General features: G+C 36.1%; 3 protein-coding genes across 10 annotated transcripts; 1 reads left to right on the top strand and 2 right to left on the bottom strand.

Moving 5' to 3' along the window:
• Positions 1–41,709: 41,709 nt before the first annotated feature.
• Positions 41,710–48,965, bottom strand: LOC308504599 (uncharacterized protein C3orf38). 3 transcript variants are annotated; one of them, XM_081065567.1, is made up of 4 exons: positions 48,813–48,890; positions 48,423–48,732; positions 45,655–45,896; positions 41,712–44,073 (listed from the first exon to the last, which is right to left on the bottom strand). In XM_081065567.1, the coding sequence occupies exons 2-4, from the start codon at positions 48,547–48,549 to the stop codon at positions 43,504–43,506; spliced, it is 939 nt and encodes a 312-aa protein (XP_080921693.1). In that variant the 5' UTR covers positions 48,550–48,732; positions 48,813–48,890; the 3' UTR covers positions 41,712–43,503. The 3 variants fall into 3 exon arrangements, with proteins under 3 accessions (XP_080921692.1, XP_080921693.1, XP_080921694.1); XM_081065568.1 differs by having other exon boundaries at positions 41,719–44,070; XM_081065566.1 differs by having other exon boundaries at positions 41,710–44,073; positions 48,423–48,965.
• A 4,880-nt stretch (positions 48,966–53,845) lies between these two features.
• On the bottom strand, positions 53,846–136,230 carry ZNF654 (zinc finger protein 654). Of its 4 annotated transcripts, XM_081065523.1 has the most exons (9): positions 135,944–136,230; positions 108,891–109,036; positions 91,163–91,244; positions 77,984–78,119; positions 75,125–75,327; positions 74,384–74,523; positions 63,154–63,295; positions 57,495–59,838; positions 53,846–56,901 (listed from the first exon to the last, which is right to left on the bottom strand). In XM_081065523.1, the coding sequence occupies exons 1-9, from the start codon at positions 136,130–136,132 to the stop codon at positions 56,894–56,896; spliced, it is 3,390 nt and encodes a 1,129-aa protein (XP_080921649.1). In that variant the 5' UTR covers positions 136,133–136,230; the 3' UTR covers positions 53,846–56,893. The 4 variants fall into 4 exon arrangements, with proteins under 4 accessions (XP_080921649.1, XP_080921651.1, XP_080921648.1 ...); XM_081065525.1 differs by lacking the exon at positions 77,984–78,119 and having other exon boundaries at positions 135,944–136,225; XM_081065522.1 differs by lacking the exon at positions 53,846–56,901 and having other exon boundaries at positions 57,045–59,838.
• Positions 136,231–136,437: 207 nt separating this feature from the next.
• Positions 136,438–143,313, top strand: CGGBP1 (CGG triplet repeat binding protein 1). Of its 3 annotated transcripts, none has more exons than XM_081065486.1 (3): positions 136,438–136,642; positions 137,244–137,447; positions 139,407–143,313. In XM_081065486.1, exon 3 carries the CDS (start codon positions 139,426–139,428, stop codon positions 139,927–139,929), a length of 504 nt encoding a protein of 167 aa, XP_080921612.1. In that variant the 5' UTR covers positions 136,438–136,642; positions 137,244–137,447; positions 139,407–139,425; the 3' UTR covers positions 139,930–143,313. The 3 variants fall into 3 exon arrangements, with proteins under 3 accessions (XP_080921612.1, XP_080921613.1, XP_080921614.1); XM_081065487.1 differs by having other exon boundaries at positions 137,244–137,494; XM_081065488.1 differs by lacking the exons at positions 136,438–136,642; positions 137,244–137,447 and adding an exon at positions 139,122–139,250.
• Positions 143,314–144,179: the final 866 nt, after the last annotated feature.

Here is a 144,179-nt window from a genome sequence, read left to right as displayed (position 1 = left end):
TTCAACATAGTTCTGGAAGTTCTAGCCACAGCAATCAGACAACAAAAAGAGTGAAAGGCATCCAAATTGGTAAGAAAGAAGTAAAATTGTCATTATATGCAGATGACATGATACTATATAGAGAGAACCCTAAAGACTCCACCAAAAAAAACTATTAGCACTGATAAATGAATTTAGTAAAGTAGCAGGATACAAAATTAATATTCAGAAATCAGTTGCATTTGTATATACCAATAATAAAATACCAGAAGGAGAAATTAAGAAAGTCCCATTTACAATTGCTTCAAAGACTATAAAATAAGGAGGGAAGGTGAGGGGATTAGAAAACAGTCAGTAACCACAAGATCACCACGAAGATATGAACGTCAGTTTGGGGAATATAATCAATAATGTTGTAAAGATTTTGTAGGATATCCAATGGACACTTGTCTTATTAGGGAGACCACTTCATGGATGGTCTAGATGCCTGACCAGTGCGCTCTATGCCTGAAGCTGAAGCTGAATAATAATGTCAACTATAATGTTATAATGTAATATATATATATATATATAAAATAAATATAATATATATTATAAGCTTAATATATATATTATAAATGTAATACATATATAAAGTATATATGTATATAAAAATATACATATACATTTTTTTTTTCCCACAAGAAGTGGAGCACAGCATTAGGAATGGAGACAGTGGAAATGTAACGGCTGTATGTGATGTCAGATGGGTAGTAGATTGGGGGAGCAGGGTTATCACTTTCTGAGGGATATAAATGATAAATGTCTATTACATTGATTTGTACACTTGAAACAAATAAAATAAAATAAAATAAAATAAAATAAAATAAAATAAAATAAAATAAAATAAAATAAAAATCAGCACGGGAATGCCATGTAAAATTTCAAGACATGACAAGAATTAATAAATCAAGCATTAATTAACACTTTATTAAGAACCTGAGACACAATCAGGATAGAGTTTTTTTGTCCCTCCCACAAAGGAAGTGGGAAGCGAGGAAGCATCTTATCCTCTCTTGACCTTAATGGATTTAAGATTAGTGGTGTCTCTCATGCAGATCATTTCCGGATTTGCCATGCTGAGGTGTGAGAAGATCACTTGTGAAGTGTCCTGATACAGGGCAACAGCAGCTGTCCTCATTTAATTTGCCACCATTCAGTTCTGGATTAAAGTGAAGCAGTTTCATCCAGAAATGAATGGTGAGAGACAGGTCACTTACTGGGTGGAAGCAGAAAAGGGTCACAGAGACCAGTCTTCATTGTTTCTTGAGGAGTTCTTTATTTCCTTCCAAAGAAGAAAGCAACAAAGGTAACAGAAGTAAGGACTCGGTAAGAATGTAGATAGCCCTTTCAATCAATTCAAAAAAGAAACCTACACTCTTGATTTTAAATTTTCGGGCTCCTTGTCCCCATTGTAAAATGAATAGCCTTTCAAACTCTGCTCTTAAGTTTCATGTTTCCTCTTTGGAGGCTTCTAAGACTTCACTGACATTTATTTTTCTGATTTTGAAAAGTCAAATATCAAGACATTATCTAATCAGAAAGTAATCAGTTATGACAATTTTTCACTTCAGAGTTAAGAGTGGACACGTAGAAGATATTATTCATGCGGGGGAGGGGAGGACCTTGTTGAGAGGTTCTGTTTCTGGGGTCACAGCCCCATGTTGAAAGGTGTCTTCCTCTCACTAGATATCCAGGGTCTTACTTTCATTTTCTTAGAGTAACAGTTGTCCTTGAGCATTGCAGGGGAGGGGCAATGAAGGTGGGCAATAACAGGAAGACTTGGTTTTTTTCCCCTTTTCGTTTCCTGCCCCTTAAACTTCTTCTAAGTCCTAAATCCTATTTCTTTGGAAGCAAATTCCAAACAGTTAATTTTCCACATTAATAGTGTAAACCTTCCTTTCTTATGAGTAAGGCAGTGATGGACTTTAGTAGTAGCCAGACTACCTAAGTAGCTTCATGAGAAAGCATGTGCATCATTATTCACTAGAAGATGTGTGCAAGTTGGAAGTTTGTCTGTTTATGCAGGCTACCAGCTCTGTCTGGGAAACGATTCAGGGATGCTGTGTCTCCCAAATGCCAGAATAGAAGCAGCACTTTAAAGGAATGCAAAGTAAGTCATTTTGTGAAGAAGAGGAAGAAAAATAAAATGACTCATTTTTAGTTCATGGACAAGATCTTGACATTAAGAAGCAATAGAGCAATAATCAGGTGCATTATCTTGCCCAGGGGAGGGTGGTTGAAGAGGTGGCCTGGATGGGGTGGGATGGGTGAATTATTTTAAGATCTTTGCTCTTCCACAGAAAGCATTACAATCATTGGCTCCAACTGGACAGGGCTGCAGATACCTAGAGAGATACCTGGACATATTTCTGGAGGCAGCTTCAGAAAAGTCACAGTAAGTAAAAGAAACCCCAGCAACTACCCATTAAAAATAAAGAGCAAAGTGGCCATGCAAGGACAGGGTGATAAGCAGAGCACACTTGCTAAAGACCTGTGGCCAATTTCTTCCCTGTAGCCCACCCCACTCTGGAAAGACTTCCTTTTAATCAAGGATGAAATGTGTAAGTACTTATTATAGGCCCCAGGCAGTGTGAGACAATAGACTATAGAGTGCTGTATTTCTTTTTTTCTGGTATGTGTATATTAATTCTAAATACAGGTTTACATCAAAGCATTATAAGCAGCACCACACAAGTAAAGCTGGAAATCTGCTGAAGTGTCTACAAATTTCCAGGAAAAAAGACCATTGTAGGTTTCTAAGGAAGAACTGACACGAGGTATTTTAGCCTCCTCAACAAAAAATAACACAGAAAGACTTCATGGCAATGTCTTTTGTTGCCATAAAAGCTGATAGAAATTCAACGTAATCAGAAAGGAAAACTAAAATTGAAAAAAAAATGCCTATACAATTTTATGATATGAGGGACTTGAATATGTGTAGCAGTGAAAGGAAACTAAGGATCTTGTGGGTTATAACTGAATTATGTTAAGCAAGACGGGTAATACAACCTATTGAATCAAAAAGGTTAACAGTCAACGTCATTGCCAAGAGACAATGGAACTGATCCTATAAAAAAAAAAACCTTCAGAATAATAATGACTTTAAAACAAGGGAACATTATACATCTTTGTGTACTGCTTTGTGCTGCATGTAATTAAAATTTCATGCAAAGGTAGCTGAAACATGTGGGAATTTCTTACCCCACCTCACATAAGTCTGCAGAAAGGGCTGTACCAGAGTTGGTTAACTCAATAGCAAGATTATGTCATCAAAAATCCAGGTTCTTTCCATTTGTCTCTTCCCATTGGACAAAAATAACTGCTGAAGTTCTAGCGGTTAACTGTATTAATATTCAGAGGCAGGAAAATGCAGCGTCAATTCTTTCATTGCTTTTTATGAGTGAAGACACCGTGTCCCAGAAACTCCTGGATCTAATTAGGAGGCAGTTTCCACCCGGTGTCCCCACCTCCACAGCTCAGGTTGCAAATTGCAGGAAGCCTCTTCCTCCTGCAATGTATCTCCAGCGCCCTCTACTGAGAAAGCTTAACATCTACGCACTATAAAGGAGAAATAGTGAAAAGAATTCCTTATTTATCATAGAGTATATACCCCAGTGTGCATTCAGAGCTGAGAGGCAGTAAGCAAAGAACTGACAGGGCCTGGGATGACTTTCCCTCGTGTCTCCTTGGCCAGAAGTACGTGACATGCACACGCGTAAACCAATAACTGGATGGAACTAATCACCATATTTGGCTTAGAGTTATCAAAATTTAGTCCTCTAGGGCTGGAAAGGAACTCTCTCTCTAGAGTACATGGCCCACAAGGCCAATCAGGGCTCTTCCCTCAGGAAGAAGCCTGAGAGTGAACATGGGCAGACAACCAACAGTGTGTGCTACCCGTGCGTTCTGTTTCAATGGTTTGGGATACCCCACGGTCAGAAAATAATGGCAGAAATTTAGAGGCCCTTTTCTCCAAATAGATAGATAAATAATAAATAAAACAAACAAGAAAATGGTTTCTGAAGCAAAATAACATAGCAAAAGCATCTGAAAGCTAATGATACCAGAGAGCAAGATCTTATAATTTTTAAGTAGCTGAGTAAGTCACAAGTGCATTTAACGTGTTCATGAGGTGAAAATTATCATTGCCTAGAAACTAAAGGCTTCTTACAATAAGGGAAATTTTTAAATTGCTACTTGATATGAAAAGACAATGGAAGAAAACTTCAAGTACCCATCAATAAAAATTTCTCTAATCCTCACTCCCAGCATCTCCAGAAACTATTTCATTACCTAACCACCAGCATCCCAGCACTCTGATAGAATCTGGCTTTTCCTTTTATTACTTGCTGATCTCCCCTCCTCTGTTGCACATCACCTGTCTTAGGTGCTCTTCTCTTCCTCTTTATTACCTTGCTTCCTCCTCCATTTTGAGGGGAAGTTCAATTTTTATCACCCCAAAATACGCCTCTTTGGGAGCATTGATTATTTTAGGCTGGTTCGTTTTAAGAAACCACAAATAGAGGAGAAGACCAAATGAAGTTCCCCTTTGTAAAGGACAGTATACTTGTCAGGGTACTCTCCATTTGTAAGGGTGTTTCCCTCACTATACCAGGCCTGTCTTCACTATGAAAGGAGAAGACACTGAAATCTGCAGAATAAACTTAGCCTTGTTCACTGTGCTTTTCCTGGTAACCTCCCATAACTGACTCTCCACCTCCAACATCTACTTTCATCTTCATCTGAAGGTGGTATTTAAGGTGATGGCTTCCACGATTTTGGCAAGGTACTCAGTTTCCCTGGGTCTCTTCCATGTGTACAGGAGGTATACATGTTATTAAACTTTAATTTGTTTTCCCCTGATAATCTCTCTTATGTCTCTTTGATTATTACACCCGCCAGAAGAATTTTGAAGGGTAGAGGAAATTTTTCCCTTTTTGACACTATGTTAACCACCATATACACTTATAGCCACACTTTCTGTTCCATTCAAAGGGAATTACAGCAAAGGCGTGATTGATGGTGTAGACGTAAGAACATCCAAACCTGTAGAAAATTTTTGTAAGAGTTTATTCAAGCTCAAACTGACAACAATTGCTAAGAAGCACAATCTCAAATGTTCCACAGAATGACAGTTTTGCACTTTTCTTTTACACATTTGAAATTAAAGAGGGAACGTAACAAAGATTATATGAAGGTGCGAGAAAGCAAGGCAGGGATTGGATTATAGGTGGTTAACAAGATTATGTGCCCTATAGAGGGGAGTTATTTCACAGGAGTGTTAACCTAGATGCATGAAAACAATAGACAGGGCTCGCATAAGGCAAAAATAAGCCTTTTACTAAAGAAGTTATGTGACTACCCACCATGACCAGCCCTGTTAGAATTTATGATTAGACCACCCTGTGAGGTTACTTTCCGTAGAACCCCCTTTTCCATCTACAATGGCAAGGGTGCTGTTCACAAAAGGTATTCCAGAAATTATATCACTTAACCTGAAACGTTCATTGAAAACAGTATTTGGTAAACGGTGTTCTTATCTGAGAAATGTATGGAAAAACATGTTAGCAACAATAAAAACCAAGTTCAGCTGCTCACTGCTCGAAAGGTAATACTCGAGATGAGACAGGTTAGTTAGTATAGCTAGGTAGACAGGGGGTCCCTGGTGGAATAAACCAAAAGCAGCCATATCCTGAAACTCCAGGTTCTGGAACATCTCCTTCACTCCAGGACAAGGACATGAGACAACGCTTTAAAGTTAATAAATTACCTCAAATCCCTTCTGGCCTGACAAAGGAACAGATCTGATAGATAAGAATGGGTTAGTTCGTTAATTCCTTCAGGATGGGCAAACAGGACAAACCTGATAGATGAATTCCATTAGAAGCCTCCAGCCCCCTTCCCCAAGCAAGCAAGGGAAGGTATAAAAGTAAAAACTTTTGCCTCAGTCACTGGGCTTCCCAGTTTCGGGTACCCCCTCCCACTCGGGACCTGCAATCTCTTCTCCTGCCTCTAATAAACTATCTTCCTTTACAATTCTTTGCCTCTCCCTGGTCCGTGTGTCATTCTTCAGCTTCAGGAGACAGGATCCCAGCCCACACCCAGAAACTGTCAGCAGATCCAACATCATTTACATGAGAGAGACAAGTGTTGGATGGAGAGGAAAGGTTGCTTTATTCAGGAAGCTGGCAGCCTGGGAAGATGGTGTAGTAATGTCCAAAGACCATCTCCGAAGTTCCCAGCAAGAAAAGAGTTTTAAAGGTGGGGAAGGGGAGGGAGAGTTCCCAGAAACTGAGAGAAAATTTTGTGTCTCTTTAGTCAGGTAACTCTTTTGAACATCAGACTTCTGGGTGCCAGCAGCTGGTCACAGTCACCTGGAGCCATCCTTCCTTCTGCCAAACAAACTCCCAAATTCTCCTTAAAACCCTGAACTTACAACTGCATTGTGAGAACAAAAGGAGTTGAACAAGAAGCACGGTTAACATGTGAACAAAGGCCTAATTAAGGTTTAAATTATTTAATTCTAGCTGCCAACAACACTAGGGGAATTGAAATCACAAGGGGCTCGGCTACAACTAGACATTGTATTCTACATAATCTCATTTTGAAAAAGACATTTTAATTTCATATACTATCACTTTCAATGGAATATGGTCAACCTCACATAAAAAATGTCATGTTGCTTTTCCTGCTGAAGAATTATCTCCTGCCAGCTCAATCAGTAGTCACCTCTAGTACATAATGCTTCTCCTGATGGGAATAATCCCTTTAGAGACAGTTACAAGAATTCACCACTGAGAGTCATATTTCTGGGTAACACGTAACAAAGCTTTGGTAGCAGGCCAGTGTCATTTCCTTGAAAGTTAAAGTGGGATACTGTTGCTAGGAATATTCAAAAGCTGCCAAGACCTTCCTGAAGAACAACATAGCACCAGTGACTATGCCTACTTTTGGAGAGGGGTGTTGTATTTTTTTTCATAAATGTGGTTGTGAGTACTGAGTTGCGGATATAGAAGACTGTAAAGTTTAGTAATTAATTTCTATGTGAATGTGTGACAATATTCAGACCTCATATAATTCATGGAAGCAGATATGAAATCTTAAATCCATCCTAGAACTGATTCAGGCTCGGCCCATCCATCCCTTACGTGTAGGAGGAGGTGAAGGGCAGATCTAGGCTGAGAGATGAACGGGAAGCTTCCTTGGTTCATCCCTTCGAGGAGCCACCTCTTGCCCTTAGGCTTTCATTTGTATACCATATCGGCAAAGTGCTCCCAGTTCCAAAATTTTCCTCCCTTTCCTCCCATCTTGGTAATCAAGTACTTCAACATAACCTTTCTCAACCAGATGCGGAGAGGAAAGGACTCAGACAACGTGTGTGTGCGTGTGTGCGTGTGTGCGTGTGTGTTCGTGTGTGTGTGTGTGTGTGTGTGTTTGGGGCAGTGTGGGCAGGACTGTCTGCACTAAGGCAATCAGGCAGCCTTTGTCATAGAGCTGAGTAGTTAAAAACACAAGTTCTTGACTTGCCTGGATTCAAATCCCTATTTGATCAGGTATTGGCTATCTAACCTTGATGATATGACTGAACTTTGTGCTTCAGTTTGCTCTTCTGTATAAATGCAGACAAAAATCATACTTACCTGACATGGTTGTTCTTCGGTTAAATGACATGATACACATGAAGCCATTAAAACAGTTCCTGAGACAAAGTGTGTAGCAAGTGTGCATCGAGTCAATGCAAAATGTTTTTCAAAAGTGGGGGATTAAAAAGTTGCTTGAAATATATACAAAGGTTAAATAATTTATGTGTAAATAATTTATCAACATAAAATTTTCACTCCGTCTGACTAGTAGGGAAAACAATTAAACGATTGAAATGCTGAATTATGTAGTATACTAAGAAATTTTTAATTTGCATATAATTATGTGTCCAGTTTTAAGCATGTGCTTCTGTAGCATTTTAAATAAATTAAATTTTTGTGAAATGTAATATTCAATTAAATGAATATTTATTAGACAACTACTATGTGTAAGGTTGTTCCGGTTATCTGTTATTGTGGAAAAAACCTCCCCGACACTCAGTGACATACAACAATGACTATTTTCCTCACTCTATTGTGGATCGGGAATTCAGGAAGAGCACAGTGGTAATGGTTTGTCTCTTCTCCATAATAACTGGGTTCTCGGCTGCGTTGAGTGGTTGAGACAGCTCAAGAGAGGCCATAATTCTAAAGCCTCCTTTCTGTCTGCCAGCTGCATTTCTGGATTCTTCTCATTGCACGTCCTGAAGCTGCAGAAGCTGAGATGTTCAAGGGGGCGTCTTTGCTCCAGGCCTGGGGCCCACACTGAGATGGCTGGAAGAGATGGGGCCGTCCAGGTAGCTGTCTCTTTATGTGTCCTCTCCATGTGGCTAGCTTGGGCTGCCTGACGGCATGGCCTTCTCAGTTCTCAGACTTTTCACATGCGAGTTCATGGCTCCAAGAGCAAGTATTTCAAGAAGCCTAGCTAGAAGCTGCAAGGCTTTAATGACTTCTCCTCTGAAGCCTGGAACATCACTTTTGCCACATTCTATCAGTAAGTCACAAAAACAAGCTCAGAAGCAAGGGGAGGAAAATTAGAAACCACTTCTAAATGGGACAAGTAGCAAATAATGTGTACCCTTTAATATGTATATCTCTTAAGTGAATAAGTCACTGGCTTTATTTCCCTTTGTAGCTACTGCCCCTGACCGTGAGCATTCTCAAAATAATTATTTAGCCAAGCTGGGTCCACTCACTGCTTAACTGCTCTCATCTGGCAAAAGATTTAGTCTACTAAAACTGTTCTTTCAAAAGCCATTAATAATCTCCATGATAGGAAATACAATGGAAAAATTACAGTATTATTTTCCTCGATTTCTAAGGGGTTTTGAAACAATTGAACACTTGCCTGAAACTCTCTATCCCCTTGGCTTTTTGACAACATACTCTCTGGCTTTCCGCCTATCTGGTTGTTTCTTTTGGGTCTTCTTTACTTGCTCCCTTTTTTTCCACCCATGTCCCTCTTCCTGATCACCTCCACATTTCCCACACAGACCACATCAATTGTTATCTTGAATAGTAATCAAATTCATTCATCTTTCTTTTTTTCTACTGCTACTAATCTAGTCAAAACCAAAACTCTTTTGTATCTGAGCTCCTGCTAAAACATCCTAATTGGTCTTCCCCCCCATGCCCTCTTTTCCCTTCTAATCTGTTCTTCAAATTACAACCTGAGCAATGATTTAAAGATTGAAAACCCTAGGATTATTTCCAATGGACTTAAAACAAAATTTTACAAAGTCCTGCCTTATCCCATTTTATGCCATTCTCCCCTTTGCTGACTTCTGTTCAGTTCCTCAACCTATCAGTCTCTTTCCATCTTTCTCCATATTCATCTATCCTGATGGAAAATGCCATCTGTCCCTCTCTCCTACTCAGCCTGCCTAAAGTCTCAACTTAAATATCATGGCCTCAGAGACAACCTCACTCACCTCCCTCTACCTAAATTAGGTCTTCCCATAATTCTTTCTTACAGAAAATTATTATTTTTCTTCACAAAATACAGAGTGCCAAAAAAATGTATACACATTTTAAGAAAGGAAGAAACTGTATTAAAATTGTAATACTCAATGTACATCAATAACAAAAGATGAATATAAGTCATGCGTATACATTTTTTGGCACCCCCAACGTATTACTAATTATAATTATATATTTGCTTCTTTGTTTTATTTATTGTAGGAAGGATGTAAGTTTGATAAGGGCAGGTACACTATTTTTTTCTTTCACTATTTTTAGTATAATTGTGATAGCTTTTCCCTCTGGAATCAATTACCTGATGTGTATTCTGGATCTAGAACTAGCTTGTAGTCAAGTTATTTAATCTCTCATGCTTCAGTCCCCTTATCACAAAAATGTGGATGATAATAGTACCGATCTAATAGGGTTGTGGTAGAGAATTAATGAAGTAATGCATGAGAAGGGCTTAGCAAATGGTCTGGCATGTAGCAGCTGCTCAATAAATACTTTCCATCAGTATTTCTATTATTATTATTGTCTCCTGCACAGTGCTTGGAACACAGTTGGTTCTCAGTAAGTATTTAAAGATTGGATGAATGAATGACAAAAGTTAAGCATTGCTTTAGAGAAAGATAATACATTTCTATGTGATGTTCTGTATTTTATATATATTTTATATATTTTAAAAGATATTTTGAAAGATAAGATAGTAGAATATGAAAGAACTAAGAAAAAATTATTGTTTTATATGAAGCTAAATATTTCCCTTACTTCAATGCCTGCTCCTTATAAAAATAAAATGCATTAATTAACTCTTAACAGATCATACAAAGGTTAATCCCAATTAGTCCAAGCTGAATGTTTATACATTTTGAATTAATGACATTCTGATTAATGAGTTTTTCTGTACTTGTGATTTATATATGGAGCTAAATCATTAAATTTCATTCACATAAGCATTTTTAAAATGAGATCATTCAATAAAATTTCTCATGAATTGAAATATATGCATGGTATTATACACTATGAGAAAAAAACATTGATCTGTGAAAAAACAAAAAGTTATCTCTTTAAAAATGAAAGGGAAAGGAAGGATTAAGATTCTGTTCCTCTATGACATGTTGCCAGTTCATTATATAATTTGGCTTTGGCTTCAATATTCTAGAAAAAATATTTATGGATAATAATCACACTAGATTTGTAGGGGCCAGTATAATAACAATATTAAATTCTAAAAAGAACTAATGCTTACACAATATTCCTTAAGAATAGTAAATTGAGTCTCATTAAAATTAGTTTGTTTTACATCACAATCATGTTTGATACACCTTATAATAAGGAGCTTCCAATAGTCTATAATTTTCTAACTTTCATAACTTTTTAATAACTTGTCTTTTTCACTTACTACCAAGTTTCCTATGAGAAAACAGAAATGCGAATTCAATTTCACCTCAGTATCTTAAAATATTTCAAATTAATTATTCACCATTGCTAAGCAGAAAAAAATAGATTTCTATTTATGATTAAATCCAGAAACTGATTTATTCATCTTTTTTTTTAGTAACTCAGTTTCATAATTTCTCTCAAAATGACACATCCATTAACATTACTAAACGACTTACTTATGGGATTTAATCATGTTTGCATTTGAATGTGCCTTATATGGAATTTTGTTATATTATAATGGTTTAATTTATATAATTAACTATAGTTTGTCCAATTCTTTTGCAAAAAAATTCTTTCTATGAGAATTATTTTAGTAGCATTCATAAGAACACAATGTGGTCAGGGGGCAAGGGTTGTTACTAAGGAAATCTTAGAAAAGACACACTAATTTTATTAGAAAATATTTTCTTAAGAAAGCAATATTTCTAAATCACTGTTTTTTCCTTAAATCATAGATAATCATGTCAATCCAAGGTTTCATTCTTATGTTTCTCCTTGAAAACATCTAAGAATGATAAATTATTTTATCTCCTTACAGTTCTTTGGCCAACATGTGTACAATTCATTGGCATTATGAGAATAGTTGCATAAAATGTTGGTGATTTCATTGACTTCAAATTTACCAAAAATGTTTCCGTATTCATTTTGTTAAATATCATCTTAAGCAAATTTTACTTTAATTCTTTCAAAATTATTAATTCTGCATTATCGACTCTCATTTAATCGGGCTTCTGGTCTTGGGAATCTTTTGTTTTGCTTCTCTGCTGCAATTTGTGTTTTGCTTTTTATTTAAATCAACTTAAAGTGAAACAAGAATGTACCTACAGACCCAATAGGAAGAAGACATTCATTCTGTCTGTGTTTCCTACAGAATTGCATTACAACCCACAACCTTTCTACCCCACTGCTGACATTACACAGGTGTGCAGGCAAAACTGCTAAAATGCACCTCCTCCCACACACACACAATGTCTCCCCCTAACCCCCGAGCCTAGAAATATGATGAGATATCATTTCTGTCATTATATTATGCTTTGTGGCACATCTGACTTTAAGATGGAGAGATTATCCAGGCGGGACTGATCTGATCATATGAACCCATAAAAGCAGAGGGCTTTCTTTACCTGATGGTGGAAGAGGAAGTCAGAGCGATCTGAAGCATGAGAATGCTTCAGAAGCATGAGACTTGCTGCTGTGAGGATGGAAGGAGCCAGTTAAGAAGGAATGCAAGAAAACATGGCCTTCAGGAGATAAGAGTAGCTGCCCACTGATGGCAAGCAAGGAAATGGTGATTTCCTCTTTACTACAACTGCAAGGGACTGATTTCTGCCAATAGCAGGAATTATGGGGAGACATCAAGCTTCAAATGAAAACAAAGCCAAATGTTGCATTCAACATTGTGAGAGCCTGAGCAGAGAGCCTAGTTACTCCGTCCTGGACTTCTAACTTACAGAACGGTGAGTAAAAAAGGGTTGTTTGGGTTTTTTTTAAGTTGCTAAGTTTGTGGTCACTTGTTATACAGCAATAGAAAACTAATACAACAAGGAACAATCCTAGCATCCATCTAGTGACTTACTAAACTTACATTATGATTTAGACCTCAAGTACTCACATTGGTCTTTTGTTAATATCCACACCACTAAGCCAGCATGCACATTCATACAACTATAGATTGCATTGGTCTTTTAAGTTCCTCTTTGGTAGCAATAAACATTTTTTTACCGTTATTTGAAAGAAAAACTTTGAACAAAATTTCCAGCATGATATTCTCACAACTAAACAATTTACTAATTATATGTCTGAAGGTTGAAGAAACACTGATTGAAGCTACTTTGTTAAAAGGGAGATTCTGTTTCCACCCCAGATAGACCCATATTTGGCATCGTTTTTTATAGTTTGATAATACTGCTTGTCAGCAGCAGTATACATTCTTGTTCCAAAATTCACTCCTATCATCCAAAATATTATTCATGATTACCCACATATGCCTGCCACACATCTGTTTTTAGCTTTCCTATCCCTACTCCTGGATTCCACTCTAGCTTTTCAATGCACTGATTTCTTAAAATTTCATCAACCACAAATTAACCACTCTGCCACCCCCTCCCCCCATTTCCAAATGATTATGCACACCTGAAGGCTTTTCAACTTCACGGTACTTCTCGGCTTGTCTGGCATTTCTTTTAAGACTATTTTCAATAATCCCAACATCTTAAAACAATTTAATAAATAGATATGGATGTGAATGACCTATTAGCAGTAGAACTGAAAGAAATTAACAATTGATTTAAAATGGAAAATGAGTAGAGGGAGAAATTTAAAATAACGCCAAAGTTTCAAGAGTAAATGACTTGAAGGAAAATGAAGCCAGTAATAACAACAACAAAAGGAAATCCGGAAGAAGTGAATCTGCGAAAAAATAATGAGTTGATTTCAGATATATTGCGATGTTTGTTCAAATTCTGAAAGGAGAAATTTGTACCACAAAACTTAACACGTAACCTTGTTTTACAACTTTATGCTAAATCCTAATCTCCTCTCCTGAATTTAGATTCTTCAACACTTTATTATTAAACAAATCCGTATTTTCCTTTACACCTTGAAACTTACTTTCATTTGTATAATCAATTATTCTTAATGTGAGTATAAGCCCATACTCTCATTTAAGGAATCATCTTCTATTATGTTTCTCTTTGTAATTCAGGGAGTAACAATCTTCTTTAGGGAATATTCTTCCAAACTTTATAGCTAGTTTGCTATTATAACCAAGCAAGGAAATTTCACTTCCAAGTGTAACCACAAACCCAGCTACTTTCCTCTGTAAACTATTGTTCCAACATATTTCAGCCTGAAATTTTCCAGCTGTGCTCAAGGGCTTCTCGCAACCACATGGAAACTATTTCTTGGGGCTTATTTTTAATTATAGCCTTTATTCTCCTTTGGTTCTTCAGAAATTTCTGCTCCCAAGGTTACATGATGCTCCAGAGACATACCATTTGCGACACCACCACTGTACGATATTCTATAATAATGAATGTCATAGGACAGATGGAAACATTACCACAGAACTTGGATTTGTTTTTATAGTTTATTCAGAAAGATGCCCCTGCTCCCATTAATGTGTGTGCTTTGAACTCATCAGATGTTATTCATCCAGCGAGATGCCTATAAATATACCACACAACTAGGATGCCACACAATGTCATGTTCAGCCAGATCCTTACCCTTAATGACAGAAGTGGTGACATACATTACACATTCTCCCAGCAGGAAAATGTAGAAAAGAACATTGGGTAACATGTCTATCTTGAGAAGCAACCTCCTAATGACTGCTGCATCTTACTGGCAAAAGCACTCAAGCAAACTCTCCAGTGAAGTCATGTTCATCTCTTATAAATGACCGAACGTAAACTGGAAAGTCCAATAACGAGACAGAAATGTTTTTAGTTCAGTCTGAAATAATCGCGGTGGATATACTCATAATTCTGCCTCAAATTAGTAGAACCTCAAAATTCTGGTTATTCTAAAGTAAATTCAGAATTTGTGTATTCCAAGAAGGGGTTAAAAGGTCCATGATGTAATTTATCCACCCGAACTCAGGGATAACTGCTTCTTAGGTACTATTCCAGAATTGATCAAGAAGATAAAAATGATGGTTATGCCCCAGATCCCCTGATAAAGGGTCCTCCATGTGACTTTTTCCTGAATTGTTTAGAGCATTTTTGTTCAAAGGAGTCTATACACTGTTGACAGTATAATTTTATTTTTAGTGAAGTTTATATGAGGAAAGAGGTGGAGTAAAAGTAGTTTATTATTAATATTAATTAACTTAAATGTGTTATTTATGCCAGGTCGCTAATCATGTAGTATAATTCCCTTTCTACAGATGAAGAATCTGAAATTCAGGACAGAATGACTTTCTACTAAAGACTGAGCAACATCTGAACCAAGGTGTTTCGTATTCAGTTTAAGCCCAGTTTCCATACTCCTTTTGACTACATGGTCATCTTAGTTGATCAAATTATTAATAACATCTTTTGTTGAAAAATACTATTGCCAGAGTTAAAATGCACAAATAACTATGCTACAGAACAGGGATTTTTCAAGGTATGGTTCCATCACCTGGGAAGTTGTTAAAAATGCACCATCTTAGGTTCTTGTCAGACCTAATTCAAAGCCTCAGGGAGTGAGCCTTGGCAATCTGTTTTCACAGGCCTCCAGTTGATTTGGATGCACACTCAAGTTTGAGCTCTAGAATAGTAATTCTCACATTTGATGTGCATCATTTTCTCCTGCACAACTTTTTAAATTCTGATACACTCCCTACTTGCCTCTGTGTCACTCTCATTTGCACAAAACATTGAGTGACATTGCAATAACATGTTCATGAGATTGGTGAAACGCAATCATTTAACAAATAGCTTCATTATTTTCACGTTTGGTCAATCTAAGGAGACATTATATCAGTGGTGCTCAATTGGGGACAATTTTTTCACAGTATTTTTACTATTGTGAGGTTGAATTTTACTTGATAAGGATTTCATATCAGATTCTAATTGCATATAGTTTTTAGGTTTGGGGGGCTGCAATTGGAACCAGAGTATGACCTCATGTGTTTAGATTGACAAGATAGATATATCTTGCTTTTAGATATGCATGACTCGCCTTCTATCTATCTAGAATATAAACAGATAAGTCTAAAAGGCAAGTTCTATTACTATCCATTTATGAAAAAATTAAATAGTTTCAAATCTTCAATTTTACAAATATAAATTAAAAGAACTTCTGCTTCAGCCCATGAAAGAGTAATTGTAATGTATGAGAATTTACCCCCTGCCAAAACCAAGTAGAAACCTGGAAAAATATGAGACACAATTCTTTTCAGAGACTAGACAATAGGCAGAAAAAGAATGTGAACCCTGAGAGGAGAGGAACCAATTGGAGTCCTACTTGCTTTCTGTCTCCAGGCAGTTTCCAAGCACAGCACAGGGAAGAGATCACAAGTAGAGTGTGGTAGTCCAACTGACGTGAGAAAACATAGAATGGTGTTCAGGGATACCAAGAAAACTAGAATTTATGAGATAGAGGATGAAACAGAAAAAGGGCTCCAGAAATCTACATAGGGGTTCCCTAAAGTCTTTGAATAAAAAATCATATGAGCATATGTAAGGTAAAACTCTACAGAACTAAGCCAAACAAACAAACAAACAAACGAAAACTTAAGGGAAAGAACAATTATGGGGTAACCATAAGACAAAGAATTTTTGACAGCTCATACAGGGCTGAATATCATTCATTCAAGTTCCCACCAGCCAGAGTGGAGAAACCTCACTGAATATGCTGGGTGTTACAGACTGAATTGTGTGTTCCAATATTCATGTCGAAAGCCCTAATTCCCAGTGTGACTGTATGTGGAGATACTGCTTTCAAGGAAGTAATTAAGATTACATGAGGTCATGAGAAGGGAACCCTAATCTTACAGGACTGATGTCTTTACATATACAAGAGGAAAAGATACCAGATAGCGCACAGAAAGACAGCTCACGCACAGGGAAAAGAGCATGTAAAAACACAGTGAGGTGCCCGCCTGCAAGCCAGGAGGAGAGACCGCACCAGAAACCAACTCTGCCAGCACCTTGATCTTAGGCCTCCAGGTTCTGGAACTGTGACAAAAGAAATGTGTTGCTTAAGCCACCCAGTCTGTGGGACTCTGTTATGGCAGTTGAAGCAGATTAATACACTGGGAGTCTGTAAATTACCCAGAAAAAAAACGACCCTTTATACTGGGGATGAACTAGTCCTGTAAAGGAATCCAACACAATCCAGACTCAAGCAACAATGAGAAATTTACAATGGTTAGCACCCAATCAGAAATTACTCAATGTGCCAGGAAGCAGGAAAATATCAACCTTACCTTGGAAAAAAAATCAATCACTATAAACTGACCAAGGAATGACAGAGATAATGCAGTTCGTGGACAAGGACTTTAAAACAGTTACAATAAATATTGTAAATATCGTCAAATTTTAAAAGAGAAAAAATATAATGAGCAAAGAACTGGAAGATATAAAGAATAACAAAATGAGACTTCTAGAAATGAAAAACACATTATCTGTCATGAAAATTTCACTGAATGTGGTTGCCAGCAAATTAAATACTTCAGGAGGTGGTGGGGAGAAGTAAACTAGAAGACATAGAAATAGAAACTGTTCAAAATAAAGCACAGAAAAAATAAAATGAAAAAACAAACAAACAAACAAAAGAAAAAACAAAAAACAACAACAGAGCCTCACTGTCCTATGGGATAATATCAAGAATTCTAATCTATGTGTTATTGCAGTCTCCGCAGAAAAAAAAAGGTGGGAAGGAAGGGTACAATAAATATGTATATACATATTTGAAGAAATGACAGCAGAAATTTTTCCATGTTTGATAAAAAAGTATAAACCCACAGATTCAACAAGCTTAACAAATTCCCAGCATGACAAAAATAAATAAATAAAACTGCACTGAGAACATCATAATTAAATTGCCGGAAACAAGTGATAAAATGCTAAAAGCAGCCAGAGAGGGGAACAATGCTTTCAGGCTTCTAAGTGTCAGAAATAAGAGAATGGAGCAAAATCTTTAAAATTCAAAAATAATACAAAAAGTCAACCTACAATTCTGTATCCAGAGTAAATATCTTTCAAAAACAAAAGTGAAATGAAGAATTTTTCAGAGAGAAAGCTGAGAAAATCCATAGTTATAAACCTGAACAAACAAAAAAAAGTATAGCAGGAAGCAAAAAGCAAATCTTCTTGTTCTCTTTCTTACAAATCCTCCAACGGCTTTCCACAGAACTTGGAATAAAATCTACAATCCTTGTCATTTCAGTCATTCGCCTGAATGTTCTGGTCCCCAATGTCTTGGCAGGCCATCTCCTGCCACCCTCCCTCCTCAACAGGTCCAAGCCCTATTAACCTAGCAACATTGTTTTAATTTGTTGACTTTGCCAAACTCCTTCCCCATTGAGCACTTCCACAAATGCTGTTCCCTCTGCCTGGGAACATGGTACATCTGAGTAACTTGTCACTTCCCTCCTTCTTCCCATATGAATCAGCTTATAACATTTCATTACATTCTTTATTTTCCCTTCGTTACATTTATCTCACATACTGATTGTGTATTTGTACACCTTTTTAATGTCACTCTATTCCAGTAGGAAGGTATCAAGTTTGTTTTGTCTCTCGCCACATATTCAGGAAGTATGCCTAGCAAAAAGTAGACACTGCGTAGTTGTGGAATGAATGAACAGCTAGATCTGCACGTGAATTCATGAATGCTGTTTCCCATGAATACAATTTCTTAAATGAAACCCACTAACTGTGGTGGTATTTGCTATTCCTTTATAGGCTCTCGTGGGTCTTTTAAGAACACTGGGTATCGAAATTGGTTCAGTTAGCATTATATGGATTCCTAGTTGCAGTATGGAGAATCAGTTAAAAGCAACATATTACATGTGAACTTTTAGGGGTACCAGATTCATAGAAATTCTAATGTTTTCTCCAGAAAGAAAAGTGTCCCACATACCTTTATGAATTTATGCTAGAAAATGGAAGCACTAGTTTATGATAAGGTGTTATAACATGAAAAGAAACACGCAGGCAGTGGAAGTCCATGTTCCAATATGAGAACTCAGCATTCCTCTGGCATGCCAAGGTGAACCTGTGTCGCAACATCCCCACACTGTGGCCAGACCCAGAATCATTTACTATTCTGGGGGAAAGCATGCATTTCAGGTCTTAGGAAAGCATAATGTATCCAAACACTTGTTCAATACTAAATGAAAGTAATTTGAACAGTTTCTTGAAAATTAATCCTAGTCCGGTATTTTATTAGTATCCTTGAATCATCGTGGCTTCACATCTGCGGGCATGAGTTCCTGTGGCTACTTTTCTAATGGTTCATTCTTCTCCCTTCCATCCTACACATATCCAACATACTTTTTGTAAACCTCAAATACATTATTTAGAAGGAAATAAAGAGGAAACTATACTGTATTTCTCTTCCTGTATTTTATCAGTAAGTTCCTGTTAATCATTACCGCTTTCCCACAAAATTTAGCTAATATACAATAACCTAAGATGCTAACCTAAGTCAAGTTTAAATTCTACATTTTTTCCAAAACTTTGTGCCAGTAGATTAAATATATAAGATTTACTGTTTTCAGGTATACTCACTTCAAAATGCTTTTGTGCACAACCCTCTTTTTCTAGTATTGAGGGAGGAGTAAAGAGATTTCCTAAATAAAGGACGAATGAAGAAAAATCTAAATTTTCCAATTCTCCTTGGTCACACCTTTTGACAGCAAAATGTTTTTGGGTGAAGTGAACTCTCAAGGCATCTGGCATGTGATAATGTGTTTGACTGCTTTGTTTAAAAAATATTACCCTATAAATTCCCTTCATTGGCTTGTTTGTTAGTAATTTTATCATATAATAGCAGACATTTTGTTAGCTAAAATCTTTCATCCATTCTTCCTTTATCCGACACTGACAACTTTCTATGTTAGAATCTGTAGATGGCACAGCAAAGATTTTCCCCAAGTCTGTACCTCCAGGAAGGACAGGACAATGTTATCACCACCTTTTGTTTCCTTATTAGCTCCTAACATAATTTGATGTCCAGTGTGAAATCTAATATTCAGAATCACTGAAATAGGCAAGTCATTTTAAAAATTACTTTATTATGTGTTGGTCCTTGTAAGAGTATAACTGAATCATGCATAATGTGTTACATGTCATGTGACTTTTACCTAGCCCCATAATTTTTCTGGGATTTTCATTTCTCACGTGTTAAATGAAACAGGTTAATTTTCTCTAAGGCCCCTTTCATACTTGAAACTCTATGATGAGTCTTCATGTGAAAATAATAATTAAACATATATAAATTTTTGAACCAAATGCCAAATATTTAGGATTTACTAGGGTTTTCTATTTTTGAAAAATACTTTAAAGAGACAGCAGTTGTGTGTCTGTAAAGACATAAAGTAGACCATAAAAATGTTCTAAATAAAGAACTTGAGTACATGGAATACCAAAATTATATTGTTATATCTGGGGGACTAGGAATGTCATACGCTGAACAGATTGATTATTGTAGTTAAAAAGAAAAACATAAATGGATTCCATTCCAAGGATATAGCTAAAATAAGTAAACGTAACAGGCATTGTCACTAAAATCACTGGAACAAAATCATTTTTAAAACCTGAGGGCTTTGAGATTGAGAGATCCAAAATGACGGAGTAGATAAACACTGTGCCTGTGCCTTCCACGAACACATTAAAATTACAACTAAGTTATAGAACAGTCAACTTAGAGAACCATCTGAAGTCTAGCTGAACAGAAGTTTTATAACTAAGGATATGAAGAATAAGTCACGTCGAGACTGGAAGGAGGGATGGAGATGTAAAACAGGTTGGTACCAAACCTCCAGGTGGAGGGTAAAAATTGGGAGGGATCCCTGGGCCCCAGAGTTTCCCCCTGGAGGAGCGAAGGACTCCAGCCCCACTCCAGGGTCCCCAGTCTGGAGTACTGGTGCCAGGAAGAGGAACCCCCCAACATCTGGCTGTGAAAAACAGTGGGGATTCCAACCATCCAGGTGGGACAGAAGACTGCAAGACATCCAGACATCCTCTTAAAGGGCCCATGCATAGACTCACAGGCACTCACCTTGGGCTCCAGTGGAGGGATGGTGGCTCGGGAGTGTCAGAGGCATACGGGGAGCAGAACGAGGTATGTGGCTTCAAGGCCAGAAATGAAGAACAGTCCCACTTTTCCTGGGAGGGCTCCTCCAGTGTAGCCAGCCACCAGGTGGCAGCCACCACCTTTAATGTGTTGAGCCCTCCCCCTGTGCTTACAGCCAAATCTGAATCTGATTGGCCTGGTGAGCTCCAGGGCTCCACCCTGATGACTTACTGGGACTCTACCCCACCCAACTCCCCCTGCCTTGGAGGCACTTTCTGGGAGAGCATGGAACGCTGCCCATATTGCACTCTTTCTTGGAAGGCCATCTGAGTCCATGGGCCCCAGGGGAGTGATGACTGGCCTGGGTGTGCTCTGAGACTTTTGCTGAGTGGCTCCAGGCTCAACACTGGCACCAAACCAGAGTCTAAATTAACCTGGTGACCATAACACTTCTGTCCTGCGGGGTCTCAGCTCCCGCTCCCCACATAAGAACGCAGGACATGGTGAGGCCAAAAAGGAACACCCACAGAGTCATGGATAGGGGGTTCATACCACTATAGTCTCGCTGGTGGCTGGGTTAGAGATTCAGGAAGCAGGCTCCACGCGATGCGCAATCTGCCATCCACTTCTTTGTCAACCAACCCACCAACACTTGCTAGCTGCAATCTGCCCTTGCTAGCGTAGCCACGGCAGTTATATCAGTGGCTAATGGATAACTGGTTACAGCCGATGGCCAACTAGTCACAGCTGATGGCCATCTACTAGCTGAGCCAGCACCTTTCCACATGAGGTCTAGAGCCTGGAAACTGTTCCCCTGGATCTCTCCCCGCAACTTCCCACTGTAGTGACTCCCGGAGACCCTGCCTCATCCAATTTGCATACCACATGAGCCTTTATCAGCGACTGAAGTTAAAGGGAGCTGGCAGGTAGCAGCAGGATTCAGAGTGTCCTGGCTTTTTGCCGAGCTACCCCAGGCCTGGTACTGGTGGCAGCTGTCCTTGGTTCGCAGCGTGGCCTCTTCTATGTGCCTCCAGGTTTACCGCAGGCAGCAAAAAACCACAGATCACTTTGTAACTCCTACCAGGTAGTCCTAAACTGGTCACAGGCAGTGAGTGACATGGGCCTGCACCGGAGACCCTCCCTAGAGGTCCCAAAACCAACATAGCTGGAGGTCAGCATCAGACCACAGCAGAGCGCCACCCAATTAGTCCCACAAGTGGCACACACAAAGGGAAGTCTCAAGAGGCACCAGAGTCCACTGTGGTGAATCCCATTCAGTGGGGTAAGACACCCACACAGCAGCCCATAAGCTGAGGATGTGGCCAAACCCCACAGCCAGTCAGCCTAAGGGTCAATCCCATCACTGACATGCTAATAGCAATCAAGGCTCAACTATAACAGGAGGGCACACACAACCTACTCAAGGGACACACAACCTACTCAAGGGAACCTACTGAGGCCTCTGGAGCAGGTGACCAGGGAGATTGTGCCACAGCCACACAGGGCAACTACTACATAAGGCCACCCGACCAAAACTGGAAGACATAGCAGATCCACCTCATGCATAGAAACAAATTCAGGGAGGCAGCCAAAATGAGGAAAAAAAGAAATATGTCCTAAATAAAAGAACAGGAGACATCTCCATAAAAAAGCACTAAACAAAATGGAAGCAGCAACTTACCAGATACAGACTTCAAAAGAACAGTTATCAAGGGAGGCTGGTTAATTCAGTTGGTTAGAGTGCAGTGCTCTTAACAAGGTTGCTGGTTCGATCCCCACATGGGCCACTGTGAGCTGCACCCTCCACAACTAGATTGAAACAACTACTTGACTTGGAGCTGATGGGTCCTGGAAAAACACTTAAATTAAGACCAAAAAAAAACCCCACAAAAAGACAGTGGTTATCAGTATGCTCAGGGAACTTAGTAAAAACTTCAACAAAGAGAATGCAAGCATAAAAAGGACATAGAAACCATAAAAAAGATTCAGTCAGAAGTGAAGAATACAGTAACTGAAATGAAGAATGCACTAGAAGGAATCACAAGCAGACTAGATAAAGCAGAGGATTGAATCAGCAATTTTGAAGACAAGATAGTAGAAAACACCCAATCAGAACAGCAAAAAGAAAAAAAAGATTCCAAAAAAATGAGGATAGTTTAAGAGACCTCTGGGACAACATTAAGCATAACAACATTCACATCATAGGGGTACCAGAGGAGAAGAGAGAAAGCAAGGGGTTAAGTAAGGATCTATTTGAAGAAACAATGACTGAAAACTTTCCTAACCTGGTGAAGGGAATAGACATACAAGTCCAGGAAGTACAGAGAGTCCTAAACAAGATGAACCCAAACAAGCCCACAGCAAGACACATTATAATTAGAATGGCAAAGGTTAAAGACAAAGAGAAAATCCTAAAAACAGCAAGAGATAGGCAACTAGTAACTTACAAGGGAGCTCCCATAAAATTGTCAGCTGATTTCTCAGCCAAACTTTGCAGGCCAGAAGGAATTGGCACAAAATATTCAATGTGATGAAAAGCAAGGACCTACAACCAAGGGCACTCTACCCAGAAAGTCTATTATTTAAAAATTGAAAGACTGACAAAATGCTTCCCAGACAAGAAAAAGCTAATAGGAGTTTCTCACTACTAAACCAGTATAACAAGGAATGTTAGAGGGACTTCTTTAAGATGGCGGGGGGGGGGGGAATCAAAATTATGAATAATAAAATGGCAATAGCTACGTCTCTATCAACAATTACTCTCAATGTGAATGGATTAAATGCTCCAATCAAAAGACATAGAAGAGCTGAATGGGTAAGAAAATAAAAGCTTTACATATATGCTGTCTACAAGAGAATCACTTCAGATTAAAAGATACATGCACAGATGGAAAGTAAAGAGATGAAAAAAGGTATTTTATAAAAATGGAAATAAAACAGAAAAGCTGGGGTAGGCATACTTTTACCAGACAAAACTGACGTTAAAACAAAGGCTATAACAAGACACAAAGAAGAACCCAGTAATCCCACTTCTGGGTAATAATCTGAAAACAAAAAAAGGGGGGTTTCAAAATGTTGCTTCGAGGGGATGTGTGTATCCATATGTTCATTACAGCATTGTCTACAATGGCCAAATGTGGAGGCAGAGTGAAAAAGTGAAGGGATTGGGAAGTACAAAGCAGTTACAAAATAATCATGGGGATGTAAAGTAAAGCACAGGGAATATAGTCAATAATATAGCAATAATTATGTATAGTGCCAAATGAGTACTAGACTAGTTAGGGGGAATCACTGCTTAAATTATGTAAATGTCTAACCTAAAATTAATATAAAATATTACTGAATGTCATATATAATTGAAAAAATAAAAAGGGAGGGGAAAGGTGAAGGGCAATAAGTGGGTCAAATTTCCAGGTATAAACAAGTAAGTCATGGGGATGTAATGTACAGCATGGGGAATATAGTCAATAATATTGTGATAGCGTGGTACAGTGTCAGATGGTTGCAGAACTTATGGTGATCACTTCTTTAGGTACATAAACATTGAATAACTATGGTGTACAGCTGGAAATCATATAATATTGTATGTTACCTATATTTTTAATAAAAATCATTTTTTAAAAGCACATGAAAAATGCAAAGAAAGAAAACCACACAAAACCTTAGGGCTTTATAAGATGCCTGTCAATGGAATAAAATGAAGCTAGACTGTTTCACTACACTTCATTTGTCCTGCAACTATTTCTGGAAATGATTGTTTGGTAAATGCCCTGAAGATGAGAAAGTTCCCAGAACAATGATAAATAGAAAGGGAAGTAAGAAACAATCAGTCAGAGAATTAGAACCAAATGTCACGATTAATTAAAATATAATAGCATGAGAAATTTTATATTTAAAAACTAAGTTATAATCAGAACTTCATTAGAGTTTTTAAACAGTGCATTACATTTTTAACCATTCTTTCCAAACCACTCTTTCGATAGGCACCAATGACCTATGAATTATTAAATTCAGTCCAAGTTCCCTCACCTCACTTGAGCCTGATACTGTGACCACCTACGTAGTCCCTTTCTTAGCACTGGTTATGAAACTCTTCCTGGTTCTCTTCCAGCATCCTAAAAATAGTCATTCTAGAAGATTCTTTTCCCACTAATATTTTCTTTGTTTCCTTTAGATGGAATCATAACTACAGTCATCCTTCAGTATCCAGTGGGGATAGCTTCCAGGACCACCCCCAACTCCCCGCAGATACCAAAATCTGCAGATGCTTAATTCCTTTATATAAAGTGGCACAGTATTTGCATATAACCTATGAACATCCTCCCATTTACATTAAGCCATTTCTAGATTACTTATAATACCTAATACAGTGTACATAGTTGTTATATTTTATTTTTTAGGAAAAAATGACAAGAAAAAAAATCTGTACATGTTCAGTATAGATGTAACCATCGTAGGCCTAAATACATAGTACATGTCAGCCTAAGTACATAGTACATGTCAGCAACAATGTAACTTTTTTCCCCCAATCTGTGGTGGGTTGAATCCGTGGATGTGGAACTCACGGATATGGAGGGCTGTACATGTCTTCTGACATCACCGTTGAGCAGATACATGGTTCTCAGCTGCCTTCTCAATACCTCTATAAGGAATGTATGAAATTCAATATGTGTAAAATTGAACTTTTTAAAAAATCAGTGCACTCTCCTGATATTTCTTTTTTCTATTAATGCCATAACTATGCTGCCATCTAGCCTCCAACACTTGGAGTTATCTATAAACTTTACTTGTCCCTACACCCTATGCTCTGTCTGACTAAATTTCTTCATTCTTATCTCAATATTACATGTCACGCCCATTTCCAGTGTCACCCTCCCAACAACAGGTAAGTCTCCATCACGTTTTGCCTGGAATATTGCAGTAGTTTCTGCAGTATCTTCACATATCAAATTGATCATTTTTATACTCCAAGTTTGGGTTAATTCTGTACCTTTGGAGTATTTCTAAAGCACACACACTCTTATACGTCATTCCCTGCTAATAAGCCCTAAATATCTTTCTGTCGTATACAAACAAAACAGAAAACCTTCATAGTCACAGTTTTTCCTGAAGCATCCTACATTTTACTTCCTCCTGTTCTCTTCCTCCTGTTCTCTGCATGTACAGGTGAAACTGGGTGATCCTCGGTTCTGAATTTGCTCCCAGTTTCTGGGCAGAAGCGCGTGTTTCCTCCCACTGCAGTGCCCTGTTCGTTTCCATCTCTGCCTCTCTTCCCTTGGCTTCTTTGGCAAACTTCATTGTTACCGATTCCCTCCAGTCAAAGTTGATCTCCCCACCCTCCCCTAACTCTTACAGTCCTTCAAGAAAACCCACATATTTTATAATACTTCAAATATATAAGAAGGTATAGACAGGGATATAACTAATAAATAAAGAATTAAGAACATAGTGAGGATCTCAGTGTACCCTTCCCCAAAGGAATTTTTCTCACCCTCTCACAGAGGTAACCATGACCATAATTTTGATATTTTTTCTTTTATGTACATTCTTTATAATTTTTCTATATGTATAGATGTAATCGTAAATAATATATATTTTTTCATTTTTCAAAATGTATTGAAATGATGTCATGCTACACACCTTATCCTATAACTTACGGATCGATGGGGAAGGGGTGTTTGTTCAACATTTAGTCTCGCTGATACATGTAAACCTCATTTATTTTTACTAATACAAAGTATTCCATCATCATAATATGTAATAATTTCATCCATTCTCTGTGTTGATAGACATTTAAATTGCTTCCACTGTTTTATTAGTATTACAAGCAATATTGCTAAAATCACTTCGTTGTACCTATATTCCAGAGGTTTTTCTGAGTTTATATTCCTAGAAGTTAAATAAGTGAGTTGTAACATTTGTTCCAATATTTACTCCCAGCATTGTTCCCTATGCTCCATATACTCACCCAAACTTGGTATTTTCAGGGGGTTTTAATTTTTGCTAAATTGAGAGATACAAATTGTTTCTTATTGTGGTTTTAATTTGTACTCTCCAGATTACAACTTCAAGAAATTTATTAATCACTTGTTTTTCTTCTCCTACAAATTCCTATTTATCTATTTTACCAATTTTTCAATTGAATTGCCTTTTCTTAGACATATTTTAAGATATTTTAAAAATTCTGGATGTATAGCCTTTATCACTCTTATACTTTCAAATATCTTGATCAACTTTGGCCTATGTAGATTTTTTATATTTTCACTGGATGCACAGAATTTTTAAAATAATACTATGATAGCTAATATTATCTCATTATGCTTCACACAAATTAAATAATTTCATGCAAATGTAGTCCATTTAACCATCTTCCCCATCTTGTTGTTTGGACTATTATGTCTTGTATAAAAAATACTCCTTTATCTCATGGTCATATGTGTTCTTTATTTTCCCCTAAGAGATGGAAAGTTTTGCTTTTCTTATTTAGTTCATTAAACCATGAACTAAATTCGGAATTTAGTTCATAAATTTAGTCCTATAGGAAGTGATTCCTATATGAGTTGGAGTGGCAATTTGTTTCCATGTGGATCATCAGTGGTACTAAAAAAAAAAATTATCAAGTCTGATCCTTATTGTTTCAAACTGACAATTTAATCCATTTACATTTACATAGCTACTGATATATTTACACTTATTGCTAATGTTTTATTTTCTGCTTTCTAATTGTCCTTTCTTCATGAACTTTAACCTCATTTTCTGTAAACTACATGTTTCCCTTCATTTACTTCCTAAAGATTGTAAGTTCAATTTATTTTAGTGGTCACCCTTAAAATTGTAACATGCATAATTACATAAATTCTAGTTAGTCAATCTCTACCCTCCTCCTAATAGATTGTAATTTTTGGGGCCATATTTCCAGAAAAAAAACTCTAAACTGTACTTGCTACTTCTTTTATAGCTTGTACCTTAAACTTCCTAATTGTGGTTATTTAATATCTTATAGTTTATACATAGTATTACATAGTATCTTATAGATTGTAAATTCCTTTAAAATATATACATATCCTCATTTTTCTCCTCCATAGTGTCTTTTAAAAATACTTGCATAAAGAGAATGTCTAGAATATATTTGCTGTTGAAGACTCAAGGCTGGCTGTCCTAAAATCTGGAGGACACCAAACTTGTGATGGGTCAAGCGTTGGGTGATACAAAAATAAAATAAATGTAATAGATTAGGTTGCTATAGTTACCTAGAGTAAAACGAAAAAAAGAAAGAAAGAAAGGTAGCACAGAAGGATATCATGGATTTCAAGGAAATAAAAGTTTCAGGAAAACTTGCCAAGTCAGCCAAAAGATCTAGTAAGATTTTAAAAATCTCTAAACACATTTGAAATTTACAGTTAAAATAATCAGTGATGACCTTGTTGAGAGGAATTTTCAGTGGTATAGTTTGAGTAGAAGCCAAATTGCCGTAGGTTAAGAAGTAAATGGGAGATAAGGAAGAAAAGGAAACAAATGCAGAGTAATTTACAGAAGTTTATTAGGTGTGACAGGAAAGAAATAAGAAAGTAGAATTGAGAATATCTAATGATAGCTTTATTTTCAGATGTTGAGTACATTTTTCAGTTCAGTAACCAGAATCTTTTGTGGAGCTTTCTGATCATGAAAGATAATTTGAAGTTATTTATACACACATATTGTATCTTGCTTACTCACTGATACCATAGAAGCAAGATTCATGCCTTTTCATACTCCATAGACTAACAGAGTACCTTATACACAGACAATACTCAGTATGAATTTGACAAGGGAATGAAAGTCTCCTCACAATGTCTTATACTGAACGATGTCTAAACTCAGTATTTTATATGCTTTGCCAGTAATGAGTAAAGTCAGCTCCTTCGGTTTCTGATCTGAGACTACTGTGAGGGAAAACTTCCTTCAACCTTTTGAGTAATACAGAAGTGAAAAATGCATGTATCATTTCTGAATTATATTTCTACTTACTACGTCTTCCAGGCTGAGTAAATGACTTTCCAGGAGTAAAAGTGGGTAGCAAATGTAACAGACACTGAAATGATTACTGATGATAGAGGTGGCAACCTTGTCAACCCAGGAAGATTTTACCATCCCACAATTATTTATCCATCCCAGTGAAATTCAGGAACTAGAATAATTGAGTTTTGCTATAACAATAAAAGTATGGAACTTCTTTTAAATTCTCATTTGTGTGGTAAAAGTCATGGGCCCCTAGACCTCAGTATCACCAGAGGACTAAGAAATGCAAGTTTTGGGGAGGCTGAAGGTGTTACACCATGCCCTCCAGATAATCTAAATGCACACTAAAATTAGAGGACCACTACTCTAGTGGATGAAATGGGTTTAAGTTACAAAGTGGAAGATTTCCACTCAATATAAAACTGTTTTTTAATGAAATATATACATTTTCTTTCAGTTACTTCTAGTAATATTTTTTAAAAATAAATTAAGAAAATTTACAAACAAACAGAAAACTAGAAAGCACAATGATCCCTATTTACAGCTCACAACCATAATTTTTTTTCAATAATTATTAAATCTATTTTCCCTTTTTGAATTTGGTTAGATTTAACATGAATATAATTTTGTTAGAAAAATCTCTCCTCCATTAATAATTTTTTTTGACATATTTAAGGGTAAAATAACATGTCTGGGATTTTCCTTAAAAAAGAAAGAACTTTTAACAACTATAGTTGCTCCCTACGTTAAATGAGCTATCTTATTGAAGATGCGCTAAGAAATTTGAGTGATTATCTGTAAGAAATGCTGTTGAAGGAATTTCTGCATTACTTTTTAGGGAGGAATAAATAATCTCTAAGATCTCTCCAAACTCTAAGCCATATAATTAATATGATGAAATATATTATGTATATTAAATGGTATTTTAATTAGAGATTTTTAAATTAGCAAGATAAATTTCTCACTGAAATCACTAGTAGAAAAAATAAATAAATACCTATTCATATGTAAATGTTAGACATTTCATTATCTAAGAAGCCTATTTATATAATTATATTAGAAATAGTTTTCAAATTATTAAATCAAATCTTACATATAATCACAATACTCACCACTGAGGATTTACTGCCAAACAATCATCTCCCAATATCAGAGGCACTACATAAATACATCTACATTACAAACTGTTGAAGGATATATTCCACATTCCTGGAACACAGTAAACTTCATAGTCAGAATATAAAATAAACATTATTGAATAATTGACCATATTTGCAAATACTGCCTTTCTGGTTCAAGGGCATTGCTTCCTTTGAAGAATATAACAAGGAGATTGTATTTCCCATAAAGTACAGTCTTCATCTAGACCTGAGATATGGTTGGATTTTTACCTATTTCCAATGCCAATTGATTAGGAATGGTGCCTAGAACAACATACTCAAGAATGTGCGACCTCCTTTGAGCTCAGTGGGAAAAGAGAAGATTGATGATTGGTGTCCGCTATGGTTAGGTGGTGAAGGAGAGAGCAGGGGGTTGGAATTACGTATCTGCTGACCTTATTGCAGACCACTAAACCTTTACATTCTACAAATCTTTGCCCCCCCCCCACTTGCACCATCTTGACAAGCTACAAAATTTATATTCATTCATGTGAAATTGTTAGCCATTCTTCCAGAATACATCCTCTTCCAGGAAAGTACTGGTTAAGTATGACGAACAAAAATCACTTTTTTTCCCCCCAGATTTGCATAAGACAGAGTGGCATTCCAGAACGTCCTTTCAGCAGATAGCCATCATCCATCATCAGTATAAAATTAATGAAGAGGGAATGTAAGGTCAACCCAGAAAACATTCATTTGGAAAAGTGAAACCAAAAAGATGTGGACAATAACGGGGTCCACGTGTGCCAAAAAAACACAGAAATGCTGATTCAGTATTCCTCCCGGTCTGGGTCCAGTGGTGTTCCGTGCCTCCTCCCGAATGGTGATCAAAATTCCCCTTGGTGTCGCCATCAGCACAGCATCTGCCCCATTACTCCACCTCGCTCCCCCCGCCCTGCCCCCGTCCTTGCACAGCCAGCCCTCCCTGCACAAGCAGAGCCGATTCACCTCATCACATCCTAACTCCTCCTTGTGGTGGACCTGTCAGTGAAAAGGGACCACGAGGAGTCTGGTTCAGGAAGACACGCACTTCACAGGAAGGTTTACCATTGTGCTTCTTTACATAATACACTCTCCTACTGCTCTTAATTTCTTATTTTATTTATGAAAATTCTACTTATACACAATTCCCGGGAACTACGTATTGATAGGAGAGAAATCAGACAATGAGGCAATTCTTCTATAACTGTGAAAACAAGGCCAAGACTTTCTGAGTTAATGTTGAACTTGCCCCTCAAGGCCAATTTTTGTAAATGTCCCATTGGGCCTCTGTTATGAATTGTACTCTCTTAACCTTCTTGTTCAGTCTAACTTGAGGACTTGCTTTCTCTGCAGCCTCCTCCAGTAGAAGCTATTTTCTCTCCCAAGCTCCTCTGATCAGTCCGTACAAGTGTGACCGTTCTTCCTCACTCCTTCCTGAAAATGCTCAGTTCTGAACCTCATGCCATCAGACTATGCCAAACTACACCCTCCTCATTGCAATCATCGACAGATCCTGGGTCACTCCCCTTCTTTAAGGATTTTAAATCCTGGCTCACTGTTTCTTTCTCTAACGTTGTTCCTGTGATTTCACAGATGATCACTCCAATAACCAATAACTACACCTTTCCTTGTCCTCCTCTGCTCCAGTGATCCCGATCCCGCCCTCCCTCCCCATCTGCTGTGGACTGAATTGTGTGCCCCCAAATATCATATGCTGAAGCCCTGCCCCTAATAGGATGGTATCTGGAGATGGGGTATCTGGGAGGTAATCAGGTTTGGATGAGGTCGTGAGGGGGGAGCCCCATGATGGGATTAGTGAGTGCCCTCATAAGAAGGTACCAGAAAGCTTGCTTTCTGTCTCCAGGCACATGCACGACCTCTCTCGCAAACGACCTCATTTCTCTTCTCCCTTTTAGGTCACAACTCTTGTAAAGAGTGTCTATTACTTGCATACTCTCTTGAATTCATACAATTTAAGCTTCTACCCTCTGTCACTACATTGAAGTGGCCCTAGTCAAGGCCACCCAAAGACTTATTTAAGTTACTCACTCCTTCCTCCTTGAAACACTTTCCTCAAGGGGCTTCTAGGACACCACCCTTCTTTGGTTTTCTTTGTATCTAACTGGCCATTGTTTCTCTATTTCCCTTACTGACTCTTCATTTCCCTGACCTCTTAACATTGGACCAGAACTCGGTCTCAGACTTCTTCAGTACTTAAGTTTACACCTTGATGGCCTCAGCCAGCATCTTGGCACTAAATAACACTGTTGTGCTAATGATTTACAAATGTATACCTTTGATGGGAGTGTGTTCTCCAAACACATGCTTTAGGCTTTCTTGACAGTTTCAGACACTACTTAAGAAAACCCAGAGGTATCGGTTCATCGCCAATTGCAAACAATATTTCCACTTAGATATCTAATAAATATCTCCAACTAGCATATTTAAAAAAAATATTCCTGGTCTTTCTCCACATCACTCTTACCCCAACTCTGTTCCTCCTGCAGCTTCCTCCATCTTACTTCATTGCAAATCCATCCTCTAGGTGCTCAGGCCAGAAACTGAAGTCATCATGGAGTCTTCTCTTTGTCTTGGCATCAGGAAATTCTGTCCGCTCCCCCTTCAAACAATATCTAGAGTCTCACTAGTTCTCACAATCTCCACTGCTACCATCCTGATCTAAGCTACAACCATGATCTATCATCTGGTTTACTGCAAATAACTTCCTAACTGGTCTTACTGCTTCTAAGCACCCGTTGCCCTTACTCATTCTCATCCCAAGGATACTTTTCAAAAATCAGATCACACTACTTCTCTGTTCAAAACGCACCAATGGCTTCACCTGGTATTTAGGGTATAAACCAAAGTTCTTATGACCTGTAAGGCTGAGGCTTTGTGCACCTTGCTACTTCTAATTTTCTGCTCCTCTACCTCCTACTCACTGATGCATTCTGGCCATCGGTGCCCTTGATGTTCCTCAAATCTGCTAACCGTGCTCTGACTCAAGGCTTTTGTACTTGCTGTTCCCTCTACCTGGATAGCCACGATGAACTCCCACAACGCTTTCAACCCTGCTTAAATTTTGCCTGCTCAGGGAAGTTTTCCCTCACTGTTCTATATAAAAATAACTTCTCCTTCACAACCCTCTTGCCTGCTCTTTTTCCCCCCAATAGCATGTATCACCATCTAGTCTGTTTCTTTCTTTTCTTGCCCTACTAGGATGTAAGCTCCATGAGGACTGGAATTTTTTTCTCTTCCGTTCACTGCTCTTTCATTTACCACCAAGAATAGTGCTTGCAAGCACAGAATACATTCTTAGTGAATAAATGAATAAATTTATTCATAGCAAGCACAGAATAAATTCTTAGTGAATAAATGATTGAATAGATGAGTAAGTTAACAATACCTCAAGAGGGGGTTTTGTGATTGGTTGTTTTTCACATTTGCAATAGCATCTTATTATGTACCAGGTTCTGTATAACAGATTTTGATCAAATCATGTTTACTAACCCCGGAATAAAATCCAGATTAAAAGATCTTTAAAGTCATGTTGGTATTAACTATTAATAAATATTAATGTTTTGTATCTGTTCTTTTCATTCCCAAATCACCACTGAGCCCGATACACATTCCTCATATTTATACATTGCTGTAATCTGCTAACTTGCTTCTCTACCCCACTTGCTACTACTGTTTCTATCTAATCTACTCTACACACTCCTGCCAAATTAATCTTTGTAAAGAGCACTATGAATATCATACCCCGGCTCAGAAAATTGCTGAGGCATCTCAACGCCCATTAACATGAAGTCTCTCTCGCTGGCTCTAACCCACATCTACTCTACCGACTCACGCTGCACTCTCACCACTGAGCCTTCATGGGCATCACTGATTCTGCCTGTAAAGTTGCTTCTTTCCATCACACACAGGCAAACTTTTTCTGTTAAAGATCAAGGAGTAACACATATTTTAGGCTTTGCATGCCATGAAAGTCTCAGTCCCAACGACTCAACTCTGCCCTGGGGAACAAAACACAGCCCAACAATCAATGCATGAGCGTAGGTGAGCTCCAGTAAAATTTGAATTTCACATAATTTTCAGCTGTTACCAAATATTATTTTGTTTATAACCATGTAAAAATATTAAAACCATCCTTAGCTTGAGGTGTTACACAAAAAACAGGTGCTGGGCAGGCTTTGACTCTTGGGCCCTAGTCTGTCCACTTCTCTTCCTCGTGGCTAAGTCCTGCTCTGTTTATAGTTCCGTCTACTCTGCAAATGCTTCCAGATTGGTAGTATAACTGTGCTGTCCTCTCCCTATGAATTTTCTTCTGTTTATGTAAAAATATTTACCATATTCTAGACTGCTGTGTAAACCCAGTGCCCAGCACAGCCTCATGCCAATACTAGTGTTTGCTGTTTGCTCTTGATAAAGATAATGTGGATGTTAGTCACACCACATTAAACCTTGCCACACAAAATATATAGATCATTTCTTTAATTTTAAAGAGATTTCCTCACCACCCACCATTTTAACATTTCTGCATTGGATTTTTTTTTCTAACTCCATTATATCCATTGAGTGTGATGCTAAGTTTTAGCACCAAAAAGTCATTGAATCAATGGAGCAGCTAATCATCAGTAGAATCTTACATTCAGACAAATACAGGACACTTTGTCATCAGAAAATAAAAAATTTCTCCTGGAAATTTTTCTTTTAATTTCCAGCCTATGCTATAATGACCACAGCTTCCTAGATCTAGGAATATGCTTTTGATATGAAATATTCTACAGATTATTCAGATCTTGTCCTAATTTAATAGTTTTGGAAAATATTACCACGTCTAAAGCATCAATGAAGTGATTTTCCTCCCAGACATTATCTATCTGAATCAATGAACTAAGGCCAATTTAAACAATATGAAGTCCTGCTCTCCAACTTGTTTGCTTGCATATCCTGTAAAATAATGTTTGCAAACTTCATCCCCTCACAAATTTTGAATTGACAGCTGAAATACTTCATTACATTATTAAATAATTGAAAAGGAGAAATTTCCATTTTTGAAATAAAAGTATTGTCTTTAAAATGCATCCAAAAACCTCACTGAATTACATACTCACAGTGTGTTATATTTTGCTCCCAAAAGACTTACTGATCATGGTGCATTTCTATGCAAGAAAAATATCATTGTAGTTTCCCCACAATGTTTTAAGTACTAAAATTATTTTCTGGACTGAGTTATTATAATTTTTAGTATTATATAATTGATCAAAACAACATAACTATTTCACACATTTTACTGGAAATCCATAATTTAATAAGATGGGTTTATTGTTTGTATAAGTCAGAGCTTGTCATCAATTCTATTCTTCTTTTTGATACAATGCTTACATTAGTAAGTAGAGAGGAATGAAATTATCACCTAATATTTTGAACATATTCCTAAGATTTGTACATTTTGGTGTACGTAAATTTTACATCAAAAGGAAAAAAAATCAGATAGTGATTTATTGCCAAGATTTATTTTCAGTGAGTGATCTATCAGATGAAAACTTAATTTTTTTCTTTAATTTTGTTGAAACCAAATAAGTAATTGTTGAGCCCACATAATTTGAAAGGAAGCCACCTTACTTGACACACTTTATTGTTAAACAATCATTGTAGTGATTTTGTTTCACTATACCACCACCAGTAATTCAAAATCCTGTTTAGCACCCAGAAGTTTTGCTATCACTGAGCAATGCACGATAGTGAGGCTCAGGAGGGTGAGAAGTAGGTCTTCGAATGGTAATTGCAAAAGGAAGGATGAAAAAAGAAATATATTGCCTAGACCACAGGATACTTTAGGTAGTTTAGGGAAACGGAAGGAGACTGAGCATGTAAGAAAATTGCCTAAAAAGTCTTTATACCAAGCTTAAATTTTCAGCAAGTCTTCAGGTACCCTCAGAATTAAGGGTTTTATAGTTCGAAGTCCCCTACTAAAGCCAATTCTATGATAGACATAGAACGCTGAGAAAAGTCTTGGCCAGCAGATGTCACTAAAATCCCACATTCTACTTGAAGAGGGAAATGCAAGCTTCTTTCCTTCAATAATCTGCAACAGGATTGAGGTCCTAAACAAGAGGATAAAGTCTTCTTGATTTTAATTTTAAAAGAAAAAATGTGATGGGTAAGAAAGGATGATGAAGAAAGGCAAGGTATGAGTTGGGGTTTTTGCTTGTTTGTCTTGTTCATTTGTTGCTTTTAGTTTTATATCCCACATATGAGTGAAATCATATGGTTCTCGACTTTTTCTGTCTGACTTATTTCACTTAGCATGATAAACTCATACACAGATAACAGTTTAGTGGTTACCAGAGGGTAAGGGGGGAGAGTGATGGTAGAAGAGGGTACAGGGGATCAAATGTACGGTGATGGAAGGACTGACTGGGAGGTGTACACACAATGCCACATACAGATGATGTTTTGTAGAACTGTACACTTAAAACCTATATCATTTAATTAACCAATGTCAACCCAATAAATTTAATTTTTTTAAATTAAAAATATAAAAGGCAAGGTAGTTCTGCAATATTAACTCATGCTATTTGGGCCTTTACAAATTTTTTTCTAGCAAAATTCAGTCCACTAAACATGTTTAAATAGAATTAAAATTTAATAAAATAGGTACCCTAAAATGGAACAATTTGTAAACATAAACAGTTTATTATAATCCTCAAAAAATCAAAACACTTTGTGGATAAAAATAAACCTATCCATTAAAGCAAACATACTCTAAGAAACGCAATGTACTTCTTTATTCATCTACATAGTTCTATGCAGCCCCTAAAAACTTTTATAATTCAAGTTCACTTAGTCTTGAAAAAAATCAGCTATTGCTTAGTTATTTAAGAGTGGTGTATATTGGGGCCGGCCTGGTGACTCAGGCGGTTGGAGCTCTGTGCTCCTAACCTGAAGGCTGCCGGTTGGATTCCCACATGGGCCAGTGGGCTCTCAACCACAAGGTTGCCGGTTCAACTCCTGGAGTCCTGCAAGGGATGGTGGGCTCCGCCCCTGCAACTAAAATTGAACACCGCACCTGGAGCTGAGCTGCCTCTGAGCTTCTGGCTCAGTTGTTGGTTGGAGCAGGGACTCTCAACCACAAGGTTGCTGTTCGACTCCCGCAAGGGATGATGGGCTGTGTCCCCTGCAACTAACAACTGCAACTGGACCTGGAGCTGAGCTGCGCCCTCCACAACTAAGACTGAAAGGACAACAACTTGGAGCTGAACAGCACCCTCCACAACTAAGATTGAAAGGACGACTTGACTTGGAAACAAGTCCTGGAAGTACACACTGTTCCCCAATAAAGTCCTGTTCCCCTAAAAAAAAAAAAAAGAGTGGTGTATATTTATAGTGCTCACTATACTTGTGCATCTTGAGAACCTGCTTACTGGCATGCTACATTTAGGAGAGGTAAAAGTTAAACTCACTACTATGCAAAGTGGTGACGTGCAAGTGAAAGCCTCAAAAATACCAGCCTTACAAAGACTAGCCTATGAAATGAAGATCATAGCAAGTCATTTGAATATAGGTATAGAAATATGACATATTTATACACTTACTAATTACATTAATGAATAAGCATTATTTTGGCTAGGAAGTAATAAAGAATATTAAAGCTATTTGATGAAACTCTCTCCTTCCTCCAATATACTGTGCATAAACATGTCCTTGCTTTACATACTTCTAAAATACTGTCCATTGATAAGTGGCATGTCATTAGTAATTGGTACTCATAGAATACGAACAAAACAGTTTAAAAACATTTTTTTCACTCCAGTACTGAAAATGTTTCAAACTAAATTTCAATTGGGAAAGTAAAAGGACACAGTGAAGTGATCGCTGACAAATTGCCAAAAATAGCAGGATTATGAAAGGACAGAAAATAAGGGCATTGAATGCTTGCTAAAAGAAAATGCAGATGATGTTTTCCGTTAAATTGTTTGTGTGAAAAGATGATTACTGCTTAAAAAAAAGACCTGGCAGCATTAGCTTTTAGTGTACAACTTGTTGAACCTAAGAATGATATATAAGCAGTTTTTCCCAGCACAATTCTGTTCTACATTACTAAGTACGTAATGACCAGAGGAAGCTGGTCATTGCTCTGATATTCTAAGAATAGGCATGTGATTTACAGAACTCATTTTTCTTATCGATCCACATATATTGTTTTTACAGTCATATACTTTTACAATAATCTTATCTAGAATCATTAAAAGAAAACTCTACCTGCAGATGATGTTAAATGATTTCCAACCAGTCTTGCATTTAGCTCAGGAAAATATTCTTTCATATTAAGTTTTGGACGTGATTTTAAGTAAGTCCCCAAACATTTCATGTTTCTTCAGTAAGCCAAGAAAATAAGATTGGAAAAGGGGCAGGGGAATGAAGCTCTGCAGAACAGAGCCATTTGCACAGGAGTCATGTAGTCTTAAAATAATCTATTTCCTTGCCATTACAATTCATACTATGGACCTGGAGGGATGTCTCTTCAAGACAATAGAGAGAGTGGTAGACATGCCACTTGAGCAAGGCACCTAAAATCAAGGAAAAGTCCCTTAATGATATTAACAATGTAGGTTTCTGTAAAGAGAGTCTAATTACAGCAGCAGCTGACATAGAAAACAATACTCTATAGATATGCTACATCCAGATGCGGCAAGAAATTGAACGTGTGAAACAGACATTCTGAGGCTGAAAGCACAACGGTGCCATTAACAGGAAGGGGACTAGAGATTGTGCTGCGACAGTGAGTTCAAGAAATTTAATATAAATTGTTATTTATATTTTTATATTACCCAATTACCGTTTTTATTTGTCCTAAGTAATATTGCCAAACATGAACATTCTTTATCTTTTTTTTCCACGCGGTTGTAAATCACTATAGGAGCAACTTAAAAGGTGTAATTACAAGAGGATACAGTATGCATTAATACTCCCTCTATATTTACATAAACAATACAGAGTAAAGGCATCTTTGCTTTGGAAATAAGTGCCAGCAAATGATGACTTTCGTATTGAAGACAATTAGTCAAAAAGGATTCATCAAAAACCTACTACATATAAGAGGCAATATAAGACAGTAGTCACAGAGCTCTCAGGCCCTCATACCTGGGTTTAAATCCGGGTTCTACCTTTAGCTCTGAAAACTGGGAAGTTACTCAATCCTGTTTTCTGGTAAAAGAAGGGTAATGATATCTACCTCATTCAGCTGCCCACAGGACTGAGTGCACATGACATGCACAGAAAAGTAATTGGCATATGAAAGCACCCAAATTTTAGCGATTATATATCCTGTGCAACGCACAGCGGAAAAAATTGTGAAATAAGTAAGAATCAACTAGTTCTAGGAATTTACCATCTATGTAGACAGGAAAAAGTAACTTACATGTAACAATTTGAGAACAAGTAAGTGTTCATACTAACCATTATTATAGTAAAAGATGAGAGGAAAACGATTATGTAACGCAAACTTAGCAACTAAGTGCTTCAAAAAAAAGGTTTTCTGAGTAGTTATTAATTTTTTGTTCAGAAAACATCAGATCGAACAAGTTAACACAATTTGGTAGCGGGCAGCAAGGGATTCCTTCAATCCTTAAGTTCACTATTTCAAATGTGACTAATTTCATACTTGAGATTAAGGGTGTCTAAAAACTGAAGATGAAAACTGCTAACCAAAGAACCCTCACACTAAGCGACCCACTAAAAAGGGAAATTAAATTTGGCAGTACTGAGAACAGAAATTAGGAGGCACCAAATTCTAGGCCAATGATTCTAACAAGTAATTCTGGAGTTTCTGATTTAATATTTTGAGGTATATTATGACTCACAGTAAACATTACATTCAATTTTAATATTGTTTTACTAAAAGACTGTTGGAAAGGTTCAAACTAGAAAAAAATGAAGCTAAAAATTTAGTGCGCTCTGCGACAATTCTGAAATATTTTCCTTCCAATTCTAAATAAAGTGGTCTATCAAAATACTGCATCTGCACTGACAAAATCTGACTTAGCTAGAACTGTGTAACTATTTAAAATTATAATTAAATGTTTTTTATTGTTCTAACCACATAAGAAAATATTACTGAATCCGTCTACCAAGTTATCACCGTAAGCTATCTAAATCCAGAAATCGAGATTTGAATTCAACATAAATTTAGGTCAATCACCTTTTAATGGATTTTTTTATCTTGCACTTGATTCAGTGACTTACAAATTGTAGATGCTCTATAAATATATGCCAAAAGAGAACAAAGATCCAGAAAAGTCTTATTTCCCAGCACTGCGGCTGTGCTGCTTTCCAACTGGCTATATAAAAAAGGTTATGAATAATGTTGGGGTGAGGAGACGAGAGAGGAAGTGGTGTACAAGCAGATCACATTCCCTTCAGAGGAAATATTCATATTTTTAAAATCCTTCATAGAATTAGCAATATCCAATCATTTTAAATAAACATCTTCTTAGGATAGTTTTTGTAAAGGTCTTGAGAATGTAATTTTGAAAAGATTGCTTTTCACATTTTTATCACTTTCTCTCAAGCATGTTCATTAGTCATTAAATTTATCTTGTCAAAATAAAATCAATTTTTGTTTCACTTGACAGTATTTCAGTAGGTTGTCTTAACATCTGACATCTTTTGGAAAAACAAAATTCACAAGTCAACAACTATCATAAACAGATTTTTCTAGTGATCATTCATTCATAAGGTTTATCACTCTAGCTTAGAGACTCTGAAAAAGGCACAGGCATACTCTCATTTTTCAAAAGGTCCATGACTTCCTTCCCCCCTGCCCCACCACACACATACACAATTCAAATTAAGAACCAGTGAATAAAAGGGCATCTAAATTTGAGCAAAGAGACACTAAGAAAACTGTTAAGGTAGGATTTTCATTCATTTTTATGATCTACTTAGACATAAGCCATTTGTTAAAACACCATGTATCTAATTAGCTTTTAAAAAAATTAAACCACTATTCTTTAAATCCTTTTCTGGTGCTATCACAATTTACCAGGACTAGGTAACCAGCATAAAATTGATCCCATTCTGAAAACCGAGGAACATTTTCCTGACTTGTACTTGCCATTTGCAAGTTGATATAATAGAGATGGCTTTTTTCTATTTGGTATTGTTAGTAAGACGCATAAAATGTTTCTTGGTATTCTAGATACTAATAAAACATCCCCATATAACTATTAATATTTTTGTATACCGTTATTAAGCTACAGCAAATCAACCTACAGTAAATAAAACCAAGGTGCCCCATGGTTTGACCACCCAATTACTATGAATTGTGTGTGTAGAATGTTGTATTCTTTACCACTTGCTTCCATGGAATTTCCAAATACCACCTGAATGTAATGAAACAAGAGACCTAAGGCTGGGGTGGGGTCTCTGCCTCTCACTAATATAAACAGAGCAGTGGTTAGTAGTGAAAGCAGAGTTCAATCTGCACCATACTTCTGGACCTTCTCAGAGGCCTGACCAAGCTTCAAGCTTCGTGAACAAATTTCAATTCCTCCAGGTCTTCTTTCTCCAAATAGGGAAATCTACACTTACCCTATAACAGTTGCTAGGTAGTCCTATGGCCCTCCTACTATATGCCACTCTGTCCTCAGGCTTCTGAAATTCAGTAAATTTTAAAGGAAAAGTTAAAAATTTCCCCAAATCTGAGTTAGTATAGGGCCTAAAAGTTTCCATGTATCCACACATAAAACTCAAAACAGACGATAAAAACAAAACAAAACAAAACAAAAAACCCAACACTGATGAGAAGCACCAAAGACAAAAATCTAGACACAGGAGTCTTTTATAAAAATGTAAGCTTATTTTGCTCATTCTTTCACCCATTTGGTTAAACAGCAGGACTTACGGTGTGCCCATCTGCGGAGACTCACAGGAAATAAAACATAGCTCCAAAATACAGCCTGTAAGATTTCAAGTTGTTAAGGGTGATTAAAAGAAAAAGAACATGCATGGATTTCAGTTTTACTTGAACATTACATGAATTCAAAAATTCAATATTGAAAAAAACTAAAGGCAATTTCTGCCCATCCTGAGTATCTGTAGTAGTATTTCTGCAGTACTTGACATTAACAGCACAAAGAAAACAACTGGAAAGTTTTTCATTTATCCTTTACTTGGGATATTTATTGGTTACATGTTATAATACTTCCAAATTAAGAAAATGTGACTTTATATCTAAACAATACACTATTCTTAAAGCAGACAAAAGGGATTTCCCTCCTTTATTAAGTTTTTATTTTTGGATATATCAATTTGTACTCCTCATAAGATGCATGGCATTAAACAAAAAAGAAGAGTTTTTCCTCCTATTTTCAAAATTTTCAGTCACCCTAGACGATCGATCATGAGCAGTGTTAAAGGCAAACAGTTAACGTGTACAATACATCATCACATTTCCCAGCTGAATTTTCTTCCAAATGGCATTTTTGGAAATTAAAATTACAAACTAAATCCAGGATCAGCAAGTAGCTGCTGGGTGATAAGGAATTTAAACTTTAAAGCAACTATGTGATTAAGCTGGTAACTTCGTAACTCAAATTTAGTAAAACAAATTAGAGGTGAAAAAAATCTTAATAATTTTAATTTATGATGTGGGAGTGCATGCGCATATGTATGTACATGTGTATGCTCACATTATAAATTTGTGTTGTTACTTTTTCCTTTTTGGTCACCTCCTCCAAGATAAAGCAAGAGGGAAAAAACAGTAATTCAATAAAAAGTTAGGAACTGGGCACAACTTTTTAAAACATTTCAACAGCATGTTTCATTATATATTACAATAAATGCTCTATAAAACTGTTAGCTGAAGCCTTAGAGAATAAGGTCTGTTTTGAGAATAGCACTTATCATCACCCAAAATAGTTCTGAAAATATTGCCGATTATATGATATTTAGCTTGGACTACAGCAGATAACTGAAAAATGTTCTCAAATTTTAAAAAGGCCAAGTAATTTTTTCTCCACCTGCTACATTATTGCACTTTTCGCATTAAGAATGTCATCCAAGTTTTCTAAAATAAGAATTTTGAGTTTAAATATCTGTAAAATATGCATTTTGAAAACAATACTGTCATGAGATACGTTTGCAAAATTATCCAGATTTAGATGAAAGTAAATGAGAACCTTGATAAGGGGACACCTTGAACACTATTTCTCCTTCCCCATATGAAAAGTACACACATGAGCAGAATATTTAGAGTAAAATGAACATATTACCTGGTTTCTAAGGCACACTGTTTATAACATCTAAAGTGAGATTTATTTGATGAACTTCATTAAGCCTTCAGAACATTTGCTACAACTCAAGTAGAAAGAGGCATATATTCATGTAATATGTTGGTCTGTAGTCAAAAAAGATCTTTCAACTAAAATATATCAATCCTCGCATCTGAAATCACTTAGACATTACTGATGTAGTACTTGGGAAAGTTTTTGTATAGACTCACATACAGTGCTCAACGCTTCAGAGGGTTACTTCAACTCAGTTCTCTTGTTCAACAATGCCTCCTTTCCACTACATAAAGCTTGGTCCCAGATCTATTATCCAATGCCTGCCTTACATTACGTCATACTTTTGGTACCACATACAGCGATTATATTATAAAAGGCCTCCAGATCACTTTGTTCAAATGTAATAGCTGGTTTCATTAATGTTCCAGGAGCAAGGGAAGCCTCTCCAATAATTCTCAAGTTGATAAATTTGATTTTCCAAGTATTTTCCACAAAAGGGCAGCGGATGAGTCCAAATATTTGTTCAAAAATGCCCAAACAAGTGTCCCCTCGGTGGACGGTTCCAGCAACACCAACCATAACCAGACCATGGGGAGAAGATGCACATTTCAGTCCACGGGAATCTAGGTTGGGACTGAGAAAAAGATACTCTTCTTTCACTAGTGACAGCAGACGAAGGCTCACAATTTCTGCTCCATGATAGTCTATCACCTTTTGTTCAGACGTGTTGTAATAAAACCTGAGCTTGACATCATGCCAGAAGTGCTGTGGCCCCCATTCATCTTGAGGTGGTCCCAGAAAAGGATTCTGAGAATTAAGAAGTTCAAAGAACCAGTGACAGAATTCTTCTCCTAACTGACGAAAATCAACTTTCTCAGCTTTTTTATCTTCTTTCTCCTGCTGATTAAGATAAAAAATACAAAACAAAAACCAAAGTTAATTCTTATATCTATTTTTCTATCTAGCCAGTTTCAGAGCTAAGTTTTATGTACTGCTTATAAGCAGAAGGGAAATGAACTATGTGTTAACGCACTGAACTCATCATGCCTAGTAAATTCTTTCTGCAAAAAGGGGGGAAATCATTTTTTAATTTCCTAGCTTAAATATCTAAAAATTCAGCTAAGAAATTAAGGTTTAACAAAGCCTTTTAAAATATCAATATGAACAAACAGTTAACAATGATTTTTGTAAAGCATTTTCTCCTGATTGTGGCAATGGTTCCATAAGTGTGAAAAAAAATGGTAAAACCTTCAAACTACATGCTTTAAATGGATACGTTTTGCAGCACATGAATCATACCACAAGAAGCTGATAATAATCGTTTTCATTGTGTTTAAGTAGATACTTCTAGTATGATTGAAATAAGTTATTTCCTATGATTGGGATTAATTTTACACTATTATTTGTTTTATTTCAAAGAAAATGTTATTGCAAAAATATACCTGAGAGGCTAGATTTTTATCCATCTATTTATTTCAGAGCATAATACGTGTCTCATTTACATGGTATGCGATCTTATATTTACTGAGCACCTGATATTGAATATACTGGGCACTGTGGTTGGCACTTACGTGCTATTTCCTTCTATCTTCACAAGCCATATGATATAGATATTATCATCATGCCCATTTTATAGAGAAATAAAACAGGGCTCAGGAAAGTCAAGTTATTTGAGCAAGTTCACCTAGTATATGACAGACCCTAATTTGAAGTCACATCTGTATGATTTCAAAATCAACTTTCTTTTCGGTAGTACATTAAGAAAGCCTTTAGAACATCCTTTCCTAATGTAAAGGCAAATAATTCTCACTGTAAAACACATTAATTCAAAGTATGTGGTACATAGCTTAAAAATCTGTCAATGACCTAGAGGCTCATTCAATCAATATTTAAAAATTCACACAATATCTAAAATGTACAGTGGAGATATAAAGAAATAGGAACAGCCAACGTCAGCTGGAGGAAATTACTATAACAGAATTTTTTCTAGATTAAAAAAAAGAAAAAATCAAATGTAAAAAATATTTAAGTTTCCTTCATAAAATTTTTGTCATTTAATACCAAAGGAAGTTTTCAAAATGACAAAGAAAGAGCTTACAATAGCATTATTTTAAAGTAGAAAAAATTTACAGAGAACTAGAGGTTAAATTAAAATTAAATTGATCCTGCAGTCTATCCACTGTCTTTAAAAATATAATAGCCTTCATTTGGTAAGGGCATAAAAACTTTTTTTCACCTTACAAATCAACAGAATATTTCATATACATTGTTAAAGGTCAGAAATTTTGTTTCTTACTGGTTTCTCACTGTTTCTTACTGAAAGTTTGCTTTACTGGTCTTCCTTTAGGATGCAAAACATATGAAGTAAAGCTAAAATCATTTAAAAAAAAAAATTAACCATGTTACTCCAAATCGAGGATTTTATCTAAAGAGTCAGAGACAGAACTATGGTTCAAGACATAATTATAAAATCTATTTTACCTGTTGAAAGATCTTAATGTCCTGAGAGGTCTTAACTGGCTCTGGTGTTTCCTTCAATTTCAGCTGTAATTGCCTTTTCCAGTAATCCTTTGCATGCTGAATAAGACTGTGTTTTTCAGTAGCTGGAGGTACAATAACCCCCTGTGATGCCAAGTATTTAAATATGATATCTCGATGGACTTTTTTACGCCTCAGAAGTTCTTCTACACTTTGACTGTATGCTAATATTGCATGAATGGCATCTAGAAGGAAATGGTAAAGATTAAGAAAATCATGAGTCACTTGTAAATTTGTCTAGGGTCAGCAGAAACTCTATCAAATAGTATTTATAAACTCATGTCATGGCATTATTGCTTTTGCATGATTTGGTAATCATTTTTAAAAAAACAGGAAGTGGGTTGTCAGGTTTGGGGTTTTAAAAAAATATTGTTTATGCTTCAAACTTCTCTATCTAGTATTCCCTCTTCCTTTCACTTCTCATAAGTTAAAGTAAAATTTTAGCATTTTCTTTTAAAGTATGGCTTGTTTTAAGAAAAACATCTGAGCCAGAGAAAAAAATTGCTTTCCTCTAATAAGGCCAATGGATCTAAATTCAATTACAATCCCTAAAACTGGTAAAATTACAACATTTTAGATGCGCAAGGACCTCACCTCTTCACTCTACAGATAATAAAACTTGACGATACATGAGGTATCAACAATCACACTTCTAAGAAGTGGCAGAATCCAGACTTGTGTATTTTTAATTAAAAAAAAAATTACATTAAACAACAGGCCAAAAATCATTTTTAACGTGTGAGGTATACAGCATAGCAATATAATGAACTCCCATGTACACACCACGCAGGAAATTACTAATATCATTGAGCACATTAGTAATTAGTATAGACACAGTAAATTACTAATATCTTTGAGACCATCATTTTATCCCTTCCCTACTTAACACTATTGCCTCTCCCCACCCACCTTACAGGCAGCTATTATCCTAAACGTTGCTTGCTTGCCATTCCCTTGCTTTTCTTTATCGTTTTACAGCATAACTATATTTCTCTAAACAATATAGATTAGTATTTTTGAACATTCTACATAAATTCAACCCATCAATAATATAAAGCTGTCTGTAATCAGCTTTTCACTTAATGCTGTTTCTGAGATTAACCTATGTGAATATATATAGCTCTAGTTAATTCGTTTTCACTGTTGTACCACTGCCGTACCACTGTTGTACCATTAATAATATATCTATATATCACAAGATGTCTATCCTTGTTTACAGACTTCTATTGTGTGTCCAACTGAAAACACAATTACTTTTATATATGTCTCCCAGTGCACAGAGGGTCAAGCAGTGTGAGCGTCACCTGGGAACTTGTTAAAAATGTACGATTTCTGGGCCAACCCAAACCTACTGAATCAGAATCTGCATTTTAACAAGATCCTGAGAGATTCACAAGCACATTCAAGATTGAGAAGCTCATGCATAGAATGTGTGTGTAAAAGCAAATTTTCCACTTTAGGAGATAATGTCAAACTTGTTCTCCAAACTGTAAGTTCTAAGTTACGCTCCTCCAGAAGTTGCCAAAAAGTTGCTTCCCTTGACCACCAACACTTGAAGTTTACACATTTAGTTTTTTGCCAATCTGGCAACACAGGAACGAGACAGGTATGTTTCGGTTTTCATTTCACCGCTTTCTAAAGTTACCTTTTCATGTTTGTTACTTGTTTTCCTCTCTCAGAAACATCTTCACATCATTTGACATTTTCGTACTACCAAGTTTCTTTTTAGTTGCTTTTAGATCCATCATTTTGATCTATTACAATTTTAAATCCATTCACCTCGACTTTAGAGGTGATTAGCATGTAAAATACGTGTCAACAAATGCTGAAGAACTACATTAAGTCTAAAACCATGTTCAGTCCAAACGCTCACGAATTTCTTCTTTTAACGATCATGGGTCGAAGTTTCAAATGAGAGATTTTCTTAAATGGCAACAATGTATATTTGACTTAGAGAAAGTTTTAAAACGCAGAATCTTGTGGATAAGTCCACATACGAATACAGAGGGCTGGGATTTCCATATTTAAAAGTAAAATTCAGCAAGCCAGGTGATATACAAAGTGAAATAAACGTTTCAGCTACTTATTACACTTTTATATGGACTCGTTACATTCAGGCTGAATATTAACTGGCACTTGAAATCTGTTCTACCGAAATGTTTATTTGGCTCTGCAAGTAATGTATTCCTATTACACAAATTACTATCATCTCAGTAAAAAAACTACTCTAGGTCCAAAAAAAAAGGTTCGAACTGCCTGCTTTTATTACACCAGCTGTTTTACCAGGAGACTGATGACAAGGTGTTTGCGATCCTCCTCCAAGCTTGATGAAAAAATGCCCGCGCAGCAGCTGACGCGCCTCAGCGGAGTGAAAACAAAGTGGAAGACACCCTAGTTTCCCGGAAATTTAAAAAAAATAACGATCCACGCACTCTGAATCCTCGAGACAAGCATTTGCCTCTAACCTTCAAAGGAGAAAACCTAGAAGCAGCGCCGTTTGCAGGGCAACCACCTCCTCCGGGAACGTGGCGCCGCAGGGCCGCCGGGCGTCGCGTCGCGGCCGCCGAAATTCCGCAGGGCTCCGCCCCAGCGCGGCCCGGGACCGGCTGCAGCGAGGCCTCACCCTCCCCCCCGCCTCCGCTGCCGCCTTTGGGGGCCAGGTGAGGCCTGGAGAGGGGCGGCCGCCCTGGGGGCGAAGGGTCTGTCCTTACCTTTGCGGTCGTCAGGCTGCACCAGGCGGTTGGTGATGGTGTCGCATAGGGCCATGATCTCGTCGTTGTCCAGTAGGCCAAGCAGGTTACGACAGCCCTCTGTCTCTGGGTAGCTAAGCCCCGACATCTCGACCCCTAAGAAGGGGGGGAGAGGACGACGCCAATAATGTCGCTCCTTTAGGCCCACGGGGCCGGCGCCTTGGCAACAGGCACCGGAAGTGCCTGTCCTGTTCTTCGCCACTACAGGGTCTCGGTATTCCAGACCCCTGGGCGGAAGTGGTAGCCAAGGAGGCAAGCAGGAAACGCGGTGCTCCCACTTGTGGTTCCGGGCTGGCCGGGTCGGAGTGGAGTCCCCGCCGATCTCACTTTAGGGAAGCACCGCGTTTACACCGGGAACACCGACCTTCCACTAGGGAGCTGGTGGCGGAAAGCGAAACCCCGAACTCCTCAGGAGTTCCTGCGAAGTGCGAAGTGCAAGAGCTGCGCAGGTGCGTGGAAAGCGGGCGTCGGCCCCCAGGGTACGTCGAGCTCCCATGATGCCGCGGGGCCGGCCAATGGAGGCGTCACTTCCACGCCCGCCGCTCGGTCCCCGGGAACGCTTGAACGTTTTCTGTGGCTACTTCTGAGTTGGGTGCGCTTGCAGTTTGATAGTCTTCAATACATATTACTGTTAAAACACTTTGGTTTTAGCATTGTACTATGGAAAGATGTTTACGTCACCTATCCTATGCCACGCCGGCCCGCCTTCGCCCGACTTAACGCTCAACCGGCCTGGGCTCGGCCGTCGCTTCCTTCCATTCTGGTCCTGGCGGGGCTGGTGTGACGCGGGGCGGTGTCGCGTGGCAATTTAAGGTTGGGGACTGGGTTTTGCTCCGCCATTTACTAACGGTGACCGTGGGCAAGCTCGTTAGCCCTTTTGTCCCTCAGTTTCTATCTGAAATGAAGCTGGTGGAGCTACCGACCTCATGGGGTTGCTGGTGAAGGGTGGGGGCAGGGCGAAGGACGGGGCCCGGAGTTCGAGTTCAATCCACAGTAGCTCCTTTTATTACTAGTCATATGACAGCGACCCACGTTCACGAGAGGGAAACGGTCATGCTTTGCGGGATCAAGTCGGGATTAGGGATCGTGCTTAAAACACTCGGCTCTCTCTCCTTCCGTGTTTAAGCGTGTTTTACGTTGGTTAACATTTAGTTAGGGTATTGCCAGTTAGTAGCTGAATTGCACGCGTCTGCAGATCTGGTGAGCAAATCTATCATTTAAAAAAAATCACAGCTAAATGTCAGTCATAAAAATATACTGTAAATATCGTCTTTAAAACAGGCATTAGAAGCATGGTTAATGTAATTTGCCAGTGGATGTTAGTTGGGGGTGTTTTTACTAAACGGATACCAGTTCTTCATCTTTCATTAAACAGTAATGAGCGCCTGCCATACTAGGTATTGAAGATTCAGAGAAATGACACAGGCCTTTCTTTAAGGAATTTTTGGGAGTTTGGCAAGTAAAGAGATGACAAGCTCATAATGCTGGTGTGGGACCACATGGAAGGCATGCCCGACTGATTCATTCATTCATTCATTCATTCATTCATTCATTCATTCATTCAGATAATGTACTTATTGAGCACCTAACTACTTGCCAGGCACTGTTCTTTATGCCGGGAACAAATGCAAGTCCTTTGGAGCTTGCATTCCAGTGGGAGGAAAAAGACAATGCACATAAACTATGTACTATGTCAGGACATCCTATGGAGAAAACTACATCAAAAAGAGGGTGATGGAGAGGATGTTGCTATATTATATGGCTGTCAAGGAATGCTTCTCTAGGGGACACTGAAGGGAAGACCTGAAGAAAATGGGAGCGTGAACCACAGACGAGTGTCTAGGAGAAGCGACAGAAGAGGTTATGAGGAAGGAACAGAGTGCCTGGCACGTAGTTAGGAGGCGGGGAGGCTGGAGCAGCTTGTGCAAGGAGGAGACAATGAGCGGTGAGGTTAGAGTTGTGGTCAGGATTGATCCAGAGCAGGGTTTCTCAACCGTGGCACGACGGACATTTTGGGCAGGATACTTCTTTGCTGTGGGGCTGTCCTAGGCCATCGTAGGATTCCTAACAGCATCCCTGGCCTCTAAGCATTAGATGCCAGTAGCACCTCCTTTCCCCAGTGGTGGATACCAAAAATATCTCCAATTTGCCAAATGTTTCCTGGGTAGCAAAATCACCCCAGTTGAGAACTACTGATGCAGAACCACCTGTCCAAAAGTGCTTTCTGAGATGATGAAAATGTTCTGTATCTGTGCTGTCCAGTACAGTAACCACCAGCCACATGAAGCTGTTGAGCTCTTGTAATATGGCTAGTACAACTGAAGAACTTAATTTTAAATTTTATTTGAATTTTAAGTTTTAATAGCCACATGTGGCTCGTGGCTACAGCATTAGATAGTGTAGATCTAGAGCCTGGCAGGCCTTCATAGACTTTTTACCTATCTTCATTTCCTGTTTTTTTCACTGTCACTTCAGACTAGTCACAGTGCTGTTTGTTCCTTAAACTTGCCATGTAGGTCCTTGTCTCAGAGCCTTTGCTCTTGCTATTCTGTCTGGCACCGTCTTCCCTCATATACTTGAATGACTCTTTCCTTTAATTCAGGTCCATGCTCAATAATCACCTTGTCAAAGAGGACTTCATCATGCTGTTTAAAATGATCTCCAACATTGCCATACTTACACCTTCCCTACCCACTTAATTTTTTCTCTGTAACACTTAACACTATAGTTTGTTGCCCTCCAGTAATGTGAGTTCTGTGTGCCAGGGATTTTTATGTTTTATTTTTATCTTCTATTACAGATCCTGGCACAGTATGTAATAAATATTTTTTTAAATAAGGGGATTTTAAACTGAGTGGCATGATCTGACTTGTTTCAAGCAGGAACATTTTTGGCTGCTGGTGTGAAGAACAGACTGGAAGAGGGCAAGAGTAGAGTCAGGGAGCCTAATTAGGCGACTACTACAATTATTCAGGTGAGAGATGATAGTGGATTGAGTTAGAGTGAAGGACATGATAACAAGTGAGGAATGACTACAAGGTTTTGGTTTGCGCAAGTGGAGTTACCATTTACGGGGAGGAGGAAGACAGGGAGAAGTAGATTTCAATGAAGAAACCAGGAATTTTCAAGAGAAATTCAGCCTTCTGGAGAAAGTGGTGATGGAGAAAGCCCAAGAAGGATTAAGCAAAAAATAAGGTGTGGGGCAGAAAAAGGGTGAAGAATTACAGGTAAAGGGAGCAGTAGTGAAAAAATGCATGGAAAACAGCATGGCTGTTTTTGGCTGGAGCCAGACAGTACAGGAGCTGTGATGTGAAGAGAAATTTAATAGAGTTGTCACAGTAAGACCTCAGCACCAGGCCCTTCACAGACTTAATTCTTATAACCTTCTTGCAATAACAGCTCTCCCTTATTAACAGATGTGGAAGTCTGAGTTAAGTGGGATGCACTGAATTGCTTAAGGCTCCACAAGCATAAAACTGAGATGCTGGAATTTGAATACAACTGATCCCCACACCTCTTTGAACTGTTTCCATTAAATCGTGTTCTGGTAGTTTCACTTACTGAATGCTTTTTGAGAAAAAATTTTTTCCAGATTAGAGTGGTTTAGGGTATTAGATCTTATTATTAAAATATCCATTCACCAAAAAGCAGCCTATTAATAAGGGACTTTTTAAAATTTCCTGGAAACGGCAAGTTTCTAGGAAGGCTCTATGAACTTAAGGGGATAGTTTGCCTTCTAGGGAAATATTAAGAACCTTGGTGCTTTGGATTTGGTTTTCAAAGGTTAGTGTGTATCAGAATCAACTGTAGGACTTTGCAAGAGACAGACTGGTCCTCCACCTGACCAAAATTTAGCATCTCTAATGAGTTCTCAGGTGATGCCAATTTTGCTGCTCTGGGGACCACTCTAAGAATCACTGCTGGTAGAAGAGAATGAAACATCAGTCAGCTATGTCTGTGGCCAAGTTCATCTTTTGTCTCTGAAATCAGGCAAGTCTGGCTCTCTCAATTTAGAATAGAACATGAAATCTATTCATGTTCTACATTTGTGCGGAAAACTTCGTGGCATTATGGTTTTAGAACACATCTGATTTTTCAGTTCCATCTATTTATTAGCTGTGTGACTTCAGTCAGGTTATTGAACCTTTTGGAGCCTTGGTTTCTGAAGAGCAGTGTTCTTACCTTGCCATTGTTTAACAATTACAGATTACACATATAAAGTAGCTGGTACACAGTAATTTAGTAAAACAAGAAGCCATTTCTTCTCTAGTGTGCAGCAGCCATAAACAAGGAATGAATCTCTCTCCCGCTTTGTTTTTATTCCATGTACTGCTGTATTGCCTCCATTTCAAATCTGTATATATAGCCCAAACTTCTGTTATCAGTGGATTCTTGAAATCAGTATGGATCTTACATTAAATTACGCTATGAGAAGCAACCTAATTTGTTTATCTTGGAAGTGTACTGAGTAATATTTGATTGCATCCCAGAATTCCTCAGGTTTCAGAAAAGAAAAATGGAAAGTGTAGATAACCCCAATAACTTTATCTAAATACCTCAATACATTTATGTAATAGTCTAAGATCATATGACCATAAATTAGACTAAGAATTCTAGATCTCAGCTCTAGAATGCTTCAGTAACTTTCTCAGTGTTTTTTAAAGTGTAACATTTGTTAATACGAGCAAATCACTGTATGTAACAGTATCTACTCCTTCATTTGTAGTCCTAGCTTATCGCATCAAAGAGGTTCTTTTTCTACATCAGCCCCATTTTTTTCTAGTTGCAAGTTATAGCAAATAGTGTAGGGGGTTTTCCTTGTTTAGTGAACCAAACAAGTAAGAGCCCTTATGTCTACGACCTCACCTTTAGATACAGATTAATTGGCTTAGACATTTCCCCACTGAAATGCTTATATAGGTAGTAACTTTCATCATCACTTACATCTTATTTCCAAGTGACTTCACAGTCTTTGTGCTTTTTTAAGTTCTACCAGAGCCTCCTCACCCTTTGAAGAATTACCAACATAGATAAATCCATCCGCTGTGTGGCTTTTTGAGAGTTCTCACATTTGTCTTCCACCTAAGTTTGCAGAAGGCACTATCTCACACTGCACCATTTACCTGAAATGACTAATAATCACCATTCTATTAATGTGCAATTCCTACATATGGACATTAGTTAAAATAATTTCTAAAAAAGGTCTATTTTATGTAAATTTTTTTCTATATTATAGTTTTCTAAAATCACTCAATCTGAATGTGGTAATATTAACTGAACTACCTCATTCTCTTATGACACATAATAGAAATTTCTTATTTAATACATACTTTAAGCCTAAAGTAGCATCGTTGAAGCATTGTGCTACATAAAACTGAACACTTCGTTACCAACAAGGACATTTTATTGAACAAATCTATGTACAGTACAAAAAATTTCTTGAAATGAGACACTATTGTTGATTTATTGCAGTTCAATGGCTCAGTTTTAATTTGTACTCTTATAAAATGCAAAGTAAAATAATTTAATGTTCAACAAGGAAGCACAAATTTCCTTTCTTGCTGAATCTGTAATCTTTCACATATTAACAATTCCAAAATGCATATGCAGCATTTAGTCATTCTGAAAAGGTGTTTTACAGTACCAAATAAATTAAAAAATAAACACTATCATCCCTTTTAGGTTTTTCATCCATACAACTGTTTAAACCAAACATGAAAGGAGTAGGGTCGAACCTTCAAGTGATTTGAGAAGAATCACAAGTTCAATGTTATAAATTATCTACTCATTATATAATTGATGGTTTTGAAAAAAGAATATGGCTAAAGCCCAAAGTACCAGTGTCCTCGTCCACGGAGATTCCTTTTCTACCTCCTCCATAATATCTGAGCAGCAAAAATTTAGATTTGTTATTTTATTGACCTTACTGAAACAGCAGAAAGTTAATATTTACTATTTTGAAGGAAATTATTTAAAAACAAAGGATTGAAACTTGGTCCATGTAAAATAGACACAACCTCAAAATAGGAGTAGAAAGAAAAAGAGAAGAATCTGAGGAATAAGAAAGCTTTCTTTTCCTCTTAATCCCAAATTAGAACGGTTGGAAGTTTATGCACCCTCTAAAAGCAAACTGATGTAAGTTTATGTTCTATAAAACATACATAAAATGTACACTCTTTCAATAGCAATTATTTGAAAAGTATACAAATAGGTTAGAACAGTGTGGTCAAATAGAATTTTATAAAACATTCCTTGACTTATTATGTATAAACTGATTTGATCTCAGTCTTTCAGAGATAGTTTCCTCTTAGCAACACAAAAGTAGAACTAAAACCTCAAGTTAAAAAACAAAAAAATAACAAGTGGAGTATGTTTAAAACATCTTGGTATGAACTGCAAAATGAATAAAAATAATTTGCAGACATGAATTTATGTTGATAGTTATATCTTACAAAAAATAAAGTTAAAAATGTGATAGAATGTTAAGTTGTAATTTTAAACGTCTGGAAAATGTACAAAGCAGAAATTATATTTCAAAAAAAGTCATTGTCCAAGTGAACTAGTTTCCAAACAGACTGTTTATTCCGTATTTTAGACTGAACTGAAACAGAACTCAAGTATTATATTTTTAGTATCAGGAAGTATGGAAACATTTATTTTTAAGCTGACAAAGAATTGAAAAATCTAATTGTGTTTCTTTATTTAAATGTAAATTCCACAGCCTAATGTAGGCTACATTAAAAAAAAAAAAAAAAAAAAGCAAAACTGAATTTGATTGGAATGGATTTATGACTATCAATTGCATAGTAGTGAATGCCCATGATAAACTCATAAGACTGGGAAAATTTTTTTCAGAAGTCTGATCTGTCATGACCTAGAAGTCTTAATTTAATAAAGTCTCGATGCTACCCTAGTAGAAATGTCCCACTTGCTTGGTAACTTCATTCGAGAAGCTTTAATATCCAAAAATTGATAATAGTAGTGCCTGATGAGATTATCTGCTTTGAACAAAAATGTGTTAGTTGGAATAACTGGAATATTTGGTTGACATTGGTACATCAGTAGCTCAGTTTTTGAAGAATTTGCTTTTGCATTTTTGTTCCTTTTTTTCCCTGCTATAGATTAACACGCTATTGGGTAAAAGGAGGTCTTTAAGCTTCCTCTTTTAAAGAATGTACAAGTGGAACACATCTGAGAGGGTATTTTAAAAAACATTTTTTGTTTTAACAATTTATTAAGTTACAATCTTCCTTAGGAAAATTACTGGTCATCAAGGAAAATAAATGCATCAATATATCTTATTGTGTTCTTGTGCAAATTTTTGGTAAATATTTCCTTTCATATATAAAAGAATTACTATTCAGACCAAATTCATCACTAATAAATAAGAAAGCATGAGAAGTATGGCTTATTTTTATAATTAACTCTAATTTAATAAAACCAATGAAGTCTTGACCTGATTCTTAGCTTACATATTTTTTACAGCCAGTTATTTTTAGAGGACGATACTTAGATAACTCACATTAATGTCTAAAGGACCTTACTATGAATCACCAAGCAATGTCCTAACACTACTCTATATACAAATAGAAATATCCCAGTGTGCTTATACCATTATTCACATTGAGGAATTTGCAGTTCAGTGTTTTCCTTCAACTAGATAGCATTTAATGGTCTTAGATTCCTCCCATCTCTTCCCAGAGTTACTGATGGTACTTTTTCTATTTAATTGACACTGCTCTCTTTTAAATATAACTCATTAGTATTACAAAAATGGAAAGTGGAAGGTTCCATCTAAGCAGTTTTGTTTTGTTTTTTAATTTTCAATGCTGGCATGCCATTCATTGAATTTTGACCTGTCTATCTGGAAACAAGTTACAATCTTTTATGGATAATATTGGTGATAAGTCAAGTTATATTTTCATGTATCAGTTTCTAAATTATAATAAACCAAATAGTAGTTATTCCTTAAACGATGTTTGACCAAAAGGGAGGACATAATCTGATTATGCATGACAAGAAAACAAATCCCATAAAATACTTGTTTATTGATACACCACTCCCTCCCCCTTTTTAAATAATGGATTAACTTCCCTTTCTGTAAGGCCATAGCTGGTTTCTTTCTAAGTTGCCTGAACATGTTTCTCACATAAGCAAAACTGAACATGCTGCTATCAATCATCGTGAACTTTTTAAAAACTGGTTATCTGGCTAACTGGTACTTTGGGAGATTTGTAATAACCCTCTTGGAATCTAAACCAGCACATGCCCTCTGTGAGTTCATTCTAGACAATGTGCTTTGTCTTCATCTTTAGTAATCCGAGACCGCTCTAAAATTAAGGCCATCAGGGACGTAGCAAACTGAAGATGCGTTTCTTGTAGTGTTTTTTCACACTACTGCTTGATCGACAGATCTTTCTGAAACGTTTTTATCAGGCACCTGTAAAACAGAACATATCTGTTAATTCAAATTTTATAGATGTTCATCTGGAATTCTACGTCAGATTCCTGTTTATTTATACCCTTACTCATTCAAAAATCACTAGTATCAGTAGAAAGGCAAGTTCTTCTTTTGTTCAAATTTTATTTTTCAGTTATTCTTGTATTCTCTTTTACTTGTTTATGTAATAGAGGCTCAACTTCACTTCGTTTATATTCTGGCATGCAGATGAAAAATTTCCATCATAATTACTTTGTTTCTAGAACTTTATTGCATGAAACTTAGAATGGAAGAAAAGCGTCAAATACAGTGAAAGAGTAGTATAATCAAAGAGTATGAAAAACCTGTGTACATGTTCTGGCTTCCACAAATTCATAGGCCTGTGCCTGTGCAAATTACCTAACCTGTGAGTTTCAGTTGCTTGCTGTATAAAACAGGAATAATACCATCACCTCATAACGGTTATATGGATTAGAAATAGGGCAGTGCCTTATTCTCTGTGCTACACCAATGTCATTTTTTTTTTTAACCTCAAAGACCTATGGCCTATTCTTTTTCTACAGATATACCTACAGAGAAGACAGAAGACTTACTTTCATCATCTGAATCAAATCCAAAGAGTGTCTGACATTTCTTTTGTGCAAGGTGAGCCTCAAGTGCTTCTGCATTACAGTAGGTTGTCAGGCATTTACCACATCTTAATCTTTTCACTGATTTTTTACAAACATTATCTTGATCAGAACAGGGATCTATTCTATCAGTCAGAAATTTTCTGCGTTTTGGCATACTGAGGTACCGTTCATCAAGGTAACTGGGAGGCAATGGTCTGACATATGGCTTTGATAAAATTAAGCCATATGAAGTATGTTCATTTGTCGGATTTGGTTTGGAAGGTGCCTGAGATACTGGCAAGGTACTGTGTTCTTGTGATACAACACTGGGTAAAATGGAACCGTTTTCTGTCCTGATTCTATTTGTATCAATTTTCAAAGCAGGATCTGATGAAACTAAAGGTGTCTGCTCTATTCCACTATGTCCATTGACTAAATCACTAATACTACAATTATTTTCAGAATTTGGCTCTGTGTCAGGCATCTTTTGGTCTGTCAAGCTTGTATCAGAAACAGTGTCATCAGAATGTTCATTTCCATTCTGAACTAAACTGTCTGTTTTCTTTTCCATACTTTCTATACACGTCTTTGGTTCTGTAGAATCTTTTTTTGATTTGCTAGTAGAAACTGGCAGACTAATAGCTTGTTTCTCATTACTTGATGAGTCTTTTTCCTGATGATTAGGATTTGAGTCTGTAAGAACATCCCAAAGAATTGCTTCACTTGGTTGTGCAGATAATTCTGGTGTTTTACTTAAATAGTGCTGGGCTTCATGTTCATATAGCAGAGGAAGATCTTCGAAAAGCTCATGGCATTCTGGAAAACTACACTGAGCTTGAAATATCCTGTGACTTTTTGTGTGCTGAGCAAGCTGGAATGGCAGCTTAAATGACTCATTGCAATTAAAATGCAAACAAAAGTACACATTTGGATAGCTGTGTCTATTAAGGTGATCTATAAAATGCTGAGAATCTTCAAACTGCCTCTGACAGAATTTGCATTTTCCCTTGCTCCACTTCATTACTGTCTGCCGCACATTTAAGTCAGTTGGATGTACAGTCCTTGCGTGTTTATTTAGAAATCCAATTCTTTTAAATATTCTGACACAGCCAAGAGCAGGGCACTTAAAGTTTCCTTCTTGATCTGTAGCATATATATCTTTGGGATGGCACACAGTTCCATTGATTTTATGAAGCACTGATGTTTCCTGATTCAGGTCATAATCATCTTCTTCATAATCACCTTCTTCATCTTCTTCCTCCTCATAGTCATCCTCACATAGAGGTAAAGGCTCCAATACATTATTTAAAGAAGTATCAGGACTGCCATTTTCAATAACGTTTTCAGTAACATCTCCCGATACACTTACGGGAATTTCAGTGAATTCAGCCACATGTGAGGGGATGACTTCTTTGTTTCCATCACTGCAAACATCAATAGCCTGTACTTCCAAATCCTTATCAGAATTCCCATTTTCAAATGAAATGAAAGAATCAGAATAATTTATTTCTTCCAAAGCTGGGATTTCCTGATCATCCTGTTGAGCTGCAGCAATCTGCTGTCTCTGTATTTTCTTAACGTGATTCTTTAAATGCTTCTGCATAAGTCCTCTGTTTCTAAATTTCCTACCACATATTACACATGAAAAACTGCCCTTTTTCTGATGAGCCTGAGCGTGCCTTACAATGTGACCACCTAGGAATTCCTTGTTACATAACACACACCGATGCCTTGGGACGTTGTGGTCTACTTTGGAAGCATTCGGAGCAGTAAGGTTTTTCTTTGTATGACTATGACCTTTAGGTTGCATTCCAGATATGTCATCAGGATCAAGCTCTCCAGTACTCTGATCTGTAAGAGAGTCAAGCCCTTCATCTAAACCCTGCTGTTCTACAGCCCTTTTCAGGTTACGTGTAGAATTTTCCAGTGTACTTTCATTTAGAAATCTAACCGCTGATTTATCACTCAGTAATGCTACACAGTTTTTCTTTATCATTACAAAGTTCCAGAATTCAGGATCAAAAAACAATCCCTTTTTCAAAATTGGAAGTAACTCAAAACGAACACGATTTTGAACACTACTGGTGCCTTCATTATACTCTTCATCTGGATGTTTGTAAAGCTCTTCAACAATATGATAAGCTTCCAAGGAACGCTCAAGAAAAAATATTGAGAGTGCACAAATCCTGAGGATTTCCAAATCATTTGGCAAAAAATGTGCAATTGTTTTATAAATCAGACATTTAGTTTGGGGATCATCATGAAGGTCCAGTTGTAGAGCACAACCACATATTTCAACACAAATTTGTAGGCCTTCTTCTTCAACCTATAAAAAGAAAAAATATTACTACTAAACACCTTTTGAAAAAAGATTATCTAGTTTATCTTTTTAAAATAAAACTCTGAAATGAAAGCTAAATACAGTATTTCAAATGTGGAATTTTTCTCAATGGGTAACCTTAACGCTTTTTTAAAATATATAATTAAAGCTTTCTTGAGAAAAATCTGGAAAAATAGCATTTTCGCTTCCAATTTATTTAATTTTCAAGTTTGTCAAGCTCTACTAACCATTGTATACAATGCTTCATAAACTTATGAAGATTAAAGTTTGTTACAAATCTAGACCCGTTTATTATTTAAGTACCAACCTCACATTTTGTTGAAGGGTTAAATTTTATGTATTTAAACACATTAATTTTTATGTTAAGAAAACTAGTTGTTTTTTTTTTTTTAAGCCTGACTTATGGAAACTTTTTCATGTAGCTGCATTAAATGGTATTGCCTATTTTTACTTAAGTAATAATATTTACCAAATAAGGGAAGAAGGGTAGGCTACATGAAGAGGGCAATTACAATCTTTCCAAATTTAATAAGGTATCAGAATAATGAACCTACTGGAAGTTACCTGAAAATTATTCAAGCTTTGAAACTTTTTCTGATGACTCAAAAATCACTGCATCAGCTTTTACTCGGAAATGTGAGTTATAACTAACTCAAGTTATAAACAATGTCATTAGTGATTTGGAATAATCTAAATGCTTATTTAAAGATACAAAAGTAAAATGTCTTTAAAATTGTGTGTGTGTGTGTGTGTGTGTGTGTACATCATACTGCCTGCCGATGGGGTTTTACACATGACAGAGAGGAAGGCTACCTTACCATCCTCATGTCTTCTTAGTCCCTTATAACCCTGCTTAAGTACTGTCAGTTCCATAAACAGACCTGAACTTTGCACATCATACTCTCACTTTATCTAGCTGGTAAATCCCTACCCATCTTCTGTTCATTCTTTGAGAATCGGTTCTACTCTGAAAGTTTTTCTCACCATTCATTCTGGCCCCTGCCCTGGGGTAACGTTAATCATTCCCTATTTTTCCCACTGAGAATAACTTATGCTTATTTCTAAAAAGCATGTACATATCATTTTATAACTATCTGTTTTATATCAGGTAGTTGTAAAATAATACCTCTGACTTTGAGTTCTTAAATTCCTAGGAATCACTTTGAGTTCCTAAATAATACAGTATCTCATTTTATTGTATACTCCTATGGTTAGCACAGAAGTTGGCATATAGTGACCTTTGAGCAAATGTTTACAGAATGAATGGGATCAGATCTATTCCACCAATTTTAGTTTTCTTCTGTAAAGCTATCATTTTCAGCTTGGAATCCTTTTCTGAATTCAAATTTCCTATTTCTAATTGTCTGTTACAATTAGATATTCCCAGATAAAACAAATTCAAAATTCACTGCTTCATAATAATTCTTTCTCTTTCTCTTATGTTCTGTCTGCATTCTCTCTTGAATCATAAAGTTATAATGTATCCAGTTGCCCAAATTTAAAAATTTCAGGATCACCACAAAGGACAAAAGGCAACATGATACTTCCTTACATGCAATCCTTTAACGATTCCAGTATATTTATGGACTGAAATTCCAATTTTTAGTGTGTCATTCAAGTCCCTTAGAATCTCCAGCACCCACCCACCTCCTGTAGTCCCTCCTATTAGTTTGATCTCTTACACACTCTGGCTAGGTTTCTCTGCTACCCTATTAAAGCCACTGGACAGTTGTGAGAAACAAATATTAAAACGAGGCAAAAGTGCTCTGTAAAATACAAAATCCTCTACAAATGTTAGTATTATCCTCTTCTGTCATTCAAAACTCAGCTGTAAGCATCTTCCCCTGTAAAGCTTTTTCAGATATGCCACCTCTGCTGTCTTCTTCTGAACTCATACTGCATTGTCTGTGCCTCTTTTCATAGCACCAAGGCATATAAATGATCTATTCCATCAGATAAAAATGTTTTAGTAGAGAATAAACAATTAAGCATATTTTTAATATTTATTTCATCTTTGAATTTTTCTTCCTGGAATGTTTTCTTAGGTTAATCAGACTTGTGAAAACAAGAAAGCTTTTTGATAATTGGCTGATCTTCACCTATATTGTAGACTTTCTATAACAAAGTCTCAATAATTTGGTGCAAATGAGAATCATACTCATATGTAAAAAATATAGATACATCTTTATTTTTTAAAAAGTTTTACAGGAGATTCTGATACACTTCAAATGTTGAAAAGTGTTCTACAGCATCGTCTGCTTGGTTTTCTCCCCTTTTTTGGTGTGGAGAGAGATTAACTTTGACAATGCATTTGAATGACATTTCACTATTTAATAATGAAGCTATTAATGCAGTTAGCAAAATAGGAAATAAAACAAACTCAAAAAAACCAAAGCCTGATACAATGCTGCCAACATTGTATCATGGGAATATGATCACTAAATGGTCATACATCTAATGAATGATGTGATAATGAATGTGGTAAATGCATAAATATATAAGAAAAATTAAAATATATTACTTGAAGGATGCCTCCTTATATACTTAAAAGTAACCCACATAAAAATTCAGGAAAAATATAGGGTAGCTTCATCTTTTCTATCTTTGTATTCAAACTTCTGTTAATACTTGAGGGCGGGGAAAGTTAAAGGATCTGCAGATCCATTTTCATGTCTATGTAAGAGTCATACGTAGAATTATACGCACTTGTAAGTGGCCCATGAAAAATTTGCTTTAGAACTATTTTTAAAAACAGGTAATGGGTTTGTATTACTTCAAATAAACACTTTAGAATTTATCCTTAAGTTTCAAAAATGCCTCAGTATTCATGGTTCCTTTTCACCTGAAGACCAGACTTAAAACTATGAACTGTATTTCTCTGTAACAGTGAAAGGGTATTGCCTATAAATAAATAAAGTTCATCTGCAAATCAGGTATGACTCTACAAACAGGACTTAGGATAGCGTTAAAAGTGGCAAACTTATTTAATTATATGAAAAGAGAAAATAGCTTCTTGGAAGAAACTGTTACCATATTAAATTTTAAGTAACACTAAATTCGCTTTTTCTCTCTGCCTTTTTTTAGTTATTTTTATTTACGTATATCCTTGTACCATGTTGGGAGTTTGAGGTGGAGGGCAAGGGAGGGTGTGACATATGGAGAATGTGGCCTTAAATTCCTCCTTCTCTTCAATTTTATAATCAAATAAATATCGTAAGAGATTATCGTAAGAGATTCAAGTTTCAGTGAACTGTCATTTAATTTTCATTTTAAATGAAGGGGTAAATATATCCTATTTACCTCATCTTTAATGATTTTCATGAAAGGAAATATGACTCTCACATTAGTTGCTGTTCTTAAAAGCTGGTAGCATTGATCTACAAAAACTTGTTTTGAAGGATTAGACTTAAGCTGAAGTTTACTCCATATGAAAATCAACTCCCTGTAAATGAGAAGAAAAGAGAAATATCAAAAATACAGTTTATTCAAATACAGACATTACCTATCTTTCGCTGATTCTATAGTGCCCTGACTGAAATGTGTACAAACTGGGCATAAATGGATTTTATGTTAAATCCCAAGCTACTTCTGCTACCTATATGGGACTAATAGAAGCTGTGGGAAAAGGTCAGAAATTGCAATTTTGTAGTGGTAAGGGATGACTTCCAATCATATGCTGACAAATCTAAGACATCCCTAGTACTTGATCAAAACAAATTCTAATCCCAATGTACTAATGTTAATGATATTATTTAAAAAAATAAACTTTGGCCATTAATATCCTACTTGCAAATTTAGAAATTAATGCACTTCCTGCAAAAAAGAAATGGTTCATATTTTTATTTTCAATGTATTAAGATAGCGAAGACTACAGATTAAAGGTGTAAGTATATTATAGTACTAATTCTGAAACGTTTTAGATTATCTGCTTTTCCATTAAAATGCAGTACTTTGAAATAGACAAGCTATGGACCACTTAAACTGTTTCACAGGTAGATTCTTTTCTAAAATATGGCCAAGGTTATTAGATGAACAGGGTAGGAGCAGTGGGTATTGAGGCAAAGAAACTCGTAAGATACAACTGATGTATTTGGATATCACATTTTAACAAATTAGAATTCTTTAAATGTGTCATTAAAATTATATACAATATCATAATCTAAAAAATATTAAAATAATTGATGAAAAATGTTTAAAAAAAAAGTGATACACTGAGTAATGTACCCTGAGCCCAGCACATACAACTATTAAATCTAAGGGCAGCTTGACTACCACGAAGGTTCCCAGTCTACTTAGACAATACAGAAAACAAAATAATGGGAAGTAAAACCAAAGTTCCACCTCCATTTCATACTAGCTGTGTGGTGTCATAAGTGTTAGTCTACCGCCCACTTTTTTTTTTAAACATACACTCCCGTCCATTTCATACTAGCTGTGTGGTGTCATAAGTGTTAGTCTACCGCCCACTTTTTTTTTTAAACATACACTCCCGTAGAAAGCTCACTGGATTTCACAACTTGCTTTCCAAATCTCTACCTCTGACTTCTTTACCAATTTCCATGTCTGGGTATATTTCAATTTAGATTGCTTTCTTAACCATCTTCTTAACCATCACCTAACCATCTTAGAACAAATGATATTGCTGTAAAATTATCTTTTCCTAAATTAGTCAATGATACTAAACTTTCCTCTAACCTGTTTGATTCTAACCTGATTATTTTCCACAAGCTTTACATTTCAATTAGATTTTTCCCCATAGCCATACCATTCTTTCTCAATGCTAACCACCTTAGTCCCCTTTAATTTTACATATGTACTTCTACAGTAACATCAACTGATGCTTCCAAGTTCCGGTCAAGATGGCACAGTAGGTATACACTATGTTTACCTCCTCTCAGGGCCACATCAAAATTACAACTAAACTACAAAAACAACCGTCATTGAGAATCACCTAAAATCCTGCTGACCTGAAGCCCTACAACTAAGAACATACAGAGAGGCCACTTCGAGACTGATATGAGGGGCAGAGACGCGGAACAGGCTGGTCCTACACCCACGTGTGATCATTAAAAACTGGGAGATGTATCTCGGCTGTGGAGGACCCCTCCCCGACCCCAGCCCAGGGTTCCAATGCCAGGGAGAGAAGTCCCCATAATTGCTGGCTGTGAAAAGCAGCGGAAATTGTGACTGAGTGAGACGGAGGGGGGCTGCCGCTTCTCTTAAAGGGACCATACAAGGACTTACTCTGAGCTCCAGTGCTGGGGCAGCGGCTGGAAAGGCAGCAGAGCCATATGGTGGGGAACTGAGTATCTGGTTTGGGACGGGGGCTAGCGGGCAGCTTTGTTCTGGACAGAGGAGCTGGCTGAGGCCACTGTTTCTTTGTTGAGTCCTCCCTCTTCCCAGTGTGCAGATGTAGGCAGCTGCCATATCTGAGTCTCAGCCGTGTGTTGGCCACACCTGGTGATGCAAGGCCCCATCATGCCCAACTTTCGGGTACACCAAAGCTGCTTCCAGTGGCTTTTTCGTACAAACTGCCTGCCTTAGCTCATGCTGCAGACTTTCCTAGGGTCTCTCAAAGGTTCGCGGAACCCAAACAAGCAGCATCTGGCATGAGCATGTACCATACCCCTGGCTGAGCAGCCCTAAGCCCAGCACTAGCAGCAGGCAGACTTGGTTCACAACTTGGCCTTTCAAGGTACTTCCAAGCACAGCACGGATGGCAGCTATCTGTGGATTTCTTTGTAGTTCCTGCCAGGTGGCCCTGGGTGGGGCACAGGCTGTGGCTGAACTTAACCTGCTGTGGATCCCTTCCAAGGATCCCTGATGGGCTGGCGCCCCCAAGCAGCCTGCTTTGAAATGAGTTGGAGCATCACCCAGCCACCTCCAAGAACGACACACCCAAGGGGCTGATTGGGCAAGCACCAGAACACTGCTGAGGCAGATTCTGCTCTGTAGAGTCAACCCCTACACCACAATTCCTCCACTGTAGTCAGAGGCAGTCCTCAACAACCAGTGAGCCCGAGGGCCAATACCTCTCACTGACATACAAATAGCAACCAAGGCTCAACTACAAGAGGAGGGCACACATCACCCACACAAGGGACACACGAAGTGCATAGCTCTGGTAATCAGGAAGACTGTGCCACTGAGCCACAGCACATCTACTACATAAAGCCACTCTACTAAGATTGGGAGAAATAGCAGACCTAACTTGCTTCTAATGCACAGAAGCAACATGAAGAGACAGCCAAAATGGGGAGACAAAGAAATGGGTCCCAAATAAAAACAGAACAAAGCTCCAGAAAAAGAATTAAAGTGGCGACAAGCAATCTACTACACGCAGAGTTCCAAATACTGTTTATAAGGATGTTCAATGACCTCAGGGAAAACTTAAAGAGATAGGAAATGTAAAAATGGAGATAGAAAACATAAAAAACAACGAGTCAGAAATAAAGGATACAATAAGGGAAATGAAGAATACAGGGAATCAACAGATTAAATGAAGCAGAGGATCAAAGCAGCAATGTAGAAGACAAGGTAGCAGAAAACACCCAATCAGAACAGCAAAAAGAAAAAAGAATCCAAAAAAACTGAGAGTTTAAGGGGCTTCTGGGCCAACATCAAACGTACCAACATTCGCATTATAGGGGTGCCAGTAGGAGAAGCGACAGAGCAAGGAATTGAAAACCTGTTTGAAGAAATAATGACAGAAAACTTGCCTAACCTGGTGAAGAAAATAGATATATAAGGCCAGGAAGCACAGAGTCCCAAACAAGATGAACCCAAAGAGGTCCACACCAAGGCATATCATAAGTAAAATGCCAAAGGTTAAAGACAAAAAAATCTTAAAAGCAGCAAGAGAAAAGCAGTTAGTTACCAACAAGGGAGCCCCCATAAGACTGTCGGCTCATTTCTCAACAGCAACTCTGCAGGCAAGAAGGGATTGGCAGGAAATATTCAAACTGATGCAAAGCAAGGATCTACGACCAAGATTACTCTACCCAGCAAACCTATCATTTAGAATGTAATGGCAGATAAAGAGCTTCCCAGACAAGAAAAAGCTAAAGGAGTTCATCAACACCAAACCAGAATTACAAGGAATCTTAGAAGGACTTCTTTAAGATGGAAAAAAAAAACAAACATATATATATATACGTATGTATGTATGTATATATGTATGTATATGAATGATAAAAGGGCAATAACTACATACCTATCAACAATTACTTTCAATGTAAATGGATTAAATGCTCCAATCAAAACGTAGGGGAACTGAATGAATAAGAAAACAAGACCCTTACATATGCTGCCTACAAGAGACTCACTTCAGATCGAAAGACACACACAGACTGAAAGGGATGGAGAAAGATATCTCATGAAAATGAAAACAAACAAAAAGGTAGCAATACGTATACCAGACAAAACAGACTTTAAAACAAAGACTATAACGAGACAAAGAAGGACCTAGTAATCTAGCGATTTAACCGAACAAACCCAAAATGTTACTTCAAGGGCACATGCTCATCCACATGTTCATTGCAGCATTATTTACATAAGCTAAGATATGAAGGCAACTTGGGTGTGTGTCCCTGAATGGACGAATGGATAAAAAAAGAGGTGGCATATATATATATGTATATATATATATATATATATATTATATATATATATAATATATATAATATATATATATAAAATATATATAATATATATATATAATATATATATTATATATAATATATATATTATATATATAATATATATATAATATATATTATATATAATATATATATTATATATATATATATATATAATGGAGTATTAGCCATAAAAGGGAAGGAAATCTTGCCATCTGCAACAACATGGATGGACCTAGAGAGTACTGTGCAGAGTGTAATAAGTCAGACAGCAAAAGACAAATGTCATATGATTTCATTTATAAGTGGAATCTAAAGAACAAAATAAATGAAACACAAACAAACTCATAGATACAGAGAACATTTTGATGGTTGCCAGATGTAATGAGGGTTGGAGTGAGTGAAAAGGGGAAGGAATTAAGAAGTATAAATTGGTTGTTATGCAGTAGTCATGGGATGTAGGGTATAGCATAAAAAATATAGTCAATAAGATTATAACTATGTATGGTGTCAGATGGGTACTACATCTATTGGGGTGATAGATGGGAAAGGCATTGGGGGCAGGGTGAAAAAGGTGAAGGTTAGTAGTTACAAAATAGTCATGGGAATCTAAAGTATAGGGGATATAATCAATAATATGGTAATATCTATGTATAGTGCCAGGTGGTACTAGTCAGGGGCATCACTTCCTAAATTATACAAATGTCTAACCACTATGCTATACACTTGAAACTAATATAAAATAATACTGTCAACTAATTGAAAAATTTTAAAAGGCGGGAAAAAAATCAATAATATTGATAGCATGGTACAGTGTGAGATGGCTGCTAGACTTATCATGGCGATCACTTCTTTAGCATAGGGAATATAATCAGTCATGTGTCAATAACTACGTATAGTGCCAGGTGGGTACTGTTGAATAACTATGATATACACCTAAAATGAATATAATATTGTATGTTAGCTATATTTTAACAAAAATCTTTTTTAAAAATACAAAAAAAAAAAAAAAAGAAAGAAACCCAATGTTTCCAGCCTTCCAGATCATTTCATTTAGTGCTTATTCAGTATGTGGCATAGTGGCAACAGCAACCGAAACATAGGTTTTGGAGTCAGAAGCGTCAGGATTTGAATCCTGGACACTATTCTAGGTTAGTCTCCTAACTATCAGTTAATTTGCTTCATTTATCCTCACTTTCATTTATGCTGAGTACTGTATTTGGAAAGTATTTCTTTATTTCTAAGGTGAGCTTATCTTTTTCAAAGTCCGTATCAAGTGCCTCTTCTTCATGAATACCCCAACTACAGTGACAGCTACTTCAGAACAGATCTTATCCCTCTTTTGATTTCATGCCTTTCATATACTTCCTTGCTTTATTTTATAGGTCCTATTTCCCCAACTATTAATACATTATACATCTCTTCAATGACACATTGTGAAGTGGAAGTAGTGGCAAAAACATGAGACTGAGAATAAGAGAGACCTAAATGTCAATAGGACATTATACAATGGCTCTGCCCAGTTCACAGTGAGGTACCCTTTTCTGGCAATAGCCCTAATACACAAGATTGGATGGAACCCCAGTGGCCATGTCTCCTATGTGACCCTCCTTAAGATATTAATTTAGGAATAGGAAACGGACCCCAGTCAGAGTCCCTAGAATGTTCTCAACTCTAAACTATGAAGTCTGGGACTGTTGGCATTCCTTCTGTCTACAATGGGAGAGATTGGAACCAACTGGCACAAAAGAGAGACAAATTTTTTTAAAAGTCCTAGCAATCTCATTGTCCCAGATAGCAATTCTCTTTTAAGAACCAAGTGTATCCCTATTCTTTTTGTGGCTCATGTCATACCCTAGTATCCTTTCAATAAATACAGGCATCTCTCGTTTTATTGCGCTTCACTGCTGCAACTCATAGATGTTGCAATTTTTTTACAAATTGAAGGCAAGACCCTCCACTGGTAAAAAGATTATGACTTCCTGTACTGCGATGCTCTCTTTATTGTGGTGGCTAGAACCGGACCTGCAATATCTCTGAGGTACGCCTATACTACATTTTTCCTCAACTAGTGAGACACAGGATGCTGTGACGTGCAAGCTGACTAGCATAAATTGCAACCTCATTTTGTTAGTAGCTGTGTGACTTGTATCTTTTATCCACAGTTTTCCTATATACAAAAAGAATTAAGAGAGCTAAGTGAAAATAAGTAAAATGTGTGGTATATACTGATGTTTAATAAAAAAACAAGTTTCCTGTATTCTTTCCTTGTCTTTATAATCTTAATTGTACCAAGCAATGGGATTTATTCAATAAATATTTGTTAGTTAGTAATCTGAAAAAAAATGTATTCTTAAATGCTAAAAGCATTTAGAGGAAGCCTCTTGAGGAAGTATATTAAAAGGAAACGTAGACATGGAATGAAGTAAAAGTTGATGGTGGACATTCTTAGTAAGGGGTGTATTATAAACACAGGAATGGAAAAAGGCATTTCTATTCATTTTTCCAATGGATGGAAAAAGGCAAACAGATCAATGGTGTTTAAAGAGATGTGGCATATCTGCAACTAATTTAAAGACAAAAACAGTAAGCTGGAAATTATGGAAAAATATTCAATATTACATAAATGAATGTTTAACATACAAGAAATGAATATATTTATTCTCCAACTTATTCCAAAAAATTGAGACACCTTAGAGAGACATTCTTAAGGTACAATATTTTTTTTTCTCTTTTCTGAAGAGAAAAATCTTACTTCCCTTTGTCTCTGTTAATTCAGGAGGAAACTTGGCAAACAAAATGTAATACTAATTTCTTAATAGATTTGCCAGGAGAGGGCTACCAGTATGGATTTTAGCTTTCTAGCAAGGAAAGCAGAAATCTCAGGATAGGGTTATGAAGTTCCATTTTAATTGAATTTACAAAAAGAATCTCAGATTTTACTTGTATACTGGGTCTTGAAGGGGGAAAAAAAAGAAAAAAAACTAAACACCCTAAAAACCACTGATAGTCTTCTTTGTGAAGACCTAAGGGAATGTTTAATGAAGCTTATGTTTTCAAACAAAAGGTCCTTCAGGAAACAGCACCAACTTGGTATACAAACACATTTCCCAGATAGCTAAGTACCTAATAAAAATCATCAAGTTATCGAGTTTCAGAGAACAAGCTATAACAGGGTCTACAGCTAGCCTTACAACATAGATTTATTTTCATACTTGACCCTTTTATAGTAAGTAATGTTTAATAGTAGAGGCTGTAAGTCAGGCTGCCTGGGTTTGAATCCTGGCTTTATGATTTACTATTGAATGGCTTGGGCATAGTATTATCTACCCTATAAAATTGTTGGAATAAATGAGATAATGCACATAGAAAGCAGACTATAGGAGGCACATAGCAACTATTAGCAGCTGCTATTACTGTATTATTTATTATTATTTATTTAGTGATGGTGAGAGAAATGGGGTCAGTAGCTTACTCAATAGGCTTGAGATAGAGCAAGACTAGACTGTCCTAAAAGAGGGGGGATAAAGAGTAAGGTGGTTCACAGACCTTGTAGCTGGAAAGAATCCTGCTTTTCAAGTTACAATAAAAACCAATTTTTAGAAGCAAGAAAAAGTATCCCAATATTTAGAAACATAGATGAGAGGTAGAAGAAATAGGCATAAGAAGGCAGACAATCAGAACTCAGCCTACTCGGAAGGACAGAGGAGCAGGCTCAAGATTCCTTTCCAGTTAGGCAGCTGGGAGTCGCACACCCCGCTTCTATTCTTAGAGGGTGACTTGGTCAGGAGCAGGAAAGATAGGCACTGTTCTATTTTTAAGGTCCCTCCCTAAAGTGTAGAAATTGGTTAGCAAAGAAAAGAAGAAAATACGTTTTCCTGCTTCTTGCTGTTTATACTTGATTCTGGTTTACTTAAGACTACATTAAAATAAAACACTCAAGATATCCTGTATAAACAGTTTAATACAGCCAAGGGCAAATAACATTCCTATCCCCATAGGAAAAGATCTACTATAACAGTCATGACTGTATTCTGTTTGGGAATAACGACATATCAATAAATGGTAATACTTAAGTGTATGTCTTGTCACTGCCTCCTGATCCCTTCCTCTATTTGAAATTCCAATTGACAGGGTAAACTTTTGAATAAAATGTATGTAATCGAAGTAAAAGTATACTCTCCTAGAAGGTAAGTCCACTAGTTTCTAGACTGAGCTCTGCTACTAATTATTTGATTCTCTTAGTCTGAAGATTTTAATCTATAAAACAAGAATATTAAATGAGTTTCAACTATGTTTTAACTATTCAAACTATTGTTTTAAATAATTAAGAATTTAAAATTCAAAAGCATTGATTAAAAAATGTTTATAGGCCACATCATTTCAGATTATTATGTTTGATAAATGAAACCTAGTTTTCCCTTAAGAATTAATGACATGTCAAAGTGGTGGTGATGGTAGTAGTGGTGGTGGTGGTGGTGGTGGTGGTGGTGGGTGTGTGTGTGTATGTGTACTGGAGGGGAGGCAGAATTTACTAGAATCTTTTATAATTATTCGTGGTTTCACCTAATAGCTCTTAAGTAATTGTTAAAATGTTTAAAAACACAAATATTCACACAATACCTTTACATTAGCACCTCAAAAATGAAATACTTAGGTATAAATCTAACACAATATGTACAAGATTTACATGAGGAAAACTATTAGGTTGGTACAAAATAACTGCAGTTTAAAAGATTAAAAACAACTGCAAAAACCTCAATTACTTTTACACCAACCTAATACAAAACTTTGGTGAATTAAATCAAAGAATGAAATGGAGAGATTTTCCGTGTTCATAGATAGGAAGATATTTTTCCCAACCTGATCTACAGATTTAGTGCAATCCCAATCAAAATCCCAGCAGGTCATTTTATAGACATTGACAAACTGATTCTAAAGTTTATATGGAGAGGCAAAAGGCTCATAATAGCCAATACAATGTTGAAGAACACAGTTGGAGGACTGGTGCTACCCAACCTCAAGGCTTACTAGAAAGCTAAAATAATGAAGACACTGTTATATTGGTTAAAGAACAGACACATACAAGTAGATCAATGGAACAGAACAGAGATCCCAGAAATAGGCCCACATAAATAGTCAACTGATCTTTGACAAAGGAGCAAAGGCAATACAATGGAGCAAAGGTAGTCTCTTCCACAAATGGTGCTGGAAATAATGGACATCCACATGAAAAAAACAAAATCTAGATGCACACCTAATACCTTTCACAATTAACTCAAAATGGATCATAGCCCTAAACATAAAATGCACCATTATAAAATTCCTAAAAGATAACATAAGAGAATACCTAAATGACCTTGATTATGGTGACGCCTTTTTAGGCGTAACACCAAAGACAAGATCCATGAAAGAAATAACTCATATGCTGGACTTCATTAAAATTAAAAACCTCTGCTCTGTAACAGACAGTATCAAGAGAATTAAAAGACAAGCCACAGACTGGGAGAAAATATTTATAAAAGACCCATCTGATAAAGGACTGTTCCCCACAATAGACAAAAAACTCTAAACTCAGTAAGAAAACAAGCAAGTGGATTTTAAAAAACGGCAGAGGGGTAATAGAATGGGGGGAGGGCGCTTATTACTTTGTGAGGGGTATAAATGATAAATGTCTAAGTATTACAGTGTTTTGTACACATGCAACTAATAAAAAAATGGGCCAACAGACACTTCATAAAAGAAGATATACAGAGAGCAAATAAGCATATGAAAGTTGTTCAACATCACATGTCATCAGGGAAATGCAATGAGATACCACTATACACCTATTTAGCATGGCCGAACTCTGACAACACCAAATGCTGGTGATGATAAGCAACAAGAACGCTCACTCATTGCTGGTGGGAATAAGAAAGAGAACATCCACTTTGGAAGACAGTTTTGCAGTTTCTTACAAAACGAAGCACACTCTTACCATACATTCAGCAGTTGTGCTCCTTGGTATTTACCCAAAGGAGGTGAAAACATGTTCACACAAAAACCTGCACTCAGATGTTTACAGCACTTTTATTCATAATTGTCAAACCTTAGAAAAAACCAACAGGTCCTTCAGTAGGTGAATGGATATATAAACTGTAGTACATCCAGACAATAGAATATTAACTAGCACTAAAAAGAAATGAGCTATCAAGCTATGAAAAGACATGGAAGAACCTTAAATGTGTATTACTAAGTGAAAGAAGCCATTCTGAAAAGGCTACACATGATATTCTGGAAAAGGCAAAACTCTAGAGACACAAAAAAGATCAGTGCTTTCCAGAGGTGGGGGGCTGGGGAAAGAGATGTGTAGGCAGAGCATGGAGGATGTTTAGGGCAGTGAAAATACTCTATGATATTAAAATGACGGATACATGTCATCATATAATTGGCCAAACCCATAGAATCTGTAACACCAGAAGTGAACCCTGAGGTAAACTGGACTTGAGGTGATTATGATGTGTCAGTGTAGGTTCATCCTTGATAAAAATAATGTACCATTCTGATACCGATATTTGAAAAAGTGGGGTACGTGGGAAATGTCTGTACTTTCCTCTTAATTTTACTGTAGACCTAAAACTGCTCTAAATTGGAGTGTCTTTTTTACACTCCAAATTTAATTGAAAATATAATTGTTTCATTATGACACATACCTTAAACATTTACACTATCTAGTACTGGCATATGATCTTTTTTTTTTTTTTTTTAATCTTTAAATCTTACAGACTATTACTGTTTCTTGTTTAACATTTTCCCATAACTTTTTAAAAAAATATAAAAGTCCAAACTCTGCTAACCAGTCTTCCTTCTGTTCCTCATATTACCATTTCAATTTCTATATTAGGAACACTTACCAGATACAGTACATATCCCCATTCTGGAGCTGTGGAATAAGAAAAGATTCACAGAGTTGTAAGGCTAACATAGTCTTGCCTTCTTTTTCAGTGTTACAGATGATATCAATTCCACTCCTACAATCAGTTTTCAATAAATGCTATAAGAGGAAAAGAAAAGTTAGTTCATATCATTAAAAATATCTAAAAAGCTAGTTGCAATAAATGTTTACACATTCAGAAAAAAACAATTTCTAGTTTTCTTCTACAAAGATGATGACTTCTACAGAACAATTCTCATGGTTTCATATGGTAGGTTTACTATATAGCACCTACAGTTTACAATGACTACTTTAATCTCATTAAAATTCGTAACTTGTAGGTAGGTAGTGTCTATAGTATTAGGAAAAGATTAATTCTTTCATCTTGAAAAAACAAAATAACAAACATGAACATTTAAGTTCTTAGTATTTTATTTAAAAGGCAAAATCATAATGCTTCTCAGTTTTTGACACACCAGAAACTCAACATAAATGCTTATTAATGAATGTTTTGTTAATTTCATCATTTAATAGCAGATTCTGTCTAATTCAACATGAGCTTAAAGAATGGTGCCAAAGAGAACACACCTAGATAATGTAATCCTAAAACCTTTGCTATTACTGCAAAAGGAATTTAACAAGAATGGGCTTTTCTCTCTCTCTCTTTTTTTGTAAGATTAAAATGATGATAGGCAAACAAAACAAAAATCTTAAACAATACCTCCCGGAGTAGCTGATCTTCTACAGGTGACATAAATAGACATGTGAAGAGTGCTTGATGGAAGTATAAGTCTTTACTGATTTCTGGGTGACTTATACAAGATTTAATAAGAGCCATTGCTTCAGGTATGCGTTCACAAGCAATTAGGTATCTGGCACGTAGTTCAAAGAATAGTGGATTTTCAGAACTTAAGTATTTGTTCACTATATTAAAAAAGAAAACAGACTCTTATTACTCTCAAGAAAAGATTCTCTCAAACTCTGTTGTTTGAAACTTTATCTCTAACGTGCGGTACCTAAGTGATTAACTAGTTATTTAATTAAACAGCATTTTCTTAGTCTGAGTTTAGTTGTGAAAAGAACACACAGTTACATGACTGGAAAATGGAATTAAGAGCGACACCAAAAGAATACTGTCAATTTCTTCTCAGTCTAAAAAGTAAAAAAATTAAAAAACAAACATGAAATTATTTTTTCATTTCACTAGTATGTTAAAATACGTTTCAAATAGCATGGGGTCAGAATTTCTTTCTAGTCTAAGATTATGTACTTCATCTTCTTACTGCCCAATATTTTCATTATTGTAAAGGTTAAAAGGCAGAATCCTAATTTGTCTTTAAAACTACATTAATTCAACCACATTAATTCAGATTAATTATAGAAATATAATCTGAATTAATGAAAAAGTTAAACTGTAAGAGAAATATATTTCATTACTTTTCGACAAAAGATTAAGCCAAAAGTAGTGCCAACTAGGGCTGCTTATTAATCTATGCTCCTGTATTGCTAAGGATAATAACTAATAAATACTTGCTTTTACACAATTTAAAAATATACAAACATCTTTATCTACATACGTTTATTGAAGCCTAACAACAATCTTATTACAGGTATCACAGTATTTGTTTTACAGATTATAAAACTGAGGCTCAGAGAGGTCAAATGACTTGCCCAAGGACAAAAATTAAGTGACAGAGCAGGAATTGGAACCCATATTTCATGATTTCAAACCAAATGTATTTTAATTAGTTACATATGTTTAATCATTAGCTTCTAAAATGCTATGAGTGAGGTTTTATTTGGGCTTCAACATTTGCCTTGCAATTCTGTTTACAATCTGTGATAAGCAGACACTGATTTGTACCGTTCGTGCAAAGATAAACTTCAGACTAGTCTTTACCTAATGATCACCGACTACAGGAGAGTCACCAGTGTGAAGAGGGCTCTAGAGCAGCTTTTCCCAGAGTGAGGTATGTTAGTGTAAGTAGGAAAGGACTGTATGAAGGACTATATATACATGTATTGAGGCCATCAGCCCTCACACCAGCCCACAACAGGTTTGTTCTAGTTCCTACTCAGAGAAGCCTAAAAGCTCCCCTTTAAAAGCCCAACCTTTCTTCTCCCATTTTCTCTCCTGAAGCTCTGCCTTTGTCTAGCTCCTGTTCCCTCTGGCCTCAGTCCCCAGTCTCCTCATATTTCCTTCAGTCTGTCACCCTTGCCTTCCTTATATTTGACTCTTCATACTTTTACTCGGCTTTCCAACTCTTCCATCTCAGTTCTAAATGCCTCCCTCTTCAGCTTTTTTATCCTTCCCCAGACTCTCACATCTCTCCTCTGTATCCCTTGGGTATATACCCCCACCACTGTCACATAAACCTTAGCCCTTTCCTCCTAATCTGTGCCTACCGCCAGTCTCATCCCACCGCTCTGCACTACTTCTCCTGGCCCCATCTCTTCATCTTCTCTCACTTCCCTCTTGCAGTCCTCCACACTTGCATCTTGAGGTCAGCTTGCTCGTAAGCCCAAGAACTTCAGCCCCTTCTCCACTCAACTCTACTCGCAATCCACCGCTGCCCCTTAACCTGGAACAAGTGGAAAAATCCTAACCTGCTCAGCACAACCTGTGTTGTGAAGTGTATTCCTCACCAGACCAAGGCCTGAATGGTTCCAGAACTGGGAATTCTTGTCTTTTCCCTTTGGCCATCTTATATTGCATTCCATAGGCTCTCTCCATCCTTTCAAATGTTTTCCACAGTTTTGTGTTTATTCACTATGTCTGAGCTTACATTCTAAGTTTTGGTGATCCACAATGTTTTGTGACTCAGGAGTAATATGGCAAATATTTTTTTAAAGAATTAACTAGAAGCAGTTGACAGAGTCTCCTGCTTCACAAGAAAATTTTGGCCCACAGGAACCACTGGATTTAGGGTTCAGAAGAGGTGATGTCAAAGAAGTATGCAGGTGGTAAGGGAGTGAGAGAAAATTTAAGTTCTATTAATGGATGAAGTTTGGGAAATACTGCTCTGGAGTATTTGGAATTGAAACTTATTCAATTTGTCACTCATTCACTTATGCAGTCATCAAGTGGTCATTCATTTAATCAACAAATTATATTGAGCACCTACTCTGTACCAGGCACTGGGCTGGGTGTAGGATAAACAGTAGTGGTAACAAAAATTGAACGAGATTCCTGTATAAGGGAGATCCCACATGCTTACGCAGGGTGTTTTGTTTTGTTTTATAAAGCTATTCCTACTTAAATAGATTTAAAAAATACAAACTGAAATGATGAAAACAAATGAATTTTCTGTAGGTAAGTAACATCTGGACAGTAAAGGTGTTAACACACTGAATCACATTAGAATGGGAAATTACTAGAAATAAATGTACCTAATCTGGTGTCAAAAATCACTCTTAGGGCAGTTTAGCACAACAAATTAAACATACTTCATGTGACAATACGTAACTCTTATTCAGTATTATAAAATAAAGAAGAATCACTATTACTGCTCTAGTTAGAAAATGAAATTGTGTTCACTTCTCACAAATGTTGGTTTGGATTTTGAGTTTCCTGAAGTACCTATCTCCTGAGATGCTGGCTGGGCTTTAAGAACAGCTTGCAACACTGGATCTTCCCATGGGCCACCATCTCTAATGATTCGAGTCACCAGTTCCAGATTCACATTTCCATATCTGCGGAGGTGATTCTGGCATTCCTAGGAGAGAAAAATCATTTTGGCTTTGTGAATTTAAAGGGGTTAAAAACTAAACTTGATCATCATTGTCAATAAAATGACTGATGGCCAGTGAGGCTATTCAATTATAAAAGAGAAAGGGTTGCTAAGTAGCCTAAGTAGGGTGTCCAAACCCCATTAGTACACAAATAGACTTTAATGCCAAAGGTTACACAGTTTGTACATAATTGGTCTTAGGAAATCCCATTGTAACAGGGATGAAGTGTAACCTAAGGGAAAACTTTAAGGGATGCATTATTTCCAGGAAAAGAACCAGGTTGCAAAAACCTAAAGGAAAAACTTAAGGGATGTCATTTCTAGGAAAAGAATCAGATTGCAAAAATATAAAACTTAAATGTTCAGTTAAATTTACATGAGGGATCATAAAGTTTCTGTTAACGGCAGGCAAGAGCCTGACAATAAGAAGGGGTACAGGGGTCCCATGTAGACTGGTTGGCAGGTAGACAGATGTAGGTGGCCTGCCCTGATCCCAAATGTATATATAATCTTAGTTGTGGTAGAAGGTTGCAAGATGGAAATTCTATTCCATTTTATTGTACGAGTAGATTTGGAGTCTTGGGATAAAGGAAAAACAGGCTGAAGGAATGAATCCAACCTATAACATGAAGACTTGGCATTAGGTTTAAGGTAAAAATGTATTGATAAGTTGGGCATTAACTGATAATTTGTCTATGCATTTTCTGGGATTTTTAAAAAAAATATGTTTGAAATGTTTTTAGAGAATTTTATATTAGACTTGTGATTGTAATGAATTATGTGACAGCAGTGTAGTTTGTAAACAATATTTAATATTAAGGAGAACTTAGTTTACTAAATTTGTAAATTGATTTATTATATTTAGATTTACAAGATTTAATTATTTGATTATGCTTTTTTAACTTGTCGTATACTTTATTTAGTATCGTGTTTTAAAATGTTTCAGGGTATTTAATTTGGTAATTTAAAAAAATTAACTGAAGGCCTAGTGAAAGTATGAATATTTATTTTTAATGCATAATTTGAATTTAAAAGCCTTCAGAAAAAACTAGATATTAAAATTGGCAATGTTAAATAAAAATTTGAATAAATTGCACATCAATTAAAACACAAATACTTGCCAGAATTTCTTGCTGTGCTCAAAAAAAAAAAATCCCTGATGTTGAAAACTTAGTAACAGTTTTAAAGCAAAGCTTCAGGATAAAACAATATATGTATATTTACAAATTTTACTTATCAGATAAATCACCAAGCTATATACTCAAAGTAACAATAAACACTTTCCTTTTATTAAATTGTTATGTTCTTTCATTTGAACGTTCCAAAATGACATCTACATGTCACTTCTCATTCCGTGTTAAAATATACAAGAGGTTTTCTTTGTTTTATACGAGGAGGCAGTAGAAGAAATCAAATTTCATGACCATCATTCAGTCAAAGAAGTCAAAGGATCATTAAGTCAAAACATGAAAATATCTTCTGGAAGTCATTTAGGACATTCCCAAATTAAAAAGAGCAGGCAAGCAAACAAAAACCCTATAAACAATGGGCAAGTTACTTAACCTCTCTGTGCTCGTTCAGTAACTCCTCTGCAAAAAGGATACTAAAAACACCACCTTCATAGGATTGTTGTAAGGATTAAATAATATAGAGTATTGAAAAGTGCTTCATACAGTGCCTGGCACGTAGTAAGCACTTAATAAATGCTAGCTATTATTTCTTCTAGTATTTTTTAAAATTTTGAATAAATATTTTATTTTAGGGCACCCAATTGTCTCAGTATAAAATTAATTTCTACATTTCCATGTGTCAGCATGTTATATAGCATTCATAAAAATAAGATATAAAGTTATTGATCAGCTATGCTTTTTTAAATACATGGAACATAGTAATTATCTGTGGCAACAGATTCATGGTTAAAAACAATCATCAATTTAAAACCTCAAGGTAAACAAACTCCTAAATTACACTAGACACACACATCTTGGTGCCCCTAAAATTCAAGCTGGCTTTCGATCCAATCAAAGCACAAGAAATCAAGTGAGCTGGATGCTTGCCCCTGAATCACCTGGGGAGCTTTAGCTCTGCTGCTGGGCCCTTGGACAACCCATCTTCCTAACTGTCTTTTAGAGTAAGTGAGACACCAATCATTCATGCAGCCATTAGCACTTGCGGGGCTTAGAACTGGACTTAGGCCTAAGTTAAGACATGGTGAAACGGGTCTATTGATAATTTCCTAAACTTGGCTGAAACTAAGAAAGACTTGGAGGTCTTGTTAACAGATTTCCAGGCCCCAGTTCAAACCTACTGAATCAAAATTTCTAGGGGAAAGCACTGATGATCTGTAAATCTAATAACCCCTATGCCACAGTCAATTTTGACACACTTATTGATTGATTGCTCCTTCTACAATTAGTGTGTACTTTCATAAATGTTTATACTATGAATTATATACTTGTATTACCATAAATCCTTCCATTAAAAATTAGTAAATTAGTTTTAGTTAATCTTTCTAAAAAAAAAAAAAAATATATATATATATATATATATATATATATATATATATATATATGAGTTTTGTTTTTTGTGTGTGTGCTTCTTAAGTCAAGTACATCACATTTTGGAGACTACTTCTATGAGAAATAGCTCTGGATAGGAAATACATTTGAAATAAACATTTAATTTTCGCCTATTTAAAAAGACACAGGACCAAAGAAAACAAGTTTGTAAGTATCTTTTCCTACTTACTTAAATAGATGGTTTTTTTGGATGATGATATTCAATCAAAAAGCCTCCAAAGTGAAAAAGGAAGCACTGAAATCACTGCAGAATAAACAACTTATCTTTTCTAGAGTATATACATATTGTATTTTATAGGTTTACTTAATTAAAGATTTTGACCTGTATATAAACCTAATCCTTTATTAAGTTGTCTGCTGTTACTGATACCAACTGCACTGCGCTAAAAATAATTCCCTCAGAAACTTCTATTCAACCCTGTGTCGCTGCCAGAGGTAGAGAAAACACTACTCCTTCCCTCACTCTTTTAGAATCCATGTGGCATGGGCTTAATGTTTCGTTCTAGAAGATTTTTCTTCCATGAACTCGATGCCACTTTGCCAAACTCTATCTGGCCACTAGAACATGTCTATGAAACTGCAGATCAGTGTTCTGACTGTTCTACATAATCTGAATGCTTTGACAACTTATCACAGGATGAAAGTCTCAATGCTCCAATTTCATATATAAGGACCTCTGTACTTACCTACCTACTCATTCATTCATCTGTTACACTTCAGGAAGTCTTTTCTCCAATCTGGTCTCTTCCTTATTTCTCAAACTCACCTTGTACTTCTTGCCTATGTTTTTTCTCACATCATGCTCTTTCTCCTACAACAGATGTGTCCAAACTGCAATCCATTTTATATTGCCCCGCAGCAAATTCCAAAAGTATATTTAGTTTACTTAAATAAATCAGGTGAGGCAATACATACTTCATCTCAAGTGAGTGGCCCGGCTGTTTGTGTATTTTACCGAATATGGCCCTTTGTGAAAAACATTGAAAAAAGTTTGGACACCCCTGTCCTACAACTTCCTATAAACCTATCTAAACCTTTCTGTAAACCTATCTAAACCCTTTCATAACTATTTTTCCACAGGCCCACTTTTCCCTGAGAAGCCTCCGCTAGCTACCTTGATCCATAATAAACTTCATTCTTTCTCCTGCAGTACTGAAAATCTCTACCAGTTCACTCTTCTGGTGTTTCTCATATAACAGAAAGACCTTGCGTGATTTAGTGTTAACATCTTACTTCCTAGGTAGTTTAAAGATTCTTCAAAGTCAAGAAAGGAAAGGTACACTAAAGATACATTCTCAATAATAAGTGCTTCTTTTCATCAAAATAGGGTTCTATGGAACTATGTGTAAGTAAAAGCACAATGCAATATGTCTTACTTTTAATGAAATGTAAATTTCAGAAGAAAATTATAGAATACAAGTCTTATTCATTCATAAGCAAGCTATTGTAGCAAATCAAAGCAGAAATATAAAAGGTCTTCAATGTGGTTAATTTTATAAAAACAGAGCCTATAAAATATTTACAATACTTTGAAAAGAGATGAGAGTGATCAGTATCTTTCATTATTACATTTTCATTCATTATGGCAAAGCACATCAGAAAGTTGTAAAATTTAAATATATTATGCAGTTTTCTTTTAGAAAAAAGACAATTATCAAAAATTTGCAATTTTTTTCTGTGATTAAGTTCCTATGGAGTATTTACCTGATGTTTTCGAAAAATAAACATGCTGAGTTTGTCCATATAAAGAGGACAGTATAACAATGAAAAAGTTACTGCTTTTCAAAAGAAAATTCTTATGAAGAAAATCATTTAAAATGAATGTTTGGAAGTGTTTGCATCATTACATGATTGTTGTTGCCAAAAATCAATGCCCCCTATAATGCTCCTATCTATATCATTAAAAAGCTTAAATTAGAATTTTCTCATAAAAAAATCTTTCAACTGGAGCATTTTAATGAGTTTTCAATTCATTTGTTAAAAATGGTTAGTATTCAAGAAACACTGATTAGCTTCCGGAACGCTGGAAATTTGGAACTCAAATTTCAACAAAACTTTGTATATTTGGTCAAGGGCATTTACAACTGAGAATCATAAATTAGAAACAAAAGTTTTATCATGCGAATCTACCAAAGGTATCTTTTCCACCTATGACAGGTATTAAAACCAAGTATCAAAGTACTGAACTTGAAATTAAGACTTTGAATTATTATATGATCAAGTGTTAAAAGTTTTCAAAAATAAAGCATATTCAATCACATTAATGTCATTAAAGTTTTTACACTGTTAAAACATTATTTTTATTTATCTCTTTTAAATGTATTTTTATATTTTGTAATGTATATGGTATTAGTACATGTACATAAATAACAAATACATATATACTGGGGATATGTGCTCAAACTTTTTTTAAAAAACCTGGATGGGTATGACATCAGAAGTCTAGAAACTCCTGGTTTTAGGTATTACTAGTTTTTGTATTTGTGTTTGGAATCAAATATTAAACTCATCTCTTTCGGTTGATCCTAATATCATGTCAGTTTTCTTTAATATCTTCTGATCTACTTCCTTGCCACTTCGAAGAGTTTACACTCTAGTCTAGGCCTTCATATGCTGTCAACTCAAATAACCACATTAAAGTTTCTCCTTCCTCCCTCTCCCCAGTAAGGCAGTCTTTAAAAAGGTTTTAAAATGTTAAGACCAAGAAGCATTTAAGACAGTATAAGTAAAAAACATTTCTTTAAAACTATTCTTTTGACGTATACACTACTGTAAACACAGTTAGTTATTACATCATTTCATATAATAGATTAGGGAATACTAGTAAGAATGCTGGGTTGAGAGTAAGACCTAGGCCCCTGTACTGCTTCTAGAAACCTCAATTCTACTGAAGCTTAACTTTCTGGTATGTAAAATAAGGGATTGTTGGATTAAACAATTACTAAAGTGACTTCTAGTCTCAAAATTATAAAACTGGGGCCGGCCCAGTGGCTCAGGCGGTTGGATGGAGCTCCTCCATGCTCCTAACTCTGAAGGCTGCCGGTTCGATTCCCACATGGGCCAGTGGGCTCTCAACCACAAGGTTGCCAGTTGGATTCCTCGAGTCCCACAAGGGATGGTGAGCAGTGCCCCCTGCAACTAAGATTGAACATGGCACCTTGAGGTGAGCTGCCGCTGAGCTCCTGGATGGCTCAGTTGGTTGAAGCGCATCCTCTCAACCACAAGGTTGTTGGTTCGTCTCCCGCAAGGGATGGTGGGCTGTGCCCCCTGCAACTAGCAATGGCAACTGGACCTGGAGCTGAGCTGCGCCCTCCACAAGTAAGATTGAAAGGACAACAATTTGACTTAGGGGGAAAAAAAAAAGTCCTGGAAGTACACACTGTTCCCCAATAAATTCCTGTTCCCTTTCCCCCATAAAATTAAAAAAAAAAAAAAAAAGAGCAACTTCTCATCTGGTCCCCAGGGTAAAAAAAAAAAAGAAATTATGAAAATGCAAAATGCATGGATACCTGTAAATTACACATTTGATTTTTTAAAATAACTAGAATCATGTACTTAGTGAACTATTTAAGATAACTGCTTTTGGGACTTTTGAAAAAGTGAATATTTAAATTAAGTAAATTTAGTAATTGGTTCCCATAATTACATTTTGTATACATTTTAAAAAGTTAAGTAATAAATGTAAATGTTATGTAAATTAACAATCAGAGTTTTAAATGAAGGGTACGACAATCAAAAATACAGTAAAACCACCAACGGAGAGCATAATCAAATTTCAAAATTAATTGATGGTTGCCATGCTAATGAAAGCACATCCCTCCATTAACAGTTTTAAATAAGTAATGAAATAATATCGCCAATAGAGAAGTGCTATTGTTACAGTTCTAAATGTAAGACCCTGAAGCAGAATTAAGGAGTATGCGAGATTTATCAGAGCAGATTCCCACACAAAGAAATAAATATAAAATCTGATTCAGCAGAAAAAGCACTGGTGTCAGTCAAGAGAACAGGTCACAGTATTAGCTCTGCTACAAATTAGGAAGATACTTAATCTCTAATATTGTTGAATGGATGAATGAATGAATCTCGCTGGTTCTAGGTTTCATCATTTCTTAAAAAGTTAAATTGGACTAATGCCATCTACAGTACTTTACAGCTAAATTTTCTATGATCTAATATTTTATCTGGGCAAATATAAACAACTTCAAGCACTAACATGCAGATACTTCCAGTTATGTATTAGGACACTACAGAATCAGCTTTCAGTGAATAATGAATTCCTCATTGATCCCGGTGTTTTCAGAGCTGGTTTCAAAGTGTTAATCCTATCATTTATTTTGAAAGCACAATAATCGGACAATTAAATTTGCAAACTTTCCACCATACACTTACATGGTGAAAGCTCACGAACTTAATTGTCCGACCTACATGCCTGCTCCTGACAACAAAGATTGCAAAATGCTTAGAATACAAGATCTTTGTTTATGGTCGGCTATGTGGTGTAAGTATTAATGCACAGTGCTTAGTACCCTCTTTCAGATGACTTGTTCCATATGACAGAGTATAGTGACCTTTCCTGAAACTTACTGATGCTGACAGGCCTATCTTTTGGAGGATTGTTCTTTGGTCCCTAGAGCTTAAATGTCTCAAGTTTTTTTATTATATATTTTAAGCTTGAAACAACTCTGGCTGTCCTATCTCTTCAAAGTGATTACAGACCCTCAACAGTTGAATTGAAGTAAGGTGTTTCCTTATCAAACAAATTATTTTTAAAAATGTAGAGAGATATTTCTGAGATCATGATATACAAGAATTATTAGTCAGGAGTAACAATTTCAAAATGATAAATGCCAGTGGAAAAATACCAAAACTTTACCCATTTCAACACAAGAGTTTTCTAAGGAATACAGTCTTTACAAAAGGATTTCAGAATCTGAAACTTTAATTTTAACATCACTCCTTTTCACTCCCAGTGCTAAATGTGGGGCACACTTGTCAAGTATGTTTCTTTCAAAAATAGTGAAATATTTTCCGTCATACTTTTCATACAATTAAGCATACTTCAATTTCTCTTTTTTCTGTATACTGTCAAAGTAGAATCTACAAGTAGATATTTGATGTTTCACCTCATAAATACGTTCACTGATCTCTCCCCATCTCACTGTACACAGTGGTAACCAATGGACCACGAGGTAAGCAGGTTCAGACAATATGCCTCAGGGGTTGTGCTTTAGAGTTTTCTAAAAAGATTTTTTTTTTAAATAAAGAAATAGTAGACATCAGATAGAAATGTCTGTGAAGTTATTTATCCTTCCTTTGTGTTGGCAAATACATCGTACTAAGGGACAAAGACTAAGTGTAGGAGACACAGGGATGAAAGTCAGTCTCTGGCCACCAGACCTGACAGCGTAGCTGGAGAGACTATCAAATCACAGAAAGAATTTAGAGGGATTAGTGTTTTGTGGTAACAGAGGGAAAATTTAAGTGAGAAAAGTTATATGCAGTCAAAATGGTGCTGGGCAGAGACAAGAAAGAACTTCTATTAGAGCAGAAAATACGGGAACACAATTTTAAAACTGCTACTCACAAAATACATGCTATTGAGCTGATAGGGTTATATTCTTTAAAAGCCTGTAAACTATGACTACAAAGGTGGTTTTGAATACCAGGATTAGGACTTTGCCAAATTAAGTCTTTGGGCAACTTATTCCAAGAAGTCTAGGGAGGGAACATGGTCCCGAAGGTTTTAGTGAAAAGTCAATAGTTCTAAATTTCTTCGTATTAGCTAAAAATAATACAACCTGTGAGGTGTGCTGGTTTATGATGCCCATGAACACACAACTCTACTTGTGAAGGGAGATAAGCACTTACCCAGCGAGGCAGGGTGGGCACAACAACTTATCTGGCCTCCTCTCTTGCGGCTGGTTCTTCTATTTTTGATTATTTGATGCTCCTCTCTCATGATGCTACTGCACTAAACTAGCCTTGGGCCTCCTCGTCCCTGGGAGGTTACGTCCCCTACCATCTCACACCTCCTTCCCCCACTCACACAAAGGAGGGCAAGCAGGTTAAAAAATGAGGGGGAGTCCCAGGAAAGCGAGTTTAACTAAGGCCTACTTCTGGTCTGAACAGAAAAGATCTCTGTGACTTACACATTGACCACTAGGGATGGGGACAGTTTTCTCTGACGGGAGGACAGGCTCATTAAAACATTTGCAGAGCTCTAGCAATAAGGCTTCTAGGTTACTGGTTGGCACTTTGCAGACTACTCCAAGGTCTCTTTCATTTTTCTAAATTAAAAAAAAATAATCCTTTATAACATCTATTTTTCTCTTGATTTATAAAAGTAATACATGTTCTTGGTAAACACAAACACACACACACACACACACAAAAAAAAAAAACTAAGAAGGTAGAAATATTGACCCATGGATCTAACTATCACTGGGCATTAGTACTTAGCTGTTCCAAATAAATTTAATGCTCTGTGTTTAGAATGGAACTTTCTTTCTATATCATTCTTTTCCCCTATAACCAATCACAGCCCACGTAGTGAATGGCCTGTGCTGTGTGGTTACTTCAGCTTAGATGGCCAAAAATATACTTGATTCTCTTCTATCTTCCTTACCCCATCCAATCAGTACCATAATCTGAGATTTTAGTTCTAGATTCTTATGTGTACTTTGATTTAAAACTTGGGGCAATTCCTTTTTCCAGAATCATTTCTGACATTGATGGAATTTTCATAATAGCCATATTAAAAATAACCTATTAATTTTAACTTGTTTCCTCAGGTTAGTCCTATTTTTTTTTATTCTGCAACAACTCTATTTGTAAATTCTTTGTTTTGGTAATTTCTAAATCAGCTGGTATACTTCTTTCTTTGTTTTCCTGACAAATGAAGTATGCCCACATGTAGTTGGTTTATTTTCCAAATCTTTGGACTATTTATTTCTGTTGCCTTCTCATAAACTATAGGGCTTGGCAGCTAAAAATTATTATTAAACAATACTTTTTTCTCTTGAAAAATTCACTAGTCATTATCTATTTGTTCTGGCATTTGTTATGTTGAAAAGGAGTTCATTGCCAGCCTGATTATATTTTTTTCCTTTGTGGGAATCCTGTTTGTTCTACATGAGTCCTGCATTTGTAGAAACTTTCCTTTATCCTGAAAACTGAAAATGATAACAAGATATGGCTGCACATAACTATGAATTGAAAATTAATTTTTAGAGATCATTTCCTTCATTGATTTGGTTTTTCCTGGAGCTAATCCGCTGTTGGTTGCCAGATCAGAAATTCATGGAAGAACAGAATCAACGTGATTAAGGGTTGGGTTTCACTCTTACAGTGAAACCAGAAGTCCAGGTAGTATGACTTCAGAGCCCACATGCTTCATCAGACAGGCTATAAGACCCGCCTTAAGCCAGATCATTTCGCTAAGAATGGTGCCAAGCTGATGACCCTACGTAATAAGTACAATACCGTCCCCATTTTACAAATGAAGAAACTGACACAGACATTTCCAAGATGACAGAATGAGTGGCAAAGCTGGGATACTCATGTTTGGAGTATTAGAGTGGCGGTGGAGGTGGGCACAGAAGGAATAATTAACTGAAATCCAGTAAAGAGTGTGAGTCCATTGCTGACTCAGTGTGGTCAGAGGACAGCGCCACAGGCATCACCTTGGAGCTTGTTAGACATGGAGACTCTCGGGCCCCACCCCAGAACTACTGGGAATCAAGATCCCCAGGTATATGGTAGAGGACAAAGAGCACGATCTTAAACTGGTATGAATCTGTATGAAAGGTGGACAGAAAGGAACCAGTTGGGGAAAATTTTTGCATTACTAGTATAAAATTTTTAAAATTTCAAAAGGTGACATTGCAATTGCGATTGCGATTGCTGTGTATTACCAAAGGTCAGTCAAAGTCTGGAGAATTCACAAAACTTAATAAATGCAAAGTCTGAGGGGGATGTACATGGACTACACGTTGGTCCTTCCCAGGCCTCTAAGGGCATAGACCTGGGAAGCACCAGCAGCGACAGCTCAGTTCAGAAAATGCAGGACGATGCTCTGGTCAAGCTAAAGTGGGAACAAAAGGTGAAATCTCTCCTAGGAGGCAGGAGTTGAGGCTCAAGAAAGTTCAGAGCAGGAAGAAGGCACAGCAACAGAAATGGCAGGTAAATTTTTAAAAAACACAACAAAGAGGACAGGAGGTGAGCTGAAGAATTTGAACAGGAGATAGAAAAGGGTACAAAAACCACGAACTCTCATTTAAGGAAATAATTATTTTGATAACTGAATGGAAACCCTGCTCAGAAGGAAGAAAAAAAAAAGGATATATCCCTTCACAATGTTATTTTGCATACTTAAAACAACAGATTCTCTCATCTACTCTACAGACACTTCCACGGTTCCCACTGTCAGTGCTTAGCCGAGGTCTCCATGAGGCATCCTCTGACCACCCACTTAAAACGGAAAACCCCCCGATGCCATTATGCCAACACTCCTATTTCTCTGGCCTGCTTTCTTTTTCTCGAAGTCACCTGTCACTTTCTAAAATATCCTTAATTTACAAAAGTTTGGTTTACTGTCTTTGTTTTATACACTAGAATTATTAATAAACTCCACAACACCACGGGTTTTGCTTTTGCTTTACTACTGCCTATTCCAGAGCTTAGTACCTAGCACACAGTGGAGACTCGATAAATATTTGCTGAGTGAAAGTTCAAAAGTGGATTACCAAGAACACAAGTGTCAAAGGAAAAATTGAATGGAAAATGAATAAGTTTTAAGCACTTGAAGATAGTCCCTAATTAAAACTTTACGTCGAGAACAGGTATTTTTACCTCTTTTGCTGAATGTAAGAATGGGTAAAGTAAAATGTTCAAGATAATGTACCTACTCTCACTGACTCTAACATGCATTTTTTTCATATCTGTACAACTCTGAAATCAGAATATGTTGTGTATCCAGTGATATCTCAGAATCCACGTCAGCCTGCTAATGGTCATGATGTAGTTGTTATTCTGCTTGCATGGACATTCAAAGAGAGAGCACGAAAACTTGCAAAAGGATATATTGGTGACTAAGAATAAAATCTGAGACTAGCAGAACATTTTTTAACTCTTGGGAACCAGATAGTGTGAAATGAGTGTAGGGCAATTAATCTAATTTAATAACACCCCTGAAGCAGGAGTCAAAAGTTGGCTAAACAGAACCAAAAGACCAGCTTAAGCTTTAAAAAGCCAAGTTAAGTAACAAAGACTTTTAGTTCTTTTAGTGATTATTTTAGGAAATGCTACCTCACTACCACTTCTGATGTCACTGAAGACAAAATGGTATAGAAAAACAGACACTAATGACAGAGTGGAAAAGCAATTCTAGAGTCAGATTCTGAATGTGAAGAAGTTTTAGATAAACCTTAGCCAGTTACGTTTGCTTATAGTTTTCCTATTTTGTGTATGCACCAGAGTGATCGATCATAAAATTCTATTCAGTCTAAAAGCTTGCTTTCAATAATAAGAAATAAAAATTCTAGGTGAAAGAAAGCACTGCATTACTTTTGTTACTCTGCCGATCTCTTCCCCAAGGTGGACGGCAATCCTGGTTGACCATCAGCCTTTTTAACACCATAGGAGTAAATGTAAGAGATGTTGTCTAAACACTTTACCCCTAGGCGGAGTTCAAAGCACATCTTCCTTTCTTACACCCCAGAGAAGTGCTGATGAGATCATGCCAAGACTCATTAGTGAGCCACGGTACTACCGTGTTTCCCTGAAAATAAGACCAGGTCTTATACCATATTTCCCTGAAAATAAGACCGAGTCTTATATTAATTTTTGCTCCAAAAGATGCATTAGAGCTGATTATCTGGCTAGGTCGTATTTTAGGGGAAACACGGTGGTAAAAAGATCAAATGTTCTTGCCATTTAGAGGAGAGGTCTTGGATCTTTTCTACTCTCTTTTCTCATATAGAATGCGAAGAAAAAAAAATCTGCCTCCTGTCTTGGGAAGGCTGTTGAGAAAACAGATGAAAAAATCAGGGTACAGTCAAGGGAACAAGTGGCATGGGACTGAGAGCCTAATTCTAGTCTAGGTAAGAAGAGTCCTTTTTCACTAGGGCTGAGCTCTACATGGGGCTTTGAAACCAATGCCTGTAGCAAAAAAAAAGTGCGTATATGTCCAAGATGTGCTTTGAAATCTACAGGGATGTGGCAGGAGGCTCTGGGATACCAAATGTGGAACTGGAACTGCTTAGAAATACAGTTAAAAGTTCATTTTAAGAAATTTTATCTTTCCACTAGTATAATAGGATCCTTAAGCATTGCCATCTTAGTAAATATAAAAACTTATAAGCAACAAATAACCAATATACCATTTTCAGAGATGAATAAAGGCCTGTTTTAAATGCAGACAAAATGTGAAGCAGTAAATTGTTTTACCTGGAATGATCCAAGAATATCCTTTAAGGGCTCTTCAGAAAATTCATCTCTTCCAAAGAACAGCAGCAACTCAAAGAAACTCCTAAAAAATAAGTGAATGATAACTTTCATTGCTTCTTTGATTTTTTGCCCCAATTTAAGAGTCCCAAAAGTTAATAGCAATGTAATATCAGATATCTTTTAAAACTGTCAGTTTTAAAACAGTTGGTTTTGAAACATACTGATCATTTAGGATACATGTTATATTTTCAGTAAAATTATAACAGAAGTGTCTTCAAGGAAAATACAAAGAGTTCTAGAACTGCAGAGTTCTAGAACAATTACATTACTCATGCCTACTAGAGTTCACTTCAAAAAAAAAAAATGCAACAGTATACTGGGTGGTAAAAATGTAGCTACCCATGTGAGGATGACCTAAAATTGGCACATACTCCTAGTACAATGGGCCACAGAGAAAATTAAAAATCTAGTATTTTTCAGAGGGATATAAGGGATGGATAAATTGACACAAAAATGTAAATTAGAGAGTTACCATGAAACTCCATCAACAATTGTATTAGGTTGGTGGAAAAATAATTGTGGCTTTTGCAATTGTTTTTAACCTTTTAAACCGCAATTAGTTTTGCACCAACCTAATAGTAGGATCACCATTTATGAATCTAATTAATGACACATGAATCCTCAAAATCTAGGCATACCTTGATTATTCCACTGATGTCAAAAGGCCCAAATTCTGTGATTCCTCATTTTTAAATAAATTTAGAAAATAATATTACCAAATATTTTATGTACCGTTAATAATTCATGAGTTTATACAGGAAGAAATATGACTTATTTTCTAATCATAAACATGGAAAATTATAAAATTATATATTATTTAGCAATCCTAAAGAAGCACAAATGAAAAATCACTCAAAATCTTTAAATTTTAATTACGTAGAAGATAACTAAACTAGGAAAACCTAAAGTTGTAGTTTTTATAAACACTTTTTGCCCTTGATCAAAATTAATCACTAATAAGGATTACAAGATTTTTTAATGTAAACAGTAATTGAGATTATATTGTTTTGAAATGTATATAAAAGACCTAAGTATTACACAATAATTACAAAGACCCTTCTAAGTATAACATAGTAACCATGCTCCATAAACTGATATTTTTATAAATTTTATTACTTAAAAATTTTAAATGTCAAGAGACCAAAAACTATGAAAGCGGTCAAAAGCAAAATGATACCCTGAGAAAGAATCTTGGCTGATTTTCTTAATTAAAAAGCTTATACAATTTCTTAAAAAGTCAACAACCCAGTAGAAAACTGGGAGAAGACTACTTCACAGAAAAGATATGCAAGTAAGTTTTGTTTTCAAATATGAAAAGATGCTCTACTTTACTCATAATTAAATAAATGAAAATTTATGAAGAAATACCATTTCTCTATATTTTTAAAAATGAAAATGTTGATGTATTCTGTGATGGCTCTCTAATGTGGAGAAATAGGATCTGGTATCTTGTTGGAGGGATAATAAATGGTGTTATCTTTTTTACAGGCAACACGTTAATAGTCATCAAAATTTAAAATTTATATATATACCATTTGATTTAGCAATTCTACTTATAGGGATTTAATCCTCCAAATATACAAACATAAACCCGAAGATGTACATATAAGGATATGTATCCACAGATGGTTTATAGTGGCAAAAGAACTAAATGTCTACCCCAGGGGACTGGGTAAATAAATTACAATACACCCATACAATGTAATATAATGCAAATATTAATAAAAATATTAGTGAGAACATACTTACATCTATATGAATGCAGGGAAAAAATCCAAGATATATTGCTAAGCAAAAAATGCAGAAATGTATCCATTATATTATCATTTGTGTAAAGGAAGGGAGGGAGTAGAGCAGACATATACACCAATGCATATCGTCAGACCATCTAGAGGGACACGCAACAAACTGGTAAAAGCAGTTGCTTCTACACAGGGGATATGGAAACTAGGGGTCAGGGATGAAAAGAATTATTGGTCATTAACCCTTTTGCAATTAACTACTTTACTTTCAGTAAGTATGAAAAAAGCCCCATGAATGTACCTCTGTAATCTCCTCCATCCCTATTAACGAAGCATTAATTCACATCTATTTTATCTTTAAACTTCTAACAGGCCCTTCCTATTTCCAATCTTGCTATTCCACACATCTGCCATTGTTATCTTCCTAAAACACAGAATGATCTGATCACTTTCAGATTTTACAAAGCTGTGTGGATTGCACCACCTAAAGCAAAGACCTTCAGTTGACATACTTGTTTTGCTTGAATATTATGTTAAAATATTTTAGTCAGTTGTGAGTATTTAAAATCTATGATGCTTCAGATTAAATCTAGATTTCTCTGAGCTCTTGAGAAACAGGAACCCCTATAACAGGGCTTGCATCTCCATGGCAGATAAGCTGAGCAGCTACAGGGCATGAACCTCCTTTCCAGTTTGCCGGACTCTACCCACCTCTCTTTTTTCTCCAACATAGTGCCTCGACTTACTCATTACTTGTATTTCCTTCCTATCCTATTTACGTATTTGTGACCACTGATCTAAAATAGGAAATTCAATTTCCTCATCATTATATAAGAACCTTTATGTCTGATCCCAAACTGCTCTTACATACATATCCTTTACCAGCAATTCCATGCACTCCAATCACAGCAAATTTCTCAGTCCCTAAAACGCCTACACTCTTCAGATCATTGGATCTGTTGCTTCTTCAAGACCTATTTATACAATTTCACGTAGGAACTACACCTAAAATTTCCTTCCTTCATTCCAGACAAATAAATGGCTGATTCTTCTGTACTATCATAGTACTGAACTTTGCATACATCATGTTGAAACATGGGGGCATTAACTTTGCAGTAAGTAGAAAGGAGTGGGATTTCATCATAATGTTGAGTAGATGGCATTGACTAGTAGGCAATTAATTGTATTGAAAAAGGGAGAGATATGAAGGTTATTAGTAGAAATAAAATGTGCTATGGCAGTTAATTTAGAGATGAGTATTCAGACTAACATGATCTTGTAGAGAATCAAACAAATACATAAATTATATGTCTGCTTCATGTAAATATGAAAGGGGAGCCAACATTTTTTCCAAAGGAGAGATCTGTGTATGCCCCACAATCAGCTACCTTAATAACAAGGCCCAACTCTATAGTAATGATATTAAAATGAGAAAAAAACATATGCACAATAAGTGAAGAGTAAAAAAAGACAAAACAACCTGGTCTAGCTAGCTCTACCCTAGGGTAAGATTCAGTTAAGTCAATAAGAATTCATGCAGTAGTGAAATCACAATGGGAAAATAAAGCTAGATTATATGTAGACGAAGAAACTTCATGATTCATACCTGTTGTATTTCCTATTGACTAGTAGTGTAAAGGATCAATTAAATGTTTAGAAATCAAGTTGTCTAGCCCTCATGGAAGAAAACTCTACAAGGTGTAGGGTAAATGAGTCCAAAATACAACAAAGTAAGACCAGAACTATACATAGCAGTCTAGAGCTGGCTGGTCAATTACTGCACACAGGTAATTGTGTGCAGTAATTGTGTGTACTGCAACAGGTCCAAGAAGACCTGTTTCTGTATAATGCAAGAGGTAAAAAGAGTTAGCCATATTTAAAATGTTAAAAAACAAATCAGGAGAATAATATTTCATGACAAGTAAAACTTACATGAAATTCAAATATCATTCTCAATAAATAAGGTATTATTGGAACACACTACACCCATCTATTTACATATTGACTGGCTGCTTTCCCACTACAACGACAGAATTGAGTGGTGACAACAGGGATCTTATGGGCTAAGCTTAAAATATCTGGCCCTTTTGCTCATCCATTGTCTAGACCAGGGTGTCCAAACTTTTTTCAACGTTTTTTACCAAGGGCCATATGAGGTAAAATACACAAACAGCCAGGCCACTCACTCAAGGTGAAGTACGTGTTGTCTCACCTGGTTTATTTATGTAAACTAAATACATTTTTGTAATTTGCTACAGGCCAGTTAACAATGGATTGTGGACCACAGTTGGCCCGTGGGCCGCAGTGTTGACACCCCTGGTCTAGACCCACACTGGGTTTGACTCTCAACTCCACCAATCACTTGATATGTCACCCTGGGCAAGTCACTTGCCTCGGTTTCTTTATTTATAAAACAGAAACAATAATAGTAGCTATGTCTTGTAAAGCACTGAGAACAAGCGCTGGTAGTGCTACAGGTGTTTCCTAATATGGTACTAATATTTTATTTTTTTCAACATTGCCATCCAAGTTTCCTTCAAAATATAAAAGGAAACACAGGATCTTCTCAGCTGTATATGTGTCAATTTTGTTGAAATATAAGACATGATTTTTTTCTTCAAATTATGAAGATTTTTAAGATATCTGACTACATTTATCAAAAGGTTTCTTTCCAAAAATGTATTATTGTATGTTTATATCAGTTTTAATGTTGAATATGTTTAAGATGTTTGTATAATACATATTTAATGTTTAATATGCAATAGTCTATACATTAGCCAAATTACAATTAATCCAGTCCAAATTATAGGTTTATAGGTTATGTACAGTTCATTTACCTAAATTATTCAAAATAGAATTACCTACACAAAATGATTTATATAAAAACAAATTATTTGTAATGGGACAACTACAGTATAGATGGTATGCTTTCTGAATTAAAAAAAAAATTATACCAAATATAATCATTCTTATTTGACTTTCATCAATCAATACATTCCTATTAGTTATGTAAGTTTAAATAACCAGAGTACCACTAGAGTCCCTATTTATGAAACAAACTATATTCTGTCATTGGGGTGCTTGGAAGTCAGACCATATTTTCCCATATATTACAAATGGTGAAAAGGTACCAGACTTTCTTAAAATACACAGAAACACAAAAGGAGATTTTTCAGTAATTATAATCAGAATCACTATTCTCTTTTGGGTCTCTGTAGCATATAAGTAAATTCCCACGCTGAAATACAAGAATCTCACTTACCAATATAGAGCATAATATAGTAAAACAAAGAAATGGAAAACACAAGGAAGAGTTAGAGACAAGGGGAATAGAATGTACAAGTCTAATAAGTCTAATTGTACTTCTACAAAGAAAAAAAAGACAATGAATGAGGCAAAGACAAAAGCTGGGCAAGAATTTCAAAACTAATGAAAGATACCAATCCTCAGACCCAGGAAATCCCTAAGGATTAACAAAAATAAATCTACACCTAGCTAACCATAGTAAAACTACAAAATACCAAATACAAAGAGCAATATATAAAACAACCAGAGAAAAATATATAGACTGTTTACAAAGAAATAGGAAATTAAATTAGCAAGAAGCGTTTAAGACACAAAAATATATAGGCTATAAAATTTGACAGACTGAAGCAAAAATAATAATCTCTCATAGGCTTTAAAAAGTATATAGCAAAAATACATACATGACATCAACAGCATTTAAGTTAGAAAGAGAAGTTTCAATATTAGTGTTCCAGTGTCCTTAGACTGGAAGAAGGTAGAGAATATAAAGTACATACTTCAGGAAGTTAAGCAGTAAATTCTCCTTAACTAATTTTATAAATTTACATGAAATAAAAGCGCCTTCAAGTTTTTCTGGAAATACACAAGTTGATTACAAAGTTGAATATCTAAGAAAACCATGAAACAGCAAGAGTAATGAAAAGAAGTAGCCAAGGCTAAGACATTGTCAAAGCCTCTATAATTGAATCTCTATGCATGGTATTGGCACACAGAGACATAGCCTAATAAAATCTTACAGAAAAGCCAAAAATAAATGAACTGCATGTGAAAAGTGAGTATATGACATAAGCAGCATCTCAAATCAGTAGTGAAAAAAAGATTTCTTCATATTGGATAGTCAAATATTAAAAGACAAAATTGATTCACTCCAACTTCCAAACATAAGAAAATATTCAAAATAAATAAAAAAACTTAAACATAAAAAAATTAAACAATTCAAATATCAGAAATAAAGTCCCATATAACTTGGTTATAGAGAGCTCTTTATGATTCAAAATTCAGAAGCAATAGAGGAACACTGATAAAATTAATTACATTTAAAAATGTCTAAAAATATAAATACCATAAGCAAATCAAAAGAAAAATGAAAAACTATATATTTGCAACTTACATCATGGGAAGGGGTTAAAATATCCTTGATACATAAAGAGCTTATGAAAACTGAAAAGCAAAAGTCCAACTTACAGAAAATAGGCTTGAGGTATACATATTTACATATAGCTTATGTAAAATGAAATACCAAACGTTCTTTAACGTTATGCAAAAAGATGTTCAACTTCACTCACAGTAAGAAAAATACAAATTAAAACTACATTGTGCTGCCATTTCTATTAGAGCAACAAAGCTGACGACACAAAACTCAGTGAGGTTGAAGGTAAACAGCCTCTTTTGTGGGTGAAAATGCAAAACGGTACAAGCTGTATAGAGGGATCTTAGGGACTGCTTAGCAAAATCTGTATCTAATCATCCTTTGACACAGATGCTAGGAACCTACCCCAAATATCTACTGGAAAAATACAAGATGTATGCAAAAGGATATTACTAATAGCAACTACCTGTAATTAGAAAAGAATGGAAACAATCCTAACATGTATCATTAGAAGACATACTAAATAAACTATGGTATATCCATGAAACAGACTACCATGGGTTGTGAAAAGGAATTTGAACTATTTCTATATCACTATGGAGTGATCTCCACGATACAATATTAAATGAAAAAAGAGTAAAGTATGTATGTTTATTTTTAAAAGGACATACGGTATGGATACATATCTGTTAGTTGAATGTTGCTTTTCTATCCAACTAATTTCTGTCTTTTTAAATTGGTTTAGACCATTTAAGAGTAATTTTTTATATGCTTGGATTAAAACCTACTACCCTAACAGTTATTTTCTATTTGTTCTGTCTGTTCATAGTTCTATTTGACCTCTTCTTCCACCTTTTTTGGACTGAGTAATTTTGATTCCATTTTCTCTCTACTTTGGTTTCATGTATACACCTCTGTATTCTATGGTTTTAGTGATTACCCTAGGGTTGACTACATATCTTTAATTAAGTACCAGCCTACCTTCAAATATTATGCTGCTTTAGGTGCTACTTTTGTTATTCACTTTAATTTAAAATATGCTATAAACCAGTATCAATTCACTTCAAATTTTGCTTTAGTTTTGGAACTCAGTAGAAAATATGACCCAGAGGATGGTGGCCAGTTTTGTAAAAGTTTTATTGGAAACAGCAACACACATTCATTTATGTTTTGTCTATGGCTGCTTTGGTGCTACAAGAGCAGAGTTGAGTAGTTACAGCAGACACTGTGGTCTGCAAGTAGAAAAGTATCTGGCCCTTTAAAAAATTGTTTCCCAACCCCTGCTTTAGATAGTTATGTTTCACAGTGATTAAAACAAAGAAAAATTGCATTTCATATGTATTTTCAAGTTTTACCATTTCCAGTTTTGTCCATTTCTTTGGGTAGATTTTCTATCTGGCATCATATTTCTGGTACTTTTTTGTAGTTCAGGTCTTCTGGGAATGAATTCTTTCTGTTTTTGTTTCCCTGAAAACATGCTTATTTCTCCTTCTCAAATTGAGAATTAAAAGATTTTAGCACTTTAAAGAGGTCACGTCACTGTGTTCTGGCTTGCATAGTACCTGAGATGTCTTGCTGTATTTATCTTCAGTCTTCTAAAATAGGTCGTGTCTTTTTACTTCAAGATTTGCTCAGTGATTTTCAGACTTTGAATGTTATGCACCTAGGTGATCTAGGTGTGTGTGTGTGTGTGTGTGTGTGTGTGTGTGTGTCTGTGTGTGTGTGTTTCAAATTATCCTGCGTGTTGTTCTCTGAGTTTCCTGAATCTGTGGTTTTGGGGTCCTCTGCAGCAGTAATTATATCCCTTCTAATATGTCAGTGCTTCTTCCTCTCATCAACCATCTCCAGGCTCTGGGCTTTACCAATACCTCCTCCTTCCCTTGTCCTTCCGTTTCTAGGGCTAACAGAACCTTACTAGAGTGCTAAACTAAGACTGGATTCACCATCCTCTCTTTGTCTATTCTCTCAGATCTTCTAACCACTTTGAAAGAGGTTCTGTGAATTAAATTCCCTCTACTGAGTTATCCAGCATGACTTACATTTCCCTAACTAGATTTTGATTTAAATAACTCATATATCTTAATCAAAAAAATGGAAAACAAAAAATAAATTTATTGATGATCATTTCCTACAAGACGAACAGGAAATTATTTTTTGTCCTCACTTCCAAAATTGCAATGCAAAACTTTTTCAGAATATCATGGCTCAAGAAAACTATAACCAGGCTATAGCCAACATGAGTCACATATTTATTTTTATTAAATATTTAGAAACATATAAGTTTGTCTTGGTGCCTTGATCCTGCAGGATTTTTTTTCCTACTGAGCTGTAATTGACATGTAACACTATTTTAGATTCAGGTGTACAACAAAATGATTTGATATTTGCATATGAGTCCTGACAGTTAAGTTTGTGAATTTGTTACAATGATGTTGCTAACCTTTTTTTGATATCAAAGAGATTATTCATTACGAATTTGTATCAACTGGACAAACAGTTAACTAAGTTTACTATTTGGAAGTGCTGAAAAGGCTGCATGAAAAAGTTAGATGACCTGAACTTTTCCCCAACAATTCATGGCTCTTGCATCACCAGCTCACAAGGCATACTGTCTGTGAGGGAGTTTTTCGCCAATAAACAAATAACTGTATTGGAACACCCTCCCTACTCACCTGATCTGACCCCCAATGACTTCTTTCTTTACCTGAAGATAAAGGAAGTACTGAAAGGAAGACATTTTGATGACATTCAGGACATCAAGGGTAATACAGCTCTGATGGCCATTCCAGAAAAAGTTCCAAAATTGCTTTGAAGGGTGGACTAGGTGCTGGCGTCAGTGCATAGCTCTCCAAGGGGAGTACTTAGAAAGTGACCGTAGTGATATTCAGCAATGAGGTATGTAGCACTTTTTCTAGGATGAGTTTGCAAACTTAATTGTCCAACCTCATGTATTGCAAAATGATTGCTACACGTCCAGTTAACATCGATCAATCTCAAGTCACAACTTTTTCTTGTGATCAGAATTTTCAAGATCTACTCTTCTAACAACTTTCATATATACAACACAGTGTTAACTATAGTCACTGCTGTACATTACATCCCAAAGACCTGTTTATTTTATAATTGGAAGTTTGTACCTTTTGACCACCTTCACTTCACCCATTTGGCCCACCTAACAACTCCCACCTATGGAATCCATCAACCTGTTCTCTGAATCTGAGTTTTGTTTTTAGATTCAACATATGAGATCAAATGTTGTCTTTCAGTCTGACTTATTTCAGTTAGCACAATACCTTCAAGGTCCATCCATGTTGTCACAAATAGCAATTTTCTTCATTTTTATGAAAGATAATATTCCATTACATATATATGGATGTATCCCATTTTCTTTATCCATTATCCATTCCTCTATTGATGGACAGGTAGGTTGCTTCCAAGGCCTTGGCTACTATGAAAAATGTTGCAGTGAACACAGAGGTACAGACACCTTTTCAAGTTAGTGTTTCCATTTCCTTCAGATACATACTCAGGAGTACAATTGCTGGATCGTAAGGCAGCTCTATTTTTAATTGTTTGAGGAACCTGCATTCTTTTTTCCATAGTGGCTGCACCAATTTGCACACCTACCAACAATGAATAGGGTTCCCTTTTCTCCCCGTCATTGCCAACACTTGTTATTTGTTATCTTTTTTATAAAAGCCATTTTAATAGGTATGAGGTGATAGCGTGTTTCCCCAAAAGTAAGACCTAGCCGGATAATAAGCTCTAATGCACATTTGTCTTTAGGAGCAAAAATTAATATAAGACCCAGTATATATATTATATTATATTTATTATACATATTAATTATATTTATTATATTATTATATTAATTATATTATTAGACCAGGTATTATTTTATATTAAAATGAGGCCAGATCTTAATTTTTGCTCCAAAAGATGCATTAGGGATTACTGTCTGGCTAGGTCTTATTTTCAGGGCAACATAGTTATCTCATTGTGGTTTTGATTTGTTTTCGATTTTGACCGATGGTTTCCTTTGCTGTGAAGAAGCTTTTTAGTTTGATGTAGTCCAACTTGTTTATTTTTAGTTTTGTTTTGCTTTTGTTGTCAAATGAAAAAAAAAAGTCACCCCCAAGACCAATGCCGAGCTTACTAAGTTTTCTTCTAGGAGTTTTATGGTTTCAGGTCTTTTGCTCAAGTCTTTATTCCATTTTGAATTGATTCTTGTATCTAGTATAATAGTGGTTCAGCTTTTAAGTGTGGCTGTCTTACCAACACCATTTATTGAGGAGACTGTCCATTTCACACTGAACATTCTTTGTTCCTGTGTTGTAAATAAATTGGTCACATATGCGTAGATTTATTTCTGGACTCTATTCTGTTCTGTTGATCTATGTGTCTACTTTTATTCCAATACTATACTGTTCTGGTTAGTTTTGTAATATAGTTTGAAATCAGGAAGAGTGATGCCTCCAACTTTGGTCTTCTTTCTCAGTATTGCCTTGGTTCTTTTGTGGTTCTATATAAATTTTAGGAATTGTGTGTTCTAATTCTGTGAAAAATGCCATTGGATTTTTGATAGAGATTGCACTGTATCTGTAGTTTGCTCTGGGTATTATGGACATTCACAATATTCTTCAAATTTATGGACATGGATTATCTTTCCATTTATTTTTCTCTTTAATTTCTTCTACCAACGCCTTATAGTTTTCAGCATATAGGTGTTTCACCTCCTTGGTGAAATTTATATCTAGGTATTTTACACTTTTTGATGAAATTGTGAATAGAATTGTTTTCTTAATTTCTCTTTCTGGCAGTGCATTATTAGCATATAGAAGCACAACACATTTTTATAGTTTGATTTTGTATCCTGCAACTTTACTGAATTAGTTTATTACTATCCATCACTGAAGCCTGCCTGGAATGCTGAAATCTATGAACATTTACTTTCCATTGGGCAAAAGGAGGCTGGGAAGGTAGCATTAAAGTTTACTTTTACTTTATGTAAAACTGGTAAAGTGTATGTTCTTTGCCTTAAAGGTTAAATTAGTTTCAAGGTGTTCGATTTTGTTCTACCTATAAAACTCAGGAATCATTATTTAACCAATCTAAAACAAGAAAATACTAGGAAAAAATTCAGAACTTAACTCAGATTTTCACAAGTTCCCTAACTTCTCAGGCCTGTTTTCTTATTTATAAAAGAAAATTAATTCGAGGTTGTTTTTAGTGCAAATACAAACATACACAGATAGCAAAATCTTCATTTCTTTAGAAAATACCGTTTACAGGGAGAGTCATCCCAGGTAAAATTATAATTAATTGATTTAAGACAAATCTCTATATCACTATTCATTTCCATAAAATTTAAAAAACACTCAATTATAAATAAAAACAGAATCTACTTTCCTTCCCTCTGAAGAACACCTTCACAAAACTGTAGTTTTTAGTCTCCGTTACATACAAGGCAGATCTTCACACATGTATCATTTACAAGGTGGGTATAAGCATTTACGCAAGTGGACATGGGTATGAGCTCTTATGAAGGTGGACATATGGACCAGACAATAATCCCAGAGAATATAGTAACTTATATGTTTAACATATAAGATATATTATATATATATAATATATATATATATACTGATATACAGAATATTTTAGATATTAGTTAAGTTAATCCTTTAGCTGGCCTATAAATTTTTAGTATGTCAAGTGATTAAAAAATTAAAACACATGATAATATGTCATAAACAAGAATTCTACAAATAGATATGAATTATAATGGAATCCATTAACATCCTGACATCTTGTCCAGGCACCTTGAACATTCTGTTTGCCATCCCTGAGAGGTTCTTCTGCTCCTTTTTCTAATTTATTGCTATCATTCCTTTAGAGCTCAGCTCAAGGGTTAGCTCAGTCAGCAAATTTTCCCTGACTTCCCGGACCAAGTCAAGTCCCTTGTTATACTGCTCATTGTACCCTGTAATTCTTTCATGATTACATTACATAATAATGTGACCTTTTTAATATACTTTAGCTCTGTAAAAGTCGTTGAGAACAAGTACTTGACTATCTTATATTCTATGTTATCCCTAGAACCAAGCACAGAGATTGAATGAATGAACGAATAATTATGGAATAACTGTTAGAAGAATTTACTGGCTTATATATTTATTTAAATAAAATAGAATTAAAGATTTACCAGTCTTTTAATAGTACCACCATGTTGCTATTTCCCATTTTTCTGTTGGTATTAAAAATACAATTTTCTGTTAAAATAAATTCAAATAATGCAGAAACTTTTTTTGTAAGAAACATTATTATTTGACAAACCACTAAGATAATTTACTTTCTTTTCCCTAGCACTGTCCATGCAAGATTAGATTTGCTTCTGCTTAATACATTATTCTTTTCATGAGCAGTGGTGAAAAAGCTAGCAATGAAACAGAAATCAACAAATGATTTAATTTTTTTAAAAAGTACTTTTGTAAGACTTCAAAGCATTTTCACATTATACAACGCTAAAGTTAACAAAGGTGATATAGAAGAGTAAAGAAATCAACATAGACATTGAAATAAGAATAATACTTCTTGCTTACAAATAACATATTTGTATTAAGTCAGAAAATAACTGAAACCACTTTTGCAGTTTTCAAAATAACATATAAAAAAATGTCTGTAGTGGACATCTATTATGTCTGTCTACCTGGCCAGCTCTTTTCACACTACCTCACTCACTTCTTGAGAGAACTGCTTATCCCGCCAACATTTCTATGGTTCCCACAGGGCTGCCAATGCAGTATTTCCCCTAGCCACGGGGTAGGCTTGTCATCAGACTGAGACAAACATTTTATCACACTCTCCTCAACACAGGGATTAATCCTAACAGTGAGCACATAACCTCTGCGGAGCCTGAGTCCCCCAAATATTTTGGGTATTAGAGGTGGGAGGAGGGGGTCTCTCCTCCCTCGGTTAATAAAATAAGCTTAATCCCAGAATTTTCTGCAGCCCTGAGAGAAAGAAGCCAGAAGAGGATGGAAAGGAAAGAACAGTTCTAGATGACATTTTATTCTCTGATTCCGAAAATCCCAAAACTAGTTAATTTAGTTCTTGCTTTTTCATGGGTTAGCCATCTAATAAATTCCTACCTTCACCCCACGTTTTTGCTTAAACTAACTTGGGTAAGATTTTTGTCAATTATAACAAAAAAGCCCTAATACATTTCCCATATTTATTTAGGTGTGATAAAACTAAATATAAAATTAATATAGTGTTTTTTTTAACTGCCTCACTCTTACAAATCTAAGTCATGTTATATTCTAAACTCTCCTTCCCTCCTACAATATTTTTTCAGCTTTAATGGGGTATAACTGACCAACAGAAATTGTATATATTTAAGATATACAAGTTGATGTTTTGCTATACATATAGATGGTGAAATAATCACCACAATCAAGACGGTTAAAATATCCATCACCTCACAGAGTTCCCTCCTACAATTTTAAATATATGCAAATAAACTTTTAAAGAAGCACAACGTACATATACTATTTTAAATTTATATATATAAAACAAAAAATATAGTTCAAACATATGAAATTAACATATCTTCAAGATTTAAAACCACTGATTATAAAGAAAGGCTTCAACCTTCTCCCATTAGTCCAATGCCCTAGAATTAACAACTTTCAATATTTTTAATAGGTGTTGATAATAAACCATTAGTATTTCTTGATTTACCAATTTTAAATATTATCTCTTGACTTCCAATTTTAAATATTATCTCTTGATTATCTCTCACAGTCCCTATTAATGCTATGGGAGAATAGAATTTAACTCCTCACACAAACAATTCCACCTTTCCAATAGTTAATCATTACTTTTATTATTTCCTCTATTATTTATCTTTGTAACATTACTTATACCTTTATTTATGGTTTCATGGACTACTGATATTCCAATTTCTAAAATAAAAATGAAGTGAAGGATATTAGTGCCCTTGTCATTCACTTTCAACTCAACTTCTATTAAATACCCTTATATTGAAAGATTAATAACTTCCCTCTGTTCTATAATTATTTTTGTACTTCATCTAAAAGTTTAAAGTTAATAAACATCATTTACATTATTCTTTTTATATTACACCCTCACTTTCTAATAACTTCCCAAGAAAAACAATGTGGACAAGTCAATCTTCTAGGTCCTTAAATGCCTGGAAATGTTCTTTCTACTCTCACAGTCCACTGACACTTAGAAGGAGTATAAAATTCTATACTGAAAGTAATTTTCCCTCAAATCTTTAGAGACTGATTAATTATACTCTACCACCCACTGTTAGTTGTATGAAGATGGGTATCAATCTGATGTTTGTTCCTTTACAGGTGACCTAGTTTTTCCTCTCTAGAAGATGTTTAAATGTTTTTCATTTTTGATATTTTGAAATGGCAAAATGATGTATTTAGCCGAGCAGCTTTCATATTCATTGTGCTGAGCATTTATTTGTCTCTTTCATCCTGGAAGTTCATGAATTTCAGTTCTGGGAAACCCTTTTAAATTGTCTTTGAAAATTTCCTCCAATGTATTTTCTCTAAGTTCTTTTCTGGAACTCCAACTAGTTAAATAACAAATCTCATATACGGAGCTATCACGTCATTTTTTTCTTTTTTCTGACACGTTCCTTCTCTTTGGTGTTGATTTACAGTCCCTATTAATTCTTCAACTTTACTTTCCAAACTTCCTACAGAAATTTAAATTTTAACCATCATATTTTCTTAATTTCCACAAGCTCATTTTTGGTATCTCATTATTCCTTTCATTCAGCATGATATGTTGATGTTTTAATGTTATACATATCTTAACTCTCTTTGAAAATACTAATTATAGATTTTATATTTCTCTTTTAATTTTTTCATTTTCAATATTAATACTACTTCTTCCAGAATTTTTATTTGTTTTTACTGTATTCTTTTCATGTTGAAGGCATTCGTCATGTGTCTCATGATTCCTGAGTACCAATTAACATTTAAGAATAAGGCCATAAGCAAATGAATTGGGAACATGTCTAGAGTTTAGTGACTGATGAGTTTTTCTTGGCTGTCTTGAAGAGGAATCCTTAATTGCCAGAATGTAAAAAAAAAAAATTAAAAAAAATAGCAATACTGTTTCAGCACCCCACCCTTGGCCCTAAGGCCAGGTGATTGGCCTGAATGGAAAAACTGCAATTAACTCCTTTATCTACATCCTCCCAAAGTATCTCATTCCCTACTCTCTATTTCACACCTTCTATGGGCAAATTCTACACCACTCTAGAATTCTGGGAGGAGGGGAAAGGACAGTTTGTCTTCCTATCTTATAAGGAAGAGGATAATTTTAATTGCCACCCAGTTTTAAAAAATGTTTTACAAATAAGTCATGAGTTGCTTAACAATGGGAATATGTTCTAAGAAAGGCATTGATAGGCGATTTTTGACATTGTGTGAACATCTCAGACTGTACTTATAGAAACCTAGATGGCACAGCCCACTACACACCTAGGCTGCATGGTATAACCTATTGCTCCTAGGCTACAAACCTGTACAGCATGTTACTGTACTGAATATTGTAGGCAGCTATAACGCAATGGTAAGTATTTAAGTAGTTAAGTATATCTAAAAATAGAAAAGGTACAGTAAAAAAGATTTTAAACAATGGTAGGTACACTTTAGGTAGGGTAGGTAGGGCACTTACAATGAAAGGAGCTTGCAGGACTGCAAGCTGTTCTGGGTGAGTCAGTGAGTGAGAGGTGAATGAATGTGAAGGCCTAGGACATTGCAGCACACTGCTGTAGATTTTATAAACACTGTACACATAGGCTACACTAAATTTATTTAAAAAATAATTTTCTTACTTTAATAATAAATTAACCTTAGCTTACTGCAACTTTTTTACTTTACTATATAAACCTTTTAATTTTTTAACATTTTAACTCTTTTGTAATAACACTTAGTATAAAACACACACACACACAGTGCAGTTGTACAAATCTATTTTTTCTTCATATCGTTATTCTATAAGCTTTTTAATATTTTTAAATCTTTATTTTTTAAAACCATTTATATGTTTTTGCTAAAAATTAAGACACAACACATACGTTAGCCTAGGCTTGAACAGGGTCACACCATCAACATCACTGTCCCTACCTCCACATCTTGTCCCACTGGATGGGCTTCCGGGCAATCATGTACATGGACCTGTCATCTCCTGTGATAACAATGCCATCGGGACTATCTCCAGGAGGACCTGCTTGAGTCTCGTCTTCAGGAGGTCTCACTCTTTACAGAAATATGTCCATGGTGATTTGTTTGATTTATTTATTTTTGCCTTATGGATTTGCTTGTAAGCAGATAAGGCACCATGAACATTCCTCTCTATTAATGAAAACCTTATGGTGTTGGAGTCCATGTTTTCAAATTTTTTAAGGAGCTTGATGAGGTCTGCAAAAGCTTCTGCTAATCCCTTCACTGTGAATTTTCTTGGGGGGGTTTCTTTTTCTTCTGCAGTTTCCTTTTCTCTTGACTCTTCTTCAGCTATACATTCCTGCTCTGGTTCTAACAATTCCTCACTCGTCAGTTCCTCAGGAACCACCTAGGAGCTCCTGATGTCATTCTCATCCACACCTGGGTTACAGTTGTTTGCCATCTCAACCAGAGCCTTGTCGGTTTTTGCAATCTTTGTACTAAGATGTTATGACAGCTACATAACTAGGCAATAGGAACTTTTCAGCTGCATTATAATCTCATGTGACTACCACATGCATGTGGTCTGTCATTGACCAAAATATCATTATGTAGCACATGACTGTACATAAAGATAAATATGAAAAACAACAAGTTTCACAAAATAATACTTATCTTATGAGACATTTTCTATTTTATTTTGTAAGGTTGATAAATGATTTCACAACCCACTATTGTGATGTGAGTGCAATTTGAGGCACAAAAAAATAAATGTGGTGACTTGCTCTGCCATGTTTAAAAGACCACTCATCTGTCTGCTTTCTGTCCCTCTGAAAATTGCTGAAATCTTTCATTCACTGATGACTTTTCTCTATTTCCTTTTCACTGTATTTCTCTTTTACTTCTTTACTATAATTTTCAGAGGGTAAAAAAGAATAAACACAAGTACTCAATTTGTGATCTTTAACTTGAAGTCCTCTACAAATATTTTTAAAAACCAAGCTAATTTAAGATCCTTCTGCTAACTATGATGGCCTAAATTGTTGTATTCTGGGACTATCACAGCTTACCAAGACAACCTGGGGAATTCAAAAGGAAAAGTGCTTGTAGTGACCATAATAATCTATATAACAATTCCATTTAACTCTAAAACTAAAAGTAAAATTGGGATTAACTAGATACTTAAATGAAATGGGAATTTCTTTCTGAGAGAAGACTTTAGGAAAGGTGCCTTCCGCAACAAAAACAATGAGAAACCAATTTTCAAATACGTCAAGAAAAATAATAGTTTATAAGAAGTAAAGAGTACTTACAAAGCAAGGCTACTCAAAACATATTGTACGTGCTCACATTCATCTGGGAATGATGCACTGGCTGATGTAAAACAGCAAAGTGCAGTCTGAAGAACTTGAAGCTGTGGCAAAGGGACCTGCCATCTTCCAGCATAATCTTCAACCACCTGACAGGGAAGCAATCCAAAAAGTAATTAGAGAAAATTTCTCAAGTTTAATACTTTGGATAAAACTTACTAAGTAATTAAAATACCAGGGGTGCCAAAATAATGTATACAAGTGGACACTTTGGTCAACGTTGCTCAAGCAATATTTCGCCATAATCAGAAGTGTATGGATGCTGATGGTGCTCAAAGTAACCACTTTGAGCACCTCTTGTAACTACAGAAGTCAAATGTGACTTGTATTAATCTTTTGTTACTGGTATATATTGAGTATTACAATTTTAATACAGTTTTCCTTTCTTAAAATGTGTACACATTTTTTGGCATCTCTGTATTAGTTAAGCATGAACACAAATGATTTGGAGGGGAGTTCTTATTGTTCATTTTCATGCTGTGCATCTGAAAAAAAATTAACTATTATCTTTGAAAATGTGGAAAACAAACATATGAATGACTGTACTGTTCAGCTGCCAAATCTTTACCAAACTTTGTAACACATACTCTTCAACTCCTATATTTAGCTTTTGTCAAAATACCAATTATCAAATATTAAAATAGCTACTAGACAGCAGAATATAAGGATAAAGAAAATTAGAAATGAGTGTGCATTTTATCATTATAAGACTGAACTCGAAGCATTCTGGCAACAAATGAGTATTAAAGATATAGTGGCATGATGATGATTATGACAATTTAAACTGTACCATATTATGGAGAAGAGTCTAGAATATAATCAGTCTTGGCTCTGTCACTTAACTAGTTTTATGAATTGGGTAGGCCATCTTACTTCTCTATGCATTAGTTTCCTCACCATAAAATGTAGAGATACTAAAGCTTATCTTGCACATTTACTCTGAAGTTAAATTGGGATAATTTATGAGAAAACATTTTAGAACTATCAATTCTATAAAATATTGATTTATATTATATATCTATAAGTGTATATCTATAAAATTGTGCTCTCATATGCAAGACAGCTACATTAAAAGAATGTATTATATTTTAAAAATTCATCATATAAAATGGGTTGGCAAACTATGGCCTGCAATCAAAATTTGGTCTGCCCCGTTTTTGTACAACCCATGAGTGAAAAACGGATGTTATATTTTCAAATGGCTGAAAAAAATATCTTGTGATGCGAAAACCATATGAAATTCAAATTTCAATGTCCATAAAGTTTTATTAGAACACATCCAGGTTCATCCATTTACATATTACCTATGGCTGCTTTCTTGCTGTAACAATCAAGTTGAATAGTAATGATAGAACACCGATGGCTCACAAAGCCTAAAATATTTAATATCTGCCCCTTTACAGAAAATGATTTCCAATGCCGATTTAAAAGCTGGGAAAACTAGAGCAGAGTAAAAAAGCCAAGAACACGCGGTGCTCAAGGACTTTTCACATGAATCACTTCCTGTTGGGAGACAATTTTCCATGGGTCTATTGTATTATATTTCTATAGTTTTTCAAAAAGAGGCTTTGTCTGCCTTTATCTTTCAAATGTATTTATAGGAAACAGTCTTGAAAAATAGAGATGATGTCTTCCTGTAGACCAGTAAGCCTCTTTGCTGTCCAGTATAATTTTGGAGTCGTCTCTCTCTGGATCTAAGGTCAGGCTGATATGCTTGCAGACCAATTATAAAAGCTTGGGGTCCCTCAGCTGTGATGAAAACCTACTTTGAGAGCAGGATCCACCTGAGCCATTCCCAACACCTTTGTGAGACTTAAGGGGCAAGGGGAACCCTCATGAACACGTAGCTCACACTGCTTGCTGTGCCACGAGTAATCGAGTCCTTTATGTCTCACCCAGGAGATTCATGTCTTCTGCCAGCATCCATGAAATTGTCGCAGGCTTAGATAAACTGTCATACCCTTCACGATTCTGTGACAATTCTAAATTGCAATACCAGATAGCTGGCACATGTCTCCAATATTTCTAGGACCACATGTGGATGAAAAAGAAAGCTAAAGAGTATTATCTCTGTGTACTTGTATGTATCCCTTCCAGATCTTGTAGCTTTTACTAAATATAAAGTAAAAACTACTACTAACTATGATAACCCCAAGTAGGATAGACTTTTCTAAATCACCACGGGACAAAAAAGAATGGTATATAAACAGTGGTTCCCTGGTTTTAAACTTTCTCTTCACTAAAGTGTTTCACTAGGTTAATTTACTGCCTCTTTTTGGCCACCACAACACCATTTTGGTACCACATAAGAAATAGTCACCTAACAGTCTCACATTTTTCCTGTCTTCAGTCCCAAATACCGTGTTTCCTCGAAAATAAGACCTAGCCAGACAATCAGCTCTAATGCGTCTTTTGGAGCAAAAATGAATATAAGACCTGGTCTTATTTTACTATAAGACCGGGTCTTTAATATAAAATAAAATAATAAAATAAAATATAATAATATAATACTGGGTCTTATATTAATTTTTGCTCCAAAAGACTCATTAGAGCTGATTGTCCGCCTTGGTCTTATTTTCGGGGAAACATGGTAGTTCGCCCTAATCTGTATCTACTTACAACCTTACTCACTTCCTATTTATAGGCTGGGTTTATCCTTAGCGAGAAGCTTTCTACTTTTTCAGCTTCTATTCTCATTGTAGCTTCCCTCACTCACCAACATTCAGCTACTAATACCCTGCCTGATCTAGCTGAGCCCAAACCTAACGCAATAAAAGTCCTTGTGGGCAACACCTACAATATGTTTGCCACAATACCCTTGAAGGGACACAAACAAAATTGGCTGAAATTTACATAACTTCTTACATGGTTTAATGCCAGACACTGCTAATTCACTGTAACATTAACATAACACTATATGTTAACGTACTCTTGTTAACACTATATGTAACATACACTATAACATTTACTATAACATTATTTCTTTTAAATATTCCTTAAAATATGTACATTGCCCTTTTACAGTGAGTTTTTCTCCTGTGCTGTAAGTGCTATTATAAACCCTCAGCTAATGAGAGCTGGAGGCTAGACATCACAATCTGAATGTGCTCCACCAGGCCAGCAAGCAACATACCTTCCACTTTTATTTTTATTTTGTATGCTAATAAGTAAAGGTCTTAACATAATGGTCAGAATAATGCTGAACTTGCTGCAAAGAAAGGAACAGTATTTACATGGACCTTTAAAATCAATTATTACTACAGTTCTAAATTCTCCAAGAAAATGAACTAAGAAACAGAGATCAACATCAGCAGTCCATCAGGGATTGGTAGAAACTTTTTTTTTTCCATTTTGAAGGGCATAACAAACATTACTTCAATGCAATTTACTATAAATTGTAGAAACTATATCAATACTGCTGAAATAATTTATAGCCAAGGCCAAAACCATGCCATCACATAAGGTGAGCTGAAGAGAAGGGCAGAGCTATTGCCAAAGGAAGATGTTGGAATATTCCAATAATCCTACAGCACTATCTCAGCATTCATTTACAAGAGTATATACCCTGCTCTAAAAGAGATATAGCTATACTATACAGTCTGTCTTAATTTGCCAAGGCAAATTATTGTGAGCATGAACACAGATTCTTTCTGTCAAAACTGTCAAAACACAGATTTAATATAAACCTATTAGGTTAAAATTACATTCACTATTTAGGAATGTTAAAATACATCATCCAAATTACTATGGACTGAAATGTGTCCCCCTAAAATTCGTGTGTTAGTCTTAAACCCCCTGTGACTGTATTTGGAGATAGGGCTTTAGGAGGTAATTAAATTAAAAGATGTCATGGGAGGGGGTCCTAATCAGATAGGATCGGTGGCCTAAGTAGAGGATGAGATCCTCTCTCTCTCTCTCTCTCCCCCCACATGCATGCACTGAGGAAAGAGCCCAAGAGAAGGAGGCTGGCTGCAAGCAAGGAAGAGAGTCTTCACTAGAATCCTAACATGCTGGCACCCTGAATCTCAAACTGTGAGAAAACAAATTTCTGTTGTTCAAGCCACCAAATCTGTGGTATTTTGTTATGGCAAATGGAGCTGACTAATACACAAATGTATAAAAATAATACAAATGTAGCAATTTAAGAACCCAAAAAAGAGCATATAAAGTGATCAACTAAAATATAGTTATCTTTTCTTAACTGAGCTCTCCTTTTTTTCCTAAAATAACAATGAAGACTACCAAATACAAGTTTGACACTGAACAAACAATCCTCTTAATTTCTAAATCCAGGTAATAACAGATAGATCATTAACAGAGTATCAAGCATGACTATATTTCTATTAGTTGGCCATTCACATCCCTGTGATTTTCCTCCTTCAATTCTCCTATTGTCATCAACTGGCAATATTTTAAACACCTCACTGACTTCACAAGGGGTCAGTCAAGCTGTTCGCTAATGTTAATTTCATCATTTGTTTACAGTGAATCCATCCACTTTTCTAAATCTGATCAAACAAACCAGAGGACACATTACTATTATCTTCCATTGAGATTCAAAAAATGACTACAATACACCTGTTGAACAAAGATTAATACAATCTATACATTGAATAAATTTGCTAATTTTCTAAATGCCTAAAATAAACATTGTAATAAACATTGTTAAGTCTTTTCCCCACCCCCTTCAGTATGATTATTATTCATTTATACTGTAGCTACTCTCTCTCTACATATAAAACGTGTGTGTGCGTGTGTGTGTGTGTGTGAGTGTGTGTGTGTGTTTCCTAGTTCTGTCCACTGAGAAGACCTAGGAGCAATGACAGTCCAGTAGCAATATGTACACTTAGGACCCAAATCTTGGTTTCCAAACACTATTCTCCCAAAAAAGAAACTTGGGCTCCTCAAGTACAAGGAAATTGGGCTAAAACCCTCCGCCAGCAGGCTGGAGCGGGAAAAATACAAGATGAGATTGGAACATTTTGTGGTATCAGAAAGTAATGAAGTGTTTGAAAAATGATGAGCTATAAGAACACAGCAGTCAATCTGAAAGTGCTCCTAGCGGCTAAAGCTGGAACAATTTGAGCAACAAAATAAATGAACAATTTCATCCATGGAACCAGTTAAATATCCATGAGTCCATACAGATACAAATAAATCTAATAAATACATAAAGCTTAGAGATTAAATAGCACTTCCTTACAGTAGAAGCCCAATAAACACAGACGAAAAAAAGAAATAGAGAATCACCGTTAGGTAAATACCCAGTAATGAATGTTGTAGACAAGATCCATGAGTCAGCGGTAATATTAGCAGGATTTGCAGTATCACAGTATCTCCCCGCAAGACATTTATCAACTACAAAGAGATAGCAGCTTTAGAGTAGAGAAACTCCAGACACAAACTTAACCAATCCATCAAGGTATATTATCATAAATCTGTTAATACACCAAGAAAGACACAATGGCATAATGCATAAACTCATTCCAAACATGAGAAATCATTAGACAAAACAAAACTGAGGGATATTCTACAAGAAAATTCCTCAGTACTCTTCAAATGTATCAAGGTCATGAAAGACAAGGAAAAACTGAAGAATTATTACAGACTGGAAGAGACTAAGCAGAAATAGCTAAATACAAGTGAAATCAGAAAGAACATCCTGGAACAGAAAAAGCATTAGTGGAAAAACGAGTAAATTTTTAATAAGGTCTATAATTTGGTGAATATTACACCAATATTATTTTCCTGTTGATAACTGTGCTGTTTTCTATAAGTATAAAATTAGCTCAATTTTTTTGAAGTTTAAAAACAAAACTATTTTGCTCCAACATTTTCCCTCAAATTTCAAGGTTCTCATTTATGTTCTGGATGCTATTCTATAAGTACAATTCTACATTTACTTTCCCTACTTTGTTACCTGACTACACATCAAGATTTACACTTGCCTATGGATATTTTTTAAGAATCAGATGGAAAAATAAGGCAGATAGGTTGGCAACACTGTGGAAAGAGTATAGGTTTTGGAATTAAACAGACCTGGCTTTGCCATTTACTAGCTGTGTGACACTAGCAGAGTTATTATACTTCTCAGTCTAAGTTTCGTATGAAATGAATTTAATATCACTTTAATCACAGAGTTATTGAAGAATTAAGTAAGATATATATTAAAATCTAGGGTAATTCCTAGCACATAACAAACAAGAACTACTACTACTAGTACACTTGAAGAAAATGGTAAGGTTAAGCTTCCTTTGGTGACTATTTCATTGCATCAGTCTGAACTGCTTAGTTATTTGTATCCAAGTGTGATTAATTACAAGTTTTACTCACTTTTGGCAAGCAGACAGGCTTGCATAAAATCTATGCAAAAGCTACTGCTGAGCTTCAACTATTTAGTCCAATACTCATTGACAAATGGAGCATATCCTAGACACAGCAATATAAATAAAATGCTTCATGCCTGAACAGATACCTGAGGATTCTTTTTTTTGTTTGTTTTTGTTTCACACTGAAAATCAAGCTCATAAAGAAAAGCTGTTCAAAAAGAGAAGAGTCACTTGTCATTTGACATTTTCTATCATGATATTCATGTAAAGAAAATCTAAAATTAAAGTCATATTAAAAAAGAAAAAAAAACACCAAAATGCTTTAGAAGTAGATTCTAATAAGTTAAAGTTATTTGGAATCTGCAAAGGGCACAGTCTTTAGTAGCAAGCAACCTAAAACCCACTTCTTTTGGGGGCTCAATAAAGCATATTGTATTTTCGGCTCACTACTCCTTTACTTCATATTTCTGTAACATTAAAGTTTTTAATAGGTTCTGTGAATGTGATAAGACTAAACCTTTTACAAAACGAAAAACAGAGTAAGGACCTCTACATCTTAATATTTCATGTAATCATACTATTAAAAGGAGTCTTCAAGATTATCTAGTCGGAGCTGCCGACCACAGCAGGGATATCCATTACAGTATCATTCCCAGAAGGCTCTCCACTCCTTGAGTTTCCTGCGTCCATATGGTGTGAGGCAGGCCAGGGTCCTTCACGTGGCTGCCTGAGTATCTGCAGAACGACTCCACTTTCCTCTAAAGTTGGTCCAAAGAAGGTAAGCAAGGAGGCTCATTTTCAAAGGCTTCAAATAAATTCTGATCCCTGTCAATTTTTCATTTGATTCCAAACTCATTAGAGACAGTAAGACATTAAATGCTTCCCTCATAAACATTAAAATTGACACACAGACCAGGGAACCCCAAAATATATGCATAAGGAAATCTAAGTTGAATAAATGTCCTTCTCAAGAAAGCCTACAAGCCAGAAAATTAAACTGAAAAGTTGGTTAAGTTCCATTTGGATTTTATAACACTTGTGTGTGAATGTCTGGCCTTTACACCATTAATTAGTATTAATCCTAGATCAGTTGACCTAATTCTGTCCCTTTCGCTCTCTTAATTTTGTTCTCAAAGAGCAGCTCTTAGATTCACGTAACTTGTCCAACCACTTCTGGAGTCACTGTCATAATAGGTTCTCAAGTGAGTTTCTGAGATTGAGAAGTATATGAGTATACAGAGGGAGCCAAAAAAATGTATACGCATTTTAAGAAAGGAAAAAACTATTAAAATTACTCTGATGGTAACCACTTTGAACACCTCTTGTAATTGCAGAAGTCAAATGTGACTTGTATTCATCTTTTGTTATTGGTATATATTGAGTATTACAATTTTAATAGCTTTTTCCTTTCTTAAAATGTGTACATTTTTTTGGCACCCTCTATATTATACATGTAATCAAAGCTGTAGATGTCAAGATTTTATCTGTTCAACAAAGACAGCCAATGGATTTTTATCACGTGAACAGATAAAGAAGGGTCAAGTTCCTTATTAAAAGAGGGCATAAATCAGTTTCTTAGGCTGAAGTAGAAGTGAAACGATTACAAACCCAAAGACCAAAAGGTAAATTTAAAAGGCCTATGCCTCAAACACTAACTTTGGGTACCAGGTTTGCTCATTCTCAAGAAGAACTAAATTTGTTTTAAAAAGGTGATACACTTACAATTAAAACAGCAGTGGGAGAGAGTTAAAAAAAAATAAAAGGAGGTCATGTTGATTAAGATAGGAGAGGGACTTCCTTAAGAATAAGTTCACTTTTAGAAACTAGGCAGAGGTGAAAAAAGAAAAATATATACTAGAACTACGTGTTCTTAAAAATGGAAGTGGGGGAAGTATTTTAATTGTTATTCATAAGAAAGGAAGGATGACTATTTCCAAAGGTACCTAACAGAGGGATAAGAAGGTAACTGTAGGATGGGAATCTCAGAGTGAACCAGACTAGAAATCCAACTATGGCAAGATGCTCTTTTAAACAAATAGAAAATAAATAAGAGCAAGTAAAAAAATCATAACTGAGACTGCCAAAGAAGCTAACATAAAGCCTGTACAGATTTGAAAGGTAAAAAAAAAAACCTGGGAGATTACTTAAAATATCTGAAGAATTTCAGGTGCATTTCAAATTACTAAAGCATTTTAGGTGCACTTCAAATTACTACAGATGCTCTTTGACTTACGATGGAGTTATGTCCAGATAAACCTATCGTTAAGTTGAAAATAACTGTAAGTCGAAAATTCATCCAATACACCTAACCTACCAAACATACAGCTTACTACGAGACTACCTTAAATGTGCTCAGAATTTAACCCGCAGTGTGCAAAATCACCTAACACAAAGCCTGTTTTATAATAACGTATTGAATATTTCATGTAATTTATTGAATACTGCATTGAAAGTGAAAAACAGAATGGTTGTGTGGGTACTCATCCGTAACATACAACTGAAAGCACACGGGCATATAGATGGGCATTTTGCAGACATGATGGGATGCAAAAACACACTATCCAAAAAGCACTGGCAACACGATACACTGTAGACTCAGTTATTCACCCTTGTGATCACATGGCTGACTGGAAGGTGTGGCTATGTGCCACTGCCCAGCATCACAAGAGAGTATCTTACTGCACATCACTAGCCCAGGAAAAGATCAAAGTTTGAAGTATGGTTTCTACAGAATGCACGATGCTTTTACACTGTTGTAATGTCGAAACATCTTAAGTGGAACCACTGTTAAGTCAGGAACCGTCTGTAGTTATTATAGAGAGTAATGTATAATACAGCAGGTGTCACAAAGGAAAGTGCCCCAGGAACTCAGTTAGGTCTCTGGAAGTGAATAAGGAAAAACAACACGGAAAAAAACAAAATAGATCAGTCTTAGGTTTGATGTTGAGCTGGTAAGATTTTCTTAAGTCAGTGAGATGAGAGTAGGTAAGATCTATTTGATAATGAATGTTTTCTGATAAATTAAGAATTCCTTGATTTTCATCTCTGATATTACGTAAGATCATAAGAGATAACAAAATAATATTAAAACCTGGACCCAAAAGCAAAGAGAAAAGAAAAGGAAGACAGGAAGGGCCAACTTAAGAATGGGCTAAAATGTAAACAAAAACAAAAACTAGCTATGTTTACCTGAAATGGCATATCTTACCGTTGCTGAAAGGAATATGAGAAAAAAAGAATGTTTACACAGCCAATGAAGTAGAAGAAATTATGCAAGGCCTAGAGCAGTAAAAAAAAAAAAGAAAAAAAAAGTTTAAATAAAAGTCTAGAAGAGCAAATGGCAGAAAAGATATTGTCCTCACTGGGCTCCTATTTGAGCAGACGTCACAAATATTAAATGCAGCTTTTTATTTCAGGTACTTGTTGATAGTTATTATCTGAATAATACAAATATGGGGCACTACAGGAGTGCTTTTATGATTTTAACTCAACAGATCCAAAACTTTCAGGGATAGTGGCAAAAGCCACGATAGCGCAGGACTAAAAATGTCCCAGCACAAGGTTGGGGACAGAGAAACCCAAAGGCAAGGGCAGAACGCTGAGGCTGAGGAGATTATGTCTGAGCGTTTATACACTACGAGTGATACACTCTTTACAAGATGCAGTACAGAAGCTGGGCCACTAAATGAAATCCACACGTACTGCAGCACACAAGTACCAGGACAACACAGAAGAAATGGACATTAAAACCTTTTAATATGAAGGAAACATAAAGGAGGAAACATCAAGTAAGACTTGGTGCCAAAGGCTGACAGCCATAGAAATGTTTTAACTCTACAAGACAGAAATTCAGATAAAACTTTTAGGAAGTAGGTATGTTTGGGTGAAGTGCTCCCACCCCACAAAGAGTATGGTAAACATACAGTGGCACAATTAACAGCTTGAATTTTCCCAGTAAAACTTTAAGTATAAGTTATAACCTTTAACAGCTGGCACAACTGACTGGCACCCTGGTGAGGTTGAAACCAAAACTGATTTAGTAACCTGTTTTCTGTGCACCGTCTTCCCTCTGATATCACTAACTCCCACTGGCAAAAATTAATGTGAGTCAAGAAAACCAAGACTGTGCAGTAGGTAAATGCTGTGTCTACCTTCTCTCACAACCACATCAAAATGACAACTAAACTACAAAACAACCATTATTGAGAATTGCCTAAAGTCAAGCTGAACTGAAGCCTTTCAACTAAGGATGTGCAGAAGCCACCTCCAGACTGGAAGGAAGGTCAGAGTCACAGAACGGGCTGGTCCCACACCCACGTGTGACCATTAAAGATCAGAACACCTATTTCTGTGGGGGTCCCCCTAACCCCTAAAGCAGCGAGAGATACCAGCCCCACCCCAGCCCAGGGTTCCAGTGCCAGGGAGAGAAGTCCCCATACTTTTTGGTTGTGAAAACCAGCGAAGACAGTGACAAGTGAGGCAGTGCAGCTGCACTCACAGGCGCTCCTCTGAAAGGGACCGTGCGTGGACTTACCCACCAGTGGAATCACTGGCTCTGAGCTCCCGCACTGGGGCAGCAGCTGGAAAGGCAGAGGGACAAATGGTGGGGAATTGAGTTGCCTGGGTTGGAACGGGGGCTGGAGCAGAGTCTCCTGGACGGGGGAGCTGGCGGAGGCCATTGTTTCTTTGTTCAGCCCTCCCCCTTCCCAGAGTGTGAACACAGGTTGCCGCCATTTCTGAATCTCCACTGTTAGGTCGCCCCACCCTGGCAATTTGAGATCTGGCCCCACCCAACTTTTGTGCACACTCAGTCCCCTTTCAGGGTGATAGATGGGAATGGGGTTGGAGTCAGGGTGAAAAAGGTGAAGGCATTAAGAAATATAAATTGATAGTTAATACAGTATGGGGAATATAATCAACAATGTTGTAAAGATCATGTAAGGTGCCAGATGGGCACTGGACTCATCAGGGGGATCTCATCATAGACTGTGTAGATGCCTGACCAATGAGCTATACAGCTGAAGAGCTGAAGTAGAATAATATTGAATGTCAAGTGTAACTAAATATATAGGTGTATATATAGTCACGGGATGTGGAGTACAGCAAGGGGAAGATAGTCGATGGTATTGTAACAACTATCTACAATGTCTGAGGGGTAGTAGCTTGGGGGGGTGGGTTACCACTTTATGAGGGGTTTAAATGTCTAATGATTACATTGCTTTGTATATCTGAAACTAATAAAAAAAGTACAAATTGGGAGTTACAAAATAGTCATGGGGATGTAAAGTAAAGCAAAGGGAATATAGTCGATAATATGGTAATAACTACGTATAGTGCTGGGTATGTACTAGACTAATCAGGAGGATCACTTCTTAAATTATACAAATGTCTAACCACTATGCTGTACACCTTTAATTAATATAAAATAATACTGAATGTCAACTGGAACTGAAAATTTTAAAAAGGAAAAAAGTGAAGAGGAATACGAGGCCCAAATTTCCCAGTATAAAACAAGTCATGCAGATATAATGTACAGCATATGGAATATAGTCAATAACACTGTGATAGTATATACAGTGTCAGATGGTTCCCGGGCTTATCATGGTAATCACTTCTTTAGGTATATAAATGTTGAATCACTATGTTGCACACCTGACATTAATATATATTATTGTATGTTAGCTATATTTTTTAATTAAAATCTTTAAAAAAACATTAAAAGACAGTAATGTGAGCCAGCTGTACTAAGTTCAAGGAATTACTAGTGTTTCTAAATTTAATGGACACTGGGCTGGGTAGAGTAATAAATGCTTACCCTACTGACTTCTGGATTCCTAAGAAAGTAAGACACAAGAGATTGGGGGTTAAACAATAATCCTGTAGAAGTACATGAGAAGCCACTCCCGATCAGAGGAAAACAACCCAAGTTACAGCTCCTGGAAAATCCCCAGCTCTAACCATAGAGACATATGAGAGATCCATTGCCTCTGACTAAGCAATATTCTGGGAAAGGAGGGTTTGGTGAACCTCTTTGGACTCTAGACTTTAATTTCTCTTTGTAAACTTGACAATGGGAGATAATTCGTTTTACCAAATTTGATACATTATTATTTTTATGGATATTTGATCCCGTCCCTAAATTAAAACCTAAAAGGAAATTTTAAACTTGTAAACTATCATATGTAAATAACTCTCAAATAAAGAAGCAGCCTCTATTAAAAAGCCTTACATTCTAAGTATTGACAAAAAGATAAATTTTGAGTTATGTTCCATAAGCTTTATCATCAGTTACCTGAAAATGCATTATTCTTAAATGGGGGATGAGTATCCTCAAGATTAATAGAAATGTCCATTGTGGCTAATGATTAACAATTAACTATCTATGTTCTTTGTTTTATTTAAAATGCACTAATTTTTCAAACCCAAGTCAAAACTCTATTGTTCATTTAGACCCCTTAATTGTTCCTTCTACCATTTACTGTTTATATCACAACCACAGTCCCAGTCATTTACACTAGAAACCCAATGCAATTTCATAAAATTATTTGTGCCTTGTCTCCACATTCAACCAGATGCTAAATACTTCATTTCCATATTTCTTGAAACTGTTTCCCTGTCTTCATTTTCATTGCCACTACCCAGCCAGGCCCTCAATTACCTGTTTTCTGAAATACTCCAATCATTTCCCTTTTTATCTAGGCTTTCATTCTTTACCTCCTTTAGTCTATCTTAAAACAATATTTTAAGATTAATGATGACCCTGCTTTGCCCTTAAACCTACATATCTTCCTACAAAATTCAAACTCCTAAAGCCAAGAGCTGGACCAATTAGTTTTTCTAATCTTAGTACCCACAAATAATTTTCTGAATATATGTTCTAATCCAGTGGTTCTCTACCTTTAGTATGCATCAGAATTATCTGGAAGGCTTATGAAGAACACAAATTGCTGGGCTCCAGCTCAAGTTTCAGATTCTGCAGGTCTGGTATGGAGCCGAGAATTTACATTACTAATGGTGCTCAGTGATGCTCCTATTGCTGGTCTGTGAAATCACACTTTTAAGAACCACAACTCTAGACAATTAACTACCTCCATTCATAAATACACCATAACATCTACCTTTTCACAAATTATCTCCTCTCCTCTTACTCATACCACTTTCTTTTTCATGCCTCCATTTTAATACTTACAATTCTTTAAGACTCAATTCAAAAGTTATCTCATCCACTAAAACTTTCCCAAATTATCTATCTCTGTTAGGAGTACTGTATATGATGTCTATTAGAAGTTCTCTCAAAGTGAACTTTCAGAGGACTTACTATACATTGTTTTATTATATAAAAGTCTAACCACTATGCTGGACACCTAAAACTAATATAAAATATTGAATGTCAACTGTAATTGAAGAAAAAAATTTAAATATATATTGTTTATGTGGCACTAATCACTAACCCTGTTTTAGGGTTTATTTATACTCATTCATTTATTCACACCTTATTGAGTGCTTACTATGTACCAAGTACCCTGATGCTTTGTTTTAGTTGAAGAAAAATCCATACAAATATATACTGGATGGTGTTAAGTACTTTAAGAACAATATAACACAGGCAAGGGGAAAAGGGAACGCTAGAGGTGAAGCACTACTTTATACTTTCTCTGGAGTGTTCAGAGAAGGCCTCCATCTCATTACAAAAGGATACTTGAGCAGGGAAGGTCGTAAAGCAAACCACACAGATATCCAAATGAAAAGTGTTTCTGGCAGACAAAACAATAGCCAAGTGCAAAAGCCAAGAGGCAGGAGCACTTATTCAAGTTGGAGGGGCAAAAATGCTAGCATAATTGAAGGTAAGTAATAGAGGCAAAGCGTAATAGGAAACCAGTCAAAGAGCTAGACAGGGGCCACATCATGAAGTCCTGCAGTCCATTTTAAAGATTTCGGCTTTGACTCTGAGATAGAAAGCATGGATGGTTTAGAAATGATTTCACTCTTGTCTTTAAAAGCATCGCTTTTCCTGTGTAGAGAATAAACAGAAAAACTGAAAGCAGGGAAATAAAATAATCCAGGGGAAAGATGACTGTGGTTTGGATCAAGGTTGTAACAGTAAAAACAGTAGTCAGATATGCGTTTTCTCCCTAATAGAGGATTCAGCTCCATGAGGGCAGGGGTTGTGACGTTTGCCTCTTATATCAACTATAATCACTGGAACGAAACTTTTCACACAGTACACAGACAATTTTTTTCTTTTGGGAATACCTTCAACAACACTTTTATTATACTTTGTCCAGATCTATACCTAAAATAATCAAGGATAATTCACTTGATTGATACTAAGAAAAAATAAATTGCATATTAATACTATCAATAAGACACATGCAGCATTTTATAAGCACCTATTAAGTTATGAGCACTTAGCTGTTCAAGTTAACTTCAAAATAAAAAAGAGAGGACAAAGAATCTCAGGAGTTAAAAGATAAGATAGCTTCAGTTAACATAGAAAGTTTTTAAGAAAGTATAACTAAATTTTTTTTCATAAAGTCAAGAGTTACGAGGCTGTATAATAAGAGTTAAGTGCCAATAAGGGAAGCAAAAATTGTATATCCACTCTCAGTTTATAAACACAGGATAACACAGTAGGAAATCAAAATAATAAGAAAGCATGAGTGAGTTTTAAGATTCTCACAACTCAGTTCTACCTATTTTTTTTTTACAACTCTCTCCCCTCTTGATTCATATGTACACTCTCCACAGCAGATTTGAATAATACATGAAAAAAATCCATCATTGTACTGCCCACATATAACCATTACTATTAACATCTTGGTATATTTCCCGTTTCTAGCTGTATCACTTGGTCTTAGCTGTTTAACCTGAGTCTCAGACGCATCATTCATAAAATGAAGATAAAAACAGTACCTATTTCACAGAGTTGTAAGGAATAAACGAAAATCTAGAATCTGACACAGTTTTTCTTAAAGCAGCTTATGGGCCATACTTTCTCCATCCTAACTATTCAACATTGCTGTTATACCGTGAAAGTAGCCACAGAATATATAAAAATGAGTAGGCATATGCCAATAAAGTTTTATTTGCAAAAACAGGCAGTGCTGCTTGTGTCACAATGACTTACAGCAAAGACCCATAATCTTTTGGTGTATTTGGATTGTTGTTGGGTTGTGTTTGCTTAGCAAATTTTGAGATTCTTAAGAGAATCTGATAGAAAACAGAAACCTTAGACCTGCTCACCAAGGACGCAAATATAACTTTTTGCAAATACACGTAATTTCAGAGTTCACAGACTTCAAGAAGTATAGAATGGCTCCTAAGGATTATCACCAAGAAATCCTGTTCCTAGTGAAGTTCTCATTCTATAAAGCTCATTCTTTCCCGCACTTTGCTCCTCTAAAATGCACGTGAGTGCAGTGGGAATGGACCAGCCTACATTCAAATTGTGTCATCCTGTTACAAACAAATTTTTCCATCTCATTTTTTTTATATTATATTTTCCTTCATCATTATATACAGTCATTGAAAATAGCATTTTTAAGGCTGAATAATATTTTAGTTTATGAGGGTTGAGAAGTTCTAAACCATTTTAGATGTTCTGGTTTCTTTTCCATTTTCCATTAATTCCTTCTATTAAATATGATCAATGCTATGACAAATAGCTTTATGTCCAAATTTATATTTCATCAGAAATTAATGCTATAAAAAATTACTAAGTCAAAAGGTACAAATTATTTTTTAACATTACTAATATATTTTAAAGAATCACAGTTCAGAAAAGCTGTGATATTTACTCCCACCAGCCCAAAATGAGACATCCATTTCAACACCCTCATGAGCATGGAATATAAATTTTAGACTTTACTAAGGAGTTCTATAAACTGAGAGATTATTGGCAAGTGTTTTCAAAGCATGGTAAAAGGACAGATAATAAAGCCTAAATGCATACCCACTGTACTCTGGATTATTAAGATTTCCAGATATTCAAGGTTAAATCTAAATACTATACAGAGATTGAAAGTTTAAAATTTAATCATTTAAGATAACCATCTAAAACATATTCCATACACTTCTGCAACACAAGATAACATAAAATAACTTCTACTGGTTTATAATCATCATAACTCTTGCATTTTAATAATAACTACTATAGTGAGCCACTGCTTCTGAGAGAAGTATATCCCACTCAAAGGATTGAGTTACTTCTTATAAGGAACTTATGAGAGCTTAGGTTTCATTTTTCTCTCTCTCGTTTACATTCATGAACATCTTTAATTTGTTCTGCCTTGAGTCTTTTTAAATCACTTCTACTCAGTCAATAACTGCTTTAGTATGCTATTGTATATATTGAACAGATGGACACAGATGCTATAATAGATACCAAATGTATACTCCTAAATACAATATAATGTGTATTATATACTGGAATAGCTAAGTACATGGGTTCTTGACAGTCAGACTGGCCAGATTCCAATCCGACTATCACATATTAGCTTTGTTTACTCAGTCAAGCCATTTAATCTCTCTCATCTTAGTTTCCTGAACTGTAAATTGAGAACAATGGCACATATCCTGTAGGGTAGTGGATTAGATGAGATAAAACAGGTAAAGGACATATCACAGTATCTGATACATGGAAAACACTCAAAATATGAGTTGTACACATCTATAGAACATTCCAATAAAATAAACAAATCTTCCAGATATAAAAAATAACACACACATACTGAATCATTGGCAACAGTGATTAGTGAGTATTCAAAACAGTTCAACTTTGGGGTAACCAAAACAGATACTGGTTAATTTTAGTAAACTCCAGTTATAGAAACATATATTAATAAAGTATGCACATGATTTATTGGGGCATTATATATATACACATATATTTTCACAGTACACAGAGCAATGGTGTGTACCCATCTATTAACATCTACTGATAAAACCACTTGCCTTCCTTCTCATTTCTCCTTTTACTTCTCTATACTGTACTGTTTTACCACGATTGGAGCCAGAAAATGAGCCTGTCCCCTTTTTTCTCAAAGTTAATTAACTAGGCAATTATAGTATATTGCTCAACACTGAATGACCATAGCTAATCATGTTCTCCATGCCTTCTTCTACATAGATTAAACTCTGCTGAACAAAAGTACAGACTAGTGTTCATTCTATATGTATAGTCAGCACTCATATGGTTCTGTAGGTCCAATTCAATCTACCTCTCTACGAAGCTACTATTTTAGACTTCCATTCACCAGCCCCAGGTATTCAACAGATAAACTTTCCTCCTACACCAAAGCTCCTTTATAAAGTAACGTCTCCATTTGTACTTTGAATCTTATCCTTTCTTTCCCATTTGGAATTTCATTTTATATATTATCTCTTCTTTCTTTTGTAGATTTACCTCTTCCTTTCAAACGAATCAGTCTCATTAGATTTTAAACATGCCAAATTCTCACCAATTTTTTTTTCAATTCCTTACCTTCAATCCACAAACTCTCCAGCTCCCACCCAAATCTTCCCTTCTCCTTTATAAGTTACATATACATACTTACTGTCTCTATTTCTTTGTTTCCCACTCCTCAAACTACTCCAGTATGACTCCTGCTCCCATCACAACATCAAAACAGTTCTGCTTACAGTCACCAAAAACCTCCATGTAATTCAATGGTTCCGTTTCAATGGCTTTGCTTGTGACGCCAGTTACCATTTACTCCATTCTGAAACACTCTCTTCCCATGTATTCTGTGACACCACAGATCCTTGGTTTTCTCCAACCTCTTTAACTAATCCTTCTCAGACTTCATTTGAAGATTCAACACTTCCTACAATCATTTAACCCAGTGGAATTCCCGAAGCTGCTTCTTTTCCCACCATTGTCTATATGAGCTCATTCATACACGTGACTTCAAATACCATCCATATAATTTCGATGACCAGACCTCCCTTCTGAGCTCTGGATTCTGTAAATCCGGCTATCTTTAAGATCTCGCCTCGGATGAGGAATGTCACCTTAAATGCAACATGTTCAAACTAAACCAAAGAATCTTAGCATAGCTCAACTTGCGCAAGAATCCAAAAATAGGCAAGCCTCTTATTAGCCCCCATTTTATCGTACAGTAATCCCCCCCTCATCCAGGGTTTCACTTTCTGCGGTTTCAGTTTACCCACAGTTAACTGTGGTCTGAAACTATCAGATGGAAAATTCCAGAATAAACTATTCATAAGTTTTAAGTTGCATGCCATTCTGAATAGCGTGATGAAATCGTGCACAGTCCCGCACCTTCCTGCCTAGGATGTGCATCATCCATTTGTCCAGTGTATTCACCTCTCTTCATCTCATCCCATAGGCACTGAATCATCTCACAGCATCATAAGAAGTGTGAGTACAGTACACTAAGAATATTTTGAGAGAGCACATAACTTTTATTACAAAATATTGTTATAACTGTTTTATTTCATTATTAGGTATTGTTGTTAATCTCTTACTATCCCTAACTTATAAATTAAACTTTACTGTAGGTATTTATATACAGAAAAAAACACAGTACCATATTTTGCCATGTATAATGTGCTCCCAGGTATAATGCACACCCATGTTTCTGGCCCAAATTTCAGGGGAAAAAATCTTTTGTTATAATTTTTTAATCCAAAATTTTATTTGCTTACATTCAGGTACTTGTTTTTTGTATTACAAAGGAATTTTAGCATTTACTTTTTAACATATTATGGTACAAGAAATTTTATGTAACAATTACGAAACACAAGAACAGATAAAAGGTACAAGAAATTTTATGTACCAGTGATAATTTATATTTACGCATCACAGAAGGCCAGGAACTCTTCGTTGTTGCAAGTTCGTCATAAGTTCAAGAAAACCCATTATCGTTTTCCAGGATATTATTTACATATGGATATCGTTATAGATTTCTAGAGTTACACTTCTAACTCATAAGCAGAAATAAAAGAATTAAAAACATTTATATAGATATAGAATTAATACTACCCATATATAATGCGCATCATTATTTTTCCCTCACAAATTTGGGCAAAAAAGTGCACATTATACATGGCAGAATATGGTATATATAGGGCTTGGTACCCTCCACAGTTTCAGGGATCCACTGGGGGTCTTGGAATGTATCCCCCGCGGATGAGGGGGGACTATTATATTGTACACCTTTTCTTTATAGAACTTATCAAAGTTGTAACACAAAAACAGGGCCAGTGCCTCTTTGCTTACAACTGTATGCCCAAGCCTCAAACCTAACATCAACAACTCATTTTTCTACTGCTTAGATAGTCTTTCAGCTATTTTCATATTCACTGCTGCTCTGGAGAGTTGAGTATTGAGTGTTTGCTACAGAGTGTCAATGTACTGGATTTTAGGATCTTATGTAACACGTTATACATTGACCTCCTCTCATATTTAGTTTGCTACCAAGGTCCCACCATGGTTCTAACCAGGTGATACTGATTGGGTCTCATCTTAGAGAGCAGATCCATACTGAATAGAGTACTGCTGAAACGATGAACTAACCTGTCAGAGAAAAAGGGAGCCAAGGAATCGATGTGATATGTATTATATGAAAGCTGAAGGTTATCTTGTATTACCAGAAATTATAAAACTTAAAAATACTCTCTAATTTAGAGTAGATACTACTGTAACTGATTTACAACATAATTAGAATATTTAGTTAAATAAATTACCTTAGATTTTAAGTGGCCTAATATCCTTACCATTACATATTAATATACCTTTAAAATGGCATATCAATTGACCATATTTTATTGATTTATTTTTTCAAATACCTCACCAGACATATACTTTTCAAAGCTTTCTTAAATTTAACCTAAAGTGCTCTGTTTTGCTTTTGTTTGTAATTGCTAAGGTAAAGTTTAGCATATTTTGGCAGAAAAATCAAAAAGATTTAGTGCCAGGAGTAACAGTACAACTGGTACCTTACTTCTGTTTGGCGGAATTGCAAAATGACAGTATCATTAAAGAACTTAAAAGCAGTGAACTTAATTTAAATATATTTTCCCCTACCGTTTTCTCTACAAAATGAAAATTGAGTTAGATTTTTTCCCCCAGCCAATGTGATGGGGTGGTAATTCAGAAGCAATAATGGACATGTATCTAATGCAAGATTGTGTGCATAAAGAAGTTACTTAAGTTTAGAACCTCATTGGTTAACCTAAAATAACCCTCATAAGTACACACAACCAAACACCTTTTCACATATTTCTGAGAAACAAAGTAGTTAAAATTTCATCATATTCAAAATAATCTTGCATTTATTCACAGAAAATAAGCAATCCATGAGGGACAGAAAAAAGTAAATTGTACTTTTTTATTGTACTTTATGTTTTCTCTGATTATAAAGGCAGTAGGTTTAATCAAGAAAATACAAAAAATAAGTAAGTATAGAAAATAAATTTCAGCTATAAATATATCACTAAGAAGTTATCAACTTTTAACAGTTTGGTATATTTTTTTTCAGTCTTTTTTATTTACAAAAGTGAAATTACGTGTCTCCTGTGTCTTTTCAGTAGTTATTACACCATGAACGATTTCCCATATGAATTTTTTTTTAAAACATTGTTAAGAGGAGAACATAGTATATTCCATTATACATAACAACTCCCTTAACTTTTGTCATTAGGTTACTTTCAATGATTTCCTATTATAAATAATATCATTATGAACAATCAGTACAATTTGGTTCTGAAAGTCAACCTAAAAAAGCATTGAACAACAAAAGCATTTAGATCCCCAAATACAGCCACCAAGATCTGGGGTACATTTTGTTTTATTTTTTCTTGTTATAATAAATAAGTTAATGTCTTTCCATGGAATTCACCTTTTATAAACACTGGAATTAAACCCACTATGTCAAATTTTGAAAACAGTTTTTAAAAAAACTAAAATTTTAATTTACAATTTGGTAATAAAAACAATTTTGCTAAAAGTAACACATAGTAAACTTGTGATGAAATTATTTCTAGGTCTGAATATTCACTAGAGTAGATCAGGAAGTAGGGTACTCTTTTTCAAAAGTAAGTAAATCACTGAATTAGTTTCAATACTTTTCATCGTCTCTGAGATGTACTGTTCTTTATTGAGCTAAAAAACGAATTTGAAACTTCTAGTTAAATGTGGTAGATTGAACACACATTTACTTCTGCTCTCACTCAAAAATTCCACAATAACAGTAAAAATATATTTGTTTTAAAAGACATAAACCCAAAAAGAGGAAAACAATGAAAAAGGAGAGATGACAACATTTGGGTAGCTATCATATGGGAAAGAAGGAGGGAGTTCAAAAAAAAGCTGATTTGTGCTGAAGAACCCACAAAAAAATCTCAGGAATCTGAAACACCACAGATCTCTAAAAGTGGAGGTGAAAGTAAAGTCAAAACCAGAAAAGTCAGATGAACATTTCTCTCTGATCCCTTTCCCTATTAGGTCAACGGAAACTCCTAATTCTTTGGAGAGGGTGAACCATAATGGGGCAGGGAAAGAAGGGGCAGGAGAGAAGGAAAGGGGATATAGAGAACACAGGGTAAAATCAAAGTGTACATACTGAACAGTAAGATGGTAAGGTAGTCTCCACCTACTCTGTCAACTAGGCTAACTGATACTATCTACAACTAGAAAAAAATATTTATAACCATAAAGATAAATACCATAGGAGATAAAAGAGTTGCAAGTGATTGCCTCTAGGGAATATGCAGGGAAGAAAAGGCACAGAGTAAGAATTGATTTTTTATTATAAGCTTTTTTTTGGGGGGGGGACTGATTGCTCCTGCAATATCCATTCTTGTTTTCTTCCTTCTAACAGAATCATGGACATTTTTTTCCAGGGGGAAAAAAATACAAAAAAATAAAATAAAAATCCTAATATTCTGTTCACCTGGGGATAGCTAACAAGTTGACAGTGGTACTTATTAAGATCTAGTGCAGGATGTTTGGGCTTACCCCAGAAATAATCTGATCTGCTACATGGAACTCAGATGTGATGGCTGGAACTCCAGCAACTATGTTGGAACATGAGGCAAACGAGATAAGTAGACAAGGTTGATTGGTAAGAAAGAAAGAGCAAATGACAGTGCAATGACGACAAAGTCACCATAAGATCCCTACACTATCTTTTCACATAGGTAATAAACGTATGCTATTGTTTAAGCTGTTTAACTCAGGTTGCTATTGCAAAATGCAATTCCTGATACGTAAGACTCACATAATTTTTTAAAACTAAGTATGCATAAAACATTTATAAAAAGCAAAAGTAAATTTTAAAATAATTCCGATTAATAGCAATAATGGTTAAAATGTTTTATTATACTCTAAGAAACTGCTCAAAGAACTATAAATATTATGTAAATTCTATACCAAGACTAAGTGATCAGGATCGTATTTTTCTAAAACAATTAAACTTTAATTTCTCTAAGTTAAAAGACATTAGCATGTATGTTATAAAATGGTGAGGCAAACCCTTTTTTCTGTTAGATTTCTCTTAGGCAGCCATTAAAGTGCCTGGTACACAGTAGTTGTTTGAATTTATTTGGGGATCATTAAATACTTTTTTTTTGCCACATATATCAGCATAACAGATACAAAGTATCCACTAAGAATTCCAATGTAAGCTTAGAGCAGGGTTTCTCAACTTTGGCACTATCAGTATTTTGGATCAGATAATTCTTTTATGTTGAGTTTGACCTGCACATTATAGGATGTTCAACAGCATCCCTGGCCTCTTACCCACTAGATGCCAGTAGCATCCCCCAGCCCCAATTAGGGCAACCAAAAACATATCCAGACATTGCCAAATGTCCCCTGCTGGAAACAAAATCTCTGAGAAAATGTAATTGTTTTTGCAAACCATTTAGTGCTTTATAAGGAATGTTTGGCGCTTCCAGTTAAATGACAGAATTTTAGAATTACAACATTTCTAAATTTTCTCTACAGTTTATTGTGGGATACAAACTATAAGTGATTTACAGATTAGATTATCTCTAATGTCCCTCTTAAACCTTCAGAGGATTTCACATGTGGGCTATTAGAATGTCTATTTATTTAAATCTATCTAGGTGCTATCAGGTATAGTACTGAGCACTTCACATTCATTCTCTCATTTTATACTCATCACATCCTCATGAGATGATTATTAACCCCATTGCAGTAAGAAACAATTTTAAAGTCTATTTTAATCAACATATCAAAGTGTTGCCAGAAATACTTTTCACTGTATTCATTCTGGCACTGAACTAAAAAGAAAGTACCTTAACTTGCTTAGCTTACAATCAATTTATGATCAAAACATTTCAACATTATCTAGCAACAAAATAAGTTGAATTATTACAACTTTCAGGAATTAGGGAAATGTTCAACGCACCTAACAAGTAAGATAAATAATAATTATCAGACTGTTTCTGGAAAAAAATTTTTATACTGTGGCATAATGAAAGAGTACTTTTAAATTTTTTCATCCATGATTCCCTGAATACTTCCAGTAATTTTTTTCCCTTTTGCATAACTTGCCAAAAACAATTCACTTTATAGTTATTTGAGAATTCATTTGTAATTTCAATCTGCCTGTCAGTAGAAACTGAAGGCTAGGTTCAAAACCCAGTTTATCCACCTAACAGAATTTAAGACAAAATAACTTGTTCAGGGCTCAATTTCAACTGTGCAACCTGCATAACACGACCTATCTGAAGGCCTTAAAAAGTTAGCAGGCCCTCAATAAAAGTTAATGTACCCTTCCTTTTATCCTCAAAGTAAATTAAATATCAATTAAGAGCCAATTCTACTTAAGCATTTGTTGAGAGTCTACTAACAAAAACCAAGGGAGAATGTGAAAGGGGCAGTTTCTCTAAAATTATACCATGTAACTATATGGAAATCAACACTTTCAGTCTTCCAAATACATCATCACAAAATCAGCTGAAGCCTCAGGGACTATTCCCTTAGTTTGAGATTTTATAATTACTGGTATTGTTTCTCAAATAGAGAAGTACATCATCAAATGCACTGAGTGCATAAATGACTTATCATTTATATTATCTGTTGTCTTCTGTTTTACTTTTCCTTGTGGTAAAAGTTGTAAGAACCTCTCTCAAAAAGAAGTGTTCTTTCCTCTCCCTTCAGCCACACAACTAACTGCCAAGACATTTTTATTCATACTTCTCTCTAAAAGATAGAAGATAAATTGGAGCCTTTTCAGTGCCACAAAGCTGTGAGTATAAGTCATATATTTAGTTAACTGTCACCCACCCAAGTGAATGTTATCTATTTCATGGATTACTTAAGTCATTTACTAATGAATACAAGTTACTTAACATTCCCCTTAGTAAATATTAGGAAATTAAATGTTAAAAAAAAATCTTTAGGAATTAGATTATTAATCCACTCTTCCCTTACTCACTAATAAAACAGAACTACTATACTACTAGAATTTTATTAATCAATGGATAAAATTCAACTTAATACAAATCTTTTATTAAAGTTTTAATACAAAAGAGGACTTCAGAAAGCTCACCTGCAGGGTGGAACCAGGACAGGAGCCCTAAGAACAGATCTACTTCTAATCCAGAGTATTATATGTAAAGAGGTTTCAGGTAAAAATTGGTAACATGAAAGTATGTCAGTATAACTTAACTCATAATTTAGCAATGTAAAATAAAAATTCGTTAAGTTCTTCCTGTTTAGTTTTACTTCCTTGTATATTTGGGAGGTAGTGGAGTTTTTTTTAAGTCAATTTCATTTGTTCTTAAACTAATTCACTGTCACTGTTCAATTCACAGGCTAAACTTATTCACTTGTTCCTAAAGCTTATTTCAAAAATAGAGTAAGAGTAGTTAAAGTTCTCCAAAATGTTCTGGCCCTCAAATAAAATTTCAAATTCTGCATCAATTAAGGATTATCTGATCAAGTAAATTAAAGCTAAAGGTAAAACCAAGTTTCTCATTAATGATATCAAAAGCAAACAGAAAAAAATACTTTGTGAATATGTTGAAATGTTTAAAATTCCTACAGATACAAAGTTTACAGATAACTTGGTTTCTAGATGTAAAACATACAGCAGACAAGTATTGTAAAAGACACTGAACCTCTAAACCCAGTGAATGCCATACCAAAAAAATCAGCAAGAATACATTTTCAAGAAAGTCACTAAACAGACACCAATGCCAAAGAAAAATGACAACATCCTCACACCCTTTACGAAGACAATTTCCACTTTCAAGCCAACTTATCCAGGGGGAGGGGGAGGAATCAAAATCAAAAGACAATTTAAAGTATTAAAAACTTACCTGAACATATCAACTCCATCCTTTTTCTTTCAATGCTTGGAAACACATAAAATCAAATTTCAACAAATATGATGCCCACTTCTTTTGTAGTTCCTACTTGTTACCAGGATGAAATTAATAGCTAACTTGAATTAATACGCAAAGGATCCAAACCCTTTACGTATTCACTCATTTAATCACTATCCCTATTTGACAGAAAAAGAAACCAAAGCGCAGTGAGGTTTAAGTAACCCGTCCAAGGTAACACAACTAGGAAGTGAGGGAACCATAACATGAACTCTATACATCCAAGGTAAAAAACAAACAAACAAAAAGGAACGGGGTGACAAAGGACTAAAACCTTTTTCCCAAAACGGCTTGCAAAACAAGACTACTGCGAATGAGAACAAAATGCTTAAACTATAAATAGGTGTAGATGTGCTGAAGACTACACGTTTACCCCGACATGAGGTGCTTTGGTGCTACAATATTTGATTACCATCAAACATTTTAAACTACATCAAATGGTAGCGGCAGTGTCGACCCAGTAAATAACTTTAGTGTCACTTTGCTCGGACACTACCTTACAGGCTAAATAAATACATTGTACTTTAAAGAATGAGGGGGGTGGTGATGTAACTGGAGCAGTAGTTGAAGGGAAATTATGTTCTCTATTAGCAGTAAATTAGAAAAGAGTGCGTGTGTCGGGGGAAGGGGCTGAGGAAAGAAAAAAAAAAAAAAAAGATGACAATCACACGGTGTCAACCCCCACCTTCCAAAAAAGTAACGAAATCGTCGTGGGTCGGCGCCTAAACCCACAGAGTTGGCCCAGCGGGAGTCGGAGGGGATGACAGGAGACCCCGGCAGAGGGGGAGGGGTGGCGATGACAGGAGAGGGAGCCGGCGAGAGGTGGCGTGCTCCCCGCCGTCTCCGACGAGGGGAGAACACGGGGGGCGGGGGGCGGGCCAAAGGAGACGGCAGGAAACGCCGCCCGGGATTCCGAACGAGGTGAGAAGGCACGGGGTACGAAACGCGAGAAGGCGGGACCCTCCGGCACAAGGGTTTGTTTAGGGAAGAGGAGGCACGTCGGGACCGCAGAGCTTCCCAGCCCGCTGACCCTCCTTTCCAGCGCCGCCACCTCCGACCAACTCTCACTTTCTCGGCAGCGCTAAACCCGCGGGTCCTCCCCGGCCCGCTCCCCGCCCCCCACCCCCGGCTGGATAGGTGGAGGGGGAGCTTCACCCTCACTCTCCTTGTCGCGCCGGTGGGGCAAACACCGGACACGGCCCTGATTCGAGGACGAGAAGGCCAGGGCACGCAGGAAGGCCCAGAACCCGGGTGACAAGTCCGAGCGGCCGACGGGCGCCTCACCTGACAGAAGCGTCGGCAGTAATCCCTACTGCTGATCCCGACGACGCCGCCACTGCAGCTGCTGCCGCCAGTGCCGCCTTGGCCGTCGCCCGCAACTCTAAACCCCGCAGGGCCTGGCGGGGACTCCACAATGGCCACGAGCTCTTCTCCGAGGCGTTCGGCCTCTTGGTCGCTCTCTTCCTCCGCCATGAGGCTCTCACCGCCCAGCGCGTACCAGCCCCTGCGCCGCCGCCGCTGTAGCTGCCTCGGCTAACCTCCTCCTCCTCTAGTTCCCTCCCCCTTACCCCCCCACCAGGCCGACAGGGGCCTCTCGTCTGGCTCTACTTCCGGCTCCGCCCACCCACGCCCCCAATTTTTATTGGATAAATCTAGCCGCCAATCATGCACATACCCGCATTTTCACTACTATTGGCTACCTGAGCCGTCTGTTTGATAGACCCGCTGTCCATTGGTTAATTCTGCTGGGCGGTTGCTGGGGTCCGCCTACGAGTTTTGCCATAGGCGGCGCAGGAGGACGGGGCGCGGCGGGGGACACGGCGGCCGCCGCGGGGCTCGACCGGGCTACGGCTGCGACGGCGGCGGCGGCGGCGGCGACGGGTCCTCCTCCTTCCTCACCCCCTTGGTCCTCCTTTTCTTTCTCCTCCTTTCCTTTCCGGCCGGGTCTCGTCCACTTACCCTAGCGGCGGCCAGGATCCTACGGTACCGAGAAACTAGGGAGGCCGAGGGTGGGCCCGGCCGTTGGTGCGGGCTTTGGGCCCGGGGCCTTCCGTCCCGAAGCGGGAGCCGGGGGCGGAGCCGGGGCGCCGTTGTCGGCGGGAGGAAGAGGGAGGAGACGGGAAGCCTGACAGCGGCCGCCTTCGTCAGGCGCCTGCTGCCTCCTCCCCTGAGACTGCCGCCAAGTCGGCTGTCGAGTTGCCGGGCCCACTGCCGGCAGCGGGGACTCGGCCCTGCCCAGCTGGCGGGGCCGGGCGGTGGGGCGCCGACGTGCGGGTGTCGGCGCGGGAGGACGGGGTCCGGACTGCGAGGACGTCCGGCGCCCCGCCTTGCCCTCCCCCCGCCCCGATTCCCGGGCCTGGGGCGCGCGAGGTGGTGCAGAGCGGGCGGACTTCCGAGCGGGGGCTGGACGGAGGGTGTCGGGGGAGACGTTGGTGTCGGGTGTGTGGTCCGCAGTTTCCCAAAGGAAGCGGTCGTCAAGACACCTGCATGTTGGCTCTTGACGTTCTCGTTCATCTCTTCGTCCGCCGTTCTTTCCCTCCTCGTCCCCCATGTTTTCTTTCCGTTTGTTTTTCGTGTGTTACAGTAAAGGCATGACTTCCCGGCACCGCAGGGAAACCAGGGTGCAAGCCCAGAAACTATTTCCCCACCACCACTTGTTGAAAAACTGATTTGAAAGCGTCTCCGATTTGAACAAACGGAAAGTGCCAGGATTTCATGCGTCTCAGGTTTTGCGCTGGGAACCCTTTGCTGTTAAGTATCAAGACGAAAAGAACTGGAAACTAATCGGGTAAACATTTAAACTTGAAAACTTCTGATGACTTTTATTTTGATCTAGTAAGTGATTTGCTGCTACTTTGTGGACTAGTTCCTGCTCTTCACTTTTTAACTTCCGCGTTTAAAATATCTTTACCTTCTATCGAAAACACTTTTGTTCTTCGGTTCTGTAAACTCGAGCATCCTCTACTGGGTGAATATTTGCCTCTGGAGTAACACAAACAGACTTTTTAAAGTTACAAGATACTGGAATGTATAGACCTTTCGCATTAGTACAAGTGATTGAGCATTTTTTTATGCTTCAGAGACTAACGAACGTTTTTGGTTTTTTTTAAGTTTGAAATCCATATATTTAAAGACAGAAGTCTTTTGACATAGAAAGATTTAGGCATTACTGGGCACAAATATGTGTTTTCCATAAGTAGTTCAGAGCCACTTATCATAATTGGGACTGATTTGCTATAGGAGTATAAAATACAGGTCATTAAAGTGCAAGCGTGTAGTGGTAAGTCGCTCCTTATTGAGCAGAAATCATATCTGTCTTATCTGCCATTGAAAACCAATAGCCAAACACGATATTTGGCACATGACAGCCATGCATTAAACAGATTTTAAATGGGGAGAAAATAGAATTAAACCTATTAAAACCTAAACGTTATAATACTTTACAGAATTTCTGTGAAATACTAAGTTCTCTGAGTTTGTCCATAGATGTCTTAACACATTGGCAATTTGTAGTTTTCTGAGAGAGATTCATGTTACCCAGCTATGAATTCTCTAGTATGGATTAACGCCATTGTTTCTGATTACACCTATAAAGTGTAGTTCTTCAGAGCACACTTAGGAATTTGTCTCTAACATATTTATATAAAACAGAATTCTATCTTGAATTCCATCAAATTAATTTTAATTTCTTATATCTAGGTTAATGTAAGAGCTTAGCCCAAATACATGGCCCCAGGGAACAAATGGTCACCATAAGCAACATTTGTTCAGTATCTCAAGTTCTCAGTGCCAATAACATCATGATTTTGTCAATGGTCCTAAAAGTTTGTTACTAGGATAAAATTAGAATTATTAAGCAGATTCTAAGTTAAATATTTGGAAAAATAGAAAAGATAATCATTTACTTATTCCATCATCAGATTGTGATTGAGCATCTATCATACTAGGCACTATGTTAATAAGTTCTTAGTTCTGACTTACTAGTTAATGTGTGAAATAACTATTTAACAAATGTAAGTATTAGTCTTTAATGGAATAAAGGAAAAAAGTGTCAGAAAAAGCACTTTGCATATTTTTATCATCACCTTTTGGAAAACCTAGTAGAGGTAAATATGCATTAAAAAGTGACTTACTTTGAACTCTATATTGGTTTTAACATTTAAAGTCATTGATATTAATTGCATTTGGTCTATCTTAGTTTTTACCTTTTCTTTTTTTCTCAGCAATTTTGGAACTTATATTAATCTTCATATAGCATTATGCCAGTGTAGTTACCCACCTGTTTGAACAAACTTTGTTTACAATTCCCTACAATTGTGTTCCTAAAAGCAGTTGCCCCAGAGCTGTGAAGGAAAAGAAGTTCTTTTAAATTTAAATACACATCTAAATTGGATGAAATTAATATAATCAGTACCCTAAATATTGACCTGTGATTAGGTTGTCCTAAAAGATAGTGACATCTGAGATAGTGACATCTGAGATAGTTACAATTCTTTTTTCATAGTTTTATTTGAATTTCATCAAAATCAAGGAATGGACCTAATTGTTACTAGTAACTTGCTCTGGTTGTGCCTTCCCTTACCTACTTCAGGTAAGTTAAGACTTAATGGACACATGGTATATTAATTTGAATTAAGTTTTCGGTAATTGTTAATCTTAAAAGTGTTTATACTTTCCTTTTATTGTTAATTGCTTCCCTAATGAACTGTTGTTACTACACTTACCTTTGTTTCCCTTGTCTTGAAAGAACCTTATTCAAAGTCAGAATGGAAAGATTTGTAGTGACAGCACCACCTGCTCGAAACCGATCTAAGACTGCTTTGTATGTGACTCCCCTGGATCGAGTCACTGAGTTTGGAGGTGAGCTACATGAAGATGGAGGAAAACTCTTCTGCACTTCCTGCAATGTGGTTCTGAATCACGTTCGCAAGTCTGCCATTAGTGACCATCTCAAGTCAAAGACTCATACCAAGAGGAAGGCAGAATTCGAAGAGCAGAATGTGAGAAAGAAGCAGAGGCCCCTAACTGCATCCCTTCAGTGCAACAGTACTGCGCAAACAGAGAAAGTCAGTGTTATCCAGGACTTTGTGAAAATGTGCCTGGAAGCCAACATCCCACTTGAGAAGGCTGATCACCCAGCAGTCCGTGCTTTCCTGTCTCGCCATGTGAAAAATGGAGGCTCCATACCTAAGTCAGACCAGCTGAGGAGAGCATATCTGCCTGATGGATATGAGAATGAGAATCAACTCCTCAACTCACAAGATTGTTGACAAGGAGGTTACTACCATTGTGATCAAGATAATAATGTGGAGTATTAAAGTTATGTGTTGATTGTGTGGTTCATTTTTATATTTATTTCATTTAAAATCATGTGATACAGAATAGTTTTGCAATGTGTATATAGTTGCAGGCAAAAAAAATGTAAAACTTACTGTTAATTTTAGTCACCAATGGTGTAAAGCAAACCTTAGGGTTTATAGTGTGCTAGGATACCTAAAATCTGATGGTTATCTTTAAAATTGATGGTTTTTCTCCTGAAATGTTTGTGCATGGAAGAACTGCCCTGCTTTTTTTCCCTATTGCCATGTATGATTATTCCTTGTGAGATTACTTAATTACTTGGATTGAAGACTAGCCTAGGAAATTGAAGCTGCTGCCAGGCAATACCACTCACAGTAACTTAAAGAAATTATTTCTGATTAGAGGATTCTCTTCAAAAAGGAAGGGATTGTGAGAAACTGTTCTTGTATCTTCAGATCTCTAGCAGAAAGTGACTGTGTTTATTTCAAACTGCTTTACTTGTATATGATGTAGTTACCTTAACTATCCTTCAGTTCCTCACTGTCTTTTTTCTCCTTTTTAAAGGCTTATTGTTGTATTTAGTAGCAGCTTCCAGTGACCAAAAGACTAAAATCTCTTCTAATGTCAGTGCCAAAAGCCGAAGGGAATTTTGCAGTGACATGATTTTAGTCTCTTACTATAAACACAGATTTTTGAACCATAGCTTTCATTTCAAGCATCATCTTGAATTTGTAAGTTGTTGGGCTTTTTTGTTGTTGTTTCTTAAGGTCTTAATGTTAAAAGACTTCAGGATTGGCATTTTAATTTAAACAGGTAGACATTTTATTATTGAGTTTTCTGTTTTTACAGAATATAAGTAATTTTTGGCCGATAGATAGTAAGGAAATTACTTTCTATACATTAATTTTCCATATGATTTTATGAGTTTATTTAGAATAGACTAGAAACAAGTTTACTTTCACTTTTATGTGCTTTGCCTCTGGTGGTACAAGGTTTTTAAATGGATGGTAAACAATTGTCTAAAAAATACTGGCAAGATTTTTGTAGTAGAGATCTGGCAGTATCCTGCATAACTGTTTGGATGAGGAAATAATCACTTCTGTTAGGGGTCAACAATGTTCAGGAAATGATCTCTATCTGAACCTCACTATCCTTTAAGCTTACCAAAGTAGCTTAAACCAGTTATGTTCTCTTGTTGGAGACCCAAGTTATATTTTTTAAAAACTAAACAGCTGAAAACTTGGAGTAGAGCTTTAAAAAAATAAATCTCAAATTCTTTGAAAATATTCAAGTTAAAATACTTATAAAATATATTTATATTACAAAGTACTGACAAATGATGCCCTATGTGACAGCAGGAGTTATCTTTGAGGTCATTTTACAACAAATCTTCATTAAAAAAAAAAAGCCAAAGTGAATATGAACAAGGTTAGATTTTATATTTTTCAGAAACAGCTTTCCATGTCTGTTTCTTTTACGGACTTATGCTCCTAGTTCAGATTGTCAAAGTGCCCATCTGATTTTAGATTTTATGTGCATATTTTGTTTGTGTTTTAAAATAAGCCTGTGACCCCTCCCCTCACTTCCCCCCCCCAAAAAAAAAATCAGTTGTCAAAATTTGAACTACCAGTTTTTCTCATGTTCAGTTATGTTAAGTAGCACAATAAATGCCTAGAGTAGTGTTCTCATTGAAGCACATGAGGAGACCAGCAGCAAAACAACCAAAATGTACGTTGCTTTTCCTTCCTCTAAAGGATTTACAGGCAACCATGTTTAATTTCAGTTATCTATGTAGAAGGTCTAAGAAGCTGGGAAAATAAGTGAGTCTTATAACACTGTTTTCGGAATGCAAAAATAAGGTTAGATAACACAACCATTCTAATTTTTCAAAATTCCTTGTGATTCAGACCGCTCCCTGTTGTTTGGATATTTTGCACCTGACAGCAAACATGTAGTGGCAGAACAGCTTTGAGTAGTGAAAAGCAGTAAAATGGATAATGTTCCACTGGAAAAACACCAATAATTCACATTTGCGTTTCTAGTAGTCTACTGATTTAATGATTATTTAGGTCCCATGTAAATGTATTTCTCCAGGCTCCTAACTATTCCTACATACACTATATCTAGGGGCATAATCCATCCTCCTGTTAGGATTATATCATGTCCTTAGAAGCGTTTTCCATCCTGTTGTGGAGGTTTAATGTTTCTTTACTGATTATAAAACTTTTCGTTCCCTGAAACTGGTTAACTTTGTCTCATAGTTAAATAGATAAAGCAGAATAATTGTTTTAGACTGCTCAACCGTACAAATCTGTGAAACTAGTTGGCATATGTTAGATAACAAATGAGAAATGTCTGAGAGGCATATACTGCTGTTGAGGTGTAGTGGACGTGTGTACAAAGCTTTCAATCTTAACTATATAGTGTTAGTGTGATGCTATACTATTGGGAAATACCATTTTTTTCTATTTTATAAGTTGTATGCATAAACAAGATTTGTAATGTTTCATTTATAAACTGCCTTCTTCAACAATCCTTCCCTGTTAATAGTGTTTTTTCAAAGTATGGTAGTATGTTTTCCAGAATTTCACTATATGCTTACAGTAAATAGTTCCTAGCTTGTTGAAATGTTAAATTTCTCGTTAGTTTCTTTTGATTCTATGGGGCATATAGCAAGCCTGAAGGGCATTATAATCATTACAGGGTGAAAATTTAGAAAGATTGTGTATGAGAGCCTAAAAAATTTTATTCATTATCATCTTTGAGTAAGTCTTTTTCAAACAAATGCTACTTCCAGTTAATGCATTTGTCCCTCCTGAATTTTCAGGGACCATAAAACTTTAAAAGTTCTGCATCTTAGAATTGTAACCAATTAAGTAGTATTAAGTTTGGGAGTGTTATGAAGTAGTCATTGCTTAAAAATTATTGTAAGTAACAGTTGGCAAGATCTCTAAGCAGAAAATTCCATGTTAAAAACTTGCCTGAATTTGTATATGAATGTTAATGGAAAATACATTTAAACAAAATAAAATTTAAGGTGACCCAAAACAAAAGCCACAAACAATTCATCATTTGGTGCTTAGTCTTTGTAAGGGCTCTCTGTGGTTTGACTTGCCCCAACTGCCTTTAAATGAGTACAGATCACCTTCATTAAATAGGAGATTTGTTCCTTGATTTTACTGAAAATCTTAGTCTAAAACACCGATCAAAATGTGAATAGTGAGGTGGCTATCCTAAACCTTGGTTTATCTCAATCCATACTATCATAGCCTTCTGAGGTGAATGCAGTTCTTACCTAGTGGTATTCCACTTGTATCCAGAAGAGTGTATTCATTAAAATTTTACTATGTTCATTTTTGTATTCCCATGCTTTTTTTTTTTTGCCCACGCATGTATTCTTAGTATAAATGTCTTGCTTTTAAAATTGTGTCTCTGACTTTTAGAAATAAATTTCAAAACATTTGTTTCAGAAGTTTTGAAAGCACATTTTGTTTTGTGAGTAAATAACATTTCATAATTCCAGAAGATCAACAGAATTTTACTAACTGAGTTTTATTTGTCTACTAGTTATATCTGGGATTATTGGTCCTTATTCCCAATATAAAAGCAAGTATTCTGTCATGTCAGATTGACATGCTAGCTACAGATAACCCCTTCCCCCCAAAATTACATAGGTAATGTTTGTAATGTTTAAGCTTTATCAGTGCTTTTAATTAGAAACATTTTGATTTTTTACTTTTAGAAATACCAATTATCAAAGATGGGCCTAATTTGCATCTCAAGTTTTACTGGGTTTGAGATTTGCGGTGTTGTTATTTGCCGCTGGAGGCAAAAAAAAAAAAAAAATGCATAGATGTCATAATATGGCGGGGGGACGGTGCACATTGCTTTTTCTAAGCAACTCCTTAAGCATTCCTCATGAAACTAGTTACCAGCCAAATAGTTAACACTGGTTTCATCTTGATACTGGAAGTATTACTGTGTACAAGAACAGCAATAAAAATTGAAAATTTGCAGATTAAATGGTCTGCATATCCTTTGAAAATCTGGTAGTCTGTAATTCACAAAATAATTTCCAGATTAAAATCTTTTAAGTAACAGGATTGATCAATTTAAATTCCTGTAAAATAAGAACCTGCCACACATTTTAATTCAATGCTCATGGTAAATGAAGAGCTTCATTGAGTAGTGGCTATCAAAATAGTCACTAGTGTACCTA

This window comes from Rhinolophus hipposideros (assembly GCF_964194185.1).
Source record: "Rhinolophus hipposideros genome assembly, chromosome: 2".
In the NCBI taxonomy this organism is placed as follows: Eukaryota; Metazoa; Chordata; class Mammalia; order Chiroptera; family Rhinolophidae; genus Rhinolophus; species Rhinolophus hipposideros.
Note: the sequence above shows the minus strand (reverse complement) of the source record. Positions and strands in the feature narration are given on the sequence as shown.

Coding starts and splice junctions, on each gene's coding strand:
- LOC308504599 (XM_081065566.1), bottom strand. CDS start 48,549: ATGTCGGGGCTTAGCTACCCAGAGACAGAGGGCTGTCGTAACCTGCTT. Junction 45,897..48,422: donor GCAGCCTGACGACCGCAAAG/GTAAGGACAGAC, acceptor ATTTCCTTCTAG/ATGCCATTCATGCAATATTA. Junction 44,074..45,654: donor ACATTAAGATCTTTCAACAG/GTAAAATAGATT, acceptor TATCTTAATCAG/CAGGAGAAAGAAGATAAAAA.
- ZNF654 (XM_081065522.1), bottom strand. CDS start 136,132: ATGGCGGAGGAAGAGAGCGACCAAGAGGCCGAACGCCTCGGAGAAGAG. Junction 109,037..135,943: donor ACTGCCGACGCTTCTGTCAG/GTGAGGCGCCCG, acceptor CTTCCCTGTCAG/GTGGTTGAAGATTATGCTGG. Junction 59,839..63,153: donor TGAAAATCATTAAAGATGAG/GTAAATAGGATA, acceptor TTCTTTTTATAG/GTTGAAGAAGAAGGCCTACA.
- CGGBP1 (XM_081065486.1), top strand. CDS start 139,426: ATGGAAAGATTTGTAGTGACAGCACCACCTGCTCGAAACCGATCTAAG.